The sequence below is a fragment of the Selaginella moellendorffii genome, unplaced genomic scaffold, assembly GCF_000143415.4.
Source record: "Selaginella moellendorffii unplaced genomic scaffold, v1.0 SELMOscaffold_49, whole genome shotgun sequence".
NCBI lineage: Eukaryota > Viridiplantae > Streptophyta > Lycopodiopsida > Selaginellales > Selaginellaceae > Selaginella > Selaginella moellendorffii.
Genome location: NW_003314310.1, coordinates 364,206 through 504,016, shown reverse-complemented (window position 1 = coordinate 504,016; position 139,811 = coordinate 364,206). Strand labels below are relative to the sequence as shown.

General features: G+C 46.9%; 12 protein-coding genes and 2 non-coding genes across 16 annotated transcripts in view; 8 read left to right on the top strand and 6 right to left on the bottom strand.

Moving 5' to 3' along the window:
- LOC9647783 (lysine--tRNA ligase) overlaps window positions 1-2,554 on the top strand; it is a 3,025-nt gene extending 471 nt beyond the window's left edge. The window contains exons 2-14 of the mRNA XM_002981536.2: window positions 1-47; window positions 96-201; window positions 266-374; window positions 433-490; window positions 532-600; window positions 655-762; window positions 816-908; window positions 955-1,059; window positions 1,115-1,321; window positions 1,381-1,475; window positions 1,542-1,632; window positions 1,690-1,869; window positions 1,931-2,554. The exon at window positions 1-47 is cut by the window's left edge and continues 172 nt beyond it. Coding sequence (XP_002981582.2) covers window positions 1-47; window positions 96-201; window positions 266-374; window positions 433-490; window positions 532-600; window positions 655-762; window positions 816-908; window positions 955-1,059; window positions 1,115-1,321; window positions 1,381-1,475; window positions 1,542-1,632; window positions 1,690-1,869; window positions 1,931-2,023 — 1,361 coding nt within the window. The 3' untranslated portion in view covers window positions 2,024-2,554. The remainder of the gene's footprint in view (window positions 48-95; window positions 202-265; window positions 375-432; window positions 491-531; window positions 601-654; window positions 763-815; window positions 909-954; window positions 1,060-1,114; window positions 1,322-1,380; window positions 1,476-1,541; window positions 1,633-1,689; window positions 1,870-1,930) is intronic.
- A 1,906-nt stretch (window positions 2,555-4,460) lies between these two features.
- On the top strand, window positions 4,461-5,075 carry LOC112350391 (putative pentatricopeptide repeat-containing protein At1g69350, mitochondrial). The gene has a single exon (XM_024686518.1). The coding sequence runs from the start codon at window positions 4,461-4,463 to the stop codon at window positions 5,073-5,075; it is 615 nt and encodes a 204-aa protein (XP_024542286.1).
- Window positions 5,076-6,122: 1,047 nt separating this feature from the next.
- Window positions 6,123-6,647, bottom strand: LOC9647782 (pentatricopeptide repeat-containing protein At5g39710). Its single transcript, XM_024686517.1, has one exon. The coding sequence runs from the start codon at window positions 6,645-6,647 to the stop codon at window positions 6,123-6,125; it is 525 nt and encodes a 174-aa protein (XP_024542285.1).
- A 12,547-nt stretch (window positions 6,648-19,194) lies between these two features.
- LOC112350390 (putative pentatricopeptide repeat-containing protein At3g11460, mitochondrial) lies at window positions 19,195-19,845 on the bottom strand. Its single transcript, XM_024686516.1, has one exon. It carries the CDS (start codon window positions 19,843-19,845, stop codon window positions 19,195-19,197), a length of 651 nt encoding a protein of 216 aa, XP_024542284.1.
- A 62,699-nt stretch (window positions 19,846-82,544) lies between these two features.
- On the top strand, window positions 82,545-84,516 carry LOC9647945. Its single transcript, XM_024686546.1, has 14 exons — window positions 82,545-82,644; window positions 82,708-82,795; window positions 82,863-82,968; window positions 83,122-83,171; window positions 83,229-83,295; window positions 83,356-83,434; window positions 83,479-83,534; window positions 83,593-83,689; window positions 83,745-83,829; window positions 83,881-83,946; window positions 83,991-84,050; window positions 84,106-84,198; window positions 84,257-84,319; window positions 84,383-84,516. Exons 1-14 carry the CDS (start codon window positions 82,559-82,561, stop codon window positions 84,470-84,472), a joined length of 1,086 nt encoding a protein of 361 aa, XP_024542314.1. The 5' UTR covers window positions 82,545-82,558; the 3' UTR covers window positions 84,473-84,516.
- Window positions 84,517-84,619: 103 nt separating this feature from the next.
- Window positions 84,620-87,302, top strand: LOC9647944 (tetraketide alpha-pyrone reductase 1). Of its 3 annotated transcripts, XM_024686545.1 has the most exons (8): window positions 84,620-84,640; window positions 84,700-84,807; window positions 84,876-85,045; window positions 85,099-85,287; window positions 85,335-85,497; window positions 85,549-85,738; window positions 85,788-85,934; window positions 85,990-86,067. In XM_024686545.1, exons 2-7 carry the CDS (start codon window positions 84,702-84,704, stop codon window positions 85,930-85,932), a joined length of 963 nt encoding a protein of 320 aa, XP_024542313.1. In that variant the 5' UTR covers window positions 84,620-84,640; window positions 84,700-84,701; the 3' UTR covers window positions 85,933-85,934; window positions 85,990-86,067. The 3 variants fall into 3 exon arrangements, with proteins under 3 accessions (XP_024542313.1, XP_002981578.1, XP_024542312.1); XM_002981532.2 differs by lacking the exon at window positions 84,620-84,640 and having other exon boundaries at window positions 84,659-84,807; XM_024686544.1 differs by lacking the exons at window positions 84,620-84,640; window positions 84,700-84,807; window positions 84,876-85,045; ... (1 more) ...; window positions 85,335-85,497; window positions 85,549-85,738 and having other exon boundaries at window positions 85,745-85,934; window positions 85,990-87,302.
- Window positions 87,303-87,535: 233 nt separating this feature from the next.
- On the top strand, window positions 87,536-90,655 carry LOC9647780 (exportin-2). The gene is made up of 3 exons (XM_002981531.2): window positions 87,536-88,580; window positions 88,645-90,340; window positions 90,460-90,655. The coding sequence occupies exons 1-3, from the start codon at window positions 87,536-87,538 to the stop codon at window positions 90,653-90,655; spliced, it is 2,937 nt and encodes a 978-aa protein (XP_002981577.2).
- Window positions 90,656-90,918: 263 nt separating this feature from the next.
- On the top strand, window positions 90,919-91,002 carry TRNAL-CAA. The gene has a single exon. It is a non-coding gene; the product is annotated as a tRNA-Leu (tRNA).
- Window positions 91,003-91,976: 974 nt separating this feature from the next.
- Window positions 91,977-93,155, top strand: LOC112350379 (cilia- and flagella-associated protein 77-like). Its single transcript, XM_024686468.1, has 6 exons — window positions 91,977-92,151; window positions 92,220-92,304; window positions 92,358-92,442; window positions 92,523-92,598; window positions 92,674-92,738; window positions 92,803-93,155. Exons 1-6 carry the CDS (start codon window positions 92,041-92,043, stop codon window positions 93,062-93,064), a joined length of 684 nt encoding a protein of 227 aa, XP_024542236.1. The 5' UTR covers window positions 91,977-92,040; the 3' UTR covers window positions 93,065-93,155.
- LOC9647779 (laccase-4) lies at window positions 93,062-96,133 on the bottom strand. The gene is made up of 6 exons (XM_024686465.1): window positions 95,083-96,133; window positions 94,871-95,022; window positions 94,561-94,805; window positions 94,378-94,506; window positions 93,372-94,307; window positions 93,062-93,306 (listed from the first exon to the last, which is right to left on the bottom strand). The coding sequence occupies exons 1-6, from the start codon at window positions 95,209-95,211 to the stop codon at window positions 93,176-93,178; spliced, it is 1,722 nt and encodes a 573-aa protein (XP_024542233.1). The 5' UTR covers window positions 95,212-96,133; the 3' UTR covers window positions 93,062-93,175.
- Window positions 95,624-102,893, bottom strand: LOC9647778 (DNA-directed RNA polymerase I subunit 1). Its single transcript, XM_024686464.1, is given in 24 exon segments — window positions 95,624-96,752; window positions 96,812-97,326; window positions 97,329-97,501; window positions 97,554-97,694; window positions 97,752-98,059; window positions 98,108-98,306; window positions 98,362-98,564; window positions 98,617-98,828; window positions 98,880-99,027; window positions 99,096-99,362; window positions 99,415-99,633; window positions 99,682-99,829; window positions 99,879-99,967; window positions 100,012-100,278; window positions 100,330-100,517; window positions 100,575-100,734; window positions 100,786-100,968; window positions 101,016-101,216; window positions 101,280-101,492; window positions 101,565-101,724; window positions 101,790-101,959; window positions 102,016-102,182; window positions 102,442-102,515; window positions 102,563-102,893. Coding segments are annotated over 22 exon segments (4,725 nt in total). The 5' UTR covers window positions 102,031-102,182; window positions 102,442-102,515; window positions 102,563-102,893; the 3' UTR covers window positions 95,624-96,206.
- Window positions 102,257-102,386, bottom strand: LOC112350419. The gene has a single exon (XR_002993762.1). It is a non-coding gene; the product is annotated as a small nucleolar RNA snoR77 (small nucleolar RNA).
- Window positions 102,894-104,868: 1,975 nt separating the features above from the next.
- LOC9647943 (protein POLLEN DEFECTIVE IN GUIDANCE 1) lies at window positions 104,869-107,214 on the bottom strand. Its single transcript, XM_024686466.1, has 10 exons — window positions 106,578-107,214; window positions 106,403-106,500; window positions 106,245-106,333; window positions 106,110-106,183; window positions 105,923-106,058; window positions 105,688-105,861; window positions 105,533-105,630; window positions 105,347-105,469; window positions 105,225-105,296; window positions 104,869-105,176 (listed from the first exon to the last, which is right to left on the bottom strand). Exons 1-10 carry the CDS (start codon window positions 107,178-107,180, stop codon window positions 104,991-104,993), a joined length of 1,653 nt encoding a protein of 550 aa, XP_024542234.1. The 5' UTR covers window positions 107,181-107,214; the 3' UTR covers window positions 104,869-104,990.
- A 202-nt stretch (window positions 107,215-107,416) lies between these two features.
- LOC9647942 lies at window positions 107,417-109,682 on the top strand. Its single transcript, XM_024686603.1, has 2 exons — window positions 107,417-109,043; window positions 109,096-109,682. The coding sequence occupies exons 1-2, from the start codon at window positions 107,530-107,532 to the stop codon at window positions 109,100-109,102; spliced, it is 1,521 nt and encodes a 506-aa protein (XP_024542371.1). The 5' UTR covers window positions 107,417-107,529; the 3' UTR covers window positions 109,103-109,682.
- Window positions 109,683-139,811: the final 30,129 nt, after the last annotated feature.

Here is a 139,811-nt window from a genome sequence, read left to right as displayed (position 1 = left end):
GAAAGCTCGCTTTCTTGGGAATCCGAGATGATTCGGCTTCTATCCAGGTACCGATCTTTCATGGTTGCGACTTATTTCTATTGTCTTTCTTCCAGCTCTATTGTGACAAGGCAAAACTTGAGAGTTTCACTCAATTAAAATCCACGGTTGACATTGGTGATATTGTCGGCGCCACAGGAACTTTAAAACGAACTGAAAAAGGTGTGTATACTTTTCTGGCAGTGAAAAGATTGAAGAACTGAGCTGCATTGTTCCTTTTCCTTAGGAGAGCTCTCCGTATATGTGGATAACCTGGTGATTCTTACGAAATCAATCCTTCCATTACCCGAGAAGTGGCACGGCCTAACAGACATTGAAAAGCGATACCGTCAGAGGTTTCTGGGTGGGCTTTCTCCTTTCTGTAAGCTGACTAATCATAGAAATGTCTTCCAGGTATTTGGATATGATAATGAATCCCGAAGTAGCTGGTGTATTCCGAGCCCGTGCAAAAGTGAGTACTTAAACATTGCTCCTTTCATTGTCGCTGCCCAGGTTGTTTCAGCTATTCGCAGGTTTGTCGAAGATCTTGGATTCCTCGAGATTGAAACTCCGATTTTACAGGTGTGCTCCCAGTTTACCAATGCGGATGATATTTTCTTACTGTATTCTATGCAGGGGGCGGCTGGAGGAGCAGATGCCAGACCATTCATAACTCATCATAATTCATTGGAACGGGATCTTTTCTTGCGCATTGCTACTGAGCTACATCTAAAGCGTATGCTGGTCTGTGCACCATCGCTTACGGGAAAGCCTTCAGCTTACGGATTGCCCTGTAGGTTGGAGGTTTTGAAAGGGTCTACGAGCTTGGCCGCATCTTCAGAAATGAAGGAATCTCTACGCGTCATAATCCTGAGTTTACGTCCATAGAGGTAAGTAATCTTGTTACTCCCTCTCAGTTAAGAATTTACAATTCAGATATATCAAGCGTATGCTGACTACAACGATATGATGGCTTTGGCCGAGGAGCTCGTTACAAAATGTGCCGAAGCCATCTTCGGAAACGCAAAGCTACTCTATCAAGTATGTCTACTTTGTGTCGTTCACGTACCTTACCTTATTTCATTTCAATTGCCAGGGAACAGAAATAGCGCTAGAAAGACCCTGGAGGCGGGCTAGCATGCAGTCACTGGTTCAGGAGGCCACTGGAATCGACTTTAGTGCTTTCGGTAGCGATCTTTCGGCAGCAAAATCGGCGGCTTTGTCAGCATTATCACCCCGGAAAGACGAATCTCTCCAAACTGTTATTGCAAACTGCGCAACAGTCGGAAACGTTCTAAATGAGGTACACATTTACTTTCTTCGTCTCCGTCGGTTTGTAAGCGTAATGATGCGGTGGCTCAGGTGTTCGAAGCAGTCGTGGAGAAAACATTAATACAGCCAACGTTCGTCACTAATCACCCGGTCGAAGTCTCTCCCCTTGCCAAAGCCCATCGGAGGTGACTTTCTTTCAGTAACTTCTTCTATATTGTATTTCGTCGGTTAAAGGGAATGGTTCTTCGCAGCTTTCCAGGCCTGGTCGAGCGCTTCGAACTTTACATTTGTGGCCGGGAGCTGGCCAATGCATTCTCGGAGCTGACAGATCCGATAGAACAGGTTCGTGCTCTTGTTTCTCCTTGCCAACCCGTGACTCAAGCAGCCTTTTGTCATCAGAGAGCCAGGTTCGAAGCGCAAATCCGAGCTTACAACAAGCAGCTGGAAGAGGCAGCAGCCGCTGCGCGAGACCGCGGAGAATCGGCGGTTAAGCAACACAAGAACGACTCATACGAAGTCACTCTAGACGAAGACTTCCTCACAGCACTGGAGTATGGAATGCCTCCCACCGCCGGAATGGTAAGAGAGTTCTAAAACTTGGAGTGACTGATAGAAATCTCTTCCTTTTATACCTCTCCAGGGAATTGGGATCGACCGCCTCGTCATGCTTCTCACGGACAGTCCAAGCATAAGAGACGTGATTGCGTTCCCGGTGTTAAAATCCCAGCAATAAGCTAAAAGGAAAGCTCTATTGTTTTAGGTGGCTTTCTCCGTGGACGCAGCGACGAGGGTGGTGGCTATCGCGGCTGCCAAGTTCGGTCGCAATCTACTCAACGAGAATCAAGTCATTGTCATCACGACATGGACACGGAAGCTGTTCGGGAGCACTACTTCAAGTTACGTGACATTCCAGATCACACAGCAAAAGCATGGATGGCTCGTGGCGGTAGTGGTGCGATGGTCACGGCACACAAGGAGCTATACGCCTACGATTTACGTGCCGGTACTACCAGAGTTCTGAGGCCATTCGGTGGGGAGGATCTAGCCCCAGCAACGAGACTGTCGTACACTTTCGGCTTTCGAAGGCAGTGATTGGGAATTGCAGTGTGTGATTGTGATTGTGTGCATGTGTGTGTGTGTGTGTGTTGGGTTTTACAGTATTTGATGGAGCAAAGTAGCAGCCATGAATGAATGGAGCTTGTGTACCTGTGTTGTGTGATAGAATGAATATGCGGAATTTGTATTTCAAGACAGCTTCCAAGGACTCCCTCTCACACGGGACCAACGGCTGGGATCTCTCTCTCTCTCTCATATCAATGTTGACTTTATCAATATCAATACCTTGTGTTGGCCAAAAGAAGAAATTTCTAGCTGTCACTCCCAAGTTTTAGTCTTCGTCTAGAGTGACTTTGTATGAGTTGTCCTCGTGTTGATTCTCCCCTCAGGCGCAATCCCAATGCCACCATAAGGCCACCGTTACATATATCCTCACCTACTGTCTGTCAAAATGATATTGATTATGTGCTTCCTAAAGTGCTTGCACTCTTGTCATCTCTAAATATCCCAACACTCATGGCCCATTGCCTCTCAAACTGGCATGCCAACTTTAACTTCTATCACATCCCACCAAACTTGCATCCATTTGTGCCATCCTTGACACTGAATGCATTTCCAAGCTAGATTAGTGGCTGAACTTCTTACTCTTTTGAACCTGTGAAGAATATCCCCACTCTTAACTTTGAACTCCAAAATGTTTTATAATTCTTGTGTCGCCTTGAGAATTTGTTGCCACACTTTTTGTTGGTTTGCTTAAGCAAACCTATAAGGGGACTGGGATAGTAGTGAATATACCTAGAATATGCTTGGATATTCTAGGATATTTTACCATCTAACGGTTGTTATTCATTTAGATTAATCTTGTATTTATAATTTATAAACATGTTTATAATTTATAAACTTTCTTAAACCTTTTCTAGTATATTCTTTTTTATTCTACCATCTAATGGTTGATATGTAATAAAATTAATCTTATATATATAAATTACAAACATGCTTATAATTATAAACTTTATTTGATCAATTGGATTAATAAGTAATAATAACACTAGTATTAAGCAAATCAAGTATTGCTACATGCAACGCGTAGCAATTTTTTTATATAAAGAGGGGTTTAAACCCTAATTAATATATCTATTCCAATATCCTAAACACTCATAATAATAGGCATTATTTTAAATAATATTTTCTAATAAAATTAAATTATTATCATTGTTTGATGAACAAAAAATGTGCTCCCATCCATCCAAGATGTGCTCTCACAGCTGCTATTGCCATTGGCGGCATCCGCTCCAGCTCGCTCGCCGACAGCTGTCGCGTCCATGATCACATCCTCGCCACACCAGAGCGTCCACCTCAGTAATCTCCTCATCCAGATGTCCAGGAAATGTGGTGGCACCAGCAGCCTCGCGGCCGTGCGTGCAGTCTTCGATCAGATGCCCAAGAAAGATGTGGTGTCTTGGAGCTGCATCATCGCGGCCTACGTGCAGTCGGGGCATTGCCGCGAGGCGATCAATCTCCTCCAGCGCATGGATGTGGAACCACTAAATGGTGATCGTGAGCACACTCGCTGCGTGCTCCGGTGCCAAGGATCTCGCGCTGGACATGGCCATCCACGCGAGAATTCTCTCCCCGGATCTCCGCAAGAGTGTGTTCGTCGGCACAGCGCTTCTCAACATGTATGCCAAGTGTGGAGCGATCGAGCGGGCCAGGGCGGTGTTTGATCAGATACCGCACAAGGATGTAATGTCGTGGACTGCGATGATCACCGCATTTGCCCAGATTGGGGATTGCCGCCAGGCGCTCGAGACGCTCAAGGGGATGATCCAAGCTCGCGTCCAGCCCAATCCGGTGACCTTCGTCGTGGCAATCACTGCGTGCTCCAGCAGGGAATTTCTCAATCAGGGCAGGAAGATCCACGCCGCCATGATCAACCTGAGCCTCCACGGAGACATCACGATCCAGAATGCGCTCGTTTCGATGTACGCGAAGGGTGGCAGCACGGAGGAAGCACTTGTGGTGTTCCAGAGGATGGAAGATCACAACAGGGTCTCGTGGAACAGCATGATCGCGGCCACACACAGTCTTGCACGGCGATGGGCCTCTTCCAGGGCATGAACTTGGAAGGGATCAAGCCCGACGACGTGAGCTTTCTGGGAGTTCTAAGTGCCTGCTCGAGCCCTGGGTGCTTGCGATCGTGCAAGCGGATCCACTCGCAGCTGGAGCTCGCCGCGGTGCACTCACCTCCAGATTTGAGCTTGGAGAACTCGCTTGTCACTGCCTACGCCAAGTGTGGAGATCTAGAGGCCACCGAGAGGATTTTTCAGAGAATCCCAGGCAAGAACGTTGTGTCCTGGACGGCCATGCTCACTGCTTACACCTTTCACGGCAATGGATCCAAAGCTCTCGAGCTCTACGACAAGATGGTCGGGCAGTCGATCAACGTAATCTACACCGGATCACTGGTCGGGGACGTCGGCCTCGCGAGAAAGCTCCACGCTCGCGTTGCTTCCTCCAACTTCATGCTCAAGATCCAGATCCAGAATGCGCTCATCAACATGTACGCGCAGTGCGGCAGCCTGGAGGAGGCAAGGTGGGTGTTTGATGGGATTGAGAAGAAGAACTTGGTGTCATGGAACGCGATGATGGGATCTTATATGCAGCACGGATACAACGAGGAAGCAATTGCATTGTTGCTGGGAACTCGAGGACCATGGAGTCCGGCTTGAGGTGCTCGGTCTCTGCGAGCTCGGACTCTAGTTTGTACACAAAGAGTGTGAAGAGCTCGGACTCCACTAACACCTCGGCCTCCACCATCTCGGACTCCATTCTAAAGCCCGATTGCATCATGGCCGTCATTCTCCTGTGTGCCCATGCCAGCATGGGCAAGCTCGCCGAGGGGCGGCGCATCCACGCTGAGCTATGTGCCGTGAATCCGGAGATTCTTGGGCAATGCGCTGGTTAGCATGTATGCGCGCTGCGGCAGCATGGGAGACGCCACCGCCGCCTTCCACCGCATGAGAGCCTGCGACACAGTGACATGGAGTTCCCTAGTGGCGGGATACGCCCACCACAGCCATGCCGAATATGCCATCCTCCTCTACTGTGACATGCACCTCGAGGGCATCCAGCGTCACCTACGTCAGCATCCTCAACTCGTGCAGCCATGCCCAGGCGCGGCATTTCTTCGTGTCCATGGTTGAGGACCACTGCCTGGCAGCATGGCCCAACCACTGGAAGTGCATGGTGGACGTGCTGGGGCAGGTGGGGTTTGTCGGGCGGGCGGAGGACGTGGTGAGGAATATGCCGTTCCAGTGGTGGCGTGGAACACGCTGCTGGGGTGCTGCAATGTGCACGGGGACGTGCGGGCTGTGGCAGCATGGAACGCGGTGGGGATTAGCCCGGGTTTTGCGGGGTCAACGGTGCTGCTGTCCAATATGTATCCAGAGATTGAGTGCATAGATTTAAACGTCAGTTTAGGGTTTATCTATTTCCAGAATCTGGTCAACGTGACTAGAGAATGCACAAAAGTTCAACCTGAACAGTGGTATCAGTCAATTTTCTACAATTTGCAGCCCTGTTGGATTCTTGTTGGGATTTTTCTTTTGTTGCAGCTTTTGTTTGCCACATACCATGAATGCCAGAAGCATGGTTTTAAAGAAATTCTTCCAGTGGACACAACCAGTGAGTCCATATTCTGGAAAAAGCTGGAAGAGACCACACAAAATAGTATTCAAAGTTAATCACATGGATTGTAATGAAAAACAAGTAAAAACTTATCTTGAAACAAGCGCCTCCTTTTTTTCTAAATCGTCATTGCAAGCATTTACAAAGCTTTGGAACGTTGGAGAAATCCCGGGACTTTTTTCCTCAAGCTGGATCACCGTGTCCAATCCTTCCACCCATCCATTTCTTCTGTAAGCCTTGGCGATCTCTTCCGCCACCAGTGGCGATGCCAGACTCATCTCCCTGGCTAGCATCGCCCCCACACAGCGCTGGAGCTCGTCGAGACGATCCAGCCACGGGTATCCAACGAGCAATGCGTTGTAGCTCTCCTTGCTAAGTTCCTCCTCCTCCTCCACCATTTCCCTGTGTGTCTTGTCGAAATCCTCCGGCATTCCCATCTTCGAGTAGCCGCAGAGGAGAGTGTTGTAAGTCATGGCATCGGGACGGAAGCTCGAGCACTTGCTGTCGCCCAGGAGATTTGCAAGGCCTGGCGCATCCCCCAACCTCGCAAACATGGCGATGAGGATGTAGTACGTGACTGCGTTTGGCGAGCACCCCTTACGGAAGGCTTTCATCTGTTCGAGGATGGAGAGTGCGGTTTAAGCGTCACCTTTCTTGGCGTAGGCGAGGATGAGAGCGTTGCAGCACTTCGTCGATTGCTTGAGCCCCTTGCCTTTGGAACCAGATGCGTGCTAGCCTCAGGCTCCGAACGACTCCGGCATAAGAGATCATCCTCGCGTAAAGTGGCTCAGTTAGCATTTAAAGTTATTGTAAAAGCTGATAAAACTGATGCATCTGCTTATGTTATGATGCAAGATATTTATGAAACATTAAGTATGTTCAAAGAAAAGCAAGGGACAGAACGTGAAAGGAAAGAACAAAAGGCATTGAAAAAACAAGGAGTAAGTTTCTGGAGTGATGATAATGGCAAAGTACATGAATTTTGGCCAGATTTGAGATGTGGAAATAAGGAAAATAAGTTGACAGAGTATGGAGGTTGTATGCACAGCAAACTAAAATCTCTAAAGTATGCTTTTGGGCATACTAAACCTGAGAAAGTAATTCTTATCATAAAATTTATTAGAATGTGTATCAATTGCCATGATGCAACTAGAGATCTTTCTCAGCCATAATCACAGTCAACAGTTGTCACTTTTTCCAGAATGGTAAGTGTTCATGTGAGTGATATGTAACACCTAAATAGTTTATATTATATAATAATACAGAGTTTACAGGACGTGCTGTTCAAAGTGGGAGGTATCAATACACAGCCAGTACTCAACTGCAAATATAAAGAAATTTGAACATGCATTTAAAAAGTAATAACACTATCAGATATCAAAACATAGTAAAGCACACTTGTGTAGCAATCAGAGTCAAACATTTCAAAGAAGCAGCTAGTCAGACCATGCTATCATTGTTACACTACTTACAATTGTTCATTCAAGAAGGAAGAAGAAGAGTTGCTTGGGCATGAGATAAATACTTTAAAAGCAGCTTCTACTCAGGAAATGGATGCAACTTGCATTGTTTGAAAAGAAAAACTCAGAGACTTGTTGCTAGCTGGAAATATATTGATGTTGGCAGATCTGTGATGTTGTTTGTTGTGCTGTATTCTGGGTTTAGCTAACCCTAAACCCTAAACCCTAAACGGTTAAGCACGGGGGATTGAGAGACTGCTTCGATATTGTTGTTCAAAGGATGCAAAGCACAACTTCCAGCCAAATGATACTTGTGAGCTTCCAGTAGGTACTTAGTCAAGTGGCTTTATTTTCACTTACAAATCATGGGGATAGTTTTTGATAATGAGCTTAGATCAGGGTTTGGAACAAATAGCCATGGCTCTGGTTGGAAATCCTGTCAAAGTTTATCAATACAAGATATTTGGATATGCTTTTTATACTTGAATCTTCTGCTTTCTTTAAATTTTGAATTTTCATATTATTTAGAACTAAAGATAATATATTTCTTGGTTTTTGGTGATAACTTTATAAATATGTATAGACTGTCTATATTATGTAACAGAGATGAGAATACAGTATATATAGAGTTTATGCAGGAACTATCTTAAAAAACTATATTTGTTGTTTTTACAAATTAATCTTCTTTACTGGAAACTTTTATTTAAGTTTCAAAATATCATAGTTATGGTAGATATGTTTATCTTGGTTCTTAGTCTCTGAGTCTCTGAGCAAATAACCAAGAAATCCTAAACTTTTGGTGTAATCATGTTGGTATTGCACCTATCCTTGATGTGTTGCCATTTCCAGCTTCCATGGGACATGATTACACAGTTTGTCCTATTCTCAGTATTTTGCCATCTCCCGCTGATATAAAGTGTAATTGTGACATTGATTGGCGAGTTTTGGATGATGCAATCCAATTTTTGGAGAATGTTTAAGGATCAAGTTTATAGGAAGATAATGTGTACAAGCTCAAATGGATTCCAGAGTGTGATAATGAACTTGATTATTATGGAGATAGCTTTGGAGATGAAGTGGAGATTTCACGGGGTAGGTGTCAATCTTTTAATCTGCCATTTGATCATTTCTCTTTCCCTTCTCCTTTTTTCTAACCTTTTTTTTTTTTTCTTGGCATGAGCCACCTTCTTATATTCTTAGTATTTCTTCCTCATCTACATCTTCTCCTAGCATGTCAATAATTTGTAACTCTCATGATTCTTATTCTCAGTCCAGTGTTAAGTTGAGTGTTTTCTATCTTCCTTATACTATTTGGATGTTGAGTGTGTCCATGAAGTTGAAAATCTTGCTTTTTTTTTGTTGATAGAGTCTTTGATCAGTTTTAGTGTTGAGTATTCCCCTGTTCCAAAGGTTGAGTCACTTTTACCAGAGTTTTGGGTTGAAAGCATGCCCCCACTTGTGAATGATGCTAAAAGCTTTTGTAAGTGATTAATTTTTCCATTCGACTTTAATCACTTAACCACACCTCCGACCATTTAGAGGAGTCTCATTCACAACATCCATAAGTCTAATTCAGGACTTAGGGCTTACTAGCCCCAAGAATGGCATCCATACCACTCAACCTTTGCACTTAGTCCAAGTGCTCCACATGTCTAATCCCATGACCGACACCCCAAGGTACCACCACTATACCAGCCTATTACGCTAAGGCCATGCCCATTCACCTTGGTCACACCAATGGTCCAACACCACCTGCATCGCAATCCCGTCTCTCAAAGACTTGGCCATCCGTCCATGAGTAACTATCTTAGATCCACTCCTTAGCATCTTTAAGATGCCCACATACATAGGGAATACCCTTCCCCAATATCCCTTTTACAGTCCCCACCAAATCCCTTTTCTGTCCATGGTGGTGTTCGCCAACACCACCACTAGGACAAAGCCCACAAGCCCGACCATTAAGTCCCATTGTCCTTTGGGACTTCCTCACCATATGAACGTATCCTTGGTCACTACACCAAAGGATCACTTCTCTTCTTTTCCATAGTTTGGGACTTTAATACAACATTTTAGAACACCGTGGCCCTACGCAAGCCTCATAGGTACTCTCCCCACCTTCTGTCTTTGAGTGCTTTAACCATGGGCTTAGAGTGAGGTTCCGTTGAGCCACACTAGGTATCCAAGTAGGTAGTGCCACCCATGCTTGGACTAAGAGCATCAACCATTAAATCTCTCGAGGGAATTATAGCCGGCTCTTGAACACTTCACCAAACTACCCCACTTATCAGTCTGTATTCACTCTAGCCTTGAACTTCCTAATAGTTATCTCATCACCCAACAGCTGGTATGGCCAAACTGGGCCAAACTAGCCTTTTCTAGCCAAATTGGCTCCACTGGGGTCCAACCCCCACACTATCCCTACTATACTTTTGGAACCCCTACACCCCCCCCGGGGGACGAATACTTTGGGCTTTCACCCAACAGCCTGTATTAGTATTCGGACTCGGACTCAGACTTGGTCTCGGTTCTATCTCGGATTCCATCTTGGGTCCATCTCAGACTCCATCTTGGACTCCACATCTCAGACTCTATCTCAAGTCCATCTCAGACTCCACTCAGACTCCATCTCAGGTCCATCTCGGACTCCATTTTAGGTCCATCTCAAACTCCACTCAGACTCCATCTCAGGTCCATCTCGGACTCCATTTCAGGTCCATCTCAGACTCCATCTCGGGTCCATCTTGGACTCCATCTTGGATTCCATCTCGGACCCCATCTTGGACTCCATCTCGGGTCCATCTCAGACTCCACCTTGGACTCCATCTCAGGTTCATCTCGGACTCCATGTGGAGTTCAAGATGGACCCGAGATAGAGTCTGAGATGGAGTCCATGATAGATCTGAGATGGATCCGAGATGGAGTCTAAGATGGAGTCCGAGATGGAATCCAAGATGGAGTTTGAGAATCTCGGATCCATCTTAGACTCCATCTCGGACTCCATCTCGGGTTCATCTTAGGTCCATCTCATGTCCCTTTTCTAGAGACTCATTTATTGCTTGTTTTGACCTTTTTCCTCAAGCCCTTCTTTGGGGAGTTCTACTCCCACTCTCGACTTTTCAAGTCAAAGCTTTTAGTCCAAATGTGTTGCACTCGTTTGGTTTCCGCTTCGGCCACTACTACATGGCACCCTTTTGGCTCCACTTTTGGGACTTTGGGATTAATGTCTCACAACTCCACCACCCATAGACAAAGTTTGATGTCCTTATTGAATGGTAAACCATTTTATAAAGTAACACAACCATGTATTACCCCTTCCATCCTTGGCACCTAGCCAATATTCGTTAATGGTTTGACATTGAAGGCTTACCATACCTTCTCCATCCTCTAAGAAGCATAATCTCTATAATGTAAAGACTTGATTGACCATTTGTGGTGGTTTTCTCCCTTTTGTTGGTTTAGTTTTTGTTAAACCCTTTAAAGACACCTTCTCTATCTCAATCCCACTATTCATTCTTGAGTAGTCTCAACTTCTATCGATATAACCATTCCACTTTAGAATCTTTAATCTTGACTTCTCAAAGTCAATTTCCTAAGTGTCTCTAACACCTTTTATTGTATATATTGTGCAAACTCCACTTCCCCATCCTAACTTGAGGGCACCATCATCCTTTTTTCTATTTCGTACCACCTTTAAGCACTAAATTCCAACTATCGTAAGTTGTGCTAGAGCTATCCACGGCCCTATCATTTGGCTACTTTGCTGCTCCCTCCCTTAGAGCTTTCACCTTTGCCAAATTAAAACATTTAAGAATCCATCCTTGGAAACACACTTCCTTTTCCACAATGCATTAGCATTTGTTTCTTGCCTAACTTTGCGATTTGGATTTCTTCTAATGAATTTCATGGCCCACATTTGGCCACTAGTCTTTTACTCATATCTATTGATTGTTGTACCAAATAACATAGGATCACTACCTCCATTTTTAAGATATTCTTTTGGTTCCATGGCAAAGATTGTACTTTGCCAAGTTCAGAGGGTGCTCACCCTTAGTTGGTCTTTTTAGCATTTTCTGCTATGGGCTTCGTCCATAACCCAACTTTGTAACCCTCCCATGGGTCTTTCCTAGAGACTATTTTCTTGAACTCAATATATCTTGTATCTGCACAATTGATTTCCTTTTAAGTGGATCACCTTGATCAAGCCACACCATTACCAATAGTTTAAATCAATACTTTGAACTAAGAATCTTATTCTTTGACCTAAACAAAGACCTTTGTCCTTGTTTAACCAGAAGATCATCTAGTGATCTCATCTTGACACCTTAACAGGTCTACCAATAAAAATTATTTCTCAAGAAAATTCTCAATTTTACTTGCTCTTTTTCACACTGAGCTTTGGCTCCAAACACTTGCGCATTGCCGTGTTCTTAACCCATCCAAACATTCTATGTGCATACGTCTTCTGAACTTGTTCTAGTTTCCTCATGTCTGCAGTAGAATCCAGAGAGATGTCGACCAGGTCTTTCACATTGTCCTTGGATGAGAATGCATCCAAACCTGGAGTGCAAAAGATAACATCAAGTGATTGAAAATGAAACAGCACAAACATACCTTCAATGACCACAATGTGTTGGAGATGATCATCTGAAGCAAAATACCGTTCCCATGACTTGAATACCGGGTGTGATCTATCCCCATCATAGCCTTTTGTCCATTCCTGAAGGCCTTTGCATTCCGGATCAGCGTCATGGAGAGCCATTGCCATGGAATGATTTGCAGGCTTCTTCTTCAGCAATGCCTCTGTGACAAGTTTCCTAGTTCTGTAACGAACACTGCTGGAAGGCACATACATTCAAAACCAGACTGGCATATGGCACCTTCAACCCAGTCCAACCTTGAGGCCCTGCACTGCTACTGAACATCTGAGAAAACTCCGGAGAGCATTTAGCACATGCTAAATCAACATCATGTTTCTCTCTGTGTTTCACCTGCACCAAAATGAGTGTCATCGTCTCCAGGCTAAACGTGTCACCAAAGAACCCAACGATGACGATGTCTATGCCCCATTCATTTTCACGGCAAATGATTCCTACGCCAGCCTTTCCAAATTCAAGCAAATCTTTTGCGGTGAGCTCCTGCAGTTGGAAGTCGGTTTTCCTGAATAGCAAGCAAAAAAACTTGGCTTCACCCATGTTTCTGTGGATTTCTTCTTTACCACTTCCATCTATAGAGCCACCTGCTTGTTTTGTTTCCCCTTCACCTTCAGCATTGTGCGTACTTCCACCTGGAGCTTTCGAGGCCGTCAGCGTTGGAGATGGCAACTTCACATCAGGTGGCGGCGTCTTTACTTTGACCTGCGCTTTTTCTCCTGGAGCTTTGGACAGGGACGCTGAAGCCACCTGAGGCTGACCCCGAATTTTTTTGTTTACTTTAACCCTGCTTCCCCTACGCTTCAAAGCCCAGGCCGGAGGTGGTGGCATGTTTACTTCGACCTGCACTTCTCCTCCACCACCTGGAGCTTTGGGGGTCGGAGATGCTGAATTCTGCTCACCTTCTCTAATAAGATCGGACAGTGACTTCCCACTTAAGCCACGGCAAAGCTCGTCAAAAGTAAAGCACTTCCATGAATCTCTGTCTAGACTGTCCACTGCAAGAAGTAGCAGCACCCGTGCAACCAACTCGCCCCTGTAACCTCGATCAACCCATCCACGCTTCATCCCAGTTACAAGTGCCTCCAAGCACTCCTTCCACCCTGTCCCAACCTTCCCTTGTGCACGCAAAACCCGTGCTGCAGCCGCTGCAACCAGTGGCTCCGTAGCCCAATGCGTCCAAACAAGAGTCTGGTCATCAGAAATGGACATCACGCTAAGTAGGTGACTTGCAACCATATCAGTGATAATTGTGGCATGCGGATTGATGTCGATGCATACTCTGCAGCCCAGTGTAGCCAGACAAGCCTCATGTGATAAACCTCCTCTTTCAAGCATACACTTGTTGAACGAACCAGTGCCACCCAGGAGCTTATCTACAGCCAAAAGCAGCACGTCACGTGCACTTGCGGAAGCCTTCACCAATGCTTGCCACAGTGGCCGACCATAGCCGCAAAGACGACCCAGATCTTCAACTTGAGCAAGCAGAAGGCCACCTGTTTGTTCGTCCGATGGCAAGTCTGCCAAGAAAAAGCAATACGCTGGATGTGCAACTAGCTTTCCCGCCGCAGCCACTCGATCGCTACTAAACCCTAAACCGGATGCCTTATTGGGCGGCACAAAATTGTTTAGCCTCCCGTTTGTGTCGGTGAACATCACCGACACACTTCCATCTTCAGGCAACACCCTGGAAGCCCTCCTTGCAGGAACAAATGCAGCAACAGTTGTCAGATCAGCATGCAAAGTAAACCATCGGGCTTCGTCCATGACAAACAGGACCTTCAGTTTTCCTTTGGCAGGAGCTGGAACATTTGACAGTAGACCTTCAAGCGTGTTGTACTTCTTAAACACCTTACTTTCCCAGATGCCCCACATATTGGTTTTCTCGCCAGGCTTCTCTTTCAGGTCGACGTCAAGGCGATTAGCAAACTCCTCCCGGGCTGCGTTTCCTATCTCCATCTTCGCCTGTACCACGTCCCAAAAGTTCTTCCCAACCATGAGATCGTTCAAGAACTTCTTGGCATCCATGGGGTCCTCCCCGGAAGTCAGATGCAGAAGAGCCTCGATGCATGACACAAAGTAGTCAATGCAGAAGAGCATGAACCTGCTCTGCGACAACGTAGAACCCGAGCTGAGCAATTTGACGGCGTTTGTGTAGAAGAAGTCCGCAAAGGCAGACCTTGGAGGGTATGCGGTGCCAGATGAAGCGAATGAGCAGTAGATGACGAACACACCTAAATTCGCAAGCTCGCAGGTAGTCCTCGACTTTCCCCAGCCACTCGACTGAACTAACGTGACAACAGGTGCTATCATGGCTTTCTTCGTCTTCCACATGTCTCCTGTTTCTTCCAGCTTCTCACGCAACGACTCCACGTTGTCTAATCCCCCAACTCTTTGGTACTCCTGCGCAAATGCTGATTCGGCAATACCCTCCACTCTTTTCCAGTATTCAGGTGGCGGCTGGAGGATTTCAGAGAGCTCGCGTTCCAGTTTCGACACATCATCCTGGAGTTGACTCGCCCGCACTTTCTCTGAGGCTATCTGCTCCTTTAGTTCGGCATCCTCCCCGGCTTCCCACAATTTGATTCCAAGGCGTGAAATTTCCTTACGTGCCAGCTGCAGACGACGTTTCACATGAACAATCTCACCTGTTTTAAGTCGCTTTATCTTCTCCTCATCCGGCTCTCGCTTTCTAGATGAAGAGGCGTCCATAGCTTTCTCGCCGCCGTAAAAACCCTAACATTAGGTCTTTGGAAACAATCGTCACCGTTCAACCAACGACAGCCGTCAGATCAATAGATTATTAGGGCTTTCTCTGGAAATTTTAGGGTTCGTGGTGAAAGCTTAGAGCTTATACTTATAAATATTATGGAGTTAAAGTTCTATCCAAATATGTATATAAAAATATGTATAGAAGCTTAAAAAATGAATGAAAAAAATATTTTAAATAAAAATTACATAAATGTTGCGGCTATATAGATAGTCGAACTCTTTCATGTTGTGATTGATCAAGGAAGTGTATATGTTTTTCTAGTGTATGAGAGATGTGTGTATGTTGTAAACCCTGGGGTGTTTGTTGGTCATCAAATTCTTGTTCTCAACAACGCTGGAAAATCCATGCACACCAGCCCCCTTGGCTCAAGAATATATCAAAAATTTCTGATTCAAATAGGTTGGAAGACACAAGTACATGTGCATTCACAATCCTCAGGCTCCTATAACGAACCCAGACAGAAAATGCAACTACAAGAATTATATTGAGATATGCTGTGATTCTCTGATCATCCAAACTAAATTGTGTATGTTTTCCAGGTGCTTCGACGGGGGACGAGTGTGGCATTTACCTTGGAAGGAGTTTTGACATTGCCCATTTATAACATTGTGCTTATAAAAGGTGCTTGATAATTAGTTCCACAAACAAAAAGCTATCAAGTGTAAATGGGTTTTAAGGTTAAAACTAATGCTAACAGTTCTTTTGATAATGATTGCATATTTTTATTATTGTGGAAGCCCAAAGTATCATAGAAGGTAATTTATTTAGATACATTAATATATCTAAAATAACTGCATTATCTTCTATTGCGTTTATCTTTTTTTACATATATATATATATATATATATATATATATATATATATATATATATATATAATTTAATCATTATTTATAATAGTATTATGTAATTTTTAAATATATTATTGATTATTAGCTTCATTTTTTAAAAAAGAATTCATATCCATGACCAAAACTATAGATGATATAACCTTCTACTAATTTTTTCAATGACAAAAAGGCTACACTACATTAACTAAATCCATTACACACCAAAATTTAGACTAGTTCTAAAATTGATAGCAAACTTAAAATCAAAATTTTAAAAATTATAAATTCTAACCAAGATAAACATATCTACCATAACTCTGATATTTTGAAACTTAAATAAATGTTTCCAGTAAAGAAGATTAATTTGTGAAAACAACAAATATAGTTTTTTAAGATAGTTACTGTATAAACTCTATATATACATCTCTGCTATATACTATAGACAGTCTATACATATTTATAAAGTTATCTAGCAAAGACGGTTATTGACGAGATTGGACGGCTTTCCTCGCAGCAGCGGCACACCAAAAACCAAGAAATATATTATCTTTAGTTCTAAATAATATGAAAATTCAAAATTTAAAGAAAGCAGAAGATTCAAGTATAAAAAGCATATCCAAATATCTTGAGACAAAACAAACAAATTCTTCGCCATTAAAAATGCATGATGACATACAACATATGCAGGCTAGTTGATAGCACTCACAAGAGCTATTGATAAACTTTGACAGGATTTCCAACTATTTGTTCCAAACCCTGATCTAAGCTCTCATTATCAAAAACTATCCCCATGATTTGTAAGTGAAAAGAAAGCCACTTGACTAAGTATCTGCTGGAAGCCCTCACAAGTATCATTTGGCTGGTAGTTGTACTTTGCATCCTTTGAACAACAATATCGAAGCATCAATCCGCTTAACCGTTTAGGGTTTAGGGCTAGCTAGACGTTCTCACAGCTCTTCCAGAAGGCAATGGTCGTCTCCACAAGAATACAGCACAACAAACAACATCACAAATCTGCCAACATCAATCCAGCTAGCGGCAAGTCTCTGCATGTTCCTTTTTAAACATTGCAAGTTGCATCCATTTCCTGAGTAGAAGTTCTACAATGTTTCAAAGCTCCTTTTCAAGTATTTATCTCATACCCAAGCAACTCTTCTTCCTTCTTCAATGAATAATTGCAAGCAGTGCTACAGAACGGAGCTGCTTCATCATAACAATGATAGCATGGTCTGACTAGCTGCTTCTTTGGAATGTTTGACTCTGATTGCTACACAAGTGTGCTTTACTATGTTCTGATATCTGATAGTGTTATTACTTTTTAAATGCATGTTCAAATTTCTTTATATTTGGAGTTGAGTACTGGCTGTGTATTGATACCTCCCACTTTGAACAGCACGTCCTGTAAACTCTGTATTATTATATAATTTAAACTATTTAGGTGTTACCATTCTGGAAGAAGTGACAATTGTTGACTGTGATTATGCCTTTCCTTTGCTGAGAAAGATCTCTTCATGGCAATTGATACACATTCTAGTGAATTTTATGATAAGAATTACTTTCTCAGGTTTAGTACGCCCAAAAGCATACTTTAGATATTTTAATTTGCTGTGCATACAACCTCCATACTCTGTCAACTTATTTTCCTTATTTCCACATCTCAAATCTGGCCAAAATTCATGTACTTTGCCATTATCATCACTCCAGAAACTTACTCCTTGTTTTTTCAATGCCTTTTGTTCTTTCCTTTCACGTTCTGTCCCTTGCTTTTCTATGAACATACTTAATGTTTCGTAAATATCTTGCATCATTGCATCAGTTTTATCAGCTTTTACAATAACTTTAAATGCTAACTGAGCCACTTTAAAATTCTCAGAATTTGTGCATTCCCTACAGCCTGATAATACTGCCCTCCAAGCCGAAAACATTTTTTCAATATTTTTGAATGACATGTGATAAATAAACCATTTTGCTTCTTCCATGTGATTATTTTGAGCTAACATATTTGCGGGTCGAGAATGCTTCGTCCATGGGGGCGCGTGAGGCGATCTTGGACAAGAAGAGCTACGTGAGAGATTTCGAGAGCTTCTTACAACACTCTCCTCTGCGGCTACTCGAAGATGGGAATGCCAGAGGATTTCGACAAGACACATGGGGAAATGGAGGAGGAGGAGGAGGAACTTAGCAAGGAGAGCTACAACGCGTTGCTCGTTGGATACTCGTGGCTGGATCGTCTCGACGAGCTCCAGTGGGGGCGATGCTAGCCAGGGAGATGAGTTTGGCATCGCCGGTGGTGGTGGAAGATATCGCCAAGGCTTACAGAAGAAATCGATGGGTGGAAGGATTGGACACGGTGATCCAGCTCGAGGAAAAAAGTCCCGGGATTTCTCCAACGTTCCAAAGCTTTGTAAATGCTTGCAATGACGATTTAGAAAAATAGGAGGCACTTGTTTCAAGATAAGTTTTTACTTTTTTTTCACTACAATCCATGTGATTAACTTTGACTACTATTTTGTGTGGTCTCTTCCAGCTTTTTCCAGAATATGGACGCACTGGTTGTGTCCACTGGAAGCATTTCTTTAAAACCATGCTCCTGGCATTCATGGTATGTGGCAAACAAGAGCTGCAACAAAAGAAAAATCCCAACAAGAATCCAACAGGGGCTGCAAATTGTAGAAAATTGACTGATATCACTGTCCAGGTTGAACTTTTGTGCATTCTCTAGTAATAAGAACGCTGACCAGATAATGTTGACAATTTTGAGCGTTACATATTGGACAGCAGCACCGTTGACCACGGAAAACCCGGGCTAATCCCCACCGCGTTCCACGCTGCCACAGCCCCCCACCGCACGTCCCTGTGCACCTTGCAGCCCAGCAGCGTGTTCCACGCCACCTGGAACGGCATATTCCTCACCACGTCCTCCGCCCGCCCGACAAACCCCGTCTGCCCCAGCACGTCCACCATGCACTTCGAAGAAATGCATGGCTGCACGAGTTGAGGACGCTGACGTAGGTGACACTGTCGGGCTGGATGCCCTCGAGGTGCATGTCACAGTAGAGGAGGATGACATATTCGGCAAGGCTGTGGTGGGCGTATCCCGCCACCAGGGAACTCCAGTCACCGTGTGGCAGGCTCTCATGAGGTGGAAGGCGACGACGGCATCTCCCATGCTGCCGCAGCGCGCATACATGCTAACCAGCGCATTGCCAGGGTGACGTTGGTCGTGGCCCGCGAGAATCTCCGGATTCGCGGCGCATGGCTCAGCGTGGATGCGCCGCCCCTCGGCGAGCTTGCCCAGGCTGGCGTGGGCACACAGGAGAATGACGGCCATGATGCAATCGGGCTTTAGAATGGAGTCCGAGATGGTGGAGGCCGAGGTGTTAGTGGAGTCCGAGCTCTTCACACTCTTTGTGTACAAACTAGAGTCCGAGCTCGCAGAGACCGAGCACCTCAAGCCGGACTCCATGGTCCTCGAGTTCCCAGCAACAATGCAATTGCTTCCTCAACGTATCCATGCTGCACATAAGATCCCATCATCGCGTTCCATGACACCAAGTTCTTCTTCTCAATCCCATCGAACACCCACCTTGCCTCCTCCAGGCTGCCGCACTGTGCGTACATGTTGATGAACGCATTCTGGATCTGGATCTTGAGCACGAAGCTGGAGGAAGCAACGCGAGCATGGAGCTTTCTCGCGAGGCCGACGTCCCCGACCAGTGATCCGGTGTACGTTGAGCAGCACCACGCTGTCCGGCTGGATCGACTGCCCGACCATCTTGTCGTAGAGCTCGAGAGCTTTGGATCCATTGCCGTGAAATGTGTAGCAGTGAGCATGGCCGTCCAGGACACAACGTTCTTGCCTGGGATTCTCTGAAAAATCCTCTCGGTGGCCTCTAGATCTCCACACTTGGCGTAGGCAGTGACAAGCGAGTTCTCCAAGCTCAAATCTGGAGGAGAGTGCACCGCGGCGAGCTCCAGCTGCGAGTGGATCCGCTTGCACGATCGCAAGCACCCAGGGCTCGTGCAGGCACTTAGAGCTCCCAGAAAGCTCACGTCGTCGGGCTTGATCCCTTCCAAGTTCATGCCATGGAAGAGGCCCATCGCCGTGCAAGACTGTGTGTGGCCGCGATCATGCTGTCACATCCTCGCCACAGGCCACTTCCTCCAGAGCGCCTCAGTAATCTCCTCATCCAGATGTACAGGAAATGTGGTGGCACCAGCAGCCTCGCGGCCATGCCTGCAGTCTTCGATCAGATGCCCAAGAAAGATGTGGTGTCTTGGAGCTGCATCATCGCGGCCTACGTGCAGTCGGGTTATTGCCGCGAGGCGATCAATCTCCTCCAGCGCATGGATGTGGAACCACTAAATGGTGATCGTGAGCACACTGGCTGCGTGTGCCAAGGATTTCGCGCTGGGCATGGTCATCCACGCGAGAATTCTCTCCCCGGATCTCCGCAAGAGTGTGTTCGTCGGCACAGCGCTTCTCAACATGTATGCCAAGTGTGGAGCGATCGAGCAGGCCAGGGCGGTGTTTGATCAGATACCGCACAAGGATGTAGTGTCGTGGACTGCGATGATCACCGCATTGGCCCAGATTGGGGATTGCCGCCAGGCACTGGAGACGCTCAAGGGGATGATCCAAGCTCGCGTCCAGCCCAATCCGGTGACCTTCGTCGTGGCAATCACTGCGTGCTCCAGCAGGGAATTTCTAGGAAGATCCACGCCGCCATGATCAACCTGGGCCTCCATGGAGACATCACAATCCAGAATGTGCTCGTTTCGATGTACGCGAAGGGTGGCAGCACGGAGGAAGCACTTGCGGTGTTCCAGAGGATGGAAGATCACAACAGGGCCTCGTGGACGCGACAGCCGTCGGCGAGCGAGCTGGAGATGCCACAGCAGCGGAGGAGGGATGCGTAGAGGGCCGCTGATGGCAATAGCAGCTGTGAGAGCACACTACATAATCAAAGACCTCTGGCTAAAGCATGGATTGAATCTCTAGTTTATTATACTCTTATTATACACCATCCTCCCCTTTTCTTGGATGGATTGGAGCACATTCTTTGCTCATCAAACAATGATATAGAAATAATAATTTAATTTTATTAGAAAATATTATTTAAAATAATGTCTATTATTATGAGTGTTCAGGATATTGGAATAGATATATTAATTAGGGTTTAGACTGTAACAAATTCTCAAGGTGACACAAGAATTATGAAACATTTTAGGGATATTCTCCACAGGTTCAAAGGAGTAAGAGGTTCAGCCATTAATCTGGCTTGGAAATGCATTTAGTGTCAAGGATGGCACAAATGAATGCAAGTCTGGTAAGACATGGCAAGAGCTAAAGTTGGCATGCTAGTTTGGGAGGCAATAGGCCACGAGTGTTGGGATATCTAGAGAATGACAAGAGTGTAAGCACTTTGGGAAGCACATAATTACTATCATTTTGACAGACAATAAGTGAGGATATATGTAATAGTGGCCTTATGATGGAGACTCACTCTTGCAGTGGTGTGCCTCCATTATGCCATCTTGAAAGAATAAGCAAAACTTAATCGACTAGAGTGGTGGAGGAACAAATAGCTTCTGTGTTTTGGGAGAGTGGACAATAATAAGATTTGCTGGTAGTGACATCTTTCTACCTTTGTTTTACATTTGGCTTGAGGTGGAGATTTGGATATCAACATAATCTAAAAGAAATGACCATGACTACTTCTATTTTAGGACTTGAGATGTAAGACAATCACATAGAGTAGCTTGTTAAAAGGGTGGCACATCTAGTTTTTGCATTAGTCCCATTGGGATATGGGTGTAGTGCATATAGTTTTTACCTTTTATCTTATGGTGATTTACCATAGGATAATCACGAAGCAAAACCTAAACCTTTTATGTGCTACATGTCACATGTTATGTGCCACATGCCATGTGTCCAAAAATAGCAGAGTGGAACCCAAATTTCAGGGCCTTAGGCCACTAAATGAAGGAATAGAACCAAACTCCTAAGCATGGAGCCAAGGAGCAACGAAACTAGAGCATAGAGCAACTCTCGAACATACAACCCAAAAAGAAAAAAGACAGGAGCATGAAGTGACTTGGAATAGTCTTAGAGCATTTAGCATTCTAATGCTAGAACCAACATGCAAAACGGAGATAAATGGAGTCTAGCACTATTTCAATATACTAGTGGCCTAACGCGAGGATATGGGTACTCCACCAATTAGTATGGTATGGACCTTGGACTTAGACCCAAGCTAGATATAGAATAAGGATAGATATGTAAACAAGAGTTAAATTATACCTCAAGTTCGTCAGCTATGCCCAACATACCCACTATCCCTACTATATATTTGGAACCACCCCACCCCCCACACCCACCCCCTAAGGAATGCATACTTTGGGCTTTCACCCTTAGCCATCCTTAGTACCAAGAGTTAGTCTTAGTGATTAATTAAAAAATTATTATATATAGAATGGTGCTAAATTGCAAATTTGGACATGGGACTAATATCATTGTGTTCAAAACAATCTCTACATTCTATATATATATGCAAAATTAGCAAATCTAGACACTTTCCATAAATAGTAATTAAGACCAAATGGAACTAACACAAGGTGTATGATATCAAAGGTATTTAGCAAACATGGTAAGGTATTATTTAGTGAATATATGAAGGACCAAACTCAATATCACAGGGTTTTGTATACTAACAAGTGTAAACCAATGACATAAGTGTAAAGAACCAGCTGTAAGCTCCTGAATTTGGACTTCCCGGGAGGTCACCCAACCCAATACTATTCAAACCTAAGGATGCTTAACCCCAAGTATCCCAAGACCCTTAACCGATTGGAAAAGGGGGTGCACTTTTATTCATGGGCCCTTTCCCTCTATATTTGAACCCCATGGACCGTCTCTCGAGTCATTCCCTTTGGTTGCTTACAATCCACCATGCTTCCCTGCAAGTTCACGCCCTCGTGAACGGAAGATGAGAGCTGCAGCTCTCCCGAGAGCCTCGCTCTCTTGACACCCTACCCCTCGGATCGAGCCCAACGGGAGCAAATTGGACCAGCCAAATGTCAATCAACATGTGGTGTGATTCCCCTAGCCAACCAACAGAGTCGAACCTAACCTCCATCTGATACCAAATGTAAGCTCCTGAATTTGGACTTCCCGGAAGGTCACCCAACCCAATACTATTCAAACCCAAAGATGCTTAACCCCAAGTATCCCAAGACCCTTAACCGATTGGAAAAGGAGGTGCACTCTTATTCATGGGCCCTTTCCCTCTATATTTAAACCCCATGGACTGTCTCTCGAGTCGTTCCCTTTGGTTGCTTACACTAGCTCCCCGAGGTGTCAAAGGCTAAAGGATCCTGAAAGCACGACCAAAATGATAAAGAGTTTATCGGATGGGACCGAGTCTGAGATCGAGTCCAAGACCGACTCTGAGACCGAGTTTGAGACAGAGTCTAGGATCGAGTCCAAGGCCGACTCTGAGATCGAGATCGAGACCAAGTTCAAAACCAAATTTGAGACAGAGTCCGAGACCGAGTGTAGTGCACGTGGTTTTTACCCTTTATCCTATGGTGATTTACCATAGGATAACACCACAAAGCGGAACCTAAACCCTCTTTGTGCCATGTGTCACATGCCACGTGTCCAAAGGAATACGGTGTGGAACCCTCGGTTCAAGGCCTTGGGCCACTGAACAAAAGAACAGTGCCAAACTCCCAAGCATGGAGCCAGGGAGTGACAGAACCGAACCACGGAGCAACTCCCGAGCATACAGCCCAAGGAGCAAAGGGACAGAAGCCCGGAGCGACTTGGAATAGTCTTGGAGCAACTAACATCCCAATGTCAAGACCAACACACAAAACATAGCCAAATGGAGTCTGGTGTTGATTCAGCATACCGGTGGCTTAACGTGAGGATATAGGTACTCCACCAGCTAGCATGGAATGGAACTTGGGCTTAGACCCAAGCCACACGGGACACGGGACAAACACCATTGTGTTCAGAATAATCTCTACATTTTGTAAATATGCCAAATGAGCAAATCTGGACACTTTCCATAAATAGCATTTGGGACCGAAATAAGTCTAACACAAAGGGCATGATAGCAAGGGTGTTTGGCAGACATGGTAAGCTATCATCTAGCGATATTGAGGGACCAATCTCAATATCGCGAGGGTTCTTGATACTAGCAAGTGCAAGCCATTGACTCAAGTGTAAGCCACAAATTTTTCTTTTCCAATTTGCCAGCTTACCTCGTCTATCCGTCCAACATTGCCTTGGCTTTTGCTAAGTTCCCTTGCCAAGGTTCTCGCCTATAGTACCAGCTCCTACTTGGTTTCAGCTACTCACTGCACAAGCAACGGGGTGTTAGCCATCCTTCCACGGATTCCCAAATCACTCCCAATCCCCCTCCCCGGGTTAAACTAGACTTAAGGTTCGGCTACACTCCCTGCAAGCCCAAGCAGCCAAGCACACCAAGCTTTTAGGTTCCTAACTTCCCTTGGTACCACAAGACTTGATCATGGGACCCTTTAAATCCCAAGTCTTGAGTGCAACACTTGCTTCGGGACGCCGGGGCGAAACACCGTGGCCTAGCGGCCCGGTATGGGTACCTCTACCCCCCCACTTCCATCCCGAATGACGGCCCAAGCCCCTAGGAAGGGCGAGGACCAATGAGCCGCATGGTACTCAAGTGGGGCACCACTCCACATGAGCCGGGAGCACCGCAATCGGTTTCCCTTTCGGGAGTGGGAGCTACTCTTGAGCACTTCCTTGGATGGCCCCTCCGACACCAGCCAAGTCCATGCTCACTCCCACCCAAGGCCTCTCAGTCCCAGTCTCAACCTCAAGTCGGTTTGGAAGCCCCACTGGAGAGTCCCTTCAAAACTGGTTCCTAGACCTCACTATCCCTACTATACTTTTGGAACCCCTTGCAGCCCCTCCCCCCCCCCTGGGAGACGCACGCTTTGGGCTTTCACCCCTTGACCCGTATTAGTATTTGGACTTAGTCTCTGGCTCGATCTCGGACCCGATTTCGGATCCGACTTCGGATTCGGTCTCGGACTCGATCTCGGACTCGATCTCGGACCCGATCTCGGACCCGACCTCGGACTCGGTCTCGGACCCGATTTCGGATCTCAGACTCCGTCTCAAACTCGGTCTCGAACTCGGACTCGAACTCGGTCCCCGAGTCGGTCTCGGACTCGATTCCGGACGCTATCTCGAACTCGGTCCTAGAGTCGGTCTTGGACTCGATCTTCGACTTGGTCCCATCCGATGAACTCTTTGTCATTTTGGTCATGCTTTCGGGGTTCCTTTAGCCTACGACACCTTGGCAAGTTGGTTCCTTACAACTCCACCACCCATAGAAGAAGTTCGATGCCCACATCGAACGTCTCGTTTTATCCTACGACTTGTTGACCATGTCTCCGGAGGCATCCCCCCACTTAGCAGTGTGCCTAAGTTAGCCTCCCCGGCCAAGAGCCCATGACAACGGAATATAGGTGTCCCTATACTCCTCACCTCACCACGCCCTAGTATGGGGTCGGGACTTGAACCCAGCCTTGCTTTACTAGGGGGTTGGGACTCGAACCCAACCTCCGTAGAATACGTTTACGGATTCGACATCCCCATAGGGAGTCGGGCGTAGCTCCCTACGCCTGGTCGACCTAGCTAACCCATGCTAATTAGCTTACCTTCGGCGCGCCTTCGGGTCCCAACATATGCCATTGCTCAACTTCTCAAATTGATACTTTTAATTAAACTTTGCATAAGTACATAGAGTTCTGCCATGCAGAAATTCCTCCACTAGATCCCGCGTGTTCGCTAGGTTCTCCTCCGGTTCCCATGTTGCTTCGCAGTGTGGAAATCCTTTCCACTTCACATGGAACTCTCTCACCTCGCGTCCTTGTCACTTGCTCCTGCGCGCATTGAGGATGGCCTCGACTTCGTATTCCTCCTCCCCTTGGATAACCTCAGGTAAAGGTCTTACTTGGTCCTTGCGAAGCGGATCTTGAAAATACGGCTTGAGTAAGTTCACGTGGAAGACGGGATGCATCTTCCCCATCTCTCGAGGAAGTCGGAGACGGTAAGCCACTTTACCGATTCGAGCCTCAATCTCGTAAGGCCCCGCGAACCTGCTTAAGGAACTCAAGATCAATTCATTTACAGGAATACATGCATTTTTACCTTTGGGTCAACTTCCGGCTGATCCCACTTGGTAGCCTGAGGTTCTTGGTGTTCAACCACACCTTCTCCCCAGCTTGGAACTCCACATCCCGACGCTTTTGGTTCGCGTACTTAGTTTGCCTTTGTTGAGCCCGTTCTAAGGAATCCCTCACTAGATTCCAAATGTTAAGTCTTTCCGCCGTGAATGCCTCCACTGCGGGTAACTCCCCATGATACTCGGCCACGCCGAGTTCCACAGGACCTTCAATAGCTCGCCCATTGATGACTTCCCATGGACTCACCCCGATGCTCGAATGTGGTGAGTTGTTATAACACATTTCCGCAAGTCCCAAATGACTTACCCAGTCGGTTTGGTCTCCCGAGACATAGCATCGCAAATAATCCTCCAGCTGCCTATTCACCCTTTTCGTTTGTCCGTCTGTCAAGAAGTGTTAGTGCCATCAATCTTGACTTAATACCCATTACCTGTCTGTGGGTGATAGGCTGTGCTGAATTTCAACTTGGTGCGATACTGTTCTAGGAGTGTCCTCCAAAACCTACTGGTGAAGATCTTATCTCGATCTGAGATAATCTCTTCCGGCCTTCCCCGCACTCGAACCACTTGTTCAAAGAACAGCTTTGCCACACCTTCCGCGTCCACTTCCGTTGTGGTGGGTATGAAATGTGCCATCTTTGAAAATCGGTCCACCACCACGAATATCGCATCGACCTCACTTGGGGGTAGTCCCGTGATGAAGTCCATCGTGAGACATTTCCACGGACGATCTGGAATGGGGATGCTTTGCAACAAGCCCCCACTAGCCTTCGTCACGGCTTTGACCTGCTAACATGTTGGACATGTCTTTACATAGTCTTGGATGTCCTTAGCCATATCTGGCCAGTGATACTTCCTTTTGAGTAAGCCCATCGTCTTGGGCACTTCGCCGTGTCCCGCGAGAGGTCCATCATGACACTCTTCCAAGGCTACCTTCCTTAGTTCCCCTTCTGGAACATACACCCTCGTTTGTTTGTAATATATGAGTCCGTTGCGTTCCGCATAGCCCGTTTTCTCTTCCGTTGGCAGCTCACCTCTCTGGTGAGCTTCCCGTGCCTCTAGATTCCTCAGCAACACTTCTTGTGCTAGACCATCGTTCTTGTATGCAGTTCGCACATCATCCCAAAAGGTTGTTGTCGCGCTAGATATCGCCAACTTCAAGCTCACTTTTCGACTTAGCGCATCTGCCACGATGTTGCTCTTCCCAGGCTTGTACAGGATCTCGCAATCAAACTCGGCCAAAGCATTGGCCCACCGACCTTGTTTTCCCCTTAGGTCGGGCTGTGACAAGAAGTGCTTCGTTGCCACATTGTCCGTGTAAACTTTGAAGTGTCTCCCAAGGTAGTGTCGCCACTCCTTGAGCGCCTTGACCACCGCAAACAATTCCTTCTCATGGGCAGGCCACTTCCGTTGAGCCTTGTCCAACTTCTTCGAGAAGAATGCTACTGGATGGTTGTCTTGCTTCAAAACAGCGCCCAACGCAAAGTCTGAAGCATCTGTTTCTACCTCAAAGTGCTTACCAAAGTCCGGTAATGCCAACACAGGAGCCTTCCTCAACTTCCCTTTGAGGTGGACGAATGCCGCCTCGCATTCCGCTGTCCATACCATCTTCCCTTTTCCTGTTTGGTCTGTTAAAGGCAGGGCTACTCTTGAATAGTGTCTGATAAACTTTCGATAGTAGTTGCATAGCCCCAAGAATGCCCTCAACTCATGTACATTCGATGGTCGCTCTCATTCCTGGATCGCTTGGACCTTCTCCGGGTCCACCTTGAGCCCGTCCTGGCCCACCACATGCCCGAGAAACTTTACCTCTTGTTGAGCAAAGTCACATTTGCTCTCTTTAGCATACAGTTTGTGTTCCCTTAGTTTCTCAAACACCTTCGCCAAGTGTTCGGCATGCTCCTCTAGTGTCTCGCTATAGATCAGGATGTCGTCAATATAGACGACCACGAAGTGATCCAGATAGGGTACAAAGATGTGGTTCATCAACGCTTAAAACGTTGCCGGCGCATTGCACAGCCTAAAGGGCATCACCAGAAACTCAAAGCTCCCATACCTCGTTTGACAGGTTGTCTTCTCGACATCTTCCTCCGCTACCCTGATCTGGTAGTATCCTGACCTTAGGTCAATCCTCGAGAAGTATTTTGCCATTCCCAACCTATCAAACAGGTCCTCAATCCTTGGCAAAGGGTACTTGTTCTTCTTTGTATACTTGTTGAGCAACCGGTAATCTATGCACATGTGCATAGATCCATCTTTCTTTTTCACAAATAACACCGGCGCCCCATACGGCGACTTGCTCAACCTAACATACCCTTTGTCCACCAACTCCTCTAGTTGGCACTTGAGCTCCTTGAGTTCTTTTTCGTTCAAACGATAGGGGGGATGAACTACAGCCTCAGCGCCCTCGACCAGCTCAATCTTATGTTCTATCGGTCGTGTGGGGGGCAACCCCGCCGGTAGCTCCTCCGGCATGGTATCCTGGAATTGTTCCAACACCCGCTGGATCACTAAAGGTACTTCTTCCCTTCCTGTCCTTTTGTCACTCTTCACCGAGAGTAAGCACAAAAAGGCTGCCTTAGTTCCTTTAGTGAGTTGTCCTCTCCTGGAAATCAGGTTTAAGCAGGATTCTTTGGCCTTGCTTTGCCCTACCTTTAGATCCTGGGCCTCCACTCTAGATCTTCTTCCTTGGGCATTCGCCAGTACCACAAGGTTCCTACCTTGTCCATGTAGGGCTACCACAAACAGATTGAACCAATCCATTCCGAAGATCACGTTAAATCCCGCCATGTCCAACACGGTGAAGTCCATGTCTACTTTCCATGTCCCTACTTCGACTCTCGCTTGTCGAAGTACCTCATCGGTGCTTTGGCTACCTTGAACAAACTCTATAGTCCTTGGTTCGCCTAGCCGCTGCACCGTTAGTCCGGCTTGCCGGACTATGTCTGCAGCCACAAAATTATCCGAAGCACCCGTGTCAATAAGGATCTTAACAAAGCTACCTCCGAGCTTCCCTCGGAGGGCTAGTAGATGTCGCGAACGACTCTCTACCAAAGTTGCTCGTGTAATGAGTAACTTTGAGTTAGGGACTAGATCACATACCTCAGTTTGGACTTCACCCGACTTGATGGCCATATTGGCTCTGGCCTTCTTCGGGTAGGGACATTCCCTCGAAAAGTGTCCCGCTTCACCGCAGTTGTAGCATACGTTGTTTCCCACACTGCTATACGACTTGACCTTCTTATCCGTGGGTTTGTCTCTTTTCGCTTGACTCCCCCACGTACTCGCTCGCTGGCCACCGGATTTGCCTTTTCGGAACCCCGAGGACTCATTCTTAGAGAAACTCTTCTTGAATTTCCCCCTGCTATACGTTCCCCTTGGTTTGGCCCCTTTGCTAAATGTGGATCCCGACCCCGTCGTGTTCCCCTTTCGCAGGTTATCATTGAAATGCACCTTGATAGCCGCATCCAACGCTTCTTTGTAGTTGGTCGGGTTCCAGCGCATCACCTCACCGCGAGCCCAGGTTTGTAAACCTGATATGAAGGCATGGAACGCATCCATATCCCCCATGTCCGTGACAAGTATCCTCTTTGCCATGAACCCATTCACATATTCTTGGATGGTTCCAGTCTGCTTCAGCCTACTCAGCTCATCTCTAAGATGTAGAGTGGCATTCGGAGGAACGTATGTTGCGCGGATCCTTGCCTTCATCATGTCCCAAGTGGCCACTGGTCCTTCATTGGCCTCCGTTGTTCTCCACCAAGACTTGGCATTATCTGCCAAGTATGGTTTTGCACATGGGACTTTCTCCGAGCTCGGTAACCGCAACGCTCGGAAGTAGTCCTCCATATCGTAAAACCAATCCTCCACAACCTTATAGTCGTTCACTCCCTTGAACACTGGTGGGGGCTTTGGTTTGTACTTGGGAATTGCCTGAGGGACTGATTCCACTTTGGTCTGTTTGACCTTGTCTGGTTTTGCCTCAGTCCCTGCCGAAGGTTCCGCACCTTCTGCGCTGCCAGCATCCGCAGTCTTTCGCTTTTTCTTCCGTTTCTCGTCACGCTTTAACTTGCGTATGAGAGTCTCCAGCAGGGCATTGGTCTGTGCCAACTGTCCTTCTAGCACATCCAATCGAGCCTTGGACGACCGAACCTCGCCACCGGACTCCTGTTTGGAAATTTCCTCACTAGAGTCCTCCTCATGTAAGGATTCCTCATCCATAGCCTCTTGTTCGACCGGAGGCTCCAGCTCCGGCAGAGGTTCCGTCTCCGCCTGGGTTCGCTTACGCCCTGCCCTTGCCATCTCCCAGCAATCCGCCTCTATCCTTCGCTAGAACTGAGGAAAAAGCTCCGATACCAAATGTAAGCTCCTGAGTTTGGACTTCCCGGGAGGTCACCCAGCCCAGTACTATTCAAACCCAAGGACGCTTAACCCCAATCCCAAGACCCTTAACCAATTGGAAAAGGGGGTGCACTCTTGTTCATGGGCCCTTTCCCTCTATATTTGAACCCCATGGACCGTCTCTCGAGTCGTTCCCTTTAGTTGCTTACAATCCACCACGCTTCCCTGCAAGTTCACACCCTCGTGAACGGAAGCTGAGAGCCGTAGCTCTCCCGAGAGCCTCACTCTCTTGACACCCTACCCCTCGGGTCGAGCCCAGCGGGAGCAAACTGGACTAGCCAGATGTCAATCAACATGTGGTGTGATTCCCCTAGCCAACCAACAGAGTCGGACCCGAGACCGCTCTGATATCAAATTGTAAGCCACAAATTTTTCCTTTCCAATTTGCCAGCTTACCTCGTCTATCCGTCCAACATTGCCTTGGCTTTTGCTAAGTTCCCTTGCCAAGGTTCTCGCCTATGGTACTAACTCCTACTTGGTTTCTGCTACTCACTGCACGAGCAACGGGGTGTTATCCATCCTTCCACGGATTCCCAAATCACTCCCAATCCCCCTCCCTGGGTTAAACTAGACTTAAGGTTCGGCTACACTCCCCGCAAGCCCAAGCAGCCAAGCACACCAAGCTTCCAGGTTCCTAACTTCCCTTGGTACCACAAGACTTGATCATGGGACCCTCTAAATCCCAAGTCTTGAGTGCAACACTTGCTTCGGGATGCCAGGGCGAAACACCGTGGCTTAGCGGCCCGGTATGGGTACCTCTACCCCCCCCCACTTCCATCCCGAAGGAAGGCCCAAGCCCCTAGGAAGGGTGAGGACCAATGAGCCGCATGGTACTCAAGTGGGGCACCACTCCACATGAGCCGGGAGCACCGCAATCGGTTTCCCTTTCGGGAGTGGGAGCTACTCTTGAGCACTTCCTTGGATGGCCCCTCCGGCACCAGCCAAGTCCATGCTCACTCCCACCCAAGGCCCCTCGGTCCCAGTCTCAACCTCAAGTCGGTTTGGAAGCCCAACTGGAGAGTCCCTTCAAAACTGGTTCCTGGACCTCACTATCCCTACTATACTTTTGGAACCCCCTGCAGCCCCCCCCCCCCCCCCCCCCCTGGGAGACGCACGCTTTGGGCTTTCACCCCTTGACCCGTATTAGTATTTGGACTTAGTCTCTGGCTCGATCTCGGACCCGATTTCGGATCCGACTTCGGATTCAGTCTCGGACTCGATCTCGGACTCGATCTCGGACCCGATCTCGGACCTGACCTCGGACTCGACCTCGGACTCGGTCTCGGACCCGATTTCGGATCTCGGACTCCGTCTCGAACTCGGTCTCAAACTCGGACTCGAACTCGGTCCCTGAGTCGGTCTCGGACTCGATTCCTGACGCTATCTCGAACTCGGTCCTAGAGTCGGTCTTGGACTCGATCTTCGACTTGGTCCCATCCGATGAACTCTTTGTCATTTTGGTCATGCTTTCGGGGTTCCTTTAGCCTACGACACCTCGGCGAGTTGGTTCCTTACATCAAGTTTCTCAAACCAGGTCGAGTATTCTCAGCAAGAAACACATAGGGTTCCTACCTAATGTTTATCCAATCTAAGTACATGGTCATTGACTAGTTTCTCAACTAGCTCAAGTGGGAAACTGATAACGGGTCTAGCAATACCGACCTCCTGCCATTGTGCCAGTAAGGAAAGAATATCCGAAAGGACTAGCCGACAGGTAATTTTCAATACCCGAAGTCACATTCGCGACACTCTCCCTTCCTAGGGAAGATCGATGTCCTCGTTGATGCATACTCAAGTCTAAAATACCGCCAAGGAAACAACTCCAAAAAAATTTCACGGTATTCACACTATATGAGAAATGCACTAACTTAAATGAGTTAGGAGGCAACCTCTTTGTCTAACGCGGATGCGCTACCCACTTAGACACCTTCCGGCTGTCACCGACAAGGAAATGACCAACAAAGTCAGCCACCCTTGCTACTCTGGAGTCACCCAGCTTACAAAGTGTGGTACGCCCCTATCCGTAGGGACATAGAGAGAGAAGCCAGAGGCCCTAACCCTCCTGAGCAAAGAAACCAAACCCGTCGGTAAGGTTTAGATAGACTACTATAAACAGGTAGTTAGAGTTATTTACATGGTCACGCCCTTTTAATGGAACAAGGAACATCGACAAAGAGGTGGGTTATGTGACCAGTCGACAGTAGCTACCCCATGACTAAAAATTTCACCATGCACATGAAGTGCTGAAGCCAGTTTGCACATTACTAATCCAAACTCAAAGATCAATAGATGGATAATATTAAAGGCAAAGACAATGATATCTTAGAGACTTAATTATCAGTGAATATATATTAGATTGGGACACAAAAGTATTCCAAGTAAGTTATCATCTGATAAACTAGTATTATAGTATAGGAACCACCAAGATCACAATAGTTGGAAAACATAGAATTCACTATCCAACAAAATTCAATAGCAAGTACATTATCAAGTAAACTCAATGAGAAAACTTAACTATCAAAGATTGCAGACAAAATGCCAAACCATTTACGAAAGAGAACTCAAAGAACACAAAGTATCATTAATTGGCAAGCAAAATGCTCGCGAATAATCACCTAAAGGAAATAATATTCTAGTCTATCAAAATTAACTTGAGCAATAATCAACAGAATAGAATGAATATTGCATGGCCAACAAACACTCGTTCATGCCAACTATCACACGAGCCAATCTGAATAGATCACGGTCAACAATACAAAGGAACCAGAGTTGCTCAAGCAAGTATCGGCAACATCCTAGTGATGTCTCAAACCCAAGAGACCAATCTAGAGCAAACCACAAACAACATGTCGTATTGCAAAAAGCCATAAGCCATCAAAGAGAACAACTAACTATCATGAAAGATCATCAATGATCCTATCAATGCAGTGATGCATAATCATTATTGAAGAAAGAATATACCATCCCGAAGAATGACAAATCATTCTATATCAACTATAACTAAGCAAAACCCTTGACAAGGATAATCAACTATCTTAGATGATAGTCAATCATCATCAATGATTGCTAGATGCAGAAGCCAACTTCAACATCGAAGCTAATGAGCCAAAATGCCTTCCCAATAACTTCTAACAAATGGACCATAAGCATGAAAACTCAAGGAACCAAAAGCGTGAAGAAGCCTATAGTTAAGTTTTGCCTAACAATGATCACAAGTTTTGCATGAGCTAACTTCATTGCTAAAGAAGAAATTATGGTACAAACCATAATATTCTACTCAACACATCCATAAGCCAAACTTCATAATGCTAAAGCTAATGAAGAGTATGTCTTGCATCAATCCAAAAGCCAAGCATAACAAAGCTATACTTAACAAATGATCACGAAATGATCCTCCATGAATCCATCTATAGAAGACGTAACTCACTTCATAACAAGCACAAGAAGAATCATCAATGATCAATGTATCCCATTTTGAATTCAACAAGGAATCAAACATTCCAACATTAATCACTAACTCTTCCTCTCGTAGAGTTAGTGTCGTCCACGATTAAATTACTTTTCAAAGAAAAGCTCAAAGCTCAACCCCTACTAAATAATCTCGTCTAGAACACAACTAACTCAAACTTGCCACTCAGTTTATTGAACGTCAATACAGTTGCTAACTAACGAATGCATGAATGCTAATAACACAAAGCCATAGCCAAATCATCAACACTATCTTCATCGAGACCAATGAAACTCAATATCAATCTTAAAGAGAGACATCTCATTTCACTCAAATCTCAACCATCAATAATGTCAATGACAAAGCACCACTTCAATGCCATCAACACCATAACAAAACTAGAGGAAAGCAAGAGTGAATCACCACCCAAAACTCTCTAGCAACTAAGCTACCAAAGTCGAAAATACTTTAGTTAGTATCCAAGACCAATCCTTTAGCAAAACTCAGTTACAGATAACACTTCCTCAATGAGTGAATCACCACATCCAAGACTCCATGAAATCTAACACTACAGACTAAACATAATCAAATGTCATTGACAAAGGAATCGATATGCCAATATGGAAAACCCATATAAGTCTAACGACACGATCCTCCACAACACTATCCGATAAAGCAAGTCCATCACTACTAAATCTTTATCGAGTGAAGCAAGTGTCAAAAATCCTTGATAAAGTCTACAAGCAATCACTAGTCGCAAAGCAACCAACAATTATTCTTCAACTTGCCTTCACAAGACCCAAACACTAAACTCATATCATCGAGTTACACACTTGTCCAACATGAATGTCATGCATTTAGCCTCTAGCTCTGAGCATGCTTTGAAGAGGCTAGCTATGCAAAATTAACACTCAGTCGAAACTAAAGTGAAGACCATGAGATGGACTCACATCACTTAGACAAAGCTATAGTATGGGTATCAACATTTTAACCTCAAACAACTAAATTGGACATCACCATCCTCAGCCAAGGCGCAGGACTACCAAGACTAAGTCAAGATCAGTGAGAGCTCACTACTCTCATAGAGTTTAAACAAAATGCAAAGTGCAACCTGCCATTGAGCATAATGCTACAGAAGAAAGGCACAAGGGTCATCCTTCTTAGAAAAGCACAACAGCCACTTTTCTACACCAACTCAATTACCTTAGCCCCAAAAGTCAGCATCCCTTTCGGGTTGCATTATACAAACTTCCTATTAAGGTCTAAGCTAACTGAAGTCAACTCTAACCCTTTCACTAGTTTGTACTTGGTTTACAAAAATGGAATGGTTTTTGAGCAAAGTGATAACAAATTAGCCATTGGAAAAGTCTAAGAAAATTTGTGGAAAATATCCATCCTAGAGAAAGAATGACTCTCAGTCTAGGAGTACAAATTTTCAAGACTCAACCAACTTTTTCCTACTAACAACTTCACATAAGTTCACCTCAACAGAAATTCTCATGACCCACAATATGCTTAAGCCTTGAACATCTTTTTGCCCATACTTCCGACATCCAACACTGATATCCGCAAAATGCAAAATGAACATCTAAAGTTTGATCACGAAGGCCACATCTTCAGATATCCATATTGCACTAACACTCTTCTTCAATCACTTTTAAGATCTAATGTGAAGCCTAAACACTAACAAAAAAAATGATATGGAAAATCAAGCTCTAAGGAAAATTCCTCATAACTTGAACAACAATGCCACTTCTACTAACATAAGTGTTAGCGATGTCAATGCCTCAACTACATATTTTCTCCATCCAACAATCTACTCCAAATGCTAATGTATCAACCGATGAGTTATAGCAAATGAATGCTATAACCCTTTCCAACACCTTATGGGCAAACTCATAAGGAATGGGGATGGTCCAAAGTTGAGTTGAGCTCAATTCAACATAAGTCAACTTAAGTCAACATAGTCAATAAAAAATATTACAAAGGAGATCTAAATTGAACAAATGAAGGTTCTAGCAAACTTTAAAATATTAAAATACGTAAATATCTAAGTTAAAAGTTTCTATAAGATTGAATTGTTTAAAAAAGACAAAGTTCATGAGAACCTATCTTTTATAAAACTATATTATTTTATTATGACAACTGTTACAGCTGTCATATTTGATTTGACTACTTAATATTTTGAATACTTTTACAGCTGTAGATACTATTCCTTCATTCAAAAGATTTTTTAGGGTTCTTGAGAAGATGGGAAGCAAGGAAAATACAAGATCTATGAGTAAGAGTTGTAGTGTAAAGGAATGTAAGAATGTTAATTTTGTTTTATTACCACAATCTCCATATTACACTCCTGGTCCTTATTACCCATCTGGGAATGTGAAGACCACTATCACAATTGATAAAAATGCTCTTATTACTTCTGAAACAACAGTCCAGAGCAAGAGAAATGAAGAAATGAATAGCATAGTGGAAAGCACCAACAAATCTATTCCATAAAACTTTCCATGACATTTGTAATTTACATATTAATTCATATTAAAAACTCTATTGCTTGCCTATATCGCAATCCTCTCATATGATGAGACCAAGGTATATTTTGCAGTGAATCCTCATTAAAAGTTTTTGGGAATTGTTTGTAAATAATGATAAAAGAAATCAAAATCTTTTGAAAGACTCAAAAGTAATATCACATCAAAGAATCAACTTTATCTACATTTCCAAGATTGAAAGGCAATCTTACATGAGAGAATGGTAGCGTGCCAACGTGCTCTACCACTAGCAATGACTATAACTTTTCTAGATAGTTTATATACTAAGTTTTAGTCTTGGGAATGAGGTTTATTTATTATGACACTGACAATACTCAGATTCTTGGGAATGAGGTTTATTTATTATGACATTGACAATACTCAAATTCTTGAGAATGAGGTTTATTTATTATGACACTGACAATACTCAGATTCTTTAAATGTCAATCTTGGAAATGGGGCTTCATAATCACAGCTTTCTTATAAACATAAGAGCTTCTAGAATTTTAGATTATCATGTATACACATGCTCTATCATTATGATGAATCCTACTTTGCTACACATATATTTTTTTTTACACACACACACACACACTTCCACATAACAATCCTTTTTTTGCTAAGGGCTCTAGTGAAGCTGAAGTAGACCTCCCTATATGTGAAATTCCGGATCTTACTACTAGAGAGGGATTGCCTCCAGCGCTTCAAGAGCAATGCCATATGTTTTTGCAAGATCTTGCTCCTGACATGGCGGGACTACTTGAAAGCATTGAACGCTATTACATTCGGTGTTCAATATGCTACTTTTTCTTGGACAAGACAAATGGCTCTATGGGTTTACAAACTTTTCTTGAGCATTGTAGGAATTGCCCAATGGCAGGTCTGGAAAATATGCACGTGTGGATGTACAATAGATTCAAGAATGAGTTACAGACACATACCCACTATTGCTTCATGGTGAGGAACAACATCCCCTTCAGAAACACTGTATTAGCTAGTGCAAAATATGGGGTTTTTAGGCCACCCTACAGTGGAATATAAGATTTAGAATTACTTTACTATACTATAGTATTGTCACTATTAAAAGAAAAAATATAATAAAATGATATTAGTTGTAAGTAACATACCTTGTTCTAGAAGGTGCTATCATATCACATACAATTGTTTACAAAATGTTGAAGGAGGAGATGGCAACACACAAGCGCTACAAAGTGATGGTGACAAGTGAGAATGATAATCTATAATTATGGTATCTGACACTGACACTGACATCTGAAAATTTTATTGACATTTGACACTTTCACTGACATCTAACATATAACAAGCTTTCCATTTTATGTAAGGATGCAATTAACTTTCTTCTGCCTCATCATCAACATAATGATTTCTTTTATACTTCCTCCTATATTGGTATTGTGGGGAAGATTCACCTTGCATATGTTGAGCCATGGCTTCTGCATAGTCAGGGAGACTTCAAAAGCCTCCAATTCTAGAAACTCCAAGTGACTGTGATCTATAAAATAGAATGAAATATATATTGAAATTTTAATAAACATAATTTACCTCCTTGAGGTTGAAGGCAACTCACGAAATCCTCTGAGCCGGCGTTTGAAGAAATGATGTTCTTCAATAGCAAACACCGACCTACCAAAGTCATGTATTGCCTCCACTATAGAACTGCTACCTGCTGTGCAATCAATCACAACACCATTTGGTGGGCAATAGAGCTCAAGCAAGACTTGCATTGCCGATGGAGTTCGGAATCGGTACCCTAGAAACGTGTTGCGGATCTGCTCATCCACAAGGTATCGTACCCAGGCAAAACACGTGCTGCACGTTCACTATCACAAAACCCATCATGTCTGTTTCTGCAGAAGGCATGATAGGTACATCATAACCTGGAAAATAAAAATGTTTAGAAATTAGATAAAAATATAAAATACATACTCACCTTTTCAGGCTTCCCTTGGACGCCCCTCGTATCGACGCTAATAGGATCCATGATGCACCCGAAAGAGAATGACTTGAAATGAACTTCTGCTGCACATGTCATAAACTCATACATCCAGTTGGGGTCGTTCGGTAGGATGAAGACGACATGGCCAACTTCGAGCATAAGTGCTTCAGACAATAGGAATGCATCGCGCAAGTGGTCAGGTGTGAGAAAGTTCCAATCCTCAACTTTCCCATCAATATCTGAAAGACCATCTGGAAAGTCGAAGCGAATGAAGTCTGCAACTTGGAGCAAGGTGTAAGCCACAAATTTTCCCTTTCCAATTTGCCAGCTTACCTCGTCTATCTGTCCAACACTGCCTTGGCTTTTGCTAAGTTCCCTCGCCAAGGTTCTCGCCTATGGTACCAGCTCCTACTTAGTTTCAGCTACTCACTGCACGAGCAACGGAGTGTTAGCCATCCTTCCACGGATTCCCAAATCACTCCCAATCCCCCTCCCCGGGTTAGACTGGACTTAAGGTTCGGCTACACTCCCTGCAAGCCCAAGCAGCCAAGCACACCAAGCTTCCAGGTTCCTAACATCCCTTGGTACCACAAGACTTGATCATGGGACCCTCTAAATCCCAAGTCTTGAGTGCAACACTTGCTTCGGGATGCCGGGGTGAAACACCGTGGCCTAGCGGCCCGGTATGGGTACCTCTACCCCCCCCCACTTCCATCCCGAAGGAAGGCCCAAGCCCCTAGGAAGGGCGAGGACCAATGAGCCGCATGGTACTCAAGTGGGGCACCACTCCACATGAGCCGGGAGCACCGCAATCGGTTTCCCTTTCGGGAGTGGGAGCTGCTCTTGAGCACCTCCTTGGATGGCCCCTCCGGCACCAGCCAAGTCCATGCTCACTCCCACCCAAGGCCCCTCGGTCCCAGTCTCAACCTCAAGTCGGTTTGGAAGCCCAACTGGAGAGTCCCTTCAAAATTGGTTCCTGGACCTCACTATCCCTACTATACTTTTGGAACCCCCTGCAGCCCCCCCCCCCCTGGGAGACGCACGCTTTGGGCTTTCACCCCTTGACCCGTATTAGTATTTGGACTTAGTCTCTGGCTCGATCTCGGACCCGATTTCGGATCCGACTTCGGATTCGGGTTCGGACTCGATCACGGACTCGATCTCGGACCCGATCTCGGACCCGACCTCAGACTCGACCTCGGACTCGGTCTCGGACCCGATTTCGGATCTCGGACTCCGTCTCGAACTCGGTCTCGAACTCGGACTCGAATTCGGTCCCCGAGTCGGTCTCGGACTCGATTCCGGACTCTATCTCGAACTCGGTCCTAGAGTCGGTCTTGGACTCGATCTTCGACTTGGTCCCATCCGATGAACTCTTTGTCATTTTGGTCATGCTTTCGGGGTTCCTTTAGCCTACGACACCTCGGCGAGTTGGTTCCTTACACAAGGGTCTTTGTATCTTTTGGCACCAATGGTTGAACTGGTGCTGTATATCCATGTTGATGTCGTCTTCCGTGAAAGATGTCAATAATCTACTATAAGAGCCAATGAAGATACCCACAATGCCTCGTTGTGTTATTGGGGACATAGGACGGACCTATAAAAGAGCTAAGTGAATGAAAAAAGTAATAAATAGTATGCTACTGTCCTATGGCGTGTTGTCGATGAGAGTTCCTCCAACTCCTCTTCACAAGCATCTCGTCGAGCTGGAATGAAATTACTACCAACTGTCATTGCTGCAAAAAACATGTATTACCACCTTTAGTTTGTAAAATTCACTTTTTCTTACCTCGAGGTCGATATGATATTCTGTGAACCACTTGATCATCGTTATTTACTAGTAGAACTGTAAGCCACAAATTTTTCCTTTCCAATTTGCCAGCTTACCTCGTCTATCTGACTGCCTTGGCTTTTGCTAAGTTCCCTTGCCAAGGTTCTCGCCTATGGTACCAGCTCCTACTTGGTCTCAGCTACTCACTGCACGAGCAACGGAGTGTTAGCCATCCTTCCACGGATTCCCAAATCACTCCCAATCCCCCTCCCTAGGTTAGACTGGACTTATGGTTCGGCTACACTCCCCGCAAGCACAAGCAGCCAAGCACACCAAGCTTCCAGGTGTAAGCGACTAAATTTTCCATTCTACTTTAGTCACTTAACCACACCTCTGACCACTTGGAGGAGTCTCATTCACAACCTCCATAAGTCCAATCCAGGACTTGGGACTTGCTAGCCCCGAGAATGGCATCCATGCCACTCAACATTTGCACTTGGTCCAAGTGCTCCACGTGTCCAATCCCATGACCGACACTCAAAGGTACCACCGACATAGCAGCCCGTTACGCTAAGGCCATGCCCAATCACCTTTGCCATACTGGTAGTCTAATACCACTTGCATCACCGTCTTGGCTCTCCAAGACTAGGCAAACCATCCGTGAGTGGTCATCTTAGATCCACTCCTTAGCATCCTTAAGATGCCCACCGACAAGGGGAATAGCCTTCCCCAATATCCCTCTGTCAGTCCCCACTAAGTCCCTTTCTGCCTCTGGCCGTGTTTGCCAACACTGCCACTGGATCGAGACCCACAGGCCCGACCACTAAGTCCCACGGTCCTCTGGGACTTCCTCACCACACAACTGTGTCCCTGGTCCCTACCCCAGAGGACTGCTCCTCTTCCTTTCCACAGTCTGGGCCTTTGGGACAACATTTTGGAACACCGTGGCCTTACGCGAGCCACCTGGGTACTCTCCTCGCCTTCTGCCCTTGGGTGCTCTAGCCGTGGGCTTAGAGCGGGTTCCGTTGAGCCACACCAGGTATCCAAGTAGGTAGTGCCACCCACACTTGGATTGGGAGCATCGGCCAGTCGATCTCCCGGGGGAACTAGAGCCGGCTCTTGAACACTTCACCAAGCTACCCCGCTTGTCGGTCTGTGTTCACTCTAGTCTTGGACTTCCCAGTGGGCAGCTCATCACCCAACACTGGGTCCGGCCTTCCTGGGCCAAACTGGCCTTTCCTGGCCAAACTGGCTCCACTGCAGTCCTCCCCCTACTATACTTTTGGAGCTCACCAAACCCCCCAGGGTCTGGGAGACGAACGCTTTGGGCTTTCACCCTCTCAGGCTTCGGACTCGGACTCGGACTCGGACTCGGACTCGGACTCAGACTCGGATTCAGACTCGGACTCGGGCTCGGGCTCGGGCTCGGTCTCGGTCTCGGTCCCGATCTCGGTCTCGGTCTCGGTCTCAGTCCCGGTCTCGGTCTCGACTTCGGACTCCATCTCGGACTCCATCTCGGACTCCATCTCGGGTCCATCTCGGGTCCATCTCGGACTCCATCTCGGACTCCATCTCGGGTCCATCTCGGACTCCATCTCGGACTCCATTTCGGGTCCATCTCGGGTCCACCTCGGACTCCATCTCGGACTCCATCTCGGACTCCATCTCGGACTCCATCTCGGGTCCACCTCGGACTCCACTTCGGACTCCATCTCGGACTCCATCTCGGGTCCATCTTGGACTCCACTTCGGACTCCAACTCGGGTCCATCTCGAACTCCACTTCGGACTCCAACTCGGGTCCATCTCGGACACTCCCACGTGTCATGTGTTGGTCCTTTTGGGTCCCTTTTTGGAGCCTCGCCTTTTGCTCGCTTCGTGCTCGTTCCTCGAGCATTTCGTTGGGAGTTCCACTCCCGCTCTTGACTTTTCAAGTCGGAGCTTTTGGTCCAAACGTGTTACTCTCGTTTGGCTCTTGCTTCGGCCACTACCATGTGGCGCCCTTCCAGCTCCACTTTGGGGCCTAGAGATTTTGTGTCTCACAACTCCACCACCCATAGACGAAGTTCGATGTCCTCATCAAACGGTGAACCATTTTATAAAGTAACACCCGCATGTGTTACCATTTCCATCCTTGGCACGTAGCCAATATTTGTCAATGGTGTGACATTGAAGGCTCACCATGCCTTCTCCATATTCGTCAATGGTTGGACATTGAAGGCTCACCATGCCTTTTGCATATCCTTTAAGGAGGGTAGTCTCTCCAACTTAGAGACTGATTGGACCACATATAGTGGTTCTTTCCTTTTATTAGTTTAGTTCTCGCTAAACCTTTTAGAAACCCTTCTCTAAGTCAATCCCACTACTCCTTCTCGAGTAGTCTCGATTTCCATTGATATAACCTTTGCATTTTGGAACTTTGAATTTTGACTTCTTGGAGTCAATTTCCTAGGTGTCTCCGACACCTTGCCTTGCACCTTTTTGTGCAACTCCACTTCCCATCCTAGGAAGTTCTCTACTCGAGGGCACCATCATCCTCTCTTCTATTTCGTGCCAAAGTTCCCGTTATCATACTTTGTGCTAGGGCTGTTCATGGCCCTATCATTTGGCTACCTTACCGCTCTCTCCCTTGGAGCTTCCACTTTCGCCAAATCGGAGCATTTCGGAATTCCTCCTTGGAAACACACTTCCTTTCCCGCAACTTGTTAGTGTCCAACACATTAGTATTCCTCGCCTAACTTTGTCACTTGGATTCCTTCCAAGGGATTCCACGGCCCTATCTTGGCCACTCATCTTTTGCTCCTATCCGTTGATTGTTGCACCAAGCAACATCGAATCTCTACCTCCCTTCTTGAGGTATTGTTTCGGTTCCATAGCAAAGACTTTTCTTTGCCAAGTCCGGAGGATGTTCACCCCTAGTACGTCTCTTTAGCATCTTCTGCTAAGGGCTCTATCCACGGCCCAACTTCGTGACCCTCCTATGGGTCTTTTATAGAGACTACTTTCTTCGGACTCACTATGCCATCGCACGGACATAGTTTATTTCCCTTAGATGCTCTTCCCACTTGGTCATCACGACCAAGCCACACCACCTTAAACAGTTCAATTTCAACATTTTGAACCAGGAACTTCATTCCTTAGCCAACCAAGGACCTTGTCCTTATTTGGCCATAAGATCACCTAGTGATCTCACCTTGGCACCTTAATAGAGTTGCCAAGAGGTACTTGGTCTTCTAGACTTCCAAGTTGTTGACTATAACCCCGGGGGCATCCCCCACACTTGGCGGTGCACCCAAGCCAGCCCTTATGGCCAAGGGTTCATAACAACTGAGATTAGGTGTCCCCATCTCACTCACCACGACCTTGGTGCCACTTGCACCAAAGCGTTCAAGTTAGATATGCTGAGCTTTCACACTAAGCAATCTAACCGTGCATCATGACTCCGAGGCATCCCTCACTTGGCGGTGTGCCCAAACCAGTCTCCCCACTGAGAGTCCATGACCACCGAAATATGAGTGTCCTCATATTCCAAACCACCACTACACCCTAGTGATTTGGGACTCGAACCCAAGCACTAGAGGGTCGAGACTCGAACCCAACCTCCGTATATGCATCTACGGACGGCATCACACAAGATCGGCCAGTCGATCTCCCGGGAGCATCGGCCAGTCGATCTCCCGGGGGAACTAGAGCCGGCTCTTGAACACTTCACCAAGCTACCCCGCTTGTCGGTCTGTGTTCACTCTAGTCTTGGACTTCCCAGTGGGCAGCTCATCACCCAACACTGGGTCCGGCCTTCCTGGGCCAAACTGGCCTTTCCTGGCCAAACTGGCTCCACTGCAGTCCTCCCCCTACTATACTTTTGGAGCTCACCAAACCCCCCAGGGTCTGGGAGACGAACGCTTTGGGCTTTCACCCTCTCAGGCTTCGGACTCGGACTCGGACTCGGACTCGGACTCGGACTCAGACTCGGATTCAGACTCGGACTCGGGCTCGGGCTCGGGCTCGGTCTCGGTCTCGGTCCCGATCTCGGTCTCGGTCTCGGTCTCAGTCCCGGTCTCGGTCTCGACTTCGGACTCCATCTCGGACTCCATCTCGGACTCCATCTCGGGTCCATCTCGGGTCCATCTCGGACTCCATCTCGGACTCCATCTCGGGTCCATCTCGGACTCCATCTCGGACTCCATTTCGGGTCCATCTCGGGTCCACCTCGGACTCCATCTCGGACTCCATCTCGGACTCCATCTCGGACTCCATCTCGGGTCCACCTCGGACTCCACTTCGGACTCCATCTCGGACTCCATCTCGGGTCCATCTTGGACTCCACTTCGGACTCCAACTCGGGTCCATCTCGAACTCCACTTCGGACTCCAACTCGGGTCCATCTCGGACACTCCCACGTGTCATGTGTTGGTCCTTTTGGGTCCCTTTTTGGAGCCTCGCCTTTTGCTCGCTTCGTGCTCGTTCCTCGAGCATTTCGTTGGGAGTTCCACTCCCGCTCTTGACTTTTCAAGTCGGAGCTTTTGGTCCAAACGTGTTACTCTCGTTTGGCTCTTGCTTCGGCCACTACCATGTGGCGCCCTTCCAGCTCCACTTTGGGGCCTAGAGATTTTGTGTCTCACAACTCCACCACCCATAGACGAAGTTCGATGTCCTCATCAAACGGTGAACCATTTTATAAAGTAACACCCGCATGTGTTACCATTTCCATCCTTGGCACGTAGCCAATATTTGTCAATGGTGTGACATTGAAGGCTCACCATGCCTTCTCCATATTCGTCAATGGTTGGACATTGAAGGCTCACCATGCCTTTTGCATATCCTTTAAGGAGGGTAGTCTCTCCAACTTAGAGACTGATTGGACCACATATAGTGGTTCTTTCCTTTTATTAGTTTAGTTCTCGCTAAACCTTTTAGAAACCCTTCTCTAAGTCAATCCCACTACTCCTTCTCGAGTAGTCTCGATTTCCATTGATATAACCTTTGCATTTTGGAACTTTGAATTTTGACTTCTTGGAGTCAATTTCCTAGGTGTCTCCGACACCTTGCCTTGCACCTTTTTGTGCAACTCCACTTCCCATCCTAGGAAGTTCTCTACTCGAGGGCACCATCATCCTCTCTTCTATTTCGTGCCAAAGTTCCCGTTATCATACTTTGTGCTAGGGCTGTTCATGGCCCTATCATTTGGCTACCTTACCGCTCTCTCCCTTGGAGCTTCCACTTTCGCCAAATCGGAGCATTTCGGAATTCCTCCTTGGAAACACACTTCCTTTCCCGCAACTTGTTAGTGTCCAACACATTAGTATTCCTCGCCTAACTTTGTCACTTGGATTCCTTCCAAGGGATTCCACGGCCCTATCTTGGCCACTCATCTTTTGCTCCTATCCGTTGATTGTTGCACCAAGCAACATCGAATCTCTACCTCCCTTCTTGAGGTATTGTTTCGGTTCCATAGCAAAGACTTTTCTTTGCCAAGTCCGGAGGATGTTCACCCCTAGTACGTCTCTTTAGCATCTTCTGCTAAGGGCTCTATCCACGGCCCAACTTCGTGACCCTCCTATGGGTCTTTTATAGAGACTACTTTCTTCGGACTCACTATGCCATCGCACGGACATAGTTTATTTCCCTTAGATGCTCTTCCCACTTGGTCATCACGACCAAGCCACACCACCTTAAACAGTTCAATTTCAACATTTTGAACCAGGAACTTCATTCCTTAGCCAACCAAGGACCTTGTCCTTATTTGGCCATAAGATCACCTAGTGATCTCACCTTGGCACCTTAATAGAGTTGCCAAGAGGTACTTGGTCTTCTAGACTTCCAAGTTGTTGACTATAACCCCGGGGGCATCCCCCACACTTGGCGGTGCACCCAAGCCAGCCCTTATGGCCAAGGGTTCATAACAACTGAGATTAGGTGTCCCCATCTCACTCACCACGACCTTGGTGCCACTTGCACCAAAGCGTTCAAGTTAGATATGCTGAGCTTTCACACTAAGCAATCTAACCGTGCATCATGACTCCGAGGCATCCCTCACTTGGCGGTGTGCCCAAACCAGTCTCCCCACTGAGAGTCCATGACCACCGAAATATGAGTGTCCTCATATTCCAAACCACCACTACACCCTAGTGATTTGGGACTCGAACCCAAGCACTAGAGGGTCGAGACTCGAACCCAACCTCCGTATATGCATCTACGGACGGCATCACACAAGATGCCTGGCGTGACTCCCCACGCCGGTGCACCAACTTATTTTTAAAGCGCGCTACAGATCACAGCTTAGGAACCTAGTTCCCCCACACTGCCAAGTCCTCTCACTTGACATATCTGTGATCATGCATGGGCTCCTCCATGCTTGGCCCCATGGGCCACCCTTTTTGAAGTTAGCACCTTCAACTAGGGTATTTGTTCCCCCCAACTTGCCAATCTCACTTAGCAAGTCATCCGGCCACCGTAACATGGTTCATGCATAAGCATGGAAGTCCTTAACCATCAACCTTCGTTCAAAGCCCTCTCTTTGAACACTCGGGAACTACTTCGCTAACCTTGATAGCCTTGCCTCATGGCAAGCTTCAAGACCACGCTTCTGCTGCGCCACTCTGATTTCGCGCGTTCTATGAACCATTTACACTTGGCCTTTCTAGGTACTAAGCTACCTAGAATCGTCTTTGGGAACCTTGAAGGAACTCTGTCCCTTAGCTTGCTAAGGCCTCCCTTTTTGCAAGCTTTCCAATTGCCATATAGTCTAACATGGACAATTCCATATTTTAGACTCTCCATGGCATCACGGCTGCTAGCGGCAACACCCTCGAGCCCCCACTTGATTCTCCACTCCCAACTGGCATAACCAACCTTGGTTATGCCCTTCGATTTCTATGGTTCAGTTCCATCCCAATACTACTTGCCTTTTGGCCCCATATGTTTCCTTTGGTTATTCTCCTCCAGACCAGGAGGATAGCTTTGCACTTTCTATCATGCCTTAGCAAGTATTCTTAGGGATGAACCTACCCAATAGCCCAGGGAGTGGTTCCTCAATTTGGGTATGCTCACCTTATAATCCCACACACTGGGATTACATTGTTGCTTATGGGCCTTTATATGCCCATCACTAGCCTTGCCAAAATTCCATTCTTGGCTTTGTCCAACTCGGGTAGACAGTCCTCTCCTGTCTCCGCAACCTTGGACATTTGGATAGCACCTTCTATCCATCATTCGCTAGGGACTTAGTCCCTTGGGCCTTATCCATTGCCCTCGCGACATCAAACACCACCTTCTGGTGTTCTAGAGTGTTCGGGTGTCCCAATGATGGCTTTCTTGACAATGAGTATTTCCTTTTATGACATTGACTTACTATATCGCAACACAAGCAACTTATCCCCCGTAAGGGTATATCCGACTTCCCTATGCTATTAAGAAGTCTTGGGTAGCTACCTTCTACCTGTTCAATCAGTTATTTTGCACCTCTTGCTTAGTTGCCTCATAGTTGTCAAGTCCTACAACTCATTGTTTGGTGCTTTCACACCTCCATCATTATCTGGGTCACCGCACTCCAACTGCATGCTCTACAGCTTAGGCTATGCCATTCCCATTTCCATTGGGATTCCTTTGGCAAGGGGTTCTCATGAACCCACCAACATAGCCTCAAGGTATCACACCTTGGCACATTTGGTGTCTCCACACCATCGGCTCCACGAGCCTACCTCTATGACACTTCCCCTTCGTGTTTATGTCTTTGCCAAGACCAACACCGCTCTTTCTCATGCCAACCATCCGTTAGCACTGCACTATAGAGGTCACACACAACTTTGTGTCAAAGTTGTTTTCTTCTGGGAACACCTTTCCCATAACTTTAGCATGGCACATTTTGCCATCGATGAGATACCCTCTGTTCTCATCCCTGGATCCTATGATCCCCCCCCATCCTTTGTGGGGTACAACACACCTCAGTCAAAATGCTTCCCTTAGTCCTTTTAGGACCATCCCTTAACTCTACTTGAGTCATCAGCAGTTTTGGACTTGGTTAATCCACAGACCCTTAAGGTCCTACTTGTGAGGCACTAGCTCACTGGAATACACTTCTTGCATTCCTGTCCTACTCAAAAGGACTATTTTCACAAGTGTTACTCCGACACTTGATTTTGTTCTCTGGGGGCAACTTTTGCCCCTTAGGACTACTTGTCCATGCGATGAGAATACCACTCATCTCTAAGTACACACCCCAACTCCTTGGGTTGTTCCAGCATTTATTAAAGGTAGCCCCGGCTACCATTTCAAGGACTTGAGTCCTCTTCCGTATTTGACCTCCCACGGTCATTACCTCTGGTCTCACATTCATGAGCACCAACCCCAACTATATGAGGATAATCTTGTGACTCCTTTATTGTTTTGGAGTCTCTATCTTTCCCATGATCCCAACTTTAGTTGTTTACCACAACAACCTTAGCCAATTTGCTGAGACAAATGCTCATCCGGATCACATCCTCAACTTAATGAGGAAAACCTTGCACTGTTCCCAAGATCCCAAAGTCGTTCCATTATTGGCCCTTTTTTATCCACCACCTCGTCTACAAGTTCACACATGAACTGTAATAGAGAGCCATGTCTTCCCGACTTGCTGCTCCTCAAGGATAGGCCCACTCCTCGGACCTTCCGATGCCAACATCAATGGTGATATACTTGGGCATCAATAAAAGTCGGACTAAGGAACAGCTCCGATACCAAGTTGTAAGCGACTAAATTTTCCATTCTACTTTAGTCACTTAACCACACCTCTGACCACTTGGAGGAGTCTCATTCACAACCTCCATAAGTCCAATCCAGGACTTGGGACTTGCTAGCCCCGAGAATGGCATCCATGCCACTCAACATTTGCACTTGGTCCAAGTGCTCCACGTGTCCAATCCCATGACCGACACTCAAAGGTACCACCGACATAGCAGCCCGTTACGCTAAGGCCATGCCCAATCACCTTTGCCACACTAGTAGTCCAATACCACTTGCATCACCGTCTTGGCTCTCCAAGACTAGGCAAACCATCCGTGAGTGGTCATCTCAGATCCACTCCTTAGCATCCTTAGGATGCCCACCGACAAGGGGAATAGCCTTCCCCAATATCCCTCTGTCAGTCCCCACTAAGTCCCTTTCTGCCTCTAGCCGTGTTTGCCAACACTGCCACTGGATCGAGACCCACAGGCCCGACCACTAAGTCCCACGGTCCTCTGGGACTTCCTCACCACACGACTGTGTCACTGGTCCCTACCCCAGAGGACTGCTCCTCTTCCTTTCCACAGTCTGGGCCTTTGGGACAATATTTCGGAACACCGTGGCCTTACGCGAGCCACCTGGGTACTCTCCTCGCCTTCTGCCCTTGGGTGCTCTAGCCGTGGGCTTAGAGCGGGTTCCGTTGAGCCACACCAGGTATCCAAGTAGGTAGTGCCACCCACACTTGGACTGGGAGCATCGGCCAGTCGATCTCCCGGGGGAACTAGAGCCGGCTCTTGAACACTTCACCAAGCTACTCCGCTTGTCGGTCTGTGTTCACTCTAGTCTTGGACTTCCCAGTGGGCAGCTCATCACCCAACACTGGGTCCGGCCTTCCTGGGCCAAACTGGCCTTTCCTAGCCAAACTGGCTCCACTGCAGTCCTCCCCCTACTATACTTTTGGAGCTCACCAAACCCCCCAGGGTCTGGGAGACGAACGCTTTGGGCTTTCACCCTCTCAGGCTTCGGACTCGGACTCGGACTCGGACTCGGACTCGGACTCAGACTCGGATTCGGACTCGGACTCGGGCTCGGGCTCGGTCTCGGCCTCGGCCTCGGTCTCGGTCTCGGTCCCGATCTCGGTCTCGGTCTCGGTCTCGGTCTCGGTCCCGGTCTCGGTCTCGACTTCGGACTCCATCTCGGACTCCATCTCGGACTCCATCTCGGACTCCATCTCGGGTCCATCTCGGACTCCATCTCGGACTCCATCTCGGGTCCATCTCGGACTCCATCTCGGACTCCATTTCGGGTCCATCTCGGGTCCACCTCGGACTCCATCTCGGACTCCATCTCGGACTCCATCTCGGGTCCATCTCGGGTCCACCTCGGACTCCACTTCGGACTCCATCTCGGACTCCATCTCGGGTCCATCTTGGACTCCACTTCGGACTCCAACTCGGGTCCATCTCGGACTCCACTTCGGACTCCAACTTGGGTCCATCTCGGACACTCCCACGTGTCATGTGTTGGTCCTTTTGGGTCCCTTTTTGGAGCCTCGCCTTTTGCTCGCTTCGTGCTCGTTCCTCGAGCATTTCGTTGGGAGTTCCACTCCCGCTCTTGACTTTTCAAGTCAGAGCTTTTGGTCCAAACGTGTTACTCTAATTGGCTCTCGCTTTGGCCACTACCATGTGGCGCCCTTCCGGCTCCACTTTGGGGCCTAGGGATTTTGTGTCTCACACCACGTTCCTAACATCCCTTGGTACCACAAGACTTGATCATGGGACCCTCTAAATCCCAAGTCTTGAGTGCAACACTTGCTTCGGGATGCCGGGGTGAAACACCATGGCCTAGCGGCCCGGTATGGGTACCTCTCGCCCCCCACTTCCATCCCGAAGGAAGGCCCAAGCCCCTAGGAAGGGCGAGGACCAATGAGCCGCATGGTACTCAAGTGGGGCACCACTCCACATGAGCCGAGAGCACCGCAATCGGTTTCCCTTTCGGGAGTGGGAGCTGCTCTTGAGCACTTCCTTGGATGGCCCCTCTGGCACCAACCCAGTCCATGCTCACCCCCACCCAAGGCCCTTCGGTCCCAGTCCCCCTGCAGCCGCCCCCCCCCTGGGAGACGCACGCTTTGGGCTTTCACCCCTTGACCCGTATTAGTATTTGGACTTAGTCTCTGGCTCGATCTCGGACCTGATTTCGGATTCGGTCTCGGACTCGATCTCGGACTCGATCTCGGAGCCGATCTCGGACCCGACCTCGGACTCGACCTCGGACTCGGTCTCGGACCCGATTTCGGATCTCGGACTCTGTCTCGAACTCGGTCTCGAACTCGGACTCGAACTCGGTCCCCGAGTCGGTCTCGGACTCGATTCTGGACTCTATCTCAAACTCGGTCCTAGAGTCGGTCTTGGACTTGATCTTCGACTTGGTCGCATCCGATGAACTCTTTGTCATTTTGGTCATGCTTTCGGGGTTCCTTTAGCCTATGACACCTCGGTGAGTTGGTTCTTTACAACTTCACCATCCATATAAGAAGTTCGATGCCCATATCGAACGTCTCGTTTTATCCTACGACTTGTTGACCATGTCTCCGGGGGCATCCCCCCACTTAGCGGTGTGCCTAAGTTAGCCTCCCCGGCCAAGAGCCCATGACAACAAAATATAGGTGTCCCTATACTCCTCACCTCACTACGCCCTAGTATAGGGTCGGGACTTGGCGGTTGACACTGGGACCGAAGGGCCTTGGGTGGGGGTGAGCATGGACTGGGTTAGTGCTGGAGGGGCCATCCAAGGAAGTGCTCAAGAGCAGCTCCCACTCCCGAAAGGGAAACCGATTGCGGTGCTCCCGGCTCATGTGGAGTGGTGCCCCATTTGAGTACCATGCAGCTCATTGGTCCTCGCCCTTCCTAGGGGCTTGGGCCTTCCTTCGGGATGGAAGTGGGGGGGTAGAGGTACCCATACCGGGCCGCTAGGCCACGGTGTTTCGCCCCGGTGTCCCGAAGCAAGTGTTGCACTCAAGACTTGGGATTTAGAGGGTCCCATGATCAAGTCTTGTGGTACCAAGGGATGTTAGGAACCTGGAAGCTTGGTGTGCTTGGCTGCTTGTGCTTGCGGGGAGTGTAGCCGAACCTTAAGTCCAATCTAACCCGGGGAGGGGGATTGGGAGTGATTTGGGAATCCGTGGATGGATGGCTAACACTCCGTTGTTCGTGCAGTGAGTAGCTGAGACCAAGTAGGAGCTAGTACCATAAGCGAGAACCTTGGCAAGGGAACTTAGCAAAAGCCAAGGCAGTGTTGGACGGATAAACGAGGTAAGCTAGCAAATTGGAAAGGAAAAATTTGTGGCTTACAATTTGGTATCAGAGCATTTTCCTCAGTTCTAGCGAAGGATAGAGGCGGATTGCTGGGAGATGGCAAGGGCAAGGCGTAAGCGAACTCAGGCAGAGACGGAACCTCTGCCAGAGCTGGAGCCTCCGGTCGAACAAGAGGCTATGGATGAGGAATCCTTGCATGAGGAGGACTCCAGTGAGGAAACTTCCAAACAGGAGTCCGGTGGCGAGGTTCGGTCGTCCAAGGCTCGATTGGACGTGCTAGAAGGACAGTTGGCACAGACCAATGCCCTGCTGAAGACTCTCGTACGCAAGTTAAAGCGTGACGAGAAGCGGAAGAAAAAGCGAAAGACTGTGGATGCTGGTAGCGCAGAAGGTGCAGACCCTTCGGCAGGGACTGAGGCAAAACCAAACAATGTCGAACAGACCAAAGTGGAATCAGTCCCTTAGGCAGTTCCCAAGTACAAACCAAAGCCCCCACTGGTGTTCAAGGGAGTGAACGACTATAAGGTTGTGGAGGATTGGTTTTACGATATGGAGGACTACTTCCGAGCGTTGTGGTTACTGAGCTCGGAGAAGGTCCCATGTGCAAAACCATACTTGGCAGATAATGCCAAGTCTTGGTGGAGAACAACGGAGGCCAACGAAGGACCGGTGGCCACCTGGGACATGATGAAGGCGAGGATCCGCGCAATATACGTTCCTCCGAATGCCACTCTGCATCTGAGAGATGAGCTGAGTAGGCTGAAGCAGACTGGAACCATCCAGGAATATGTGAATGGGTTCATGGCAAAGAGGATACTTGTCACGGACATGGGGGATATGGATGCGTTCCATGCCTTTATATAAGGTTTGCAAACCTGGGCTCGCGGTGAGGTGATGCGCTGGAACCCGACCAACTACAAGGAAGCATTAGATGCGGCCATCAAGGTGCATTTCAATGATAACCTGCGAAAGGGGAACACGACGGGGTCGGGATCCACATTTAGCAAAGGGGCCAAACCAAGGGGAACGCATAGCAGGGGGAAATTCAAGAAGAGTTTCTCTAAGAATGAGTCCTCGGGGTTCCGGAAAGGCAAATCCGGTGGCCAGCGAGCGAGTACGTGGGGGAGTCAAGCGAAAAGAGACAAACCCACAGATAAGAAGGTCAAGGCATATAGCAGCGTGGGAAACAACGTATGCTACAACTGCGGTGAAGCGGGACACTTTTCGAGGGAATGTCCCTACCCGAAGAAGGCCAGAACCAATATGGCCATCAAGTCGAGTGAAGTCCAAACTGAGGTATGTGATCCGGTCCCTAACTCAAAGTTACTCATTACACGAGCAACTTTGGTAGAGAGTCGTTCGCGACATCTACTAGCCCTCCGAGGGAAGCTCGGAGGTAGCTTTGTTAAGATCTTTATTGATACGGGTGCTTCGGATAATTTTGTGGCTGCAGACATAGTCCGGCAAGCCGGACTAACGGTGCAGCGGCTAGGCGAACCAAGGACTATAGAGTTTGTTCAAGGTAGCCAAAGCACTGATGAGGTACTTTGACAAGCGAGAGTCGAAGTAGGGACTTGGAAAGTAGACATGGACTTCACCGTGTTGGACATGACGGGATTTGACGTGATCTTCGGAATGGATTGGTTCAATCGGTTCGTGGTAGCCTTACATGGACAAGGTAGGAACCTTGTGGTACTAGCGAATGCCCAAGGAAGAAGATCTAGGGTGGAGGCCCAGGATCTAAAGGTAGGGCAAAGCAAGGCCAAAGAATCCTGCTTAGACCTGGTGTCCACGAGAGGACAACTCACTAAATGAACTAAGGCAGCCTTTTTGTGCTTACTCTCGGTGAAGAGTGACAAAAAGACAGGAACGGAAGAAGTACCTTTAGTGATCCAGCGGGTGTTGGAACAATTCCAGGATACCATGCCGGAGGAGCTACTAGCGGGGTTGCCCCCCGCACGACCGATAGAACATAAGATTGAGCTGGTCGAGGGTGCTGAGGCGGTGGTTCGTCCCCCCTATCGTTTGAACGAAAAAGAACTCAAGGAGCTCAAGTGCCAACTAGAGGAGTTGGTGGACAAAGGGTATGTTAGGTTGAGCAAGTCGCCGTATGGGGCGCCGGTGCTATTTGTGAAAAAGAAAGATGGATCTATGCGTATGTGCATAGATTACCGGTTGCTCAACAAGTATACAAAGAAGAACAAGTACCCTTTGCCAAGGATTGAGGACCTGTTCGATAGGTTGGGAAAAGCAAAATACTTCTCGAGGATTGACCTAAGGTCAGGATACTACCAGATCAGGGTAGCTGAGGAAGATGTCGAGAAGACAACCTGTCGAACAAGGTATGGGAGCTTTGAGTTTCTGGTGATGCCCTTTGGGCTGTGCAATGCGCCGGCAACGTTTTCGGCGTTGATGAACCACATCTTTGTACTCTATCTGGATCACTTCATGGTCGTCTATATTGACGACATCCTGATCTATAGCGAGACACTAGAGGAGCATGCCGAACACTTGGCGAAGGTGTTTGAGAAACTAAGGGAACACAAACTGTATGCTAAAGAGAGCAAATGTGACTTTGCTCAACAAGAGGTAAAGTTTCTCGGGCATGTGGTGGGCCAGGACAGGCTCAAGGTGGACCCGGAGAAGGTCCAAGCGATCCAGGAATGGGAGCGACCATCGAATGTACATGAGTTGAGGGAGAGTTACCCGCAGTGGAAGCATTCACGGCGGAAAGACTCAACATTTAGAATCTAGTGAGGGATTCCTTGGAACGGGCTCGACAAAGACAGACTAAGTACACGAACCAAAAGCGTCGGGATGTGGAGTTCCAAGCTGGGGAGAAGGTGTGGCTGAACACCAAGAACCTCAGGCTACCAAGTGGGATCAGCCGGAAGTTGACCCAAAGGTAAAAATGCATGTATTCCTGTAAATGAATTGATCTTGAGTTCCTTAAGCAGGTTCGCGGGGCCTTACGAGATTGAGGCTCGAATCGGTAAAGTGGCTTACCGTCTCCAACTTCCTCGAGAGATGGGGAAGATGCATCCCGTGTTCCATGTGAACTTACTCAAGCCGTATTTTGAGGATCCACTTCGCAAGGACCAAATAAGACCTTTACCTGAGGTTATCTAAGGGGAGGAGGAATACGAAGTCGAGGCCATCCTTAATGCGCGCAAGAGCAAGCGACAAGGACGCGAGGTGAGAGAGTTCCATGTGAAGTGGAAAGGATTTCCACACTACGAAGCAACATGGGAACCGGAGGAGAACCTAGCGAACGCGCGAGATCTAGTGGAGGAATTTCTGCATGGCAGAACTCTATGTACTTATGCAAAGTTCAATTAAAAGTATCAATTTGAGAAGTTGAGCAATGGCATGTCTTGGGACCCGAAGGCACGCCGAAGGTAAGCTAATTAGCATGGGTTAGCTAGGTCGACCAGGCGTAGGGAGCTACGCCCGACTCCCTGCAGGGATGTCGAGTCCCAACCCCCTAGTAAAGTAAGGTTGGGTTCAAGTCCCGACCCTATACTAGGGCGTGGTGAGGTGAGGAGTATAGGGACACCTATATTCCGTTGTCATGGGCTCTTGGCCGGGGAGGCTAACTTAGGCACACCGCTAAGTGGGGGGATGCCCCCGGAGACATGGTCAACAAGTCGTAGGATAAAACGAGACGTTCGATGTGGGCATCGAACTTCTTCTATGGGTGGTGGAGTTGTAAGGAACCAACTCACCGAGGTGTTGTAGGCTAAAGGAATCCCGAAAGCATGACCAAAATGACAAAGAGTTCATCGGATGGGACCAAGTCCAAGTCTGACTCTAGGACCGAGTTCGAGATAGAGTCCGGAATCGAGTCCGAGACCGACTCGGGGACCGAGTTCGAGACCGACTCAGGGACCGAGTTCGAGTCCGAGTTCGAGACCGAGTTCGAGACGGAGTTCGAGATCCGAAATCGGGTCCGAGACCGAGTCCGAGGTCGAGTCCGAGGTCGGGTCCGAGATCAGGTCCCAGATCGAGTCGGAGATCGAGTCCGAGACTGAATCCGAAATCAGATCCAAAATCGGGTCCGAGATCGAGATCGAGCCAGAGACTAAGTCCAAATACTAATACGGGTCAAGGGGTGAAAGCCCAAAGCGTGCATCTCCCAGGGGGGGGGGGGGGGGGGGGGGCTCCCCGGGGTTCCCAAAATATAATAGGGAAAGGGGGGTTCCGGAACTATTTTTGAAGGGGCCCCCCCGGGGGGCTGGACTGGGTTGGTGCCGGAGGGGCCATCCAAGGAAGTGCTCAAGAGCAGCTCCCACTCCCGAAAGGGAAACTGATTGCGGTGCTCCCGGCTCATGTGGAGTGGTGCCCCACTTGAGTACCATGCGGATCATTGGTCCTCGCCCTTCCTAGGGGCTTGGGCCTTCCTTCGGGATGGAAGTGGGGGGGTAGAGGTACCCATACCAGGCCGCTAGGCCACGGTGTTTCGCCCTGGTGTCCCGAAGCAAGTGTTGCACTCAAGACTTGGGATTTAGAGGGTCCCATGATCAAGTCTTGTGGTACCAAGGGATGTTAGGAACCTGGAAGCTTGGTGTGCTTGGCTGCTTGTGCTTGCGGGGAGTGTAGCCAAACCTTAAGTCCAGTCTAACCTAGGGAGGGGGATTGGGAGTGATTTGGGAATCCGTGGATGGATGGCTAACACTCCGTTGCTCGTGCAGTGAGTAGCTGAGACCAAGTAGGAGCTGGTACCATAGGTGAGAACCTTGGCAAGGGAACTTAGCAAAAGCCAAGGCAGTGTTTGACGGATAGATGAGGTAAGCTAGCAAATTGGAAAGGAAAAATTTGTGGCTTACAGCGATCTAGTGTAGAGGTCTCCTTCCCTAGGAGCTCCAACTCCCAAGAGCATTCTATTTTCCGTGCCTTCAAAACTCTCGCAAACATTGTTGGGTACATTCCTCCATCCCTTACACCCTTTGCAATAAGTCGAGTGCAAACTGGTGCCTCAAATGGCATGCCTCTATATCGAAGATACCTATAAAAAATATATATTAAAAAACAATCTTAGAAATCATATTATACCTATAAGCTGCACGTCGCATGAAATAAGGTTGACCATGTTGGCAATCATAAGTTGTTGTGCTTGTAGACTTCTCTGGCAGCCACCCCTCTTCGATCTCTTCTAATGACGTGTTGATGTAAGTGTCGAAAGACATGAATGTGCCATCTGGATCGTCACCAATGTGTGGTGCCAAGAACTTCTTACCTTCACTTATAGTTTGCATGATGTAGACAGCCCTTCTCATCATGTTCTCATATAGTTCTAGTAGTCCTTTCTCTTTGTTTATCAAGCAGACATTGAGTCTCTATTTGTTGCTTATATGGAAGCTTTGATTTTGCGATATTGTAAATCATGTCATCTGGATTTTTGTTCACTGCAAAAGTAACATATGCATAATTAAGAAAAATGAAGTGTGATAAGAAACTTACATTTATGAGAAGAAATTTGGGCTATAGTCTCTATCCACTCTTTCGGCCTGTGATTGTCTGCAATGCATACTAGTTTCTTCAACTTTGAGGACTTTGCATGTTGAATTTTGTGCTTAATTTGTACAAACTCAGTTGAGAGCTCTTCCTGACTCTTCTCCGGATATGCAAGTTTGTAAGCATCTTGTTTGACCTTCACCAAAGGCTAAAAACCAAAACAATTAAAAAAGGCTTTTATAAAATAAAAGGGAAAGACATACCTTACACCACACAGCGAGCATAAAACTGATTGGGTTGTTAAATTAAGTTGTACCGTCATTTCAAGTGCATGAGTGCTGAACAAGTGTTGCGAGATCATCACCGTAATGTTGGCGGATGTCATCTTCACTCAAGTTTGCCAAAAATTGAAATTGCTCGATGTCATGGACAAGGTTTTGTTTTTGAACAGCGAACTGCCTAAGCCTACATTTAAACACAACAAAACAGGAGTTAGAGGTAAAATTATAAAATTTACGTATTGATCTTTTGGTAGGCCAAGATAAGTCTATTGATATCCATAGGTCCCCTCGTGTAGACATGGCCGACTGGAACGTTGATATGGTAGACGGGATCATTGCAAAAATGATCGTTGATACACTTCATCCAAGCTCCATATCAGTGGTTACTGTCAATAATTTGGAACATTGTCCCCGCAAGCTGTTGAGTCTCAAGATGTCTGATAAGCATGTCATCAAATTCTAGGGACTTCCTCCTCCCAATAAGATCCCAGCTATTCACAATCTCGGGTGTGATAGTAATGATCTCCATTGTTCCTAGCTTGCAAAAAGAGACTACAAACATACCAGTATTTGTTGCAAGGCCATTCTGTTTGAACAAGCTGTATATATCCGGGTTGACATACTTGGATGCTGTGCGGACAAGGTTCGTCTGCTGCAAACGGCAAAGGGGGATTTCTCTGATCAAGTCACAAGGGCCTGGCCACTTGAGCGCCTCAAGTGTTTGGTGAACTACTTTTTCCCTTGTCTGCATAACAGTCTTTTGGAAGCGCTTGTCCACCACGTTGTCAGGAAAGTCTGCAACTCTTTCAGCTCCAGGCTGTTCCTCAGGTTCCCTATTGTGAACACCACTAGATTGCCCAACTTCAGGGATTTGCGTTGGTGGTGGTGGCAGTGGTGGCGGGGGCAGAGGCAATAGTGGCAGTGGTGGTGGCAATGGTGGTGGTGGCGGTGGCGGCAGGGGCAAAGGCAATAGTGGCAGTGGTGGTGGCAATGGTGGTGGTGGCGGTGGCGATGGCAGTGGTGGAGGTGGTGATGGAGGTGGTGGAGGTGGCGATGGCGGTGGTGGAGGTGGTGATGGTGGAGGTGATGGTGGTGGAGGCGGTGAATCTCTAACTAAATGTGTCTCTGTTGTGCCAATAGATATGTCGATCGTGATGTCATCGTCAGTGCCAAATTGAACTTCGCGTGTCTTCTTGGCTCAAACAACCTTTTTATGTGTTACAATTTTCGTTTTCTGCAAGAGAAAAATTTTTTTTAGTCAAACTAAATAAAGATAATGAGAAATTCAAACAGTCAAAGAGAAAAAAAAAATTCAAGTGGGCCTAGACTCCACCTCGGGCACTTTGGTTGCCTAGGGGGCCGAGGTTATTCAAATAACCTCGGCCCCTCCGGCCCCTAAAGTGCCCGAGGTGGCCGGCCCAAGCTCGACCTCGGCCAGCAAAGAAGAAATCAAGAAAAAAAAAGGGAAGCAATGGAATGGAAGTAATGGAATCAAAAAATGGAAGTGGAAGCAATCAAATTGAAACTCACCTTTAGTGGCATCTTTCCTCCCCCGATTTCTTGATAGTACTAGATTTTTTGTGCGTTCAATCTCTCCCGCTCGCGCACTCAATCTCTCCTGCTCATGCGCTAAATCTCTCCAGCTCGCACGCTCAAACTCTCCCGCTCGCGCGCTCAATCTCTCCCGCTCGCGCGCTCAATCTCTCCCGCTCGCACGCTCAATCTCTCCCGCTCATGTGCTCAATCTCTCGATCTCTTGCGCGCTCAATCGTTTGATCTCCTTCGCACTCAATCCCTCGATCTCCTTCGCACTCAATCTCTCGATCTCTCGCGCGCTCCACTCACGGTGCGAACAGTAACCTAATCTTGGCAACCCTAATCCTGATGGCTGCCCTAACCCTAACCAATCTCTAATCCTGGCTGTTCATTCCAAATAACCTAAATCTCAACCATCAGAATATCTTTGATATTATTTTATCTTATCATTATTATTATATGTAAATTATGCTTCTTTATTTTGTATATTTTAATGATGGTATAACTAGCACCTATCAACATTTCTGTTATTAGAGATATGATATTATATTTTACAAATTATCTAGAAAGGATGCATTCTCATCAATATTTTGTACATATTTTGGAATCGTTACAAGAACTTTAAAGAGTATAAATAAGGCATGTTAAAATATGTTGTACTATATCCATCTATGAATAGATGAATCCTCATCCAGAAATTTATTTTATGTTGTATTAGATCCTAATCAATAGGCACGTGCTTTAAATGTCATTGAGCAGTGTTCACAATTATGGATAAAACTTGAGTTGTACTACGAATCAAATCTATCATTGAAGAATAAGATTTTACAAGATTTATTATCATCTACCACTTAAAAGTTGACAACTTGACATATCACACGTGCTGATAGTTAGATTGGATCTCTTGGTTTGACACGTTATAGCAAAATGTCATTACTCGTATCATTATTAACTATCAAACTTCACGTGCTGAAAATCTTTCCTTGAATCTATGTGTATACATGCATCAGACATCATAATAGATGACAGTAATATTAATACTATCACACTTGAACATGTTAAATTTGCTATAAAGCTCTATTTCGTTAAAGTGGGATTTATTCAGTAAAATGGGACTAGGTACAAATTTTCAAGTATTTGAAAATGACGTGAAATTATATATTTTTTGTCCAGGGGCTAGACATATCTGGGGCATGGTGACTAGCGCGGTGACTTTGTGTCCAGACTGAGTCCATCTGGTTGTATAATAAATCTCATTGTCAAGGTGAACAAGCCGAATCTGAAGCTAAAGAAGAGCGATGGCATGCGCGCACACACTATTTGTTTGTTCATTGAGCGTGTGGTGAGCTTTCCAAGATGAACGTCATTCCTATTAGCCAGACATATAACTTAATGGTAAGAACATTTAGATATTATTCAATGTTATCTTTTTCTAACGAATCTAATTGTGAAGGTGTAGCAAGAGGCATTGCTAGTCTGGAGAAGTCATTTAACTCATTTGACCCTTAGTGTATTTTCATGAAACTAAATAACATTCATATTATTAAGGAATTTCTCTAGTACCTTTTTTTTACGACATAGAGGCTTGCATTTCTTTCAAAGGTGATTTAGTAAAAGGCCTAAGGGCACATGCCATTCTATTTCTCAGACCGGTATTAAGATATACTAGTGCAAAGGGAAAAAGGTATTTGGTGATCAAGTAAATGGCATGAGGGCACACGCCATTATAAGCCTAAGCGCTAGTGGACACCTCCTTTTTGGTACTCTCAGCGCTACTATCATCCTTCTCCGGGTCAGTTGTTTTGCTTTGGATTGTTGTCTCTGATGTTACTGGGGCATTCTCGATAGTTGTTAATGTTGCCGTTTGTTCAGAAAAATGATCACCTGGAGTATAGTACGGGGAGTTTGGAAGACTTATATATTCTACATCTTCACCTATCTCCTTCTCCGTCTCCTTTTCTGCCTCACTTACAGATTTTGTGCTTGCCATGAGAACGTTCTTCACCCTAAAATATGGAGTTCGTTGTGTTATAAAAGGAAACCAACACACACGCTGCAAGGGAATGATGGTACATAAAGCACGTAAGCCCACAATATGGGTTTATGTGCCATTAATATGGGCCACACGCCATATTATTAGATTTATGCACGTGTGATTGGTAAATGCATATGTCACATCATCTTTGTTTTACCTCACACACTATATCAGGCCTAATGAACCATATCACATGTGCGCACATGCTATATATATGGAGAAGTATTATACAAGGATAGAAAAATTCAATGCATGATTATGGAGAGCAATGGCATGAAGCCACATGCTAAATAACATTTTAGAGAAAGAATTAAAATAGAAACATGCAAACAGTACTGAGTGGACCAAGACTTAGAAGTGCACAATTGAATGAGGTATTTCTAATAAATATTTCACTCATCTCGTATAGGAATGGCTACCACTCTCAAATGGCGTATCGTCTCATGCCATCACCTCGCAATTTATTATAACAATCCGATGAATTCATATTCGGCTTGTTCACCTTGAACTTTAAGTAAGATTTGCTAGAACAACTAAGAATTTATACTTGTTATTTGTATCATCTCACCTAGGAATGGCGTAAGGCCACATGCCATCACGCCTCCTCTGATTCAGATTCGGATTGTTCACCTTGAAATAAAATACATTAGAAACTAGTAAAGGAATATTAATGAATCTCACCTTGAACCTGGGTTATGAATGCTCTTGCTGCATCTCTTGCATGGTCTGGCAAGGTGATGGTGGCACTCTGCTTCCGCATCCAACCATGCACAACATTATCCACCAATATGCTCATGCTAGGATCCCTTGGATTCAGCACCCATCTCTTTTCTAGGCAATCCTTCGTATATCCGGAACTTGGCTTGAACCACTCCACAGTTACATTGAAGGAGTTAGTTTCCGCGTCCTCCTCTGCATCAGTGATGCAGCGCCCCACCCATATCATTTGTTTTTTATTACTGGGTCTAACAAGCACGACCATTCCTTTGCAGACCTGTACTGGATTGAATGTTGAATCCGGCTTCTTGTTCCTCGGCCCACAATAGTGATCCTTAACATCATTATCTGTCACTGCATTTCCAGAGGACATTGTTCCGCTACTATCTAGTGCTCTGGGTTCTGGCCAAAAGGACTCTTCCAATTCTTCATATACAACCGGCCCATTTTGGATAGCAGATATAATCTTCTCCCAGTATTTGAGCAAAGGCTTGCACCTCTGAAAATAGGATTCTCCACCAAACACCAACCCCCTCTTCCAGAAGGCAATATGCTGTCTAATCCCGGCCACTATACTTTCCTGGTCTTTGAGTCCATCTAGGTGCATCGGCCGTGGGGAACCCTGAGGAATCATAAGTTCCCCAGTTATGGGATCTCTCTTGAAGAGTTCAATGCCGTCCAGTGGCAGCCACACTGTGTCCCATTCTCTCATCTTGTACCTCATCACTGGAGCACCATCACGCATGCTGAAATGAAACTGAAGAGGCTTGGAGTGGCCAATCAACGTTTCAGATCCATCCCTGATGTAGCCTCTTACAAACCCCTTAAAGTCTGGAACCTCTGTCAGAAGTGCAGCTTCAACAGTGTCTTTGATGCAATTTTGGAATTCATCGTAGAGTTGTGGGAGGGTGAGGACATTGGATCGCCGGAGGGACTCTGCCAGGTGACTGAACATGGCATCGATGTCTTCATGAGTGTGCCCAACCATGAGAAAGCCAAGTGTAACCGTTTCAAATATGCCTTTGGCAACAAGCATCGCCAAGTACGCGAAGACGTACATGTTTTTGTTCTCACTGCCAGCATTGTCTGTTTGGAGCAGAAGATGGGGTGGAAGGCCACATCGGCCGCAAGAACTTCCTTGAGATTCTGTTTCGTTTGGATGAGGCTGTGCATTCACCAGGCGACTAGCCTCGTCGGAATGGCATGAGGCCTCACGTGATAACCCTACAATCTGACGGCCAACATATTCACTGGGATGGCATGGGGCCCCACGCGATACTGCAAGCCTTTGCTCCTCCTCTAGCTGAACCCTGTATGGGGTTCGATCAACAAGGGCCTTATGCAAGGGTTGGCCATTCAGCTCAGTCTGCACACTTTGCAGAGACCTTAAGTGTTTTGCTAGGGACGCAATCATCATGTTTGCACCCCCGCCACCCCATAGAGGTACAAAGAAGTTCCCATAGTTCTGGGCACCATGCCCATGAGCGATTATGCCAAACAGAGACACAGGCAGCTGCATGGATGAAGAGATTGCCTTGGGGGCAGGATTGAGTCGAGGTAAGCATGTCTTTTTCTAGTTCATTTTGTCGTGGATGATGCAGAGGTAAGAGTCAGGTCTCTCCATGGAGAGAATCCTGTTATGATAATATGCAGTCCTGCAGCTTCTCTGCTCGATGTTGTGGTCGAGCCGCCTTCTAACCAACGTCTCTCGCTCTTGAGCGCTACAAGAATTCTTCGACAAAGCCATTTTGATAGCAGTGCACTCGTCACACTTTGAAAAGCTGGAGTACTTTCCTATACTCACATCCCTGAACCTGTTGCTCCACAATCTACTAAATCTAGATTGGCTCAGCTTCCTGTAGCCATTACTCTGGAGTTCCCGATTCACATCTTCCAATATGGCCCCCTTGGTATACATGGAAGGGAGAACTCCTTGGGTGTCTCGTGTTCCATCTTCCAAGAGGCGGGTTTTATGTGGTTGCTGCTCACTACATGTCTCGACAAACCTTTTGAAGATTGCCTCTCCATATACAACATGACCCCTGGTTTTGTGCGTACCGTCGTTCCCATGGACTGCCTGTTGAACCCTTTGTTCCTCGAACTCAGTTTTGATTCTGTAGAATGTGGTTCGAGGGACTCCATAAATGATTCTCCATGCCTTCATGTAGACCAAACCCCTTTGGAAGACCATGCCCCCCACCTGATGTTCTGAAGCATCAACAGATGACCGTAATGCCTCATACACAAAATTGCGAGCTGCCTTCCAGGACAATGTCTTGTATCTTGCTCTCTCCTCTTCAATAGCATCCCAATCAGCATGTTGACAGCACCTCCTCTTGCAACAAGCAACTGTCGAGACCATTCAAACCTCCATCGCCATTTTCTGCCTTTTCGGTTCGTTGCTCAGATCCCTTTGGCTGCGCTTTGGGAAGGTGTACTTTCTTTTCCCATGAAGAGATGTTCTGTCATCAGTTGTAGTGGTGTTTGATTGTGAATCCTTCACATTCTCAAACACTAAGTGCCTCAATTTCCACCGCACAATGCTTCCAATAGTCAGACTGTTTTCTTCTATGTCAACAACCTCTAAAATCGCAACTCCAATATCATCCCAGCCCAATTCTTGATTAGCAACCGCATCTCTTGGATCGACAACTGTGGCTAAGCCCTCAGCTACCACCTCCCCCTCGGGGTTGTTTAGAAACACCTTTGCCTGAATCCATGTAGCACGGTTCTTAAGATCCACGGAGGGAACATGCGTCGCACTTGCGCTGTCCCCAACATTTGCTTTCTTCTGAAGATTTTTCAAGGCAACAACAACATTTACCCCGACGACCATCTCTCCTCATTCAATAGCGACCACATTCTCATGGAAGACAGTCTCTACTGATACAGCAGCATTGCCTTCCCCAAGCCTTTGACAGTGTATAACAAAGTTCCGATCCATAGACACAAAAGTCCCTTTTGCAACTCTCTTCCCACCATTCAAAATGTAAACCTTTTCCCCAACCCTGAAGGCCATTCTGAAAGTGCAGAAAAGAAGTTAAGACCATACAAAAAATGATTGGAGAATGGCCTAAATCATAACATACCAAACAACCTTAATAGCATGAGGCCACATGCCATTATTCAAACATGCTATTGACACCTACATGAAATTTCGCATTCACAAAATTGGCATGAGCCCTCATGCCATTAGTGGTACCACTAATGGCATGAGGCCTCACACTATCTTTGGCCTCTACTAGCCTGTTGCTATATTCCTTTTGCCTTGCTGCAACTGTATATATTTTTGTATGCGTGACTAGTCACCCATACAAAAATATATACAGTTGCAGCAAGCCAAAAGGAATATGGCAATAGGCTAGCAAGGGCCAAAGATGGCATGAGGCTTCATGCCATCTTGATATACACACAGCTGCAGGCAAGTAAAAACATACATGACAATATGCTAGCCATGAAATTGCAAGGGCCCAAGATGGCATGTGGCCTTATGCCATTTCTAAATGTGGTCCTAAGCCATTCAATGGTGAACATACCAGGAAGCACAAGTGCCGAATATCAAGAGGAAGTGGTAGCCACACCAAAGACAGTGCCGCTCGCAACACCGCAACTACTCGTAGCGCTGCTCGTAACACCGCAACTGCTCGTAGCGCCGCTCGCACAAACTGCCACTCGCATTAAATGCCGCTCGCAATGGCGCTCGCAATGCCGCAACCGCTCATAGACGCATAAACCACAGCTCACAACGCCGGTTACACAAGCAGCACTCACTGCACTCAGCGGAACCAAGAACACGGCGCACAAAAATGATAGACCTAGGAATGAGTTCGAGAATTCAAAAATAACACACGCTTGAACGTCATATCAAATCCTCTAACAAACCAGATCTTATGATTCCTCTGACAAATTTCAAACTGAGTAGCTTCTAGACTTTGCTGTCGGAGGTTGAACTTTGTCACATCATGTCCTTGCCTCGATCCAGCTGTGCCATGTCAGTGATTTGAACTTTCCCATGCCATGTTAGCGATCCGCGCCAAGATTATTTGCCGTGTAAAGGAATAATTATGCTGTGTGTGTACGTCCATTTATGGCAATATAAGGCCACAAGCCATTCAAAGAATAATGCTAGTCGAGCATTTTTTGGTGCATTTTTGGGTTCAAAATTGCATGAGCCCACACGCTATAAAGTTTACCTGTACCAAAAATAGAAACAGCTTTATTTACTTGGGAATTTAAGTGGTTGAGGCATTTTTAAACTTACAAACACATGCCCTACTTACATTCCTTTGGTTGCTTAAAATTCAAAAATATTATAAACCTTTCTTTTTGCATTTTCAATGTTTTCAATTATGGTTTTTGATTTTCGCAGGACCAGCCTAGTAATCTCTTTGCATCCCGTCATGTTTATAGCTAGCTTTCGTTTGTCCCCTTCGCTAGCCTGAGATACATCTGCTCGGCATCTGCCTCTTACAGCATTTGCCCAGAAAGGGCATCTTTCTTCATGCAGCATTTGCCACATATTTAGGGTTTAGGGTTTAGGGTTTAGCAATTCAGTAGCTTGATAAACATGCAAATATAGAACTTAATACAAAATCCTTTGATATGTCACAATGCCCCTAGGACCATAAACACATTTCAATAGAGAGGGTCCTTTCATTTCATAACTCCTTACATAGATCTTGGTGAAACCAAAGTTAGTGAAGTTGGTTTCTTGTGATCCCGCATTTGATTGTGATGTCCCTTTGCAGTGTCGATGGAAAGGTCAATGCAAACCAAATTATAGAATATTGGAGCAAAATAACAGTCGGATCTATGGCAAATGCCCCTGAAACATTGTAAGGCTTGTGTGGTCTCATGTGGTGTCCGATCGAGATGCTTCTCTGCAGGGTCATCAAGAAGGGCATTGTATACCATTCTGTAAAATCTAGTTGCGATCTAACGGTTGGATCTCCAGAAAACTCAAAAAAATCTCGCACGTGTCAGAATATCCTAGGAATATACTCCTATGTGCCCCTGAAAATGGCATGCGGCCCCATGCCATTCAAGAGATAACGCCAGATGACGCCGAGAATTTTTTGGTGCACTTTTTGGGTTCAAAATTGCATGAGCCCACATGCTATAAAGTTTATTTTTGCCAAATAGAGAAAAGTTTATCTGTGTCATGTGAGGTAGTTACAGTCCTTTGTGCTCGGCATCTACCTCTTGCAGCATTTGCACTGAAAGGGAATTTTTCTCCATTCAGCATTTGGCCCTGAAAATGGCATGCGCTCACACGCCATTCAAGGAATAACGCCACAGGACGCCTGGATTTTTGGGTTTAAAATGTTTAGGGTTTTTTGGGTTTTTTCAAAATATTTTGGGTCCAACGTTTTTTGGGTTTCTTTGGTTCAAAATTGCATGAGCCCACACGCTATAATATTGATTTGAGAGAAAAATAGAAACAGATAGAATTTCTTTATTTAGCTGAATATCTGTCATTTTTGGAAATACAAGATGCTTTGGAATATCCAATCATGCATGGTATAAATATAGCGAGGGTATTAAATGATATCCCAATCATGATCTTTCTTTTGGATTTCGCGTGCATGCAATCCGAGGAATGATGACGTTGCGGATTTCTTTTGGATTTTGCGTGCTTGCATGCACGCGGCAATCCAGAAATTAATGGTGGCGCCCAAGTCCGAGGAATGATGACGTGGCAGGATTACCAACCGTCGTGACATTTCGCGCGTGTGAGGTTAGGTTTTGCATTTTGCTTCGTACTCGCGCTCGCGCTTGCATCACACTCGCGCTCGCGCTCGCATCGCGCTCCCACTTGCGATCACGCTCACATTCGCGCTCATCTACCTTCTCTACAGGTTTCTCGTGTGCATCGGCGTCCACTCGCGCTTGCATCACACTCGCGCTCACATCGCGCTCGTGTGCATCGGCGTCCACTTGGCGTCCCGGGAGATTTCAGCGCCACTCTCCAACTGTAAGTGGCAGAGTAGCCTTGCTGCTACGATCCGCTGCACACACAGTACACATTCGCCAGCGAGTCCGGCCTCGATTGTCACGCCTCCATTCGGCTTCAAATGGTAAGTCTTTTAGGCCAAGTAGAAAATGGCATGAGGCCACATGCCATTCAGTAGCAACATTGGCATGCACCGATTGGGCTCTCGAGTGCAGTCCGGTTACAGATGGCGTGTAGCCTCACGCCATCTTAGGATGCAGCCTCAAGACATCTGATGCAGTGGTGAATGGCATGTGGCCTCACGTTATTTCCAGCTGCTAGCTTTTCATCTGTCAGCTCTAATTGTTGTGCATTTCTGAACAGGCGAGGAATTGCGTTCTTCTTCCAGCCACTGTCAATGTGGATGCAGAGAAGGGGGAGGAGCTCACCAGTTGGACTTTCGGGATGGAAGGCGAGGATCTGAGGCTGTACAACACAGATGGTGGGAGAAAAGAATGCATGGGGATCCTCATCCAAGTGACAGACACTCCATGCAGTTCCATGCAAGAATATGGACTGGCACTTGTGGTAGAGACAGCGTCCACCTTCAAGATCCACCTTGCACATCCTAGCGGCTTCCCAGAGGGGGGCAGCGGCTATGAGGAATTCCTAGAGGGAGCTAGGGAGAGGTTGTCCAGGAGGCCTACAATTTCAAAGACGTTGCGGGTCTATGAAGATCACATGGAATCCACGGACCTCACCTATGGCGATGTTCAAAAACTATATTCCAACATTGAGCCGTTGAGAGTGCCTCCAATTCGCGAAGCGAAGGGGAAGGGGGTCAATCTGGAAACTACCCTGAAGCAGAAAAGGGTGGTCAAGCTCAAGCCGACGTCCGACTCTCCTGGTCCAAAAAAGAAGCTACTCGGTGATGCCATTGCCTCGGGTTCGAACACTACACCCACCAAAAAGAAGAGCCGCAAAGAGCAGAAAGAGCAAGAAGAGGCAGCAAAAATCGTCGCAGATAATAGTACTTGTTACTATTCCAACAAAGTATATACAATCGACGTGAGCCGTATCGACATCCAAAACAAATACAACCACAGGCTAGTATCTGATGAGTGGGTGGAGAAACTGAAGCTGAAGATGCTGGCAAGTCTAGTAATACCCGACATCGCAGACGTGATCCCCTACTACCGAACAATGAAGGGCGAGACGAGGTTTCCAGACTTGATCAATAGGAAGGTGTTGGACGATCAGAACATCCGGTTCTATGCCGTCTCCGGGCAACATTCTAGCTTGGCGATGCAAGAGATAGTTGTGGATATTATGGTGGGCGAGGAGGTGAAGAACGTCTTCAAGACAAGAGTTGTCCGCCTGATAAAAGGCAACTCGCCCCTCCGATCTATCATATCCATCTCCCATGCGCAGAATGTCAAGCAAGAAACATGCTACAAATCGGGTCTGCACGAGACATTGGCACGAATACGGAAGCTCTGGGTTCAACTGAAGAAGCCACAAAAACCAGGACAAGGATGTGCACTAGCAACTAGCACCTGGCAGGTAAGCCTCGTTGCATGTGGCATAGCATGTGGCCTCACGCCATTTCCATTACAGGAATTCTCAAGTCTTCTCTCGAAAACACTGGGGGTCAATGACACACTCAGCATCCATAACATTCTACTCGCGACAAAAGTTGTTTTTGACAAATGGGTAGATGTGCTGAGGAGGTACCATGACGGGGAGTTGCTAAACTCAATGGGTGTGGAGGACGGTCGGAAGCCCAATGATTTGAAGCTCAACGCCTTGCGTTTCTCGCGGTCTCTAGACAACGACGACCTTCTGACAGTGGCTAATGCTCTTCTACGTGGTGAGGTAGTCTTCAACAAGACCAAAATGACTCCCGGCCATATTGTGACATACGAGGACTTGTGCACGACTCTGAGAGCCCATGCGCTATTGAAGGATTGGATCTTCGAGCAAGTGGCCGTGGAGAAGGTGAGCATCAACACCACGCAAGAGATGATGGAAGAGCTGGAGTTGTCAAATGAAGACATCGACGACTACGTGAAGGGGGCCCCCAAGTTCATCAATCTGCTGCGGGATGCCACGAAAAGTAAAGCTGAGAAGTTGGATCAGTATCCAAATTTCATTAAAAGGGATGTCGACCGCCGGCTTCAAAAACAGCTCGACCCCGCAGCAGAGGCCTATCGAGAACCTTACCGGGTATACGTGAATTCGGATGAGGATCAAAGGTGGAGGAGCATCGTTTCCCGCGGAGATGAGCAGGTCAAGAACATCTTTTGTGTGATGGACTTCACAAACGAGGAGATCACTCATGCAGACGAAGTCAGCTCCATCATTGACTTAATGGTGGGACTTGCGGAGGTGGAATCTTCAGTCCACTATATGATCTATGACTCCGAATCCTATCACAAGTTCTAGAAGGCCTTGAACGAGGTGAAGGGTCGGTTGAAAGGCAAGGAGATGCAGGAGATCCATGGGATAATGGCTAAGAAGAAGATACCGACGAATGTCCGCATCTTCACACTCGCCCTTGTTATTGGTCCTGCAGCAGAGTGGGACTGGAGTGACTTCCCAGCTTCATTCGACAAGGCCGATCAAATTGATCTGAGGGAGGTCAATTTACCCGTGCCTGAGGAACTGAAGACAGCTATGGAGCTTTCGAATCCAGAGAAAGCTCCAGGTGCAGCATGGGAAATGCTCAGCTGGGTCTTCAACGCAATAGCGGGTGGGTCACCTGCTTCCGACTCCAAAGGCAAATGCATTGTCGAGTACAACTGCGGCGGACTATTCTTTCGAGCCGCACTACTCAAGGGTGTCCCGTGTGTTGCGGTGACAAACTCCATTGAAGAGGTGACTTCAATGGAGCATATAATTACAGTTGCCAAAGAAAAACAGTATCTTCTCTGCGAACCTGGTGAATACGCACTTTAAGTTTAAATGTTATCTCACAAGCTCTGTATGCAGGAGCGTGGCCACCCCCAGATGCTGAAACGGCGTTAACAGCTACTGTTGAAGATACCCATGTTGGGCCGAGCTCACAACCTGCACAAGGTAAGGTCACGTGAGGCCTCACGCCATTTTGATTATAGATTGTTGTGAATATTCAGACACGAGGACTGAAAAGCGCACTGGTGGCGCGTCGAAGAAGGACAAACAGACAAGCAATAGGAAAAAAGGAGGTACAAATTTTATTTGCAATGGCGTGTGGTCTCATGCCATTCCTTGCAGGAGACACTTCTTCAAAGGCAAAACAGGCAAGCACCAACCAAGCTCAAACTGACAGTGGTCATAAAAAGCGAAAGCACGTTGGACAGTCGTCGGGATCAGAGGCGTTTGATTCGAAAAGGAAGAAGGGCAACGAAAAGATGATAGGTAATGCCTCGCGGTCACCACCTCCTGACTCAGATTCCTATGGCGGACTCCCCTTCCCCAATCTCAATGGAGAGGTACAATGGATGAGGGATGCTTTTCAAGTCAGGGCCACGTTTTTCTCATCTCGTCGTCTTCGAAGGGTGCAAGAACGTGCAGAAACCATGTTAAGACAGTCGGGTGAGGATACGGTCCTAGGTCACACACTAAAACAGGCTATGGATGTCTTGTATTTTGAGATGGAGACTCGGCCAGATGATTTTCCCAAGATGGTCCTGGAAGAACAAGCCATCCAGCCTGAGCAGCCTATGGAAGAAATGCAGGAGGGGGATGAGGAGCCAGAGAAAGATAATGAGCAGGAAGAGCAGAAGGACGAAGAGGAGGACAAAGAAGAGGAGGACGAAGAAGAGGAGGATGAAGAGGACTTGGATGGTCCTCACAATGGTGATGATCACAATAACGACGACGACGACGATGACGACGATGGCTAGCCTGAGGTGGCCAAAGAGCAGCGGAGGAAGGTCATACAAGACAAACCATCAGGTAAATAATAGTACATCCATTCCTAACCTTTTACCATTTCTAACATTGTTCATGTAGGTCGCAAAGCAAATGGTAAGTAGAGATTATTCAGTTGAATTAAGATACAAACTCTAGCCTTTAGTGTCGAGGAAGGATAGTGCCAAGCAAGGGTCGAAACGTATGTCCAATCCTTCAGAATCAGCAGTGCGCCCAAGTGATATCGGTCCTAGTTCCTCAATAGCAGTTGATGGTAAATATAGTATAGTCGATTCAATGTGCTAATGAGTTTGTTTTTAGTAGCCAGTAGGGAGGATACCATCTCAATCGAAGGGAGATATTTGGACATGCATATGGCCAGTGGACTCTACTTGCCTGCAAGAGTCATCAGAGCTGGTGAAGGCTACTATCCATATCAACGCCAAGCAAGCTGACCATGCTCCCCCAGCTGCCGAGCCGGTCGTATCCTCATTTCCAACGGACTCAACGTGTGCCCAATCGTCTGACTACGTGCCGTTGGAACCTCCCTACACCGCCCCTGCTGCCTGTTCGGTCATGTCCACTTTGCCAATGGAGGCACCAGCTGAAATGGCGTGTGATCACACGCCATCGGAACCACCCCATGCCACTGTTGAGCCAGTTGTACCAGAGTCTACAGCTGAAATGGCATGTGCCCACACGCCATCGGATGCGATTGACCCCACATTGCAGAGGAGAGTATTTCTGCCCTTCACGTTTCCTCAACCAAAACCCTCTCAACGACCATCGGGAGCACCATTCGCTAATATTGTAGATGGTAAAATTGACTTGTACCATTTTTTATGCTGACGCATTTCATTTCAGAGTCACGGCAAAGGTACTGTATCGTTTTTGATCTGAACGGTGTCCTTTTCTCCCATGAGCATGGCTCGTCCTCGAATGTCACTACACCCTCCAAAGCCTGCGGTCGCAAGTTGGTCAAAAGAGACAGATTCACATTAATCACACGGGAGAAACTGTGGGATCTAATAATGACCATGCGACACTTAAAACAGAGGGCCGGGTTCAATTTGCAATTGGGAGTTTGGACATCCATGATGCGCCACAATGCATTAACGTTGCTACAGATGATGCACGATCAGACGCGAGTAATATTACCATTTGACTTTCTCCTAACGCAGGAGGATTGCTTGACTATGGTCCATGTGAGGGGTAACAAGCCCATCTTCGTCAAGCCAGAGGCTGTAGTGATGAACCGGACTGCTAGGTCAAGTGAAATCCTCATCATCGATGACTCGCCGATTAAAACTGCAGCGAACACGCACACATATGCAGTGCACCCCATCTCTTGCAGTATGGAAACTAGGGAGAAGAAACCGTATGTTCTGGGGGACCTTGCAAAACGGCTTGGAGCAATGGTGATAGAGAACCGGCCAGTCCAGGAGGTGGCTGCAGAAATCAACCAAATGGCAGATGGAACAGTATATCAGAAGCCATTTGATCGGACAGACACTAGTCATCATTTATGGCATGTATATTGTCTAGCCAAGCACTATCCGCATCTCCATAATCTGCTCAACCGGATGGGTTCTTCGACCACTGAACATGAGCGTGGACGTATTAGAGAAGAGATGGCATTACTATTGGGTTTAAATCCTGATAGTGTGGAAAGTGATGAAATTCCAAGATTATTGTATAGGCATTGGAGGCAAAAAATAACAGTCTGAGATGGCATGTATTTATTTAAAAATGTAACTTATTATGGCATGGGGTTCCATGCCATTGTATTAATATTAAAAGACAATTCTTTGAGAGGATTTGCATTATACTAGAAGTGTTACAGCATGTTATTGGAAGTCTACGAAGTTTTTTTATTAATAAGGGGAAAGTAAAGATTGAATGGGGACTTGGGCTCCACCTAGACTCGGAGCAACTGAGCCAATATTAAAAGGATGGAAAGAAATTGGACGACGATGACAAGGAGAAGAGAGAGGTGAAGCAGTGGCAGGGGGAGGAGAAGTGATTGAGTAGACATTTCCTTGTTTAAAATAAAATGGCATGTGCCTCAATGCAGTTGAATTTTGTTATATTTATATACTATATAAAGGTTTGGAAACCTTATTTTACAAGTGGGATAATGACAATTCCCACTTTAACGAAATAGAGCTTTTTGGGCTTTCACCCTCTCAGACTCGAACTTGGACTCGAACTCGGACTCAGACTCGGACTTGGGCTTAGGCTCGGTCTTGGCCTCTGCCTTAGTCTCGGTCTCAATCTCGACTTTAGACTCCATCTCGGGTCCTTCTCGAACTCCATCTCGGGTCCATCTCGGACTCCATCTCGGACTCCATCTCGGGTCCATCTCGGGTCCATCTCGGATCCATCTTGGACTCCATCTCAGATTCCATCTCGGGTCCATTTCAGGTCCATCTCGGATCCATCTCGAACTCCATCTCAGACTCCATCTCGGATCCATCTCGAACTCCATCTCGGGTCCATCTCAGACTCCATCTCAGACTCCATCTTGGGTCCATCTCGGGTCTATCTTGGATCCATCTCAGACTCCATCTCGGGTCTATCTCGGACACTTCCATGTGTCATGTGTTGGTCCTCTTGTGTCCTTTTTCTAGAGACTCACTTATTGCTTGCTCCCTGCTTGTTCCTTGAGCACTTCGTTGGGAGTTCCACTCCCGCTCTCGACCTTTCAAGTTGGAGTTTTTAATCCAAACATGTTATGCTCATTTGGTTTTCGTTTTGGCCACTACCACATGGCACCCTTCTGGCTCCACTTTGGGGCTTAGGGATTTGTGTCTCACACAACTATCATTAGGATGATTGGTTCGATATCCTTCCCCTTGCTAAATTCTCCTATAACAACTCTGTTCACTCCTCCCTTCGAGTTTCCCCCTTCTTTGCAAACTCTGGCCCAAATCCCTAATTCAATTTCTCACTTCCTTCTCTATCTAAATCCTCTTGTTCAAATCCCCATTTTGAGGCATTTGTCTCCAACCTCCAAGAAATCCACAATTCCATCTCCTTCCACCTCCATCATGCTCAAGAATCTCACAAAACATTAGTTAGGATTGTCCCCCTTACAATATTGGGGATAGGGTTTGGCTCCTCAGGTGAAATATCTCCACCACCAGGCTATGTCCCAAACTCAATTTCAAATGCCTCGGTCCTTTCCTTATCACTGCCATTATTAATCCTATCACTTATTGCCTTGCACTTCCCTCCTCATATCAAATTCACCCTGTTTTTCACTCCTCTCTCCTTATATTCCTAGTCCTATTTCAAATCAGGTCATTCCTAAGCCTCCACCAGTGCAGCTCGAGGATGGGTCTGAGTATGAGGTTTAGGACATCCTTGATTCCAAGATCTCACGATCTAAACTCTACTATTTGGTAGACTGGAAGGGTTACAGACCTAAGGAACGCACTTGGGAACCTACAAATAACTTGATTCATTCTCCTGACCTTGTTCAGGACTTCCACCGCCATTATCCTTTTTGTTCTAATCCTCATTCTTTTCATTCTCCATCTCCTGTCCTTCGACATCCATCTCATCCTCCTCTTCATTCTCATTCATGTCCTTGTTCCACTCATTCTTGAGGAGGGGGTGTTGTCAAGAATCCCCCAATTCTTGCCACATTCCTAACTCTTGCCGAATTCCTGACCCATAGACCACATTCTTGACTCTCAAGATACTTCCCTATTCCTGACTCTCTAATTTCCCGTATAATTCTTAATTCTCAAACCACATTCCTGATGATGATGTGGCACCTCCTCGACTTTAGCTATATTTAGGCTGTCTTCGATCCAAAAGTGGTGGAGCTTCATCACCTTATAGTATATATAGATTAGTTTTGTTCTATTTCTCCACAATCTGAATTAACGCCAGTTTAAGTTATATTTTTTGTCTCCACTAGCTTTTCTCTTTGTCTTCTGCATTTTCCAGTCCTAATCTTGTTGACAGCACTCACAGTTTATAATTTATAAACTTTTTAAAACATTTTCTAGTATATTCTAATTTATTCTACCATGTAAGTTGATATTCAATAAGATTAATCTTGTGTTTATAAACTTCCATTCTATTAATTGGATTAATACATGAGATATAGCAAACCAAGTGCACAGCAATTTTATATCTCTATAGAATTTTAACTCTATAAGCTCTATTATTTTATTAACCTAATAATCTATTGATCCGACGGCTGTCGTTGGTTGAACGGTGACGATTGTTTCAAAAGACCTAATATTAGGGTTTTTACGGCGGCGAGAGGTCTTTGTAGGGTTAAGTTCAAGCTATGGATGCCTCTTCATCTAGAAAGCGTGGGCGAGAGCCGGATGAAGAGGAGGAGAGAAAGCGACTTAAAAGAGGTGAGATTGCTTATATGAGCTTTCATCTGGAGTCGGCACTTGCGGAAATTGCAGACCTTGAATGTAAATTGTGGGAAGCCGGGGAGGATGCCGAACTAAAGGAGCAGATAGCCTCAGAGAAAGTGCGGGCGAGTCAACTCCAGGAGGATATGTCGAAACTGGAACGCGAGCTCTCTGAAATCCTCCAGCCGCCACCTGAATACTGGAAAAGAGTGGAGGGTATTGCCGAATCAGCATTTGCGCAGGAGTACCAAAGAGTTGGGGGATTAGACAACGTGGAGTCGTTGCGTGAGAAGCTGGAAGAAACAGGAGAGGACTGGAAGACAAAGAAAACCATGATAGCACCTGTTGTCACGTTAGTTCAGTCGAGTGGCTGGGGAAAGTCGAGGACTACCTGCGAGCTTGCGAATTTAGGTGTGTTCGTCATCTACTGCTCATTCGCTTCATCTGGCACCGCGTACCCTCCAAGGTCTGCCTTTGCGGACTTCTTCTACACAAACGCCGTCAAATTGCTCAGCTCGGGTTCTATGGTTTTGTCGCAGAGCAGGTTCATGCTCTTCTGCATTGACTACTTTGTGTCATGCATCGAGGCTCTTCTGCATCTGACTTCCGGGGAGGACCCCATGGATGCCAAGAAGTTCTTGAACGATCTCATGGTTGGGAAGAACTTTTGGGGGGTGGTACAGGCGAAGATGGAGATGGGAAACACAGCCCGGGAGGAGTTTGCTAATCGCCTTGACGTCGACATGAAAGAGAAGCCTGGCGAGAAAACCAATCTGTGGGGCACCTGGGAAAGCAAGGTGTTTAAGGAGTACAACACGCTTGAAGGTCTACTGTCGAATGTTCCAGCTCCTGCCAAAGGAAAACTGAAGGTCCTGTTTGTCATGGACGAAGCCCGATGGTTTACTTCGCATGCTGATCTGACAACTGTTGCTGCATTTGTTCCTGCAAGGAGGGCTTCCAGGGTGTTGCCTGAAGATGGAAGTGTGTCGGTGATGTTCACCGACACAAACGGGAGGCTAAACAATTTTGTGCCGCCCAATAAGGCAGATAATAGCAATCGAGTGGCTGCGGCGGGAAAGCTAGTTGCACATCCAGCGTACTGCTTTTTCTTGGCAGACTTGCCATCGGACGAACAAACAGGTGGCCTTCTGCTTGCTCAAGTTGAAGATCTGGGTCGTCTTTGCGGCTATGGTCGGCCACTGTGGCAAGCATTGGTGAAGGCTTCCGCAAGTGCAGGTGACGTGCTGCTTTTGGCTGTAGATAAGCTCCTGGGTGGCACTGGTTCATTCAACAAGTGTATGCTTGAAAGCGGAGGTCTATCACATGAGGCTTGTCTGGCTACACTGGGCTGCAGAGTATGCATCGACAATGCCACAATTATCACTGATATGGTTGCAAGTCACCTACTTAGCGTGATGTCGACCGGACTCTTGTTTGGACGCATTGGGCTACGGAGCCACTGGTTGCAGCGGCTGCAGCACAGGTTTTGCGTGCACAAGGGAAGGTTGGGACAGGGTGGAAGGAGTGCTTGGAGGCACTTGTAACTGGGATGAAGCGTGGATGGGTTGATCGAGGTTACAGGGGCGAGTTGGTTGCACGGGTGCTGCTCCTACTTGCAGTGGATAGTCTAGGCAGAAATTCATGGAAGTGCTTTACTTTTGACGAGCTTTGCCGTGGCTTAAGTGGGAAGTCGCTGTCCGATCTTATTAGAGAAGGTGAGCAGAATTCAGCATCTCCGACCCCCAAAGCTCCAGGTGGTGGAGGAGAACCGCAGGTCGAAGTAAACATGCCACCACCTCCGGCCTCGGCTTTGAAGCGTGGAAGCAGGGTTAAAGTAAACAAAAAAATTCCGGGTCAGCTGCACGTGGCTTCAGCGTCCCTGTCCAAAGCTCCAGGAGAAAAAGCGCAGGTCAGAGTAAAGACGCCGCCACCTGAGGTGAAGTTGCCATCTCCAACGCTGACGGCCTCGAAAGCTCCAGGTGGAAGTACGCACAATGCTGAAGGTGAAGGGGAAACAAAACAAGCAGGTGGCTCTATAGATGGAAGTGGTAAAGAAGAAATCCACAGAAACATGGGTGAAGCCAAGTTTTTTTGCTTGCTATTCAGGAAAACCGACTTCCGACTGCAGGAGCTCACCGCAAAAGATTTGCTTGAATTTGGAAAGGCTGGCATAGGAATCATTTGCTGTGAAAATGAATGGGGCATAGACATCGTCATCATTGGGTTCTTTGGTGACACGTTTAGCCTGGAGACGATAACACTCATTTTGGTGCAGGTGAAACACAGAAACATGATGTTGATTTAGCATGTGCTAAATGCTCTCTGGAGTTTTCTCAGATGTTCAGTAGCAGTGCAGGGCCTCAAGGTTGGACTGGGTTGAAGATGCCATATGCCAGTCTGGTTTTGAATGTGGCCCATATGTGCCTTCCAGCAGTGTTCGTTACAGAACTAGGAAACTTGTCGCAGAGGCATTGCTGAAGAAGAAGCCTGCAAATCATTCCATGGCAATGGCTCTCCATGACACTCATCTGGAATGCAAAGGCCTTCAGGAATGGACAAAAGGCTATGATGGGGATAGATCACACCCGGTATTCAAGTCATGGGAATGGTATTTTGCTTCAGATGATCGTCTCCAACACATTGTGGTCATTGAAGGTACGTTTGTGCTGTTTCATTTTCAATCACTTGATGTTATCTTTTGCACTCCAGGTTTGGATGCATTCTCATCCAAGGACGAAGTGAAAGACCTGGTTGACATCTCTCTGGATTCTACTGCAGACATGAGGAAACTAGAATAAGTTCAGAAGATGTATGCACATAGAATGTTTGGATGGGTTAAGAACACAGCAATGCGCAAGTGTTTGGAGCCAAAGCTCAGTGTGAAAAAGAGTAAGTAAAACTGAGATTTTTTTTGAGAAATAATCTGAATTTTTTTCTCCATTGCAGAGGTGCAGATGGAATTATCTTAAATGGTGAGATTTAAGGACTTTCTAGATTCTAAAATCAAGAGCAAGTGCTAATATTTTAATTATTAAAACTGAAAGATTCCTTTTCTATTTTTTTTGCATGTGGTATGTTGTATTATTCAGGTTTCTGATGGTTTATGTTTAGGCACTAAGTTCCATATATTTATAATTCGTGTTAGGGCTATTATGATCCTATCATTTCACTGTAATGTATAAATTTTTTCTTTCTAATTTGCGTATTAGAGGGGTTTTGGTCCGACTTTATTGATTGGTTATGGGAATCACACTATATATTAATTGACATTTGGCAAGTTTAATTTGCTCCCACTGGGCTCGAAGGTGTTAAAATAGTGAAGTTCTTGGAAGAGTTGTATTTCTCAGTTTTCATTCACAAGGGTGTGAATTTATAAGGAAGTGTGGTGGATTATAAGCAACTAAAAAAATAACTTGAATTATAAAGAAAAATGCACTTTTTTTTCAATCGGTTAAGGGTTTTTTGGGATATTTGAGGTTAAACATCATTAGGTTTGAATAATATTCGACTAAGTGACCTCTTGAAAAGTCCAAATTCAGGAGCTTACATTTGCTATTTTGTTATTCCCTCCCTTAGAGCTTTGCCAAATTGAAACATTTAGAAATCTATTCTTGAAAATATATTCTCTTTTCCATGATTTGTTAGCATCTAACACATAAGTGTTTTTTGCTCAACTTTGTTATTTGAATTTCTTCTAATGATTTCCATAACCTAAACTTAGCCATTAGTCTCGAGATATTCTTTTGTTTCCATAGCAAAAGCTCAACTTTGCCAAATCTAAAAATTGTTTACCTCTAGTAAATTTTTTTAGCATTTTTTGCTATGGACTTTATGTACGGCCTAATTTAGTAACCCACCCATTTCTTAAATTTGCAATACCATTGTATTATTACAATTCATTTCCTTTAGGTATCTTTCCCACTTGGTTACTTCGACTAAGCCACACTATTACCAATAGTTCAAATTAACATTTTGAACTAAAAATTTTACTTCCTTAACCTCACAAAATTTTATCTTTATTTTAGCCATAAAATCATTTAATAATTTAATTTTTGACACTTTAATAAGTAATATTAAATCTTTGAGACTTTTAACTTGTTAACCATAACCCTGGAGTCCTTTTGTCCAGTTTTAACTCGGATTCGCCAGAAACCCCTCCTTAGGGTTTATAAAGTTTTATTCTCTTCCTTGCGGGCGGTGGCGCGAGGGCGATGGTGTGCCCCTCCTGCTCCGTCCGTACTCAGAAGCGGTGCCAAGGATCCTGCATTCACTCAGCAGCAGCGCCAGCAGCACCGAGGTTCCTTCCAGGATTTCCAAGAGTGCTGGCGATGGAGGCGAGGATTCGGCATTGGCATCGGGCAGGGACGTGCGGGGATTGCGCCTGAAGAAGGTAATGCCGGCGGTGGTCGTCCTGTAGGTGAAAATTTACTCGTGATTGCTCGATCCAGGTGGAGGAAATGCGAGGCCTAGGCATTGAGCCTTGTGCGTAGTCCTGGAATCGGACACACAAGGCCACGCAGCTCCAGGAGAAATAAAATACCGACGACTTACCGGCCGGAGGGGTGGACGAGGATCGTGTGTCTGTGGCTGGCCGGATTTTTGCTCGCCGAGCGTTTGGAAAGCTCGCTTTCTTGGGAATTCGAGAGGATTCAGCCTCTATCCAGGTACCGATCTATCTTTCATGGCTTGCGCTCTATTGTGACAAAGCAAATGGTGAAAGTTTGACATTGGTGATATGAATGTCGGACCGAATGCGGATGACGATATTGTTTACTGCATTCTATGCAGGGGGGAGCTCGAGGAGCAGATGCCAGACCATCCATAACGCATCATAATTCAGTGGAACGGGATCTTGTCTTGCGCATTGCTACTGAGCTACATTTAAAGTGGGTGCCGGTCTGTGCACCATCGCTTATACGGGAATGGTACCAGCTTACGGATTGCCTTGTGTGTAGGTTGAAAGGGTCGACGAGCTTGGCCGCATCTTCAGGAATGAAGGAATCTCTACGCGCCATAATCCGGAGTTTACGTCCATAGAGGTAAGTAACCTTGTTACTCCCTCTCAGTTAAGGATTTACGATTCAGATATATCAAGCGTATGCTGACTACAACGACATGATGGCTTTGGCCGAGGACCTCATTGCCAAATGTGCGGAAGCCATCCTCGGAAACGCGACGCTACTCTATCAAGTATGTCTACTTTGTGTACCTTACCTTATTTCCATTTCAATTGCCAGGGAAAAGAAATAGCGCTAGAAAAACCCGGTGGAGGCGGGCTAGCATGCAGTCACTGGTTCAGGAGGCCACTGGAATCGACTTTAGTGCTTTGGGCAGTGATCTCTCGGCAGCAAAATCGGCGGCTTTGTCAGCATTATCACCCCGGAAAGACGAATCTCTCCAAACTGTTATTGCAAACTGCGCAACAGTCGGAAACGTTCTAAATGAGGTGCACATTTACTTTCTTCGTCTCCGTCGGTTTGTAAACGTAATGATGTCGGTGGCTCAGGTGTTCGAAGCAGTCGTGGAGAAAACACTAATACAGCCAACTTTCGTCACTAATCACCCGGTCGAAGTCTCTCCCCTTGCCAAAGCCCATCGGAGGTGACTTTCTTTCAGTAACTTCTTCTATATTCTATTTCGTCGGTTAAAGGGAATGGTTCTTTGCAGCTTTCCAGGCGCTTCGAACTTTACATTTGTGGCCGGGAGCTGGCCAATGCATTCTCGGAGCTGACAGATCCGATAGAACAGGTTCGTGCTCTTGTTTCTGCTTGCCATCCCGTGACTCAAGCAGCCTTTCGTCATCAGAGAGCCAGGTTCGAAGCGCAAATCCGAGCTCACAACAAGCAGCTGGAAGAGGCAGCAGCCGCTGCGCGAGACCGCGGAGAATCGGCGGTTAAGCAACACAAGAACGACTCATACGAAGTCACTCTAGACGAAGACTTCCTCACAGCACTGGAGTATGGGATGCCTCCCACCGCCGGAATGGTAAGAGAGTTCTAAAACTTGGAGTGGCTGATAGAAATCTCTTCCTTTTATACCTCTCCAGGGAATTGGGATCGACCGCCTCGTCATGCTTCTCACGGACAGTCCAAGCATAAGAGACGTGATTGCGTTCCCGGTGTTAAAATCCCAGCAATAAGCTAAAACCAAAGCTCTATTGTTTTAGGTGGCATTATCTCCGAGGAAGAGGGACAGGGAGAATTTAGGGTTGCCGCGCGATGGATTACATAGTGCGATGGAGCAGCGGAGCTCTTCCACCGGAAGAGGACTCGTCACTCAGAGATCCTCTCGCAAATGGCGATCAGTAAGCCCGAGTTCACTCATTCTTTCTCAGCTGAGCTAAGTGATCTCGATGTGGGTGCGCTAGTTTTGTCGAGGCGGCATTGGAGCCGCCGGCGAGAACTCATCGGCAGCGCGCTGATAGAGTGGCTGCGATCCTCTACTGCGTCTTGCTGGTACCTGGAAAATTCCATTGTTTTTCATGGTTTCTTTGGATGGTTACTTGTAGCGATCTTATTCCAGGCGGGCTTTGCGGGTCTCGTGATCAGCTCTTCGTTTCTGGGATTAGACTATGCGTACCTTACTCCGATGCTTTGCAGCGCCAATGTTGTGATGTATCTCTTCACAGGTGTGTGTGTGTGTGTGTGTGTATTTGTGCGTTTTTCTTACGCGATATTGTCGTAATTTTTCGTGCTGTTCGTCATGATTCTTTCTCGTGCTGTTCATCTTGATTCTTTTGATTTTTTTCTATTACAATATTTCTTTGATTCTTTCGTGTCAGGCTTGCTCCAGCGCCATTTGGCCGCTCAAGTGAAGAAGGAACGTCGGCAGGTACTTGTTCAAGGCAAACTTGTCGCCTGTCAAACTGTTGGTAAATTTTTATTGAAGGGGTTTCTCGATTTCAGTGAAAGACTGGAGGCTTTGATTCAGCTGCCTTGCATCGTTATAGCGATCGGTAAGTTTTCTTCTTCTTTTTTTCTTCCTTTATTGTTTTCTTTTTCTTTTTCCTTGGCAGGAAACATGGTTCTTCTTTTGGTGCTGTCTTGGCAGCCGTTCCTGATGAACGCAAGGATTTCTTCGTTCTTGTTGATCAGGTGGGAGTTATAAGTTCTTACCTGTGCTTGACACACGCTGCCAGGTTCATTCTACTGATGGAAATTCTTTGGGCTGCGGCATTGATGGGATTATACATATGTGAGTACAGTTCTTCCGTGATGTGATACTTGCAGTTGACCTTCTTTCTTTTCTCCAGGGGCTGTTCGAACCCACCACATTTCAGACATTCAACCAGATGCAATGCACTTGCTCTATTCCGCTCTTCAGGCGCCTACCTCACTGGGTGATTTGAGGTTCTTTATCTGGTTTGCGAAGCGTGTTCACTTAGCTTTGTATGTGATGTTCCAGGTACATTGATGGTGGAAGCTTAACCGATCAGCAGGCAACGCTCCTGCGTTATCAGCAAGAAAACCTGTGCTTTTTGAGTGAAGAGGTTTGCACTTCATGTCAGCCGTTGACCGTATCGACATTTTGCCCCGTCCAGGTTCTGCGATTGCAAGAGATGTTGAGTAAATATGAATGCTCACAAGAAGATGGCACCACGCCCCAGGTATGATATCTATTTCTCACGTGAACAACTTCATATTGGCTCAGGTCGATGTGGCACATTTGCTTGGAGCACGTGAGCAAGAACTACGTGCAGTAACAGCTGAGGTACGTGAACGTTTTTCTAACTTACTGTTGGCGACTTTGACGGTTGAAACTGTAGAGAGATCAATTGCAAGGTGAGATACGGATGGCGAGAAGTTTTATTGCCGAGAAGGACTCCGATATCCAACGAGTGAAGACTTTGAACGACAAGGTAGATGCGATTGAACAAACAAAAACTGAGGCTGCTGGTGTGATATCTTGTTGTGCAGTACGTCGAAGAGAACGAAAGGCTCCGGGCTATGCTGGACGAGTGGAGCGCAAGAACAGCAAAGGTAGCTAGTGATGCTCTTTCCGCTCTCTATTAAAATGGTCTTTTGTGTTTTGCTGCACACCAGCTTGAGCTTGCATTGGAGGCTGAACGCCTGTCTAATGCCGAGTTGCAAAAGCAGAAGCTAGTGCGGTCTGGTACTTCAGAATCGATGTAACTTGTTTTTGTAATTTGTAAATGTCGAAACTTGGATTGCCATGACGAGTGATGGAGTTTTATAGAGTAATAACGGCTCGAGCAACCGCGAGGTAAGGATCCGAAATTTAAGTGCTCTTGATTGTCGACTATGGCATAACGCAGGGGCGGGCTTAACGTTTTCTTCTCGGTCAGAGTCACGAATACGAACGAGTACAAAGCAAACAGTTTTATTTTGTTGGGTTTCAGCTATGGCGACGGTGTGTGTCACTGGCGCATCGGGCTTCTTGGGATCATGGCTGGTGAAAAGGCTGCTGGAAGAGGGGTATTATGTCCGAGGCACCGTGAGGGATCCAGGTGAGTTTGAGTTCTCATTTTATTCGTTTCTATGGACGAACTTTTAAGGTTCTATCGCCTTCGTGCAGATGATCCGAACAAAACGTCGCATCTCTGGAAGCTCAGTGGTGCACAGGAGAGGCTCACGCTCTTCAAAGCAGACCTTCTCTCAGAGGGCGTCTTCGACTCCATTGTTGACGGCTGTGAAGGGGTTTTCCACTCTGCTAGTGCTGTCACCATGACTGCCAAAGATCCGCAAGTAAGCACCGCTTCTTCCTTACGTTCTCTGAGAACGCTGTTCTCCTTCTTCAGGCCGAGATTGTTGATCCGGCTGTGCTGGGAACTTTAAACGTTCTGCGAGCCTGCAAGAAGCCATCGACTGTCAAGCGTGTCGTGTATACGTCGTCGACGTCAGCAGTGCGCTTCGCCGCTTCCTTCCCCCAGGATGCGTTTCTGGACGAGTCTATTTGGAGCTCCTCGGAGCTGTGCCGCGAGAACAAGGTTGCTACAAGTCTACTTACATATTAATTCTCCATCTTTTTTTGTAGTTCTGGTACCCGCTATCAAAAACTCTCGCCGAGCAAGCCGCCTGGGAGTTTGCGAAGTCCAACAATCTCGACCTCGTTACAATCATCCCGAGCCTTATCGTGGGATACACGCTGCCACCAGTACCGACGGCCAGCGCAGCCGATTGCCTTTCTCTTTTCCAAGGTACGAGCAAAAACGTTTCTTTCTTTTTCATCCCGCTCAAGCTCGATCCAGGTAACGACAAGCGCTTCGAGAACTTCAAGTTCATTGGCTACGTGCACTTGGACGACGTTGCCACCGCTCACATCCGCGCTTTCGAAAACCCAGCAGCAAACGGACGCTACATCTGCTCGGCAGTGGATGCTACAAACACGGAGCTCACCGAGTTTCTGGCCGAGAGGTACCCCGACTACAAGATACCAACGTAAGCCATGCAAAACTTCTCTTTTCTTTCCCTTGACTCGTTCTTCCAGATTTCCGGCCTCGAAGAAACCGTACAAAGGCTTGTGCAACGACAAGCTTGTCAACTTTCTCGGCATGAAGCTCAAAGGACTGGAGGAAATGTTCGATGACGTGGTGGAAGGTTTCAAGCGCGGTGGCCATCTCGACCCAAAATAAGAGTAAAAACGATTTCTCTCGCTCTAACCCTAAAGCTCGGGATTGTTTCTTCCACAGATGACAAGGCCTTCTCTTGGGTAACTAGCAGCGATGGCGACGATGCCAGAGCCTTTTTGCGTGGGTGATCTTGTGCTGCTGAGTACCGAGGAGATTGATGCCACAATCCAGCCTCCCAAGTTCGTTGGGCCGTATAAGATCCAGGAGTGCTTGTCCGAGGCAAGTTTTCGGATCCAGGTGCCGGGCTCCATGGGTGTCGAGGGTGTTTTCAGGTTGAGTAGCTTGATCCGGTTTAGCAGTGGGAGAGGTCCGAGCCGAGAGACGACACCCTCGAGCGGGGTAGTGAATTCGGCTTCTCTCGGTGGTGGAAAGCAGGCGGCTCCAATCCAGGGAACGAAGAACAAGAAGGAGAAGACGCTGCTTGTCATCGGGGACAATGTGGGAATTCCGAGGGACGAACACGAACACTCGAAGCAGGTTTCCTCGGAGCTTGATCGGCAGGTTTCCGCGGGGACAGTCGAGAGAAGCCAGGATTCGCGGCCAAAAACCAGGAAACTCCGGAAGAAGTACCAGAGCCCAACGCTTGCGGCTCCAACTCCGGATGCTGCTGCGAGAGACGAAGAAGGAGAAGAAAGACCTCGAGGGATTCAAACAAGCGTAAGCCGCGAGGATGGCAGTGAGCAGCAAGTTTCGTCCGAGCTGGACGGATCGAGAGCGTCCCAGCGGCGGCTCAAGCGACTGCGAAAGGTCGAGCGAACAGCAGTGTGCCGTGACAACCCGACGCAGAGCCAAGACAAGATCAAACAAGAAGTTGGCCAAGCGGTAAACCAAGCTCTCAAAGCAGAGGAGGCGCAGTGCTCGACTGATCCGTCCCGGAGAGGAGCCGACGAAGGAGAAGAAGAAGGGAAGAGAGGCACTGGCCACAACAGCAGCGGGGCTCCAGCAGATCAAGCGGGAGCCGGAAGAAGCAGCAGAGACGATGCAGGAAAGCAAAAGATGCTCAAAGAGGAGGAGGAGACGCCCGAGGATGGGACGATGGTGGTCGTGGACGGGGAGCCCGAGTGGGAGGTGGAGTCGATCCTGGAGGATCGACTTGCGTGTGGTGGGCGGAGGGGTCGTGAGTATCTGGTGAAGTGGAAGGGATACAGTGTGCAGGAATCGACATGGGAGCCTCGCGCAAATCTCACTCACGTCAGCCGGCTGCTCAAGGAGTTCATCAACAGGAAGAAGAAGAAGAGTGCCGGCAGCGCTGTGAGAGATTCTTAGATCCCCCTGTTGCTTTTCTGACTTGGAAACAAGCCAAACAAAAGCAGCAAGTACACATTTGTTTCTTTTTTCTTTTATTCTCATGCACATCGACATTAGTTCCGCCATTCGCAACTGTAATTGCTTGACATAATTGGTTGATAAGCTGTTAAGTGCTGATAAACTGTAAGCACACCAACCTAAGATGTGACTACTGAAGTTGACAGAAGAATGTAAAAAGCGTTGATGAAAGACTGTACGAGAAATCAGAATCATCTAAACCTTAAACCTTGGAGGTTTCTTCTCCTTGGACTATACTATAAAAGGCCTTGGAAACCCTACTATGAAACCTTTACGAACGATGGTGGCTCTCTCTCAGGCATTCGTGCGCATCTCCTCTCCATCTCTTGGGCCCGATCTAGAGGCAGAGTTCTACATCAGCAACGCGTCGAATCAGCCCGGCTATGGCATCGCCCTCCTCCAGCTTCTGGGCGAGGCAACAGCGATCACGCAGGACGATACGTACTGCCAAGCATTGGCTTCCAGTTTCAAGAACCATGTCAAGACTCGATGGAATCCTAGCGACGAGATCACGCTGGCGATCCAAGATAGTGAGAAGGAGCAGATCAAGAGCTTGGTGGTGAGGTTGATGCTGGCCTCACCGCCGAGAATCCAGAGCTTCCTACGTCAAGCTGTGGCAATTATCAGTAGCTATGATTTCCCAAACAACTGGAAAGGGTTGCTGCCGGAACTCGTCATGAGATTGTCATCATCCACAACCTATGCTTCCATCCACGCGATCTTGCGGGCTGTCAACTCTATCTTCCAGAAGTTTGGGCATGAGTCCAAGAGCCCGGAGCTGTATTCGGATCTCAAGTACTGCTTGGATGGATTCGCAGCGCCACTGCTGGAAGTTTTTACGAAGATCGGGGCTGTGATAAAGGCTACTACACCCGTGGATGCAGCTACTCTCGAGACGCTGCTTGAGTGCCAGAAACAGTGCTGCCAGATCTTCTACTCGCTCAACTCGCAAGAGCTTCCAGAGTTTTTCGAGGACCACATCAAGGAATGGATGGGCGAGTTTGAGTACTATCTCTCGTATGCAAATCCAGCTCTCACATCATGCGAGACTGGCATCGTGGATCAAGTCAAGACGGCCGTGTGTGACAACATCAACCTCTACATGGAGAAGAACGAGGAGGAGTTTCGAGACTTCCTTCCGGGGTTGGCAACAAGCGTCGGGAGCTTACTGATGTCCACGTCTTTGCAACCAGCACAAGACCAACTGGCTATGGCCGCCGTGAAGTTTTTGACAACGGTGAGCAAGAGCGTGCATCATGGGCTCTTCAGCGGGGCTGATACTCTGAGACAGATCTGCGAACGCATTGTCATCCCAAATGTTCGAAGTAAGTTTTCTTTGATCCATCTTTACGTAGGAATCTTTTCTTACAAATCAGCCTTCTTTTGCAGTTCGCGAGGAAGACGAGGCGCTCTTTAGAGACAATCCTTGGGAATACATTCAAAAAGATATCGAGGGGAGCGACATGGACACGAGAAGACGTGTGTCTTCCGAGCTCATCAAAGGGCTCATGCTACACTACAGGGAGCCAGTTAAAAGTTTGATGGCCGAGTTGCTGCAACGCTTGTGTAGTGTAAGCTCGGGCTCGAAAGACAAGGACACCGCTATCTACTTGATCGTTGCCTTGGCACAGAGGCAGTCGAGCTTCACAGTTGGAGCTACCACCGATCTCGTCAACGTGGAGCAGTTCCTTGCGTCGCAGATCATCCCGGCACTCCAAGGAAACGAGCTCCTCCTCCAGGCCAGTGCGCTCAAGTTCGTCACAAGCTTTAGAAGTGCCGCCTCCAAAGCTGTGGCGTTGGGACTGATGCCGCAGATCATCAAGCTCTTGCTCAGTGACTCCGTGGTCGTTTGCTCGTATGCCGCATGGTGCGTGGACAGGTTGCTGCTGGTGAGAGACGGAGGAGCGCCACGCTTCTCCTCGGCAGACTTGGCTCCCTTCCAGGACCAGCTCCTGGCAAACTCGCTCAGTGGATTGCAGCGTCTGGGCTCGCAGGACAATCCTTACGTGATGAAGTGCATCATGAGAGTTCTATCCTTGGCGGAAGATCAAGCAGGTATGCGCCACCTGGATGGACTGATGGAGATCGTCATCCGAGCTCGAGACAACCCGGCCAATCCAGCGTTCAACCATTACGTCTTCGAGTCGGTGTCCGTGCTCGTGAGAAAGGCCTGCCACCACCGCGATCTAGACGTCGTTATGGCCTTTGAGGAGCGGCTCTTCCCGGTGTTCCAATCCATCCTCCAAAACAACGTCGCGGAGTTCCAGCCATACGTCTTCCAGGTACTCGCGCAGCTGGTTGAGTCAAGAGCCCAGCCCATCCCCGGAGTGTATCTCCAGCTCTTCCCGATGCTTCTCGCCCAGCTCTCGCAGCAGTCGTCGGGGAGCACCCCTGCCATGATCCGGCTCCTCGAGGCCTTCTTGCTCAAGGCACCGAGGGAGATAGCACAGGCAAACCAGCTCCAGGAAGTTTGCAACCTTGTCCATGCACTAGTGTTGCGGAGGAGCACTGAGGACTATGCCTTCTACATCGCCAATGCGGTGGTGGAGAGCCTCGGGCAGGAGCAGCTGATGCCGGCAATTGATCGGAGCCTTTGGACGTCCTTCTTCTCCCGAGCCATGGGAGGCCAGCGCACTGTCAAGTTCCTCAAGCTCCTGACGCTCTTCATGGCGCTCTTCACCGTCAAGCACGGTCCCGGAGGGCTGGTCGACTCCATCAACAGGTTGCAGCCGGGGCTCTTCACCAACGTGCTCGAGCAGCTGTGGATCCCGGCTCTGAGCTACATCTCGGGGAGAATCGAGACTAAGCTCTGTGCTGTGGCGTCGGCGAGGCTTTTGTGCGAGTCGCAAGTGCTTGTGGGCGACCAGATCTTGTGGAGGAAGCTACTGGATGGCGTAGAGACGCTGATGGCGAGGCCTGATGAGGAACAAGGACAGGTAGAGGAGGACGTTCCAGAGATGGATATAGTGAGTGGCTACTGCGGTGGAGGCTACGCGCAGCTCCACAATTCCGGGAGGAAGGAAGAGGATCCTCTCAAAGATGTCAAAGATGCTAGAGAATACGTTCGTGCCTCGCTCCAAATGAAGTATCCGGGCCTTTGAATGTGTTAAGTTGACTAAAAGCTCAATCCAGAGGGTGATGAGAACGAAGAACTATCTTATTTTCAGTGTTGTGATTCAACTCTGTCAGAGTGGGGATTTGCAGATCCAGCTCCTCGGCAATGGCGGTGGTACGTAGCAGAGCTCCGGAGCAGCAAATGCGAGCCGGATTTTCTTGCGTCAAGATCTATAGAATCCCTCTTGCAAATGTTGATATTGATGTTGTTGTTGCTGTTCATCCTGTGCTTGCCTCACCTACGGACTTCATCTTCACGATCATCCATCTCTGGAGAAGGCATTAGAGAAGTGGACGCTGGTTCTAGTACCTCTGGAACATCAACACCATCAACACTATTATCCAAAGAGAAAAGCTCCCTTCTACTCGAAGAAGAAGAAGGGGCAAATGCAAGCACTAGAAACACAAATAGTGACGGATGGAGCTGAATCAATGTGTGTTGAATACTGGTTAGAGCTTGGAGGCCTTATATGGCCAGAGCTCTGGGAAAATCAAGTCCTAAAACCCCATGCAATCATAGATTTTAATTTAACATGAAACTCATGAAAGGTCAGGATGGCCGAGCGGTCTAAGGCGGCAGACTCAAGTTCTGCTCCTCTTGTGAGGGCGTGGGTTCAAATCCCACTTCTGACACATTCATCTATTAAACCTTACAGATCAATTTTTTCTCGAATTTGCTTTTATTCATTTTTCAACTCTCTTGTGGAAACTTTGAATTGATAGCTCGAGACAAGAATTTATTTTGAGACTTTATTGGTTCTATTAATCTACAAATGATGGATCTTGTATTCTAAGGATCGAACTTTTTGTTCTCCTCTTCCTTGTCCTTGTGCTTTGAATCTTCATCATCCTTAGATTTCTTCCTGCAAATGTTGATATTAATGTTGATGTGGTTGTTATTGTTGTTGTTGCTCCTCTTGTGCTTGTGAGAGCCATGGACTGAAGAACCTCCATCTTTATGATCATGATCACCATCCACCTCAGGAGGATGTAGAGAAGTGGACGCTGGCTCTACTGCTGATGAGTCAGAAACACCATTTTCCAAAGACAAAGGCTCCCTTCTACCCAAAGAAGAAGAAGACACTGCTATCTGGAGAGTAGCAAGAACAAGCACCAGAAGCAACAACAAAGCAGCCTTCATTGTTGTAGTGGTGGTGATTGCTGGAGCTTAATCAATGCTTGCTGATTGTGAATGGCTGGAGCTTATATACTATGATTTAAGCTCCAGCATGCATATGCATTGCCAAGTGGTTGATCAAGATTAACTAATAGTTTCTAGACTCCAATTTCGTAGAGAAGTTTAACAACCTAAGTATGACGAGGGCCGAGCGGTCTAAGGGAGCAGACTCAGGTCTCGAGTTCAAATGCTCTATGGAATATTGAATTTTCCCTTGGTCTAGCTAGGATATGACTAAGTTTAATTGATGACAAAGTTCTCAAAGAAGTTCACTCGTTCGCATTCCACTAATACTTGGACTAACGTTTTAGACATAGTCAACGGTCAACGATCAAAGATACTGCCACATCAGATTTGGCGCGCCCAGACTAGAAACCACCGTTGCGGGCATTTCTGGCGCCAAAGAACGAAAGAGAGAATCGGTGCTCTTTCCACTGTGACGCACCGATCATCGCGCTGCACGCTATTTGCTGCAAATCCGATTGTTTCTCGCCATGCCCACTCCTGCCAATTTCGTCTATGACGAGCACAATGTGCCGCGGATGGGCACCGTTCGCAAGTCCTTCCAGACAAATTCACTGCTGCTCAAGCCTCGACTTGGAGCGGTGAGTGTCCCTCTCTTTTCTTGCTTCATTTTTTATGATCTCTCTCTCTCTCTCTCTCTCGTCCCCAGGTGAAGAAGCCCACTCAGGATCTTCCAGAGCCCAACTACATCTATGGCGTTTGCAACGATTTGGAGGCCGAGGGAGTGAGAGAAGGTAGATATTTTTTACGAACGAAAACAAAAAAAAAGCGAGCTTGCTTGATGCAGTGATGACGCACCGAGAACATATCCCAGATCCAGACGCTATCAACGGCCCCGATTTGATCCAGATGAATAGGCTCGCCACCATTGCGTGTGTTCTTCACTCTCTTTTCTATTCATTTCCATTGTTTCTCATGTTTCTGTGGTTGGATGTTGATGTGCCACTGTCAGCCACATCGTGAAAGCTCCAGGAATTCGACCCTTCCGGAAGAATCACTACTGTCCCTTGCCAGTGAGCCAACGAGTGGTATGTTCTAACCAGAAAAAAATAAAAGGAGAAAACGATAGAGAATTCGTCTAAGATTCCCTTGATTTGTTCCAGGGAACCCCACCTCCACTCCCCTCGGAGAAAAATCCTTATCACGTCTATGGTTGCAGAGGAGAAAAGTATGCTTCTTTCGATTGATCTTCCGAAAACAATGATTTTTTTTCTCGTTCTCTCTTTTAACAGGAACGAGGACATGGGTAAGGTGATGAAGAACGGCTATGCTGACGAGTGGATCAAACTCCAAATGTTCCACCAGCACAAATACAACCTACCGAGGATCTGCTTCATTCCTCCAAAGACCAACAACGCCACAGTTATGTCCGCTCACGCGTGCTTCCATCGAATGCACCCCAATCCTCCGTCTCCCAGATTCATCCTCTCCAAGTTTAAGAACGTCCCTCACAAGATTGACAACGTCCAGCCCATCCCACTCAAGAGAGACTAACGAGAAAAATTCCTTTTCTTTTTCAAGATCATCTTTTTCTTGCCTGTAGAAACATTATCATCTCGAGCTGGCTGGCCCAAGATCAAAAGAATCATATCTATAAAAATCTTACTAGCATCGCGGGAGATCTGGCGGTGGAGGCGGCAAAGTTTCGTTAGCCCGAGCACCGTTAAGCACAATAAAAGCCATCGTCAACCCCCACATTGTGTGCACCTCTAAATGGCAGTGGATGTACCAAACACCTGAAAAACAGTTGTCACATAAAAACCACCAAAAAAAAAAAAGCTCTGAAAGAAGAGAAGCTCACCAGGATTGTCAGCCTTGAATCTAATAGCAGCCCACCCTCCAACTGGAACTCCGACAGTGTTCCGTCGCGGAGGATCAAACAGGTTGAAAGTACTCGTCTGGCTCGAGTTGAAGTTGCCAGTTCCCTGCCCGACAATGTAGAAACTGTATCCATGGACGTGAATGGGATGGTTCTCGATGCCGAGGATGCTCGTGTCCTGGAAAACCATCTGGACGTTTGCGTTGTATGGGATGACGAGAAGTCGGGTCCCTCGCTGCGGGGTGGTGTTGTTCGGAGGAGTCCCCGTGTAGTTGAAAACTATCGGCGGTGTGTCCGGGAAGTCGCGAGTGAAGACGCCGGAGATGTTGTTGTAGTAGGCCTGGAGGAGAGCGATGTCGGGAAGGACGAAGGAGATGTTGTTCATGGAGGCCGTGAGCTTGGTCCCAGCGATCCCCTGGCACACCCGGTTTTCACCGCACGGCTTTGTCCCGAGGCCGATTGTGAAGAGCAAGCTTCTGTCCACTGTCTGTGGGACTGGCTCCGGATGAGTCGTGTCCGCCAGGCTCCTCAGGCTGGCCGAGAAGTTTGCGACGAGGCCAGTGTCGTTGGTCGCTGGGAACGTCGGCATTACTGGCGGGGTCGAGTTCGACGAGCCTTGGTACTCGACGATTGCTAGAGTTGGCGTCGTCGGGAATGGCACTCCCGCGGCGGAGCTGTATGGACTGGCTCCCATGTAGTATTTGGCCGTGGGTTGGTTTGTGATGAAGAGCGCGGTGGTGCTCTGGCCCGGGGTGAGAAAGATGGTGCTGGTTGTGTATGGCTTGGTGAAGTCGCCGTCGATCTCCACGACCGTGAGGTTGTGGTTGGCTACGGTGAAGAAGAGCTCCTGGTTGAGAGCAACGTTGACGATGCGCAGGAGGTAGTGCTCGTTGGGAAAGACCTTGAGAACGTACACGTCTGTGTTTGGGGCCTGGGAGGTTTAGAAGTATGCTCCAGAAGAAGAAAAGAACAAAAAGAAAAAGCTTGCCTTGGGACGAGCAATTGTAAAGTGGCCCAGGATGACCATTGATGGTGTAAGCATCTGACAGCTGCGGGGCTCCTCCCGTCAGTAAGGACTGCGACTCGACATCTTCGACGTTTGCGTTCCACCATTCCCCTGGAACAAGAACAAGAAGGCAAGAATGAAAACTTCAGAATCAAAGGAATTTACCAATCAGAATAATGTGCTCTTCTCTCGGGTAGTGGAACGGATAAGGCACTCCAGTCTTGGGAAACACCACAATCGCTCCATGCACGGTCGCTCGAAGCCAAGTATCGTGAGCGTGCCACCAAAGAGTTCCACTCTGCCTTTGGATCTTAAACTTATACTGGTATGTGTCCCCTGTTTGCAGTGGACACTGAGTGATATACACTGGTCCATCAGCCCAGCCGGATCGAAGTTGCCGTATCCCATGCCTGGCCACAAAATTCGATCTTGAGTAACTAGAGATTGCTAGAAAAGCGAGAAGAAATCCAAGAACCAGTGGATAGTGATGTTGTATTGGCAATTGTTGGTCACATTCACCACCACCGTATCTTCTTCATCGGCATAGACAACTGGTCCAGGGAAGAGATTGTTCACGGCAATGAGCGACTTAGTTTTACACAGCTTCGAGACGGTAAGAGGTTGTACCTGCATGGGAACATCTTTTCTCCTTTAGAAGCACGATGGGAATCGAGTGTGACGACTTACCAGAAAATTGTATTGCCTTGTCACAGCTGCGAGTACCGAAGATGCATTGAGGACGAGGATCCACAGCACGGCCGAGCGGCAGCAGCATTGCCTTGCGTGTCTCGAAGCCGAGAAACCATCCATCTGCATTGCCTCTTCCCGGAAGAGAGAGATCAAGTCCAGTGCTGCTCGCCTCTGCTCATCAAACTTCTCTCCCTGGTGTTGGTCATGCCCGGCTAGCCGAGCTTCCTCTCGGCTAGGAAGCCCGAATTTCTATATCTTTCGACCAGGGATCTCATGCGGACAGCTATTTGTCCCGGAGCAGCGAGTAAAAATACTCCCGACACCCGACCTGTGTCCACCAACTTGGAGTGATTGACGAGACCGGCACTGTAGCTCGCAACCACCAATACGACGAAAAGAAATCGAGCTCCAGCTCCTCCTCTCGAGTCCCAATTATGAGAACGAACTCCCGTCGTTCTTTGTTTTCCTTCTCATAAAACCGGGACGTAGCTATCTCGTTTTCTGTCCGTCTGGCACAATGTCACCGTGAGTTTTGGGATGACTCGAAGCTCAGAAGTGAGATTAAAGATTCCTTGCCTCCGATTTAGTTACGAGTCGATGGCACCTCCCCTCTCAACGAACGATTTTGTGGACTTCTATCGGCGATTCGAGAAGGACAAGCCACCGGCACAACTCTCCTTTTTATACGCTTCCTAGTTTACCAGCACCAGGTGCTCTGTTCCGCTATAGGCCACGGGTTTTCCGAGCAAAGTTTGAGTATTCCATCCCCTATTCTCCTCCTTTCCGTTTGTTCTTTTGCTTTTCTTTTCCCTCCTGGCCGCCGACGGGGACACTTCGCCAACTGTAGGTTGTCCGTCTATACTGGTTGTTGATCTTTCGTATCGGTGTGGTGGCGACTCTAAAGTTAAAAGGAACAATGGCTGCAGCCATCGAGCACTGGCAATCACCGACCTGTCACAGCTCCCCCTTATAAATATCCAGCGGCTTCAAATACCAGGTAGCCATCTCGTGTTGTTCGTCCGCCTTGCGCGCGTCTTTATTGAAACACCTTGGCAGCACCACGTAGACCCGAATCCACTTCTCGTGCTCCATCAAATACGTCCAAACCCGGACACTGTAAGTCAATACTGCGGCATGTCCGTCTTCTGGAGCAAATCAAAGCATCCTGTTCCCAGGCCCACTGTTCTCCCAACAATAATCCGTGAAGACGGGGTATCCAGCTCGTCGACTTGCCGCCGCAGAGACGCATCTATGAGGAACTGCGACGCGGTCTCGAAACTCATCTTGAGGAAAGGTGACGGGTTGGAGACGATGCCGACCCGGTTGAGTGGCCTGTAACCCCCCTGGAACGTCATGAAATCGGCAATGAGGCTGAGATGGCGGGCGTTGACAGAGATGCCGTAGGAGCCGAAGACGCCCTGTACCTCCCTCACGATGGTGGCTCTGGCTGCCTCTACGCCGTAAGTGTTGAGCATGGCGGCAATGTCGTTGGATGTGAGCTTGTTTAAGTCGAGAACATCGTCCGGCAGAGACCAGAGTTCCCAGAAGTTGACACCGTCCGTCTGGAGCGCGGGGTTTTCCGGTTTGCCGTTAAGCTCAATCGTGTTACACTTCTCGATGTTTTTCATACGCCGTACCGTCACGGTTTTGAGTACTTTCTCGACAATCTGCACGAGACAGCCAGCATGAAACAGCCATAAAGAAGAAACAGTAAAAAAATACTTACATTCGGAAGAAAGAGCTGCGGACTGTTCTGGTTCGCTTGGAATTTCATCTCGTAGCTTCTCCCACGAGCCCGAACGCTACTGCTCTTCTTCCCCTCTTTCTCTTTCCCGTGCCCCTCTTCCTCGTCATCCACAACTTCACCGCCCTTCTCTTCGTCGTTATCACCGTCGGCAATATCGTTTTCAGCATCTAAATCCATCTCTTGCTCGTCCTCTTGCTCGCTATCTGTCTCATAAGCAGCCTCGTCAGTAGTTCTCCCTTTCCGTTTCTCGGCATCGGCCCCTTCTTCTTGATCATCATCATCGTCATCTTCTTCAGCTACTTCCCCAGCCTCGACCACCTTCTTCTTCCCACCTTCGATTTCACCCTCCCCGGCGGGAGAAGGCTCGTCCTCCGAAATTCCAAGTATCTGTATGGAGTCTTTTGCCGAAGTGAGTGCCTTTATCTCCCTCTCGATTTCTTTCCTCACTCCTTTAGCAAAGACGGACTTGATGGCCATGTCTATCTCCTCATTTTGAGATCAAGGTGCGGCGGGAAACGCTCTTCAGGATATACACGTAGTCTCACTTTGTAAAGCCGTGACGGTACACCGTGATGAACATAGAAGGGAACAGCACTCACTTCGACCGTTTCCAAGATGTCCGGTAACATCACCTTGGTCATCACGCCGGCAAGCTTCTGGCCTTCGTCTCTGAACACGAAATCTCAATAGTAAGAAAGAGAGTAATTTCTTTTCTACCAACCTTGTTTTCCCAGGCTTCAACGGGCACGTCATTATAGGAGTTTTGATAGCCTTGGAGGCAACGGTAAGGATTTCGTGCAGCCTAGGAATACCCAGCGTCACGTTCATCTCACCACGTCCTGCAAAGTGGAAAGTATTGAGCCTGCGCAATGGTATACAGCCAGGGTCATAACTAATGATGGAACTCAGAAAGACTTACGTCATTTGTGTAGATGGTTCCCCGATAGATTGGCCAGCAAGAACACCGACTGGCTCACCAGGTGCTGCGAGGCTAGCAAAGTACTTGTGCGTCATCACGCTTCTGAGTTCCTTGATGTGTCTCCTGCGATACAATTTGTACGCCTTTTTCTTCTCTTCCGAGAGCCCACCCATAAACTTCTCAAACTTCTGTTCCATGGCCTCAGGTATGTCTGTGATGTAAGCGTCCTTGGAAACAATTGCCTTCATATTCTTCACGTCCTTGGCATGTTCTCCTAAGCCAAGCTTTTGAGTAATCAGGTCGCGGTTCTGAAAGAAAAGGCAGTGAGGGAAACGAAAAACCTCAAATGCCTTAACTGTAGCCATAAGGTCGAAGTTCGTCAAACAGCTGCTCTTAGTCACGTCCACGGCATCTTCTCCATAAAAAAATTGTATCACCGATCCATCTGCATCACGTACTGTAAAGTCGTAATTGATTTTCAAGCACTCCAGATTTTTTATTATGCATCTCTGCAAGTATCCACTCTTTGCTGTTTTGACGGCAGTATCCACAAGTCTGCAAGCATAGACGAATAGTGAGTTATTGAAAGTCCGCTTAAGTATCAGCATACCCGTCACGTCCAGCCATGCAATGATAATAGTACTCCTGAGGCCTTAAACCTGTCAGGAAACGATCTTTGATAAACCCACCGGACCTGGCAACAGGTTCGTATGGTTGAAAACAGGGAAGCGTCTTGCCAGACACCATCCTTGGCACGCGTTTGCCTTCTAATTCCTGCTGGCCAAGCATTGACGATATTTGCGTGAAGTTGACCTGTAACACTACAATTAGCTCACTGATACCATCAATATACACGTTTACGTACCATTCCTCCCTTTGCACCAGTTACCGTCATCAGAGATAAGCAATTTTCAGGGAAAGGCTTCACCAAACCTTTCGGAAAGAGTGCATTGTTTACTTCAGAAGTCACCTTATTCATAGCACTTGACATGAGCATATCGAGACGAGCTCGGCCGGCATCAGCTCTCAGCTGAAGAATTCTCCCAGTCATGTCTTTAATTGCTTCAATTCCCACGCCTATTGATGTGCATGTTAGAACCAAAGCAATGTAGACTTTTTTTCTCTTACTCGACAGTTGCTTGTCCTCAACACCCACAAAACGCCCATGCACAATGTCACCCAGCTCATTCTCCGCTGGCTCGAGTTTAGCAGCTCTCTCCTCTTCCGCTCCTGGGAGCAAAAGCATGTCGGCGATTCCACAAGTAAACCCATGCATCTGCAGAACAGTACGAAAAAGAAAAGAAAATTAGAAAACTTGAGAGTTAACAGAATAACTCCACTCACAAATAAATAGGAGGTGAACAGCCTGCTAAAAACCGATAGAAGATGACCAGCATCGTCAGCACCATACAGCTCTTGAACAGTGTGCACCAAGCCAAATTTTCCAAACTGAGCTTTGTCAATGATACCGCAAAGAAAATCGTTTCCTCGAACCAGAACCTTCAGTTCCTCGCTTGTCTTCCCAATGTAATCTCCCGAGACACGTATACCTCTTTCCATTGAAAACGGAGGTCTCCCTCTGGTGACATAGTTGAGGATTGTCGTTAAAACCTACGAAGTGTCAACAATTCTCAGTAACAATCAAGAAATCAAATAAACATACTTGCTTTCCGGACCACAGGCAACGAGGTTTCCAAATAGCTGGAGGGACAGTTTCAATTGCCGGATGATTGTCGAGCGTTTTCACATTGCGACCCTTCGAAAAAGTGGCAGATTCTAACGTCGGCATAGGTACGCAAGCAGAATAAACGAGTTGATGATATTCCTCCTTCGTTAAAAATGTATCCTTTTTCGTGAGAAGAGTTGCACTAATAATATGATCCTGTTTATACAGTTGATGAGAAAACAGCAAATCGTTACAATTTCTTACTTGAATGAGCCCTCGTATCGGTTCCCCGCTTGTCGGTACGATATACTGTTGGTTGGCATTGACAATCAGGTAAGCCTCGGCTCGTCCTAGTTCATCTTGTGGAAAATGAACATTCATCTCATCTCCATCAAAGTCTGCATTGTACGTACTAGAAAAACAACATTCAGTGCACTGCCAGATAAGTTTAGGATTTAAACCTGCAATTTGCGTAGTGCAAACGCAAAGCTCGTTGCCCTTTAATCACACGAGCTTTGTGTCCCATCACTCCAGGTTTGTGAAGAGTTGGCTACAAAAACAAATGAGCAACCACAAACATTAACCGAATTTTACCTGACGATTCGCGAGTAATATATCTCCGTCTTGCAAGTGTCGGTAAACTGTCTTTCCTATAAGCTTTTCTTTCTTTATAGTGTCAGTCGCTGTAGCGCCTGGCGTGGAAAGCAGTGTCTTTGCCGTAGCAACCCGCTGCCAATCTTTAAGGTACTCAAGGCTCACCCGAACACCCAGCTCGTCTTCAACATGAGTAGCCCCAGGATGTACGTTCGGACCATTTTCAACATTTCTCCTCAAGCGCTCGAAGTTATACGCTGTTACTTTCTGAAAGCAGAAAACCAGAACGTAAGTACTGTCAGCAATACGTCTTCATACCTCTGGATATGTCAGTTTTACAGCAAAATTTGGTGGAATACCAATTTCATTGACCGCAATAAAAGGATCAGGTGAAATGACGGAACGGCAGGTATGGTTTACCCTCTTCCCCATCATGTTCCACCTAAAGAGACCTTGTTTCTTTTCCAATAGTTGTCTGATTCCAACGTTTCTATCTTTCCCAGCAACTGCAACACAGAGGAATCTGAAACTTTGCAAATAACTCATCATGCTGACGAAAATACCAGTAGTGCTATCAATAAGTTCGTTCACGGCATTTTGCAACTCAAGCCATAACCGCAGACCATCCTCTGATTTTGCACCGCTCTCTGTAATAAGATCTGACAGCTGAATATTTTTTTCGACAACAACCTCATAAAGCTTGTTTTGAGGATGCTCCAGAAGCTGCCAGTGAACTTATTAACAATTGAAAAACATGTATAGAAGCAGTTTTACCTGATTATTGACATAGTTTGGAGGCCGAAATCGATTCGGTGTGACTGCAAGTGCTTCCAAGAAGAACAGAGATAAACCATCTTTCCGAGCAGGTGAAGGTGACTTTCCAGTCCCAACTCCACCCCAAATCAAAGAGCAGAGCTTCTCCTCGTTCCTCCACAGCGCACTCAAGTGTTTTCTTACCTGAAACTTGTATCAGTCTCTAAAAAGGAAGAACATGAGAACGTCACCTCTGAAGGCAGTAAAATTTTAGGCGCGCTGAAGTACCCGACTGCTTGAATACTCGAGTTCTTGGCAAATTTATCCGCTTTGGGCCTTTTGCCCTTCGACTCGGGAACGCTGGCGTCCATTGCAGCCGCTGCAGCATTTTGATCTCTAAAAATATGCCCGCTGACCATGTTCGCACTCATATGCCTAGAACTCAGTGGTTGCTGGAGAAAAAAAAATAGAAAAATGATTGAGTAAATAACCACTAGAAACACTCCCAAGGTTACCTGGAACAGCTTCCCGTGACCTTCGCTCCTGAGCGCTGGAACCTGCCCACCGCAAGAACTACATTTGGTCCGCGGAAGTTTAAAGAAATCTTCGATGATCTTCTTCACTTGGATAAAGTGCCCCGACGTTATAAGCATTTTACGCCCACCTGACGGATTCTCGACAACACTCTCTTTCATGATTTGCGTGAGAGCAATGCAAGCGTCTTCAACCTGTGGAAACAAATTTGGAAAAAGTCAGTCAGAAAACTCACGCTAAAGAAGCAATGGTTTTCCTCCACTTACTTTCTTGCGCTCGTGCTTGAAGTGGTGGCAAAAAACACAAACGCTCTTGAAAATTCTCACGAGAGATCTGTAGAGAAGAGGATTGAAAACTGGCATCACGAGCTCAATATGCCCGAAATGTCCAGGACAAAACAGCTGCATATCTCCACAAGTCGGACACCTGCGCAAAAAAAAAAAAAAAACCCAGTCTTTTAAGCACGAAAATGCTGAAAGATTGAGCCTTACACATCCGATTGTTCTGTAGGACCAAGAGCTGGATCATACAGCCCATTCGGCACCGGCTTCCCCAATCCATCCAGCAACCGCGGGCTGGTAATCCGCTTCACACTCATCGCTCGCACCTCATCGGCCTGATAATACGAGAATCCGATCGCCTCCATCGAATGCGCCGCCTCCTGCATCGATCGAAGAGGAAGAATCACATCCACGATCGATTTCTCTCATCGCCTACCTCTCGGCGCCCCATTTTCGCTCTTCGCTAAAACCCTAATGGCGTGGCACTAAAACCCTAGAATGCTCTGTACAAAAGTGGCTTTGATTTATACTTTGAAATCCTTCTTTGCTCGAAACCATGGACTACAGCAAAAGTACATTGGAAGTCTGTATCTTCCACAAATCCTGGCACAAGAAACGATCAACACACCACAGCAATTGTAAGAAACCATGGATAGATTTTTTCTCTCGTTAGAATCAATGTTTTCGAGTGTTACTTGACTTGCCTCACTGAGCCAAAAGCTCTCCGCGAGTCAGAAAAGCAAGAAATTTGCATCTCTGGGCAGATGAACGCCGTGCTCGCAGATTGATCGCTGCGGCAGGCTGCCTGAATTACTACCCAATCGGTCTCTCTCCCTCCTCAATGGAAAATCTTAGCACTTACGAGCACTGGGCGATCACTGGAATGGGCTTCAAGTTCTTGGGATTGTTCCTTAGCTTCTTCTTATACTTGGAAATCTAGGAAACAAAAGAGAGATAGAGCGCCAAGAATGCAGCACTTTTACCTTTGATTTGGGGACTGCCATGAGCTCCATCGATCCAGAAATCGATTCTGCTGCAGGTGCTCCATGCCCGACCTCGCTCCCGATCACTGGCGCCTCGGCAGGAGCGCACGGCGGCCGGATCGATGGCGCCGGATGGAAATGCCTACGGAGAACACGGGCTCTCAGCTGCCAAGCCACAGCCGCCATTCATACCCTAGCTCCCAAAGAACTCTAAACCCTAAACCCAGAAGCATATTCCAATCTCCAAACGTTAACAAACGCAAAAATTATGTACACGCAAAAACGAAGAACAACCTCTCTCTTCTCTCTTGTTCTAGTTTTTTGGTTGATCTCTCAGTAGTCCCAGCCGCTAAATGCTGTCTCCGATCGCCCCCTCGCGTCCATTGGCCACTCCAGATTCTGGCGATGGAGCACAGCGTAGGACGAGTTTGAGAAGAGCGGCGGAGTCTCCACTTTGATCCCGCGAGTCAGGCAAGGCACCGCTCGAGGAGTCTTGCGGGGCGAGCTCTCGAGCAAGTGAGACAGCCCGACGTGATGGTCTCCGTAGCTCAATTCCGTAGGTTTGAGAAACATGCACGCCAATCTGGAAGAACAGATCGATCGATCATCGACGAAAGAACAACCGTGAAGAACGTTTTACCTGTTGATGTTCGAGTTGAGCGACTGGCGCAAACCATTGAACGAGAAGAATCCCTGCGAAACAACAAAGAATCAAAACTGGAAACTGGGGAATGCTACGAACTAGCTTGTTTACCTTGAAGGAGAAAACGAAGGATGCCTCTGATAACTCCTTGATACCGTCCGACTTCCTGTCCAAGGCTTGGATGTGCCGCAGCTGCTGTGATATCTCCTCTAGAATCTCCATCTCGCCGTTGCCACCACCGCCCCTCCTCGGCCCTCCAAACGCGTGGTAATCCCTCTCGGCTTCCAGCGCTCTCAGCCTCGCGCTCAGCTCTCTCAGCTCCTCGCTGAGCTTCCCATGCGGCCGGGCGAAGGCACGAACAATGTGGTCGACGGCGTCGTCTTCGTCATTCCGGCTCACGGAACTCGAATACAAACCGGACGAGCTGGACGCGGAGCCATAGCTTCTCGAGTTCTTGAGAGGCGAACCATGGCTTTTCCATCTCGGACCATACTTCTCCATGAACTCGTGCTCGGACCGGCCACCCGACGTCGTTGCTGTGCTAGAAACCTCACGTAGATCGTGAATCCCGGACGAGCCACTGCCCTCTTCGTCGACGTCCATGCTAGACGATCCCACTCCTCGCGAAGGGCTGTAAACTCTCGGAGGAGATTCCACCCTCTCGAACGATTCCATCAAGTTCTTCCCTCGCTGCTGGCCACCCGCTTGTGAAGTCGCAGCCATGGAAGCACCATCCCCACTCTCCACACTGGAAAAGCAAGGCCTCTTCTTCCCACCAGCGAGAGAGCTCCGGTACATCTCCACCTCTTTGGACAGCGCCATCCTCTCCTCCTCCTGCTTGGCCAGGATCTCGTTGAGCATCCCAATGGCGCCTTGATCATACTGGGTGCGCTCCTCCACCATCCTCTTGTACTGGCTAGCTTCCATTTGCACCGCAGCCTTCTCCTCTTGCAACCTCGTGATCATAGCCAAGGTCTCGGTAGCAGCCACCGCGGCGGCATTCCTTTCTTCCTCGAGCTCTACGCTCAGCGCGCTCACAATCTCCCTCTCGGCCTCCAAGGCCCCCATCAAGCGCCTGACTTGCTCGTTGGAAATCACAGCATCCTCCTCCCGGGCGACGGAAGAGAAGAACACCTCCTCGGGATAGATTTTGGCAAACTTCCTCTTCACGGAGCGCTCGTTCTTGCCGGACTGGGAGAGAAGCCGGTTACAAAACGAGCAGCGCCCATGTACTTCGCAATCGCCGCCATTCCAGACATCCCAGCTCTTTTGGAAATCCACCTCCAACAGGCCCCCTTGCTGCTGCGCGAGAAGAAGCTCGAGCTTGCGGAGCTGCGCGGCCGCGGGAGAGGGCGCTAGACACGAGCAATACGCCGCGACGCAGCAATCGCAGACGCTGCCCATGCCCCCAAGCTACAATCCGGAGATCAAAATCTACTGGAGCTGAAATGCGAGCTGGCGATGTCTCCGACCTCAAATTTCCAGCCCCAGCTCATCGCTATCGCTCGGGGCGCCTTGGATTCCCCCCGCCCACTTCGTGGAGCTCACCAAACCCTAGTACAAAAGCCCTAGAACAGTGAGGGAGGGAGAACAAAGAAATTATTCTTTTTCATTCGGCCTAAAGGTCCACCACATTTTCGTACGATTATAACGTGCAACCATAGCCCAGCAATCGACGGTCAGGGATTTCATTCTATATCTGGCACTGTAGCCGTCAGATATTCGCGCCCGCAGTTACTATATTCGCTATAGCTAACTAACTCCGTTTGAAATGGTACATACGCTTTACTCCATGTGGCAACGCTTGAGATACCACGCAGCATACTTGTTGAGTGACCAACGCACGACGATCTTTAACGCTACCAAAATTGCGAAAGTTCCACCGGCAACGAGTCCAAATCTTAGCAGGGAACTCCAAGCGGACTTTGTCGAGATGTATGAAGCATACAGAGGAAGTATGACTTTGATAACCTGTGATCCAAGGTTATGGAAACATTTGAGAGAAAGTTCTAGCCTTACCACACAGGCGGGGCCGAGAGGTATGAATCTGAGAGCTTTGCTCCTGGAGGAGTCCTTGCGGCTGCTTGCAATCTGAAACATGAAAACTTGAGAGAAGGAACTTGAAAGATTTCTCTATAAACCTGTTCGCACAGCATCTCCAGGAACTCCGTGTAGGCTGCGGGCATGACTTGGTTCACCTTCGCTAGGAAGGAATGCTTGACAAGGTCCACAAAGGATTCGCAAAACATTACCATCGCCGCGTGCTGCACAACACAATATGGGATCAATAAGTCAGTGCAATACGGGAACTAGATAACGCAACGTACGTAGAAAAATAATTGCATCCATGGCCCTTCCACAAGAATGATGTTTTGCGCAAACGCGAAAAAGAGGCAAGTCAGAAGATGAAAGCGCTCCACTGTGTCTGCGGAAGTGACACAACACATTATTGCGAAAAATACGAGCGACACAAGCTTCGTACCAGTGTGAGCCAGATCATGCATATTCTGCTTGTTAAACCGCTTGAAAACGGTACTCTTGATCTCTGCGAAATTGTTGGACATTAGCAGCACAAGCAGCGACCTGTTTGTTGCGGCGTAATGGAGCGCCGCGGAGAGACTGATCGCTTCGAACAAAATTATAAACGAGTGGATTGGTGTGCACAGTTAAGGATGGAACAAAAGAACGAGATGAAAAGAGAAAATTTCGAAGGATATTGAAGCAGCCCACTGCTATGAGCCAGTTGAGAGCAAAAGTTTGTAAACCTGCAGCATTTGAAACGTAATTCATCGCTGAGAAATACAGAACCTGTAGTACATCCACGCCAAATGACTGGAAGAGTTTGTCGAAGACCTGAATCAAGACAATAAAATTCACGCCCTGCAAGGAAATTTTGAATTTTACCTCCAGCATGTTGTAAATGACATAAAGTTTTATATTCGGCTCAAATCGAATCGAGTGATAGATATAGCTGATATCTAAACGGTGACAGTGCAGAACGTAAGAAGCCAGAATCATCTGACATATAGATCAAAATACCTGCTTGCTGAAGAAAAAGAACCCCGAGAACCAAGACAAGTAAGCAACCGAAATCGGACAAGTCACTGGCTTCCAATGCTCGTCGCTCTCTGCCAGTCAGATAGAAGAAAGTGAGAAAACAATGTAAAAGAAAATCATTTCACACCTAGAAAATTCACCTCAGACGCCTCCAAAGAGCTATTGCAACTCGGACCGGTGTCGCAACCAGAAGCGAAAGAAAGGAGTCTAGGCAGGCGAAAAAACCAACGAGGATGAGCTGAAACACGAGTTCCAAAAACAAAGATAAAATGTTAAGCATGAAACTCTTGCGAAGTAGAATAACAAACAACTAACCAGTTCGCATCGCCAGGGGACGTGCACCAGAGTATTGTAGACGCAATCCTGACTTTTCTGATTTCCAGCTCGTACCGTTGCCTCCAAAGAGCTCCCTTCAAGCAACCCGTGAAAAAAGCCGCGAGCTTGCCAGGATTCGCCAATGTCGACTTGCTTCGCAGGCTTCTCGGCCTCGAAGCGATCGAAAACTTTGGTGTCTGCGTTACTGACAGCTTGAGGAGAGGGATGCGCCACCAAAGAGGAGGTTCCATTCTCTTGAAGAACAGGACCATCTCCATTTTCCTGTACCGCATGAACAGCACGTTTTTCCTCCGCTCCATTCTGCTGGAGTATCCCATTCACCGCTGTGGGAAATTTTGGTACCTCTTTGCGGACCTGCGCTACCAGATCGGCAAATCCCGCGAGATCGGCGCTGGATCCAGGGCTGAGGCTGAAACTCTGCTTGAGCGTGCCCTTTTTGCTCCGGCGCCGCCGCCTCCCGGAATTCTTCTCCGCCACGAGCCCGTTCCTGGGCGGCACCACTCGATCATCCTCGTCGCCGGCGACATCGCGGCTGAGGAGATCGAACGAGACACTCCGCTTCACCAAAGCAGCGGGCGCCATTGCTCCTCCAAGCTCATAGCTACACGTAAAGAACCCTAACCCTCCATGCGGTGGAAGGAAAACGCGAGGACTGGCCTACACGTGGTCGTCGACAACTGGATGGGGAGCGTGGCAAGAAATGGTATATCCTGCGCTTTCCTAGGTATCTGAATATTCCCACCCTGCCGTTCGTACTTGCGTACGGACTCGTCCACGTCGGTGCTCCTCACGGTCAAATCCTGGTGGGGATTAGAGATTTAGGGCTCTTAACGCCTGGGAGCGATCGATCGATCGATCTGCGAGCTAGAGCGCGGCATTTTGGATCGCGCGCCGTCTGGGATCTAGGATTTCGAGGAGCTGCCATGGGATCATGAGCAGGAGAGATGGCTCCTGCTGGAGGCACCCTTCTCAACGCGCGGCTGGAGTGTGCGCCGACTGCCTCAAGGAGCGGCTCTCGGCGCTGAGCCCCTCGGCGGAGGCGCTGGTTCCACACAGGGCGTCCTACAGCGACAGGAGCTCGGCATTCGGGTTTGTAGCGCTAGATAGGAGGAATGCCGCGGCTAGCCGGCCAGGGATCGCGGATTATGGAGGCCAGCGCCAGCAGCAGCTCGTCTCACCGCTACTCTCGGATGCCTACTTGCGGAGGTCCAAATCTTGGTCGCATTGGGAGGGAAGTAGCGGCGGCGGCGGCGGCGGCGGCGGCGGCGTTGTCATGGGCGGCGCCTCCAACGCCGCCCGGGGGAACAACCTTCCCTTCGGCAACGGGAATGGATTCGCCGGGAGGAAGTCCGATGCCGTTCTTGACGACTGGACCCGGCAGAGGTTCTTCTCGATCTTCGCCAAGGACCAGAGCCAGCAGAAGAAATCGTCGTCGGCTTGCGCCAGCAACAACAGGAGCACGCCGCAGCGCTTCTATGGCGGCGCTCCACCGCTCGCGTCTGGGATGAGGAGCGGCGGCGGCGGCGGCGGCGGCGGCGGCCATCGCTGCCTCGCTTCTTCCAAGGTAGACTATCAAGGTGAGGGTCTTAGTTCTAGCGCAGCAGCTGGGTTAGAGAGTGGGAACTCCTCGTCCGCCAAGAAGACTTCGTCATGTAAGTCATCCGCATGGTGGTCTTCGCTGGTGACAACTTTCAGGAAATCCAAGCCAAGGCCTTCTCCCGAGACCGAGCCAGCAGTAAGCAAGAAGAAATCCACGAGCACCGGCAGCAGCAGCCTGGCCGGCTATTTCAACCGGGCGAGGAAAGAAGAAGCCAAGTATGTGAACTTGGCAAAGGGTCGAGCTTCCCAGCATAGCCCAAACTGGAAGCAGCAGCACCCACAACAACAACAGCAGCAGCAACACAGCAATCCATCGTGGATCTCATCGCCACTGCGAATTTTCAAGCACGGTGCGAGCTCTAACCACGGCAAGGCCAAGAAGGACGCGGCCAACCGGATCAGCTCGTCTTCCTCGCAGCAAGCTTGCGACGCTCACCACCACCAACAAAACCAACAACACCAGCAGGAAAACACCGTCGACAGGCACTCGAGCTCCGAAGAGCCGAGCTCCTGGAGCATTCCATCGTCGGTGGAGCTGAAGAAGCTCCAGGCGGCGACGCCGGCCTACACGGCCTACTACAGGGACTACGGCGCGTGGAGCTTGTCGTCGAGCCCGGTACCGCACAACAGGTGGGGCAACGCTAATAACTGCGCTACCAGGGGAAAGCAGCCGTGGGAGAATCGAGACGTTGTCGCTCACTCTGCGTCGTCACCGTACCACCGACTGGGCAGCAGCACTTGGAACTTTTACTTGACGCCGCTACGGCCTGCCAAAGCGAAGGCCGCCGGCACCGCCACCACCACCACCACCACCACCAGCAGCGCTTCAAAACAACAGAACAACAGGTATTAACTTCTCCAGTCAGCCTTTTAAAATTTCTTCGTTCCTTTGGCTCAGGCAGTAGCAGCAAGCAGGCGACGCGCGACATTTGCTCTCGCTCGCTCGTCTTTTTCTTCTCGGGCCACAGAGAGCGATGCGAGAGCGAGGAGGTCTGGTTGAAAGAGAAGAGATCTGGTCGAAAGCTCAGCGCGGGGTCCTTGTAGGCAGAGAGGATTTGGAGCAAAGGAAGCAGGCAGCAGTGGCAGTTCTCTAAGAGTGCGAAAAGGCTGGAAGAGAAAGAAGCGAGGGATGAAAGTATAAAGAGGCAAGAGGGACGAGCTCGTCCTCTCTCTGGTCGCTCAGCAGGTCTCTCAGGTCTCTCAGGCCTCTCAGGCCTGGCGGTGGAATGGATGGATGGATTGATGGACGAACAGCATTTAATCTGCGCCTGGCAGCAGAGTGGTGGTGGTGGTGGTGGTGGGATTGGCATCTCATGGCAGTTGCAGTGAAGACAAATGTTTCAAAGGTGGACACAGAAAGAAAGAGAAATGTTTATTGTCATGAGATGTTTGGAGAGTTTTTTGACGAGACTGCCTGCGTCATAAATGCCAAACAAGGGTATTTGCAGCCTCCTATAGCAATTGAGGAAGGTAGGTGGTGAAATACATGAGTAGATCATAATGCATTCATTGCATTGTGGTCTCATGGGTCTCTGGAAAACATGTATTATTACTAAAATGTAGTTTCTCACATTACCAATGTTGCCATGGGAAGGTGGGGTTTAACTTTCAAGTGAAAAATGATTTTTGGGTAGATATTTTTTTTAAAAGGCTAACCTAACAAAAAAAATTTGAAATGCAAAAACTTTAACAATTCTTCTCTCCTCCTTTATCATCAACAATTTGTGGCTTTTGTTGGCTAATGGGGATAGTTCTTACTGCAGTGGTTCTAAGATTTCTCATTTGTTATTGATTTTTCCCTTAAAGGATGCTAGTATAAGACCTTGGAGGTGTTAAGAGCAAACTAAAGGTTTTATTTTGTTATCTGTAAAATGCCTAAGAAAGAATAAGCATATTTTGAAAGGATATTTTATTTTATTACTCTTTAAGAAAAAGGGCTACATGAAAGTGCATCCTAATGATGTAGTTCGTTGTTTGAGCTATATTCTATCAGGACTGTTCTGACCACCACCAATTAGAACTATGCTTAATAAAACTTGTTATTTTTAGGAATCTTTTGATCTAATCATTGTTAAACTCTGAAAAATGCATGTTTGTGTTCCTTGCTAAGACAATTTAGCACATAGACAAGGGTTACATCAAGCTTTGTCAATAATCACTAACAAACCAAAATGTTTCATCAACCAAGCCTTTTCTAAGGAGGCATGACCTAGAGCTAAATAACAAAGATAAAAGATGTTTAACTTTGCCTAAACTATACTATGCCAGTTTTCTAAAGCCTTTTGCACTGACCTTTACCCTTAAATTTACTAAGTATTAAACCTTAAGTGTCTTAGTGATAGTGTCTAGATTTGCTAATTTGGCATATCTATAGAATGTAAATATTGTCTTGAATACAATGGTGTTAGTCTTGTGTCTAAATTTGCAATTTAGTGCTATTCAATATTTAATAAGTTTCAAGCTCAAAAGTTCTAAATATATAGTAGGGATAATGGGTAAGTTGGGATAGTTGACCAATCTAAAGCATAATCTAACTTTTGCTTGTGTGTCTGTCTTTGTTTTGCATTTGGATTGAGTCTAAGCTCAAATTCCACACTATGCTAGTTAGTAGTATGCCAAAATAGTGTCAATCTCTATTTAGCTCTATTTTGCATGTTAGTCTTGACATTATGATGTTAGATGCTTTAAGACTGTTCTAAGTCACTCTATACTCCTGTCCCTTCGCTTTTTTGGGTTGTACATTTGATAGTTGCTCTGTGCTCTGGTTCTTTCACTCTTTGGCTCTATGTGTAGAAGTTTGGTTTTGTTCCTTCATTCAGTGGTTTAAGGGTTTGAAATTTAGATCTTGCTCCACTATCTTTAAACACATGGCATATGGCATATAAAATGTGATATGTGGTTATTTTATGGTTAATCACCATAGGGTAAAATGGTATTAGATGATGAGTCTTAGCGAATACTATTAAATGAGATTGGGCAATTAATTTTGTTATATATATAGAGATGAAAACGATGATTCAAGTAGGTACATGTTTTGATGTTATAACTTCGCATTCGTTTTTGGATTTTGGTTACCTTTTTGTACTATAGTGTATGAGCTTGCACTTAGGCTCATTAGATGGATTGAGATGTTTAGTTTGCATATTAATATGCAATTAAGAGTCCCTATTTGGATGCTTATTAGTTATAATGGTCTTACAAGTGGTGAGTCATGGGACGGATGTAAGCCACAAATTTTTCCTTTCCAATTTGCCAGCTCACCTCGTCTATCTGACCAACACTACCTTGGCTTTTGCTAAGTTCCCTTACCAAGGTTCCCACCTATTATACCAGCTCCTACTTGGTCCTACTTAGTTTCAGCTACTTGTTGCACGAGCAATGGAGCGTTAGCCATCTATCCACGGATTCCCAAATCTCTCCCAATCCCCCTCCTTAGGTTAGACTGGACTTAATGTTCGGCTACACTCCCCGCAGGCATAAGCAGCCTAGCACACCAAGCTTCTAGGTTCTTAACTTCCTTTGGTACAACAAGATTTGATCATGGGACCCTTTAAATCCCAAGCCTTGGGTGCAACACTTGCTTCGGGACACCGGGGCGAAACACCGTGGCCTAACAGCTCGGTATGGGTACCTTTACCCCCCAACTTCTATCCCGAAGGGAAGGCCCAAGCCCCTAGGAAGGGCAAGGACCAATGAGCCGCAAGGTACTCAAGTGGGGCACCACTCCACATGAGCCGAGAGCACTGCAGTCGGTTTTCCTTTCGGGAGTGGGAGCTGCTCTTGAGCACTTCCTGGGGTGGCCCCTCCGGCACCACCCAAGTCCATGCTCACTCCCACCCAAGGCCCCTCGGCCCCAGTCTCAATCTCAAGTTAGTTTGGAAGCACCACTGGAGAGTTCTTTCAAGACTGGTTCTTGGACCTCACTGCAGCCCCCCCCCCCCGGGAGACGCACGCTTTGGGCTTTCACCCCTTGACCTGTATTAGTACTCGGACTCAGTCTCGGACTCGATCTTGGACTCGATCTTGGGCCTGACTTCGGACTCGGTCTCAGACTCGGTCTCGGACCCGATCTCGGACTTGACTTCGGACTCGACCTCGGACTCGGTCTCAGACCCGATTCGGATCTCGGACTTTGTTTCGAACTCGGTCTCAAACTCGGTCTCAAACTCGGTCTCCGATTCGGCCTCGGACTCGATCCCGGACTCTATCTCAAACTCAGTCTCAAAGTCGGTCTTGGATTCGATCTTCAACTTGGTCCCATCCGATGAACTTTTTGTCATTTCGGTCATGCTTTCGGGGATCCATTAGCCTACGACACCTCGGGGAGTTGATTCATTACAACTCCACCACCCATAGAAGAAGTTCAATGCCCACATCGAACGTCTCTTTTTATCCTACGACTTGTTGACCATATCTCCGGGGGCATCCCCCCACTTAGTGGTGTGCCTAAGTTAGCCTCCCCGGCCAAGAGCTCATGACAACAGAATATAGATGTCCCTATACTCCTCACCTGACCACACCCTAGTATGGGGTCGGGACTTGAACCCAGCCTTGCTTTACTAGGGGGTTGGGACTCGAACTCAACCTCCATAGAATACGTCTACGGATTCAACATCCCTGTGGGGAGTCGGGTGTAGTTCTCTATGCTTGGTCAACCTAGCTAACCCATGCTAATTAGCTTACCTTTGGCACGCCTTCAGGTCCTAACATATGCCATTGCTTAACTTAACAAATTGATATTTTAATTGAACTTTGCATAAGTACATAGAGTTTTGCCTTGCAGAAATTCCTCCACTAGATCTCGCGCGTTCGCTAGGTTCTCCTCCAGTTCCCATGTTGCTTCGCAATGTGGAAATCCTTTCCACTAACTCTCTCATCTCGTGTCTTTGTCGCTTGCTCTTGTGCACATTGAGGATGGCCTCGACTTCATATTCCTATTCCCCTTGGATAACCTCAGGTAAAGGTCTTACTTGGTCCTTGCGAAGCGGATCCTCAAAGTATGGCTTGAGTAAGTTCACGTGGAACACTGGGTGCATCTTCCCCATCTCTCGAGGAAGTCGGAGATGGTAAGCCACTTTACCGATTCGTGCCTTAATCTCATAAGGCCCCGCGAACCTGCTTAAGGAACTCAAGATCAATTCATTTACAGGAATATATACATTTTTACCTTTGGGTCAACTTTCGGTTGATCCCACTTGGTAGCCTGAGGTTCTTGATGTTCAGCCACACCTTCTCCCTAGCTTGGAACTCTACATCCCGGCACTTCTAGTTCGCGTACTTGGTTTGCCTTTGTTGAGCCCGTTCCAAGGAATCCCTCACTAGATTCCAAATGTTAAGTCTTTCCACCGTGAATGCCTCCACTGCGGGTAACTCTCCATGATACTCGGCCACGCCGAGTTCCACAGCTTTCAATAGCTCACCCATTGATGACTTCCCATGGACTCACCCTGATATTCAAATGTGGTGAGTTGTTATAACACATTTCCGCAAGTCCCAAATGACTTACCCAATCGGTTTAGTCTCCCGAGACATAGCATCGCAAATAATCCTCCAGCTGCCTATTCACCCTTTCCGTTTGTCCGTCTGCCAAGAAGTGTTAGTGCTGTCAAACTTGACTTAATACCCAATACCTGTCTGTGGGTGATAGGCTGTGCTGAATTTCAATTTGGTGCAATACTGTTCCAGAAGAGTTCTCTAGAACCTACTGGTGAAGATCTTATCTCGATTTGAGATAATCTCTTCTAGCCTTCCCCGCACTCGAACCACTTGTTCGAAGAACAACTTTGCCACACCTTCCGCATCCACTTCCATTGTGGTGGGTATGAAATGTGCCATCTTAAAAAATCGATCCACCACCACGAATATCGCATCAAACCCCTCACTTGGGGGGAGTCCCGTGATGAAGTTCATCGTAAGACATTTCCACGGACGATCTGGAATTGGGATGCTTTGTAACAAACCCCCACTAGCCTTAGTCACGGCTTTGACCTGCTGACATGTGGGACATGTCTTTACATAGTGTTGGACGTCTTTAGCCATATCTAGCCAGTGGTACTTCCTCTTGAGTAAGCCTATTGTCTTGGGCACTCCGTCGTGTCCCGCAAGAGGTGCATCATGACACTCTTCTAAGGCTACCTTCTTTAGTTCCCCTTCTAGAACATACACCCTCGTTTGTTTATAATAGATGAGTCCATTACGTTCTGCATAGCCCATTTTCTCTTCTGTTGGCAGCTCACATCTCTGGTGAGCTTCCTATGCCTCCAGATTCCTTAGTAACACTTCTTGTGCTAGACCATCGTTCTCATATGTTGTCCGCACATCATCCCAAAAGGTTACTGTCGCGCTGGATATTGCCAACTTCAAGCTCGCTTTTCGACTTAGCGCATCTGCCACGATGTTGCTCTTCCCAGGCTTGTACAGAATCTCACAATCAAACTCGGCTAAAGCATTGGCCCATTGACCTTGTTTCCCCCCCAGATCGGGCTGTGACAAGAAGTGTTTCGTTGCCACATTTTCCGTGTAAACCTTGAAGTGTCTCCCAAGGTAGTATTGCCACTCCTTGAGCGCATTGACCACCGCAAACAATTCTTCTCATGGGCAAGCCAAGCACCACAAGACTGGTTCCTGGACCTCACTATCCCTACTATACTTTTGGAACCCCCTGCAGCCCCCCCCCCCCGCCCTGGGAAACGCACGCTTTGGGCTTTCACCCCTTGACCCATATTAGTACTTGGACTCGGTCTTGGACTTGATCTCGGACCCGATCTCGGACTCGACCTTGGACTCAGTCTCGGACCCGATTCAGATCTCGGACTCTGTCTCGAACTCGGTTTCGAACTCGGTCTTGAACTCGGTCTCCGATTCGGCCTCGGACTCAATCCTAGACTCTATCTCGAACTCGATCTCAAAGTTGGTCTTGAACTTGATCTTCGACTCGGTTCCATCCGATAAACTCTTTGTCATTTCGGTCATGCTTTCAGGGATCTTTTAGCCTACGACACCTCGGGGAGTTGGTTCCTTACAATGGATAGTGGTGAAGCAATAAACCATTTTATCTAAGCATGTTATTGAAGGCTTAAGTTGCAATGCTCAATTATTTTCCAGGGAACCTTATTATTGTTCCTTGAATAGCTTGGTGTTGGATTAATTTTAAGTTTAGTCGGATGAAGAGTGGAGACAGGACGATGTTGGTTGACTCTTGAAAGTTTACATTCTTAGACTGAAAGTCATTCTTTCTTTAGAATGAAAATTTTTTTCTATAAATTTTTCTTAAACTTTTCCAATTGTTGATTTGTTGATCATTTGCTCAAAAAACATGCCATTTTGTAAGCTAATACAAACTAGTGAAGGGGTTGAAGTTGAGTTTAGTTGGGTTAGACCTTTGTAGTTAATTTGTGTGATACAACTTAAAAGGGAAGCTAACTTTTGGGGCTAAACTAATCGAGTTGGATAGAGTCTAAAGTTTGTGTAGAAAAATAGTTGTTACACTTTTCTAGAAAGGTGACCTTTGTGTCTTTCTTTTGTAATATTATACTTAGTGGTAGATTGCACTTGCATTTCATTACACTTTATAAGAGTAGTGAGCTCTCATTGATTCTGATGTGGTATTAGTAGCTTTGTGCCTTAGCTGAAGATAGTGATGTTCAACTTAATTGTTTGAGGTTAAGATGTTAGTACTTGTACTATAGTTTTATCTATAAAGAAGTTGTGTACTATATGAGTTCATCTTATAATCTTCACATTAGTTTTGATAGAGTGTTGGTTATGCATAGTTAGCTTCTCCAAGGCATGCTTATGTGAGACACAAAATCCCTAGGCCCCAAAGTGGAGCCGGAAAGGGTGCCACGTGGTAGTGGCCGAAGCGAAAGCCAAACGAGTGTAACACATTTGGACTACAAGCTCTGACTTGGAAGGTCGAGAGCGGGAGTGGAACTCCCAACAAAGTGCTCAAGGAGCAAGCACGAAGCGAGCAATAAGCAAGGCTCCAAAAGGGGACCCAAAAAGGACTAACACATGACATGTGGAAGTGTCCGAGATGGAGTCCAAGGCGGACCCGAGTTGGAGTCTGAGATGGAGTCCGAGATGGAGTCCGATATGGAGTTCGATATGGAGTCCGAGATGGAGTCCGATATGGAGTCCGAGATGGACCGAGATGGAGTCCGAGATGGAGTCCGAGATGGACCCGAGATGGAGTCCGAGAAGGACCCGAGATGGAGTCCGAGATGGACCCGAGATGGAGTCCAAGATGGACCCGAGGTGGAGTCCGAGATGGAGTCCGAGATGGAGTCCGATATGGAGTCCGAGATGGAGTCTGAGATGGACCGAGATGGAGTCCGAGATGGAGTCCGAGATGGACCCGAGATGGAGTCCGAGAAGGACCCAAGATGGAGTCCGAGATGGACCCGAGATGGAGTCCGAGATGGACCCGAGGTGGAGTCCGAGATGGAGTCCGAGATGGAGTCCGAAATGGACCCGAGGTGGAGTCCGAGATGGAGTTCGAGATGGAACCGAGACCAGGACCGAGACCGAGACCGAGACCGAGACCGAGACCGAGTCCGAGTCCGAATCCGGGACCGAGACCGAGACCGAGTCCGAGTCCGAATCCGGGACCGAGACCGAGACCGAGTCCGAGTCCGAGTCCGAATACTAATACAGGCAGTTGGGTGAAAGCCCAAAGCGATCGTCCCCCAGGGGGGGGGCTGTGGGGGGTTCCAAAAGTATAGTAGGGAGAGTGTGGGGGTTGGAGCCCAGTGGAGCCAGTTTGGCCAGGAAAGGCCAGTTTGGCCCAGGAAGGCCAGACCCAGTGTTGGGTGAGGAGCTGACCACTGGGAAGTCCAAGACTAGAGTGAACACGGACCGACAAGCGGGGTAGCTTGGTGAAGTGTTCAAGAGCCGGCTCTAGTTCCCCCGGGAGATCGACTGGCCGATGCTCCCAGTCCAAGTGTGGGTGGCACTACCTACTTGGATACCAGGCGTGGCTCAACGGAACCTCGCTCTAAGCCCATGGCTAGAGCACCCAAGGGCAGAAGGCGGGGAGAGTACCCAGGTGGCTCGCGTAAGGCCACAGTGTTCCGAAATGTTGTCCCAAAGGCCCAGACTGTGGAAAGGAAGAGGAGCAGTCCTCTGGGGCAGTGACCAAGGACGCAGTCGTGTGGTGAGGAAGTCCCAGAGGACCGTGGGACTTAGTGGTCGGGCCTGTGGGCCTCGATCCATGACCACTCACGAATGGTTTGCCTAGTCTTGGAGAGCTAAGACTGTGATGCAAGTGGTATTGGACTACCAGTGTGGCAAAGGTGATTGGGCATGGCCTTAGCATAACACGCTGCCATGTCGGTGGTACCTTTGAGGGTCGGTCATGGGATCGGACACGTGGAGCACTTGGACCAAGTGCAAAGTTGAGTGGCATGGATGCCATTCTCGGGGCTAGCAAGTCCCAAGTCCTGAATTGGACTTATGGAGGTTGTGAATGAAACTCCTCCAAGTGGTCAGAGGTGTGGTTAAGTGACTAAAGTAGAATGGAAAATTTAGTCGCTTACAGCTTAGAGATATTAGTTAGTCATGTTGGTAAACTTATTGCAATTCAATTGGATTCAAGAGATCATTTAATTTATGCTTGTTTATGTTCTTATTTCTTGTATTTAAAATATTACCTCCATGTTAGACAAGTATATAACTCAATGGTATGAGTTTAGTGTTTCTGTCTTGTGAAAAACAAATTGAAGAGTAATTGTTGGTTGCTTTACAACTAGTGATTCCTTATAAACTTCATTGAAGACTTTTGACATTTGTTTTGCTCAATGAAGATTTATCAATGATAGACTTGCTTTTCCAAATGGTGTTGTTGAGGATCTTATTGTTAAACTTTTTTGGTTGTTCCATATTGGTATATCGATTTTACCTTTGTCAATGTCATTTGGTTGCATTTAGTCCATAGTGTTGGATTTTATAAAGTCTTGGACGTGGTGAATCACTCCTTGATAATGTGTTATCTATTATATTAGACTCTATGAGAGTAGTGAGCTATCATTGACCCTAATTTAGTTTTGGTAGCCTTATGCCTTGGCTGAGAATAGTGATGTCCAATTTCGGATTTAATTATTTTTGGATACTAACTAAAGTATCTTTGACTTTAGTGAGCTTAGTTGTTAAAGAGTTTTAAGTGGTGATTTATTTTTGTTTTCTTCTAGCTTAGTGTTGATGGCATTAAAGTGATGCTTTGTCATTAACATTATTGATATTGAGATTCGAGTGAAATAAGATGTCTCTCCAAGAATTGATATTGAGTTTTATTAGTCTTGATATAGGTAGTGTTGATGATTTGTCTATAGCTTTATATTATTTGGCATTTGTGCATTTTTTACTTAGCAAGTGTTCAAAAGAATTATTATTAACCACTTACTCTCGTAAAGTTAGTATAATCATGAATAAATCACATTTCAAAGAAAAGCCAAAGCTCAACCCTACTAAATAATTTCATATAGAATATAATTAACTTAAACTTGCCATTCTAATATTGAAGTGATTAAATTCTTATTGGATTTGAGTTAAGAATATATCGATCATTGATGATTTTTTCTTGTGCTTGCTAGGAAGTGAGTTATGTCTTGATATAGAAAATAGATTTATAAAGGATTGTTTGATGATCACTTATTGAACATAATTTTATTTTGCTGTCGCGAATGTGACTTCAGGTATCGAAAGTTACCTGTCGGCTAGTCCTTACGGACACTCTTACCTTACTGCCACGATGGCAGGAGGTCGGTATTGCTGGACCCGTTATCAGTTTCCCACTTGAGCTAGTTGAGAAACTGGTCAATGACCATGAACTTAGATTGGATAAACATAAGGTAGGAACCCTATGTGTTTCTTGCTGAGCATACTCGGCCTGGTTTGAGAAACGTGAGTCATTGGCTTGCACTTGCTAGTATCAAGAACCCCCGCAATATTGAGATTGGTCCCTCAATATCGCTAGATGATAGCTTACCGTGTCTGCCAAACACCCTCGCTATCATGCCCTTTGTGTTAGTCTCATTTCGGTCCCAAATGCTATTTATGGAAAGTGTCCAGATTTGCTCATTTGGCATATCTACGAAATGTAGAGATTGTCCTGAACACAACGGTGTTCGTCCCGTGCCCAAATTCGCAATCTAGGGACATTCCATATTTAGTAAGTTTCGAGCTTGTCCCAGAGACTAACTCCTGATACTAAGGGAGGCTTGGGGTGAAAGCCCAAAGCGTGTGTTCCTCAAGGGGGGGGGGGGGCTATGGGGGGTTCCAAATGTATAGTAGGGATAGTGGGTAGGTCGGGCATGGCCGACCAACCTGAGGCATAGTCTAGCTCCCGCTTGCGTGCCTGTCCTTGTTCTGTGTCCGGCTTGGGTCTAAGCCCAAGTTCCATTCCATGCTAGTTGGTGGAGTACCCATGTCCTCGCGTTAGGCCACCGGTATGCTGAAATAGCGCCAGACTCCGTTTGGCTCCGTTTTGCGTGCTGGTCCTGGCATTGGGATGCTGGTTACTCTAGGACTGTTCCAAGTCGCTCCGGGCTCCTGTCCCTTCGCTCCTTGGGCTTTATGCTCGGGAGTTGCTCCGTGGTTCGGTTCCGTCACTCCTTGGCTCCATGCTTGGGAGTTTGGCACCGTTCCTTTGTTCAGTGGCCCAAGGCCTTGAACTTCAGGTTCCTATGGACACGTGGCATGTGACACGTGGCATCTGTCACGTGGCACAAAGAGGGTTTAGGTTCCGCTTCGTGGTGTTATCCTATGGTAAATCACCATAGGATAAAGGGTCAAACGCTACATTTGGTATCAGAGGATGAGTCTCAGCGAGTACTATTCAATGAGATTGGGCAACTAGTCTCGTTGCATACGCAGAGATGAAAACGATGAACCGAGTGGGTACACGTTTGGTGCAAGGGGTTCACATTTGTTCCTTGGGTATGGATTTGGTTGCCTTGTTGTACCGTGTGATGTGAGCTTGAGCTTGGGCTCACAAGAGGGATTGAGTTGTTCCGTTTGCACGAGTTTAAGCTTGGACTCGTGAGTGAGGCACATTAGCAACTCAAGGTTACACTTTGAGTTGGCAGGATTAATGTTAGCCTATCGGTGGTTCCATGAGTTGTTCCATGTACCGTGAGTGAAAGCAAACTTTCCCTGGGTTTGCTATGAATAGCAAATAAGCTGGTCCGTAGCTGTTTAGCACGGCACTAGTAGATCCTTCCTAGGCATGATTACAAGTGAATCAACCAAGACTTTAGGGATTACTCTATTGGTTCAAGTAGTCATTGTCGTGCTCTCTCATAAACTTTTCTTGGATTAGACTGAAGGCAGTGCGAAAGCAAGCTTGAGGTTTGGTCAAAGATGAGACCGAAAAGAGAGTCGTCGGGGACGAAGGATCAAACATGTAAATCATCTTCTCTTCTTGGAGAGATGATTTGCAACGAGATGTGACTCATTGCTTGTGTTCACATTATGCAATCAAGAGTCCCTACCTTGATGCATATTGGAAATGATGGTCTTACAAATGGTGAGTTGTGGGATGGATAGCAGTGAAGCGCTAAACCATTTTGTCTAGGCTTGCTATTGGAAGACTTGGGTTACAATGCTCAATTCTTTTCCGGGGAACCTAGCTATTGCTCCTTGAGTAGCTTGGTGTTGGGTTAAGTTTTGAGTTTGGTCGAAAAGCGAGTGGCATGAGCTTGTCCGTGTTGTGAACAAAAGTTGGTGGTGTTTAGTGTTGTAAGTCTCTATTGGTGGAGTGTGGCATTTATGTTGCATTTTGTTGAATCGAGTTGGCACTTGATGGTCACATAAACCTTTGAAGTAATAACATTGGCATTGCTCGTGGTGTTGCTTGATTGATGATCAAGACATTGTGATTTCCATATCATATCCATGTGATAATGAGCAATGTGTTTACGAAGTTGCTTGGGTAAATGATGATCAACCCCAAAGTGGTTGATGGTGAAGCTAGTCTACTTGCACGAAGTAGCATTGTAGTAGCTTTGACTGGATTCTCGATGGTGGTCCATTATGCTAAGCTTAAGTTGGTTCCTTGTTTCCTTGAGTTTGCCTACTAAGGTGTTGGAAAAGGGTTGTAGCATTTAGTTGCTATAGCTCATTAGTTGATCCGTTAACACTTGGAGTAGATTGTTGGATGGAGAAAATGTGTAGTTGGGGCATTAACATCACTAGCACTTGTGTTAGTGGAAGTGGCATTGTTACTTCGAGTGATAAGGAATTTTCCTTAGAGCTTGATTTTCCATGTCATTTTTCTTGTTAGTGTTTTAGCTTCACATTGGATCTTGAAAGTGGTTGAAGAAGAGTGTTAGTGCAATATGGATATCCGAAGATGTGGTCTTCGTGATCAAGCCTTGAATGTTCATTTTGCATTTCACGTTTGTCAGTGTTGGATGTCGGAAGAATGGGTAAAAAAGATGTTCGATGCTTAAGCATACTATGGGTCTTGAGAATTTGTGTTGAGGTGAACTTATGTGAAGTTGTTAGTAGGAGGAAGTTGGTTGAGTCTTGAAAGTTTGAATTCCTGGACTGAGAGTCATTCTTTCTCTAGGATGGAAATTTTCCACAAATTTTCTTAGGCTTCTCCAATGGCTGATCTATTGATCACTTTGTCCGAAAACCTTTCCGTTTTCGTAAGGCAGTACAACTTCAGTTAGCTTAGACCTTAGTATGTAGTTTGTATGATGCAATTCGAAAGGGATGCTGACTTTTGGGGCTAAGACAATTGAGTTGGATAGAGTCTGGAGTTGGTGTAGAAAAGTGGCTGTTGCACTTTTCTAGAAAGGTGACCCTTGTGCCTTTCTTCTAGCGTTATGCTTGGTGGCAGGTTGCACTTTGCATTTTGTAAGACTCTATGAGAGTAGTGAGCTCTCACTGATCTTGACTTGGTCTTGGTGGCCCTGCGCCTTGGCTGAGGATGGTGATGTTCAACTTAGTTGTTTGAGTTTGAGATGTTGGTACCTGTACTATAGCTTTGTCTATAAAGAGGTTGTGTATCGATATGGATCCATCTCATGGTCTTCACTTTAGTTTCAGCTAAGTGTTGATCATGTATAGCTAGCCTCTTCAAAGCATGCTCAGAGCTATTGGCTAAATACTTTGGTGAGCTTATCGTGGTTGAGTTGGATTTGAGTGGTCATTTGGTTTGTGCTTGTTTATGAACTTTTATCTCATACCGGAGGTATCACGTTCATGTTGGATAAGTATATAACTCAATGGCACAAGTTTAGTGTTTAGGTCTTGTGAAGGCAAGTTGAAGGGTGATGGTTAGTTGCTTTGCAACTAATGATTGCTTGTAGACATCGTCGAGGACTGTTTGACACTTGCTTCACTTGATGAAGATTTAGCAATGATGGGCTTGCTTTACCGGATGGTGTTGCGGAGGATCGTGTCAGAAGACTTACATGGGTTTTCTATATTGGCATGTCGACTCTACCTCTGTTGATATCATTTGGTTGTGTTTAGTTCATAGTGTTGGATTTCATTGAGTCTTGGACGTGGTGAATCACTCCTTGATGAAGTGTTATCTGTACCTGAGTATTGTTGAGAGATTGGTCTCGAATACTAAATAAAGTATCTTCGACTTTGGTTAGCTTGGTTGCTAGAGAGTTTTGAGTGGTGATACACTTGTGCTTTCTTCTAGCTTTGTTCTAGTGTTGATGGCATTGAAGTGATGCCTTGTCGTTGACATTGTTGATGTTGAGATTTTAGTGAAATGAGATGTCTCTCCACAAGATTGATGTCGAGTTTCATTAGTCTTAATGAAGATAGTGTTGATGATTTGGCTATGGCTTTGTGTTATTGGCATTCGTACATTTGCTAGTTCGCAACTATGTTGACGTTCAAATGAACTGAGTGGCAAGTTTGAGTTAGTTGTGTTCTAAACGAGGTTATTTAGTAGGGGTTGAGCTTCAGCTTTTCCTTGAAAAGTGATTTAGTTGTGGATAACACTAACTTTATGTTATGATCCGGCGCAAAAAGACAAAGATCTAGTTGCCCTAGACTATGCTACGCCACCTCTTGAGGTTCCTCACCACCCAACCACCCCCGAGCTACCTCAAAAGCTCCACTGCGCCGCTGCTCCACTGTGAGCCCTAGGGTAGGTTAAGTCCCTTACCCTAACATGCCTTAATATACCCTTGAGCCTCCCTTTGACCGACGTTGACCACGTAGTCAAAGCTGGCGCCTAACAATTCTTCCCCCCCAACAAAGTCCTTGTCCCAAGGACGAGTTGTACCGGTGATCACCCTTTCTGGGGAATCCTGCTCAAGCTCCTGGTCCATCTTCCACAGCCGTATACATCAAGGAGGCATTGGGCCCGTCACTCCGAGATAGTACACCTTTCAATTGGCTGACATAAAATACTGGATGAATTTTCACCCCAGCTGGCAGCCGCACCCGATAAGCCGCTTTACCAATGCGCTCCAGCACTTCATATGGACCAGCATATCGATGGGAAAGTTTATCACTCTTCCCTGTCCGTAAAGGCACCAAGGTGTTCCGCCGCTCACTTGACGGAAAGATCACTCGCACAAAGACGAGATCACCCACCTTATATTCCCGGAATTGGCGATGCTCATTAGCAAACTTCTCCGCTCTATCCTGAGCTGCTTGCAAATTCCGTTTGCATACCACCAGAATCTCATCAAGTTCTGTGGCCAGATCAGTTGCCTCGGAATCAAGCTTTTCTTGAACGTCCTTACTCAAATGCAATCCCAACTCCACCGCTGTGCGAGGATGCCTTCCAAACATCGCAAAGTAAGGACTTAGCTTGGTTCCACTGTGTTGGCTATTGTTGTAAGCAAATTGCACCAACGGAAGATATAGATCCCACTGTCCTTGCCTTTGACCAATGCTACAACGTAGCATATCCTCCACCACCTGATTCACACGCTCAGTTTGCCCATCCGTCTGAGGATGATCTCCACTCGAGAGTTTCAAAGTCACTTGCATAGCCTTTGCAAAACTTTTCCAAAATCCACTGGTGAACTTTGAATCTCGATCACTAATGATGTCCTCCGGCAAACCAAAATCAGGAAAAACCTTCTCCAAGTAAACCGCAGCCAAGTCTGAGGCAGTGACAGTCTTCCGAAGAGCCAACAACCGCACATACTTCGTCAACCGATCTACTATGACCCATACTTGCTCCTTTTGCCTCTGTGTTCGTGGCAAACAAGTGATGAAGTCCATAGAGATACTACACCAACGGCTCTGAGGAATAGGTAAAGGTTGCAAAAGTCCCCCCGGCTTCTCCCGTGGCACCTTAACCCGCTGACAAAGCTCGCATGATTTACAATACTTGAGGATATCAGCCTTCATATTCCTCCAATAAAAGTTGCGCTTAATCAACTCATACGTCTTCTTCCCCCCAAAATGACCGGCCTCTGGACGATCATGATAGTGGAATAAAACTTGAGTAATTAACGCATCCACCCGTGGCAAATAGACACGGCCATTGTAGTAGAGAATCCCATCCACCAATGAGAAAGGAGCTTCCATCTGGTCTCGCAAAGAGGCCACCTCAGCATCCTGAGCCTGAGCATGCTCAACCAACTGCCCAAACTCGCTGACCACCTTACTCAAATGATGACAAAATCGTGTTCGTAACGTCGTCACATGACGAACACGAGATAAAGCATCCGCCACCACATTTGATTTTCCCGGACGATGCTCAATAGGAAACTCCCCAAACTCCATGAGTTTGACCATCCAACGAGCTTGCCTAGTGTTCAACTCCTTCTGTGTGAAAAGATACACAAGTGGTTTGTGATCTGTCAACACCACGAACACTGCACCATAAAGATAGTGCCGCCACGTCCGCAAAGCATGAACAATAGAGAGTAACTCTTGCTCATATGTGGAATAGCGTTGCTCCGCGGAATTCAAAGTTCGACTCTCATATGCAATAGGCTGTCCCTCTTGCATGAGAACTCCTCCCAGTGCATAACCACTCGCATCGCATGTCACCTCGTAAGGTTTCGATGGATCAGCAATGCGAAGCACTGGAGCCTCGATCAACAATCGTTTCAGCGCCACAAAACTCTCCTCTTGTGGCGTCTTCCACTCGAATGGCACATTCTTGCGTAACAACCGCGTCAATGGAATAGCCACCTCTGCAAACTTATGCTGGAAACGTCGGTAGTAACTAGCCATACCAAGAAAACTGCGCAACTCGGCCACTGTAGTCGGTGTAGGCCAGTTTTCCACCACAGCCACCTTCCTTGGATCCGTCTTGACACCCTTAGATGTCACAATATGGCCTAGATATTCCACCTCCGACTTTGCAAATTCACATTTGCTCTTCTTCGCATAAAGTTTGCTGTCTCGAAGTAACAAAAGAACCTTGCGCAAATGCACCCTATGCTCCTCCATATTCTTGCTAAAAACAAGAATATCGTCCAAGAAAATCTCCACAAACTCATGAAGATAACGCCCAAATACCTCCGTCATCAACCGAGTAAATGTGGCCGGTGCATTCGTCAAACCAAACGGCATAACGGTAAACTCAAAATGTCCGAAGCTTGTGTTGAATGCCGTCTTGGAGATAGATGCATCATCCATTGCAATCTGATGATATCCACTCCTCAGATCAATCTTGGTAAACACTCGTGCTTCACCAAGCTTGTCTAGGATATCATCCACACGTGGCATCGGCATCTTGTCCTTCACTGTCTTCTTGTTTAAAGCACGGTAGTCAATACACATCCGCATTGAACCGTCCTTCTTCTTCACAAGCAAGACCGGAGCACCAAACGGAGACTTACTTGGCTGAATAAATCCAAACTCAAGTAACTCCTTGACTTGTCGCTGAACTTCTTGCTCCTCCGCATAACTTAACCGAAATGGACGCCGGTAAATTGGCCGCGTCCCCGGCTCCAATGTAATCCCATGCTCCACACCTCGTAATGGAGGCAATCCATGAGGAAGTTCAGATGGAAAAACATCAGAAAACTCATCAAGTACATCCCGTACTGCTGCTTCTCCCCCACACGTGCCTTGGTCCCCCAAGTCACGAACAAACAGCAAGTAACTTGAAAGTGCTTTTCCATTACGACAAGCCCGCTTCAAAGATGTAGCAGAGAGCATAACAACTGGTGGTTGAACGCCCTCGCCAAACCACACATCTTTAACGCCACCATACTCCAGCGAGATACGCTTAATGCTCCACTTTATCTCTGGATCCACCTTCACCAACCATGGCATCCCAAGAATGAGATCCACACGATGGATATCCGCGAGATAAAAAGTCTCCACAAGTGTGGTTTTGCCAACCAACACTTCCAGCCCCTCGACACAAGCATCGAAATGCTGAGCAGAGGTAGCTGCACCTTCCACTGTGTATGGAAGAACTCCACGTGTGTTCAGGCGATGCTCCGCAACAAACTTTGCCGAAACAAAGTTGTCATCGCTCCCACTATCCAGTAAAATCCGCACTGGATCGCCACGGAACACGCCCTCTAGCATTAAAGCTGATTCACGCGTATCCTCAAGCTCCATCTTGTTCCACACACAGTTGAGTTGACGAGCAACGATCGAAAGTCTCTTCCTCCGACCGGAATGGTCGTTCTCGTCATCCTCACGCTGTAAAGCTTGCAACTTTTTAGTATCTGACTTACCGTGAGAAGATGATTGGCCATTCTTTTTGTCCTGCTGCTTGTTCTTCAACTGCGGACAATCAGCCTTGTAGTGTCCAAGTTCGCCGCAATGATGACAACCCTGTCTATAATTCTTCACAAAGAACTTCTGCTTCTTGGACCCCTTTGCATCTGAAGTAGTCACCACCGACTTCAACTTGTGATGCTTGTTCCCATCCTTGTGTCCACGGCGATCATCACGACGATTCTCGACAGAAGGACTCCGCGAACGCTTGCGAGACTTGTGCTTGTCATTGTCAAGGCGACGAGCCGCATCAAAGAGCTCCTCCAAACTCTTTGTAGGCTGAGAATGACGCAAGTGTTGCCGCATACTCTCACTATGGAGGCCATCAATGAAGTAGGACTTGTTCTGATCTGGATCCTTCGTTGGAACACGACTAATCAAGCGAGTAAGCTTCTCAATATAATCCCCGAGCGTCATTTTCCCTTGCTGAAAATGGCGAAGTTCTGTACGAGCATTCTCCACGTCGTAATGAGGGGCAAAACGTAAACGGAAAGCAGCCTCAAACTCATCCATGGTAGACACTGGTGGTTTCTTATCCGCAACACGGGACTCCTCAAGCCAATTCCACCATCGAAGACCCGCATCACGCAAAACCATCGGAATAGCCACTAAAGCCTCTGCATCTGGAGTTCCTCTAGCAGCCAAGAACTTCTTCACATTGGCTAGCCAAGCGAGACACTCGTCCACACCACCATCACCGGAAAAGGTTGGAATCTTGAGTCGATCTACCAAAGAAGGCTTACTTGGAGCGCTACCCCGTCCAGCCTCGAGTGCCTCAACACGCCCACGCATGGTATCCATCATGCCATGCATCTCGTCTTGCATCTCTTGCTGATTTTTATTAAGGGCTCGCAGCTCATGAACCACATCTTGAATGGTCCAAATCTCCGCAGCTTCGTTGACACCATCGTCGGCACCACCGTCGGCACCACCATCGATGATAGGATTCCAGCGTTCAGCTTGGTCGGCCATCGCAACCAATCCTCTGATACCAATGTTATGATCCGGCGCAAAAAGACAAAGATCTAGTTGCCCTAGACTATGCTACGCCACCTCTTGAGGTTCCTCACCACCCAACCACCCCCGAGCTACCTCAAAAGCTCCACTGCGCCGCTGCTCCACTGTGAGCCCTAGGGTAGGTTAAGTCCCTTACCCTAACATGCCTTAATATACCCTTGAGCCTCCCTTTGACCGACGTTGACCACGTAGTCAAAGCTGGCGCCTAACACTTTACGAGATGAAGAGTTAATGATTGATATTGGAATATTTGAATCCTTATTGGATTTGAGTTGGAATATATCGATCATTGATGATTCTTCTTGTGCTTGTTATGATGTGAGTTACGTCTTGCTATAGATGGATTCATGGAGGATCGTTTGATGATCACTTGTTGAGCATAGCTTTGTTATGCTTGGCTTTTGGATTGATGCAAATCTACTCTTCATTAGCTTTGGCATTATGAAGTTTAGCTTATGGAAGTGTTGAGGAGGATATTGTGGGTTGTACCATGATTTCTTTTTAGCATTAAGGTTAGTTCATGCAAGACTCGTGATCATTATTAGGCAAGACTTGGCTATAAGCTTCTTCAAGCTTTTGGTTCCTTGAACTTTCGTGCTTGTGGACCATTGGTTAGAAGTTGTTGGGGAAAACATTTTAGCTCATTAGCTTCGCTATTGAAGTTAGTATTTGCATCTGGCAATCATTGGTGACGATTGACTATCATCTAGGATGGTTAATTATCCTTATCAAAAAGTTTTGCTTGATTGTTGTTGATATAGAATGATTCGCTATTCTTCGGGGTAGTGGATTCTTTCTTAGACGATGATTATGCATCTCTTTATTGATGGGATGATTGATGATCTTTCGTGATAGTTAGTTATTCTCTTTGATAGCTTTTGGCTTTTCGCAATACCACATGTTCTTTGTGGTTTGCTCTGGATTGGTCTCTTGGGTTTGAGACATCGATAAGATGTTGCGGACACTTACTTAGGCAACTTGAGTTCCTTAGTATTGTTGGCTGGGATCTATTTGGATTAACTAGCGTGATAGTTGGCATAAATGAGTGTTTGTTGGTTTTGCCACATTCATTCTGTTTTGTTGATTGTTGCTCGAGTTAGTTCCGATAGATTGGGATGTTATTTCCTTTAGGTGATACATTCGCGAGCATTTTGCTTGCCAGTCAATGATACTTTGTGTTCTTTGAGTTATCTCTAGTAAGTTGTTGGCTTACTGTCTACTATCTTCGATAGTGCAATTTCATCATTGAGTTTCCTTGATGATATTCTTGCTATTGAATTCTGTTTGATGGTGAATCCTGTGTTTACCAATTTTTGATGATCTTGGTGGTTCCTGCACTCTTATACTGGTTTATCGGATGATAACTTGCTTAGAATACTTTTGTGTTCTACTCTAAGATATAATCACTGATAATTAAGCTTCTAAGATATCATTGTCTATGACTTTGATATTGTCCATTTATTGATCTTTGAGTTTGGGCCAGTAATGGGCAGACTGGCTTCGGCACTTCGTGTGCATGTTGAAATCTCTAGTCATGGGGTAGCTACTGTAGATTGGTCACATAACCCGCCTCTCTGTCGATGTTCCTTATTCCGTTAAAAGGGCGTGACCGTGTAAACAACTCTAACTGCCTGTTTACAGTAGTCTATCTAAACCTTACCGACGGGTTTGGTTTCTTTGCTTAGGACGGTTGGGGCCTCTGGCTTCTCTCTCTATGTTCCTGCGGGCAGGGCATATCACACTTTTGTAAGCTGGGTGACTCCCAGAGCAGCAAGGGTGGCTGACTCCGTTGGTCATTTCCTTGTCGGCGACGGCCGGAAGGTGTCTGAGCTGGTAGCGCATCCGCGTTAGACAAAGAGGTTACCCCTAACTCATTTAAGTTGGTGCATTTCTCACATAGTGTGAGTACCGTGAACTTTTTCTGGAGTTGTTTCCTTGGCGGTATTCTAGACTCGAGTATGCATCGACGAGGACGTCGATCTTCCCTAGGGGGGGAGAGTGTCGCGAATGTGACTTCAGGTATCGAAAGTTACCTGTCGGCTAGTCCTTATGGACACTTTTATCTTACTGCCACGATGGCAGGAGGTCGGTATTGCTGGACCCGTTATCAGTTTCCCACTTGAGCTAGTTGAGAAACTGGTCAATGACCATGAACTTAGATTGGATAAACATAAGGTAGGAACCCTATGTGTTTCTTGCTGAGCATACTCGGCCTGGTTTGAGAAACGTGAGTCATTGGCTTGCACTTGCTAGTATCAAGAACCCCCGCAATATTGAGATTGGTCCCTCAATATCGCTAGATGATAGTTTACCGTGTCTGCCAAACACCCTCGCTATCATGCCCTTTGTGTTAGTCTCATTTCGGTCCCAAATGCTATTTATGGAAAGTGTCCAGATTTGCTCATTTGGCATATCTACGAAATGTAGAGATTGTCCTGAACACAACGGTGTTCGTCCCGTGCCCAAATTCGCAATCTAGGGACATTCCATATTTAGTAAGTTTCGAGCTTGTCCCAGAGACTAACTCCTGATACTAAGGGAGGCTTGGGGTGAAAGCCCAAAGCGTGTGTTCCTCAAGGGGGGGGGGGGGCTATGGGGGGTTCCAAATGTATAGTAGGGATAGTGGGTAGGTCGGGCATGGCCGACCAACCTGAGGCATAGTCTAGCTCCCGCTTGCGTGCCTGTCCTTGTTCTGTGTCCGGCTTGGGTCTAAGCCCAAGTTCCATTCCATGCTAGTTGGTGGAGTACCCATGTCCTCGCGTTAGGCCACCGGTATGCTGAAATAGCGCCAGACTCCGTTTGGCTCCGTTTTGCGTGCTGGTCCTGGCATTGGGATGCTGGTTACTCTAGGACTGTTCCAAGTCGCTCCGGGCTCCTGTCCCTTCGCTCCTTGGGCTTTATGCTCGGGAGTTGCTCTGTGGTTCGGTTCCGTCACTCCTTGGCTCCATGCTTGGGAGTTTGGCACCGTTCCTTCGTTCAGTGGCCCAAGGCCTTGAACTTCAGGTTCCTATGGACACGTGGCATGGACATGTGGCATGTGACACGTGGCATCTGTCACGTGGCACAAAGAGGGTTTAGGTTCCGCTTCGTGGTGTTATCCTATGGTAAATCACCATAGGATAAAGGGTCAAAACCACGTGCGCTACATTTGCTTGGCTTTTGGATTGATGCAAACATACTCTTCATTAACTCTTGTATTATGATGTTTAGCTTATGGATGTATTGAAGAGGATATTGTGGGTTGTACCAGAATTTCTTCTTTGGCATTAACATTAGTTCATATGAAACTCATGATCATTATTAAGTGAGACTTAATTATAGGCTTTTTCGAGCTTTTGGTTCTTTAAATTTTATGCTCATTAATTCATGTTTTAGGAGTTGTTGGGGAAAGAATTTTCGCTCATTAGCTTCAATGCTGAAGTTAGTATAACATTTAACAATTATTGGTGATGATTGATTATCATTTAAAATAGTTGATTATTTTTGTCAAGGTTTTACTTGATTGTTGTTGATATAAAATGATTTGCCATTATTCGAGATTGTGGATTATTTATTTAATGATGATTATATATCTCTTTATTAATGGGATGATTAATGAGCTTTCATGATAGATAGTTATTTTCTTATTACCACATATTCTTTGTAATTTGCTTTGGTTTGATCTTTTAGGTTTGAGATATTGGTAAGGTGTTATTGACACTTTTTTAAGCAAATTTAATTCATTAGTATTATTGATTAGGATCCATTTAGATTGGGTGGTATAATAGTTGACATGTATGAGTGTTTGTTAGTCTTGTTGCATTCATTCTTTATTAATTGTTACTATAGTTGGTTTTGATAGATTAGATGCTATTTTCTTTAGGTGATACATTTGAGAGCATTTTACTTACCTGTCAATGATACTTTGAGTTATTTTATGTAAGTTATTTAGCATGCTATCTACAATCTTTGGTAATTAAGTTTTATCATTGAGTTTTCTTGATAGTATACTTGCTATTGAATTTTATTAGATAGTGAATCTTATGATTTTAACCTTTAATAATCTTGGTGGTTTTTTTAATACTAGTTTATTGGATGATAACTTATTTGTAATACTTTTCTATTATAATCTAAGATTTATTTATTGATAATTTGGTATCTAAGATATCATTGTCTTTGATTATCCATCCCTTGATCTTTGGGTTTGGGTTAGTAAAGGGAAATTGGCTTCAACACTTCATGTGTATGATAAAATCTTTAATTATGGGGTAACTACTATAGATTTGTCACATCACCCACCTCTCTCTTCATTTTTCTTATCCTATTAAAAAGTTATGACCAAATAAACAACTCTAATTATCTGTTTATAGTAATCTATTTAAACCTTATTGATAGGTTTAGTTTATTTGTTTAGGATATAGAGTAGCTTCTCTCTCTATATCATCTATGGTTAAGAGTATATCATTTTTTATAAACTGGGTGACACCCAAAGTAGCAAGGGTGGTTGTAAAGCATGTGATCATGGAATGAGATTTAGATATACTGTCACCGTGGATCCTTGGAACTTTAGGGGATAAATGGGGATAAAATAGCCACTAAAGACTCTCTCATCAATTACCCCTTTTTCAGTTGGTTTAAGGGGAGAAAGATAAAGTGTGCTATATGTGGTATCAGAGCAAATAGCACGGGTTCGATTCCCATTGATTAGTGGCTACTTAAAAATATAATATACCCTTGAGCAAGGTATATTCCTACTCTTAAATTTGAAATCGTATGTATTGGATATCCATGCGTACGTCATTCCTTTTGTGTGGAGTATCCATAGACAAAGGTATCCACCATGGGACTACGGTACGGGTGGATAATTAGTTGCCTCACATGGAATAGCTAATCTACATAATGGAAGGATTGGTAGATTGAGTGCGGAAATGGAGGTGCTAGTTCCCCTTGGCTCAGTAAGGGTTGTTAGTCAATAGTCAATGAGGACATTGACATCTTTGAAGGGGGGGTGAGTGTAACGCATGTGATCATGGGATGAGATTTGAATATAAGCTCTATTTCGTTAAAGTGGGAATTGTCATTATCCCACTTGTAAAATAAGGTTTCCAAACCTTTATATAGTATATAAATATAACAAAATTCAACTGCATTGAGGCACATGCCATTTTATTTTAAACAAGGAAATGTCTACTCAATCACTTCTCCTCCCCCTGCCACTGCTTCACCTCTCTCTTCTCCTTGTCATCGTCGTCCAATTTCTTTCCATCCTTTTAATATTGACTTAGTTGCTCCGAGTCTAGGTGGTGCCCAAGTCCCCATTCAATCTTTACTTTCCCCTTATTAATAAAACAACTTCGTAGACTTCCAATAACATGCTGTAACACTTCTAGTATAATGCAAATCCTCTCAAAGAATTGTCTTTTAATATTAATACAATGGCATGGAACCCCATGCCATAATAAGTTACATTTTTAAATAAATACATGCCATCTCAGACTGTTATTTTTTGCCTCCAACGCCTATACAATAATCTTGGAATTTCATCACTCTCCACACTATCAGGATTTAAACCCAATAGTAATGCCATCTCTTCTCTAATACGTCCACGCTCATGTTCAGTGGTCGAAGAACCCATCCAGTTGAGCAGATTATGGAGATGCGGATAGTGCTTGGCTAGACAATATACATGGCATAAATGATGACTGGTGTCTGTCCGATCAAATGGCTTCTGATATACCGTTCCATCTGCCATTTGGTTGATTTCTGCAGCCACCTCCTGGACTGGCCGGTTCTCTATCACCATCGCTTCAAGCCGTTTTGCAAGGTCCCCCAGAACATACGGTTTCTTCTCCCTAGTTTCCATACTGCAAGAGATGGGGTGCACTGCATATGTGTGCGTGTTCGTTGCAGTTTTAATCGGCGAGTCATCGATGATGAGGATTTCACTTGACCTAGCAGTCCGGTTCATCACTACAGCCTCTGGCTTAACGAAGATGGGCTTGCTACCCCTCACATGGACCATAGTCAAGCAATCCTCCTGCGTTAGGAGAAAGTCAAATGGTAATATTACTCGCGTCTGATCGTGCATCATCTGTAGCAACGTTAATGCATTGTGGCACATCATGGATGTCCAAACTCCCAATTGCAAATTGAACCCGGCCCTCTGCATTAAGTGTCGCATGGTCATTATTAGATCCCGCAGTTTCTCCCGTGTGATTAATGTGAATCTGTCTCTTTTGACCAACTTGCGACCGCAGGCTTTGGAGGGTGCAGTGACATTCGAGGACGAGCCACACTCATGGGAGAAAAGGACACCGTTCAGATCAAAAACGATACAGTACTTTCGCCGTGACTCTGAAATGAAATGCGTCAGCATAAAAAATGGTACAAGTCAATTTACCATCTACAATATTAGCGAATGGTGCTCCCAATGGTCGTTCAGAGGGTTTTGGTCGAGGAAACGTGAAGGGCGGAAATACTCTCCTCTGCAATGTGGGGTCAATCGCATCCGATGGCGTGTGGGCACATGCCATTTCAGCTGTAGACTCTGGTACAACTGGCTCAACAGTGGCATGGGGTGGTTCCGATGGCGTGTGATCACACGCCATTTCAGCTGGTGCCTCCGTTGGCAAAGTGGACATGACCGAACAGGCAGCAAGGGCGGTGTAGGGAGGTTCCAACGACGCGTAGTCAGACGATTGGGCACACGTTGAGTCCGTTGGAAATGAGGATACGACCGGCTTGGCGGTTGGGGCGGCCTCATGCGGGTCCAATGGCGCCTGGTCACCGTCAGTTGGATACGTGGACAAGATTGACTCAGTGGTATGGGCAGCATCAAGTGGAGCGTGGTCAGCTTGCTTGGCGTTGATATGGATAGTAGCCTCCACCAGCTCTGATGACTCTTGCAGGCAAGTAGAGTCCACTGGCGGATCCATATGCATGTCCAAATATCTCCCTTCGATTGAGATGGTATCCTCCCTACTGGCTACTAAAAACAAACTCATTAGCACATTGAATCAACTATACTGTATTTACCATCAACTGCTATTGGGCGCACTGCTGATTCTGAAGGATTGGACATACGTTTCGACCCTTGCTTGGCACTATCCTTCCTCGACACTAAAGGCTAGAGTTTGTATCTTAATTCAACTGAATAATCTCTACTTACCATTTCTTCTGCGACCTACATGGACAATGTTAGAAATGGTAAAAGGTTAGGAATGGATGTACTATTATTTAGCTGATGGTTTGTCTTGTATGACCTTCCTCTGCTGCTCTTTGGCCACCTCAGGCTGGCCATCGTCGTCATCATCGTCATCGTCGTTATTGTGATCGTCACCATTGTGAGGACCATCCAAGTCCTCTTCGTCCTCCTCTTCTTCGTCCTCCTCTTCTTTGTCCTCCTCTTCGTCCTTCTGCTCTTCCTGCTCATTATCTTTCTCTGGCTCCTCATCCCCCTCTTGCATTTCTTCCATAGGCTGCTCAGGCTGGATGGCTTGTTTTTCCAGGACCATCTTGGGAAAATCATCTGGCCGAGTCTCCATCTCAAAATACAAGACATCCATAGCCTGTTTCAGTGCTTGACCTAGGACCGTATCCTCACCCAACTGTCTTAACATGGTTTCTACACGTTCTTGCACCCTTTGAAGACGATGAGATGAGAAAAACGTGGCCCTGACTTGAAAAGCATCCCTCATCCATTGTACCTCTCCATTGAGATTGGGGAAGGGGAGTCTGCCATAGGAATCTGAGTCAGGAGGTGGTGACTGGCTCCTTTCACTCAGCCCTTGATCTGCAATGAATGGCATGAGCACACACGCCATAACTGTGAGGCATTACCTATCATCTTTTCGTTGCCCTTCTTCCTTTTCGAATCAAACGCCTCTGATCCCGACGACTGTCCAACGTGCTTTCGCTTTTTATGACCACTGTCAGTTTGAGCTTGGCTGGTGCTTGCCTGTTTTGCCTTTGAAGAAGTGTCTCCTGCAAGGAATGGCATGAGACCACACGCCATTGCAAATATAATTTGTACCTCTTTTTTTCCTATTGCTTGTCTGTTTGTCCTTCTTCGACGCGCCACCAGTGCGCTTTTCAGTCCTCGTGTCTGAATATTCACAACGATCTATAATCAAAATGGCGTGAGGCCTCACGTGACCTTACCTTGTGCAGGTTGTGAGCTCGGCCTAACATCAGTAGCTGTTAACGCCATTTCAGCATCTGGGGGTGGCCACACTCCTGCATACAGAGCTTGTGAGATAACATTTAAACTTAAAGTGCGTACTCACCAGGTTCGCAGAGAAGATACTGTTTTTCTTTGGCAACTGTAATTATATGCTCCATTGAAGTCACCTCTTCAATGGAGTTTGTCACCACAACACACGGGACACCCTTGAGTAGTGCGGCTCGAAAGAATAGTCCGCCGCAGTTGTACTCGACAACGCATTTGCCCTTGGTGTCACCCGCTATTGCGTTGAAGACCCAGCTGAGCATTTCCCATGCTGCACCTGGAGCTTTCTTTGGATTCGAAAGCTCCATAGCCGTCTTCAGTTCCTCATGCACGGGTAAATTGACCTCCCTCAGATCAATTCGATCGGCCTTGTCGAACAAAGCTGGGAAGTCACTCCAGTCCCACTCTGCTGCAGGACCAATAACAAGGGTGAGTGTGAAGATGCGGACATTCGTCGGTATCTTCTTCTTAGCCATTATCCCATGGATCTCCCGCATCTCCTTGCTTTTCAACCGAACCTTCACCTCGTTCAAGGCCTTCCAGAACTTGTGATAGGATTCGGAGTCGTAGATCATATAGTGGACTGAGGATTCCACCTCCGCAAGTCCCACCATTAAGTCAATGATGGAGCTGACTTCGTCTGCATGAGTGATCTCTTCGTTTGTGAAGTCCATCACACAAAAGATGTTCTTGACCTGCTCATCTCCGCGGGAAACGATGCTCCTCCACCTTTGATCCTCATCCGAATTCACGTATACCCGGTAAGGTTCTCGATAGGCCTCTGTTGCGGGGTCGAGCTGTTTCTGAAGCCGGTGGTCGACATCCCTCTTAATGAAATTTGGATACTGATCCAACTTCTCAGCTTTACTTTTCGTGGCATCCCGCAGCAGATCGATGAACTTGGGGGCCCCCTTCACGTACTCGTCGATGTCTTCATTTGACAAGTCCAGCTCTTCCATCATCTCTTGCGTGGTGTCGATGCTCACCCTCTCCACGGCCACTTGCTTGAAGATCCAATCCTTCAATAGCGCACGAGCTCTCAGAGTTGTGCACAAGTCCTCGTATGTCACAATATGGCCGGGAGTCATTTTGGTCTTGTTGAAGACTACCTCACCACGTAGAAGAGCATTAGCCACTGTCAGAAGGTCGTCGTCGTCTAGAGACCGCGAGAAACGCAAGGCGTTGAGCTTCAAATCATTGGGCTTCCGGCCGTCCTCCACACCCATTGAGTTTAGCAACTCCCCGTCATGGTACCTCCTCAACACATCTACCCATTTGTCAAAAACAACTTTTGTCGCGAGTAGAATGTTATGGATGCTGAGTGTGTCATTGACCCCCAGTGTTTTCGAGAGAAGACTCGAGAATTCCTGCAATGGAAATGGCGTGAGGCCACATGCTATGCCACATGCAACAAGGCTTACCTGCCAGGCGCTAGTTGCTAGTGCACGTCCTTGTCCTGGTTTTTGTGGTTTCTTCAGTTGAACCCAGAGCTTCCGTGTTCGTGCCAATGTCTCGTGCAGACCCGATTTGTAGCACGTTTCTTGCTTGACATTCTGCGCGTGGGAGATGGATATGATAGATCGGAGGGGCGAGTTGCCTTTTATCAGGCGGACAACTCTTGTCTTGAAGACTTTCTTCACCTCCTCGCCCACCATAATATCCAGAACTATCTCTTGCATCGCCAAGCTAGAATGCTGCCCGGAGACGGCATAGAACCGGATGTTCTGATCGTCCAACACCTTCCTATTGATCAAGTTTGGAAACCTCGTCTTGCCCTTCATTGTTTGGTAGTAGGGGATCACGTCTGCGATGTCAGGTGTTACTGGACTTGCCAGCATCTTCTGCTTCAGTTTCTCCAACCACTCATCAGATACTAGCCTGTGGTTGTATTTGCTTTGGATGTCGATACGGCTCACGTCGATTGTATATACTTTGTTGGAATAGTAACAAGTACTATTATCTGCGACGATTTTTGCTGCCTCTTCTTGCTCTTTCTGCTCTTTGCGGCTCTTCTTTTTGGTGGGTGTAGTGTTCGAACCCGAGGCAATGGCATCACCGAGTAGCTTCTTTTTTGGAGCAGCAGAGTCGGACGTCGGCTTGAGCTTGACCACCCTTTTCTGCTTCGGGGTAGTTTCCAGATCGACCCCCTTCCCCTTCGCTTCGCGAACTGGAGGCACTCTCAACGGCTCAATGTTGGAATATAGTTTTTGAACATCGCCGTAGGTGAGGTCCGTGGATTCCATGTGATCTTCATAGACCCGCAACGTCTTTGAAATTGTGGGCCTCCTGGACAACCTCTCCCTAGCTCCCTCTAGGAATTCCTCATAGCCGCTGCCCCCCTCCGGGAAGCCGCTAGGATGTGCAAGGTGGATCTTGAAGGCAGACGCTGTCTCTACCACAAGTGCCAGTCCATATTCTTGCATGGAACTGCATGGAGTGTCTGTCACTTGGATGAGGATCCCCATGCATTCTTTTCTCCCACCATCTGTGTTGTACAGCATCAGATCCTCGCCTTCCATCCCGAAAGTCCAATTGGTGAGCTCCTCCCCCTTCTCTGCATCCACATTGACAGTGGCTGGAAGAAGAACGCAATTCCTCGCCTGTTCAGAAATGCACAACAATTAGAGCTGATAGATGAAAAGCTAGCAGCTGGAAATAACGTGAGGCCACACGCCATTCACCACTGCATTAGATGTCTTGAGGCTGCATCCTAAGATGGCGTGAGGCTACACGCCATCTGCAACCGGACTGCACTCGAGAGCCCAATCGGTGCATGCCAATGTTGCTACTGAATGGCTTGTGGCTTCATGCCATTTTCTACTTGGCCTAAAAGACTTACCATTTGAATCCGAATGGAGGCCGTGACAATCGAGGCCGGACTCGCTGGCGAATGTGCACTGTGTGTGCAGCGGATCGTAGCAGCAAGGCTACTCTGCCACTTACAGTTGGAGAGTGGCGCTGAAATCTCCCGGGACGCCAAGTGGGCTGCGTGTGGGTGGCGGAGTGGGCGGCGGAGTTGGCGGCGAAGTTACAAACTGGGTGTGTCTTGAAGTGGACGCCGATGCATACGAGTGCGATGCGAGCGCGAGTGGACGCCGATGCACACGAGAAACCTATAGAGAAGTGAGCGTGATCGCGAGTGGGAGCGCGATGCGAGCGGGAGCGCGAGTGTGATGCGAGCGCGAGCGCGAGTGTGCGAGCGCGAGTACGAAGCAAATTGCAAAACCTAACCTCACACGCGCGAAATGTCACAACGGTTGGTAATCCCGCCACGTCATCATTCCTCGGACTTGGGTGCCACCATTAATTTCTGGATTGCCGCGCGCATGCAAGCACGCAAAATCCAAAAGAAATCCACAACGTCATCATTCCTCGGACTGCATGCACGCAAAATCTAAAAGAAAGATCATGATTGGGATATCATTTAATACCCTCGCTATATTTATACCATGCATGATTGGATATTTCAAAGTATCTTGTATTGCCAAAAATGGCAGATGTTCAGCTAAATAAAGAAATTCTATCTGTTTCTATTTTTCTCTCAAATCAATATTATAGCGTGTGGGCTCATGCAATTTTGAACCAAAGAAACCCAAAAAATGTTGGACCCAAAATATTTTGAAAAAACCCAAAAAACCCTAAACATTTTAAACCCAAAAATCCAGGCGTCCTGTGGCGTTATTCCTTGAATGGCGTGTGGGCGCATGCCATTTTTA

Excerpts from the sequence above, each read along its gene's own strand:
- LOC112350391 (XM_024686518.1), top strand. The coding sequence starts at position 4,461 with ATGAACTTGGAAGGGATCAAGCCCGACGACGTGAGCTTTCTGGGAGTT.
- LOC9647782 (XM_024686517.1), bottom strand. The coding sequence starts at position 6,647 with ATGAAAGCCTTCCGTAAGGGGTGCTCGCCAAACGCAGTCACGTACTAC.
- LOC112350390 (XM_024686516.1), bottom strand. The coding sequence starts at position 19,845 with ATGGGCCTCTTCCATGGCATGAACTTGGAAGGGATCAAGCCCGACGAC.
- LOC9647945 (XM_024686546.1), top strand. The coding sequence starts at position 82,559 with ATGGATTACATAGTGCGATGGAGCAGCGGAGCTCTTCCACCGGAAGAG. Across the intron at positions 83,296-83,355 it reads TTGCATCGTTATAGCGATCG|GAAACATGGTTCTTCTTTTG; the intron begins GTAAGTTTTCTT and ends TTTCCTTGGCAG. Across the intron at positions 84,199-84,256 it reads TGAAGACTTTGAACGACAAG|TACGTCGAAGAGAACGAAAG; the intron begins GTAGATGCGATT and ends CTTGTTGTGCAG.
- LOC9647944 (XM_024686544.1), top strand. The coding sequence starts at position 86,023 with ATGGCGACGATGCCAGAGCCTTTTTGCGTGGGTGATCTTGTGCTGCTG.
- LOC9647780 (XM_002981531.2), top strand. The coding sequence starts at position 87,536 with ATGGTGGCTCTCTCTCAGGCATTCGTGCGCATCTCCTCTCCATCTCTT. Across the intron at positions 88,581-88,644 it reads TGTCATCCCAAATGTTCGAA|TTCGCGAGGAAGACGAGGCG; the intron begins GTAAGTTTTCTT and ends CTTCTTTTGCAG. Across the intron at positions 90,341-90,459 it reads CGTGCCTCGCTCCAAATGAA|ATCCAGCTCCTCGGCAATGG; the intron begins GTATCCGGGCCT and ends GGGGATTTGCAG.
- LOC112350379 (XM_024686468.1), top strand. The coding sequence starts at position 92,041 with ATGCCCACTCCTGCCAATTTCGTCTATGACGAGCACAATGTGCCGCGG. Across the intron at positions 92,152-92,219 it reads TCAAGCCTCGACTTGGAGCG|GTGAAGAAGCCCACTCAGGA; the intron begins GTGAGTGTCCCT and ends TCTCGTCCCCAG. Across the intron at positions 92,443-92,522 it reads AATAGGCTCGCCACCATTGC|CCACATCGTGAAAGCTCCAG; the intron begins GTGTGTTCTTCA and ends TGCCACTGTCAG.
- LOC9647779 (XM_024686465.1), bottom strand. The coding sequence starts at position 95,211 with ATGCAGATGGATGGTTTCTCGGCTTCGAGACACGCAAGGCAATGCTGC. Across the intron at positions 94,806-94,870 it reads TACAACATCACTATCCACTG|GCATGGGATACGGCAACTTC; the intron begins GTTCTTGGATTT and ends TTTTGTGGCCAG. Across the intron at positions 94,308-94,377 it reads TTACAATTGCTCGTCCCAAG|ACGTGTACGTTCTCAAGGTC; the intron begins GCAAGCTTTTTC and ends CCCCAAACACAG.
- LOC9647943 (XM_024686466.1), bottom strand. The coding sequence starts at position 107,180 with ATGGCGCCCGCTGCTTTGGTGAAGCGGAGTGTCTCGTTCGATCTCCTC. Across the intron at positions 106,334-106,402 it reads GCTCTTTGGAGGCGTCTGAG|AGAGCGACGAGCATTGGAAG; the intron begins GTGAATTTTCTA and ends TCTGACTGGCAG. Across the intron at positions 106,059-106,109 it reads TCATTTACAACATGCTGGAG|GTCTTCGACAAACTCTTCCA; the intron begins GTAAAATTCAAA and ends GTCTTGATTCAG.
- LOC9647942 (XM_024686603.1), top strand. The coding sequence starts at position 107,530 with ATGAGCAGGAGAGATGGCTCCTGCTGGAGGCACCCTTCTCAACGCGCG.